We start from the raw sequence: 144,179 nt of genomic DNA, 5'->3' as shown, positions 1-144,179 counted from the left end.
TTGGGTCTCTGATGTGGCTATTAACAAACAAAAGGTGAATTAAGACAACCCAGTTAGTTTATTGTTGGCTGCCTAAATCAGTAAGCGTGATTCGACAAGCCAGATTTTCAGATTTGCCTCCCCATCTTACCAATGTTGGGTTATTTTAAGTGACATGGAACGGATGATAATCATGTGTAGATGCAACTAGTACTTGCATTTAAAGTTACAGACAAAGAACGGTGTCCAGAAAAAGGACTGAAACTGAGTGGTATAGAGACTTGAGTGCATAATCTAAGTGGTAACATGTTTTTGGGACCTCAGAGACCTATATTAATTTGTTTAAAAGGATAATACGGTATGTGACTTTAAAAAAAAACTGTTTTGCAACTTTTGGTATTCAACACCAGAAGGTTCCATGGCAGAATGAGCCTTGTTGTGTTCTGCTGTGCATTTGGAACTTCCAGGCTTATGTCAGTATTCTGTTTTACTTTTCTCTCAAAGAACCGAGAAAGAACTGCCTGATGAATACTTGGCAGGGAATTTATCGTTGCTGTCGGGCAGACACCTTGTATGTCCAAAACTGTTACTTTTCAGCAAATGGAAAAAATAACCTGTGTTCCAATGGTGCAAATATAGTTATTTAGTCGAAAGCTTTTGTTAATACTTTTCATTTTTTATATTTATAAAACCTACAGATAAGACTTACAGTAACCACTTTAAATCTGGCATTCAGATTTGGGGCATGTCATAAGTGACAATTTTGGCAAACTGTTTAAACATTCTTCAGAAATAGCAAAAATAGCAGACCTAGAAGCTCTCAGCATGTGATCTTGTGGATTGGTTATTTCGCAACCTTTGTGCGACACTGTCATACGACAACAAAGTATAAAATAGGGCATTTGTTTATGAAATACAAGGTTTCTGCCCGACTGCATGCTGTGGTCATAGCACTGAGGTCATGTATGGAGGCAGGAATTAAAAAACTACAATTAAACAACCTGCCTGCCATTATTCTGAAACATGAACCAAATGGCCCATAGATGGTGACATGAAGCTGGTATCATGAATGAGAGGTCAGTGTGAATATAAAGTTGCTATTCATGGTTCATAATTATTCTTGTCTGTAATGTTTGGCTTCTTTGCTGTAATAAAGAGAACTTCTTTAATTAAAGCAGTTAATGTGTTTTCTATGGGAAGCCGTTTAGGCCTTAATAGTCGACTTGCACATACTGTACACACATACATATCGGTACATTCACGTTCATTCACACACATATAAATATTCACTAGTACAGACAACAATTTGAACTGCCTAAATCCAGGATTGAACCAGGGACCGACCTTTAAATCTTCAGCCTAACGCTCTACAAACTGAGCTATTTCAGCTTGTAAGTGCCACATCCAGAATGTATTTTTCAATTGATTGTTATTTCCTGAACAAATAAAGTCATACAGTATTTCCCCCAGTGAGATGAGCCTGAGAGTCATAGGGTTGTCTGTACCTCATTTCAACTGCCGAAACCCGGGAGCGCGCTTGGTCGAGTTCCATCTTCGTCCTTTTTTTGTTCCAAGTGTTTCAACAATGTTGCAACTTCCGGGCCACCGATTGGCCGGTGCCCGGATCGTAGGGCCCGGCCCATTCCTCTCTGTTATGTCATATGACGAGCATTTAACTTTTAATATCACAATTATTGTAGCTAATCTTTAACTGAATCTGGAAGTATTCCTTTATTAAATGATTCTTCATAGTCTGGAATTGTAACTGATCAATTTTCTTTTGTGACTTTCGCCTTTATTTTATATGGAGGGACAGTCAGTGGTGTAAACTTTATTTACATAAAATGCAACTCTGTCATATTCTGTCTCTCCCTCAGTCTCCACACTGGCCTCCCATATCCCATTCCAGCACACCCAGTTCCATTTACACACCTGTCAACTACCTAATCAGCCCAGCAGTGAACACTTCTCCAATCAACCTGCTCACTATAAAACTGGACTCAGTACAAACACTCATTGTCAGTTCATAACCTGTGTCACAGATGTCCTGCCTGTTCATGTGTTGACTTTGATGTCATTCTGATTCATGCCTGATTCCTACCTGCATTCCCCTGTGTAAGATATCTCGTAATTCTTTATTAAATACTTTATTATTATACTCTAGTTTGTTGTGACTTTGCTCCTGGGTTCAACTCTGTCTGCATCCTTGACAACTAAAGTACTTCACATATTAAACTTTATTTATATAGCACATGTCATACATAAAATGCAACTCAAAGTACTTCACATGAAAATAAAATAAAAAATAACAAGCAGCGGAATGCCAGAAACAAAAAGTAGGTCAATCTACAATTAGCAAATAAAAATAGCAATACAAAACTAAAACGTTAAAAATGGTAAGGAAATTTGTATTGGATAATACATTTTAAATTGATATTATTAGATATTCAACTTTATTGACATTTATAATTAAATTGGTGTCTTTACACTGTAGAATCCATTGTTGTTTGTTTCTGTTGCTTAACTCTGTTGCTTTAACTACATATAAGTGTCTATTTGTTTGTCTCTAAATGTTTTGATGAATTGAACAATGCCCTTTGTTCAATTCATGCCATACTATAGCACGCCGTTTTTCATCATTTTTGAGGATTTGAAGAAAATTCAAAATTTCAAAAAACATGGGTTATAGCCCATCGTTTTTTGAATTTTTGAAAAAAATGTTATCCTCATTTTTCATCATTTTTGAACATGGGCTATAGCCCCTACCGTACGGCATACTATAGCACGCCGTTTTTCATCAATTTTGAGGATTTGAAGAAAATTCAAAATTTCAAAAAACATGGGATATAGCCCATCGTTTTTTGAATTTTTGAAAAAATGTTATCCTCATTTTTCATCATTTTTGAACATGGGCTATAGCCCCTACCGTACGGCATACTATAGCACGCCGTTTTTCATCATTTTTGAGGATTTGAAGAAAATTCAAAATTTCAAAAAACATGGGTTATAGCCCATTGTTTTTTGAATTTTTGAAAAAAATGTTATCCTCATTTTTCATCATTTTTGAACATGGGCTATAGCCCCTACCGTACGGCATACTATAGCACGCCGTTTTTCATCATTTTTGAGGATTTGAAAAAAATTCAAAATTTCAAAAAACATGGGTTATAGCCCATCGTTTTTTGAATTTTTGAAAAAAATGTTATCCTCATTTTTCATCATTTTTGAACATGGGCTATAGCCCCTACCGTACGGCATACTATAGCACGCCGTTTTTCATAATTTTTGAGGATTTGAAGAAAATTCAAAATTTCAAAAAACATGGGTTATAGCCCATCGTTTTTTGAATTTTTGAAAAAATGTTATCCTCATTTTTCCTCATTTTTGAACATGGGCTATAGCCCCTACCGTACGGCATACTATAGCACGCTGTTTTTCATCATTTTTGAGGATTTGAAGAAAATTCAAAATTTCAAAAAACATGGGTTATAGCCCATCGTTTTTTGAATTTTTGAAAAAAATGTTATCCTCATTTTTCATCATTTTTGAACATGGGCTATAGCCCCTACCGTACGGCATACTATAGCACGCCGTTTTTCATCATTTTTGAGGATTTGAAGAAAATTCAAAATTTCAAAAAACATGGGTTATAGCCCATCGTTTTTTGAATTTTTGAAAAAAATGTTATCCTCATTTTTCATCATTTTTGAACATGGGCTATAGCCCCTACCGTACGGCATACTATAGCACGCCGTTTTTCATCATTTTTGAGGATTTGAAGAAAATTCTAAATTTCAAAAAACATGGGTTATAGCCCATCGTTTTTTGAATTTTTGAAAAAAATGTTATCCTCATTTTTCATCATTTTTGAACATGGGCTATAGCCCCTACCGTACGGCATACTATAGCACGCCGTTTTTCATAATTTTTGAGGATTTGAAGAAAATTCAAAATTTCAAAAAACATGGGTTATAGCCCATCGTTTTTTGAATTTTTGAAAAAATGTTATCCTCATTTTTCCTCATTTTTGAACATGGGCTATAGCCCCTACCGTACGGCATACTATAGCACGCTGTTTTTCATCATTTTTGAGGATTTGAAGAAAATTCAAAATTTCAAAAAACATGGGTTATAGCACATCGTTTTTTGAATTTTTGAAAAAAATGTTATCCTCATTTTTCATCATTTTTGAACATGGGCTATAGCTCCTACCGTACGGCATACTATAGCACGCCGTTTTTCATCATTTTTGAGGATTTGAAGAAAATTCAAAATTTCAAAAAACATGGGTTATAGCCCATCGTTTTTTGAATTTTTGAAAAAAATGTTATCCTCATTTTTCATCATTTTTGAACATGGGCTATAGCCCCTACCGTACGGCATACTATAGCACGCCGTTTTTCATCATTTTTGAGGATTTGAAGAAAATTCTAAATTTCAAAAAACATGGGTTATAGCCCATCGTTTTTTGAATTTTTGAAAAGAATGTTATCCTCATTTTTCATCATTTTTGAACATGGGCTATAGCCCCTACCGTACGGCATACTATAGCACGCCGTTTTTCATCATTTTTGAGGATTTGAAGAAAATTCTAAATTTCAAAAAACATGGGTTATAGCCCATCGTTTTTTGAATTTTTGAAAAAAATGTTATCCTCATTTTTCATCATTTTTGAACATGGGCTATAGCCCCTACCGTACGGCATACTATAGCACGCCGTTTTTCATCATTTTTGAGGATTTGAAGAAAATTAAAAATTAAAAAAAACATGGGTTATAGCCCATCGTTTTTTGAATTTTTGAAAAAATGTTATCCTCATTTTTCATCATTTTTGAACATGGGCTATAGCCCCTACCGTACGGCATACTATAGCACGCTGTTTTTCATCATTTTTGAGGATTTGAAGAAAATTCAAAATAAAAAAAAACATGGGTTATAGCCCATCGTTTTTTGAATTTTTGAAAAAATGTTATCCTCATTTTTCATCATTTTTGAACATGGGCTATAGCCCCTACCGTACGGCATACTATAGCACGCTGTTTTTCATCATTTTTGAGGATTTGAAGAAAATTCAAAATTTCAAAAAACATGGGTTATAGCCCATCGTTTTTTGAATTTTTGAAAAAAATGTTATCCTCATTTTTCATCATTTTTGAACATGGGCTATAGCCCCTACCGTACGGCATACTATAGCACGCCGTTTTTCATCATTTTTGAGGATTTGAAGAAAATTCAAAATTTCAAAAAACATGGGTTATAGCCCATCGTTTTTTGAATTTTTGAAAAAAATGTTATCCTCATTTTTCATCATTTTTGAACATGGGCTATAGCCCCTACCGTACGGCATACTATAGCACGCCGTTTTTCATCATTTTTGAGGATTTGAAGAAAATTCTAAATTTCAAAAAACATGGGTTATAGCCCATCGTTTTTTGAATTTTTGAAAAAAATGTTATCCTCATTTTTCATCATTTTTGAACATGGGCTATAGCCCCTACCGTACGGCATACTATAGCACGCCGTTTTTCATAATTTTTGAGGATTTGAAGAAAATTCAAAATTTCAAAAAACATGGGTTATAGCCCATCGTTTTTTGAATTTTTGAAAAAATGTTATCCTCATTTTTCCTCATTTTTGAACATGGGCTATAGCCCCTACCGTACGGCATACTATAGCACGCTGTTTTTCATCATTTTTGAGGATTTGAAGAAAATTCAAAATTTCAAAAAACATGGGTTATAGCACATCGTTTTTTGAATTTTTGAAAAAAATGTTATCCTCATTTTTCATCATTTTTGAACATGGGCTATAGCTCCTACCGTACGGCATACTATAGCACGCCGTTTTTCATCATTTTTGAGGATTTGAAGAAAATTCAAAATTTCAAAAAACATGGGTTATAGCCCATCGTTTTTTGAATTTTTGAAAAAAATGTTATCCTCATTTTTCATCATTTTTGAACATGGGCTATAGCCCCTACCGTACGGCATACTATAGCACGCCGTTTTTCATCATTTTTGAGGATTTGAAGAAAATTCTAAATTTCAAAAAACATGGGTTATAGCCCATCGTTTTTTGAATTTTTGAAAAGAATGTTATCCTCATTTTTCATCATTTTTGAACATGGGCTATAGCCCCTACCGTACGGCATACTATAGCACGCCGTTTTTCATCATTTTTGAGGATTTGAAGAAAATTCTAAATTTCAAAAAACATGGGTTATAGCCCATCGTTTTTTGAATTTTTGAAAAAAATGTTATCCTCATTTTTCATCATTTTTGAACATGGGCTATAGCCCCTACCGTACGGCATACTATAGCACGCCGTTTTTCATCATTTTTGAGGATTTGAAGAAAATTAAAAATTAAAAAAAACATGGGTTATAGCCCATCGTTTTTTGAATTTTTGAAAAAATGTTATCCTCATTTTTCATCATTTTTGAACATGGGCTATAGCCCCTACCGTACGGCATACTATAGCACGCTGTTTTTCATCATTTTTGAGGATTTGAAGAAAATTCAAAATTAAAAAAAACATGGGTTATAGCCCATCGTTTTTTGAATTTTTGAAAAAATGTTATCCTCATTTTTCATCATTTTTGAACATGGGCTATAGCCCCTACCGTACGGCATACTATAGCACGCTGTTTTTCATCATTTTTGAGGATTTGAAGAAAATTCAAAATTTCAAAAAACATGGGTTATAGCACATCGTTTTTTGAATTTTTGAAAAAAATGTTATCCTCATTTTTCATCATTTTTGAACATGGGCTATAGCTCCTACCGTACGGCATACTATAGCACGCCGTTTTTCATCATTTTTGAGGATTTGAAGAAAATTCAAAATTTCAAAAAACATGGGTTATAGCCCATCGTTTTTTGAATTTTTGAAAAAAATGTTATCCTCATTTTTCATCATTTTTGAACATGGGCTATAGCCCCTACCGTACGGCATACTATAGCACGCTGTTTTTCATCATTTTTGAGGATTTGAAGAAAATTCAAAATTTCAAAAAACATGGGTTATAGCACATCGTTTTTTGAATTTTTGAAAAAAATGTTATCCTCATTTTTCATCATTTTTGAACATGGGCTATAGCTCCTACCGTACGGCATACTATAGCACGCCGTTTTTCATCATTTTTGAGGATTTGAAGAAAATTCAAAATTTCTAAAAACATGGGTTATAGCCCATCGTTTTTTGAATTTTTGAAAAAAATGTTATCCTCATTTTTCATCATTTTTGAACATGGGCTATAGCCCCTACCGTACGGCATACTATAGCACGCCGTTTTTCATCATTTTTGAGGATTTGAAGAAAATTCAAAATTTCAAAAAACATGGGTTATAGCTCATTGTTTTTTGAATTTTTGAAAAAAATGTTATCCTCATTTTTCATCATTTTTGAACATGGGCTATAGCCCCTACCGTACGGCATACTATAGCACGCCGTTTTTCATCATTTTTGAGGATTTGAAGAAAATTCAAAATTTCAAAAAACATCGGTTATAGCCCAGCGTTTTTTGAATTTTTGAAAAAAATGTTATCCTCATTTTTCATCATTTTTGAACATGGGCTATAGCTCCTACCGTACGTATGGGTTACCGTATGGGTTATAGCCCATCGTTTTTTGAATTTTTGAAAAAATGTTATCCTCATTTTTCCTCATTTTTGAACATGGGCTATAGCCCCTACCGTACGGCATACTATAGCACGCTGTTTTTCATCATTTTTGAGGATTTGAAGAAAATTCAAAATTTCAAAAAACATGGGTTATAGCACATCGTTTTTTGAATTTTTGAAAAAAATGTTATCCTCATTTTTCATCATTTTTGAACATGGGCTATAGCTCCTACCGTACGGCATACTATAGCACGCCGTTTTTCATCATTTTTGAGGATTTGAAGAAAATTCAAAATTTCAAAAAACATGGGTTATAGCCCATCGTTTTTTGAATTTTTAAAAAAAATGTTATCCTCATTTTTCATCATTTTTGAACATGGGCTATAGCCCCTACCGTACGGCATACTATAGCACGCCGTTTTTCATCATTTTTGAGGATTTGAAGAAAATTCTAAATTTCAAAAAACATGGGTTATAGCCCATGGTTTTTTGAATTTTTGAAAAAAATGTTATCCTCATTTTTCATCATTTTTGAACATGGGCTATAGCCCCTACCGTACGGCATACTATAGCACGCCGTTTTTCATCATTTTTGAGGATTTGAAGAAAATTCAAAATTTCAAAAAACATGGGTTATAGCCCATCGTTTTTTGAATTTTTGAAAAAAATGTTATCCTCATTTTTCATCATTTTTGAACATGGGCTATAGCCCCTACCGTACGGCATACTATAGCACGCCGTTTTTCATCATTTTTGAGGATTTGAAGAAAATTCAAAATTAAAAAAAACATGGGTTATAGCCCATCGTTTTTTGAATTTTTGAAAAAATGTTATCCTCATTTTTCATCATTTTTGAACATGGGCTATAGCCCCTACCGTACGGCATACTATAGCACGCTGTTTTTCATCATTTTTGAGGATTTGAAGAAAATTCAAAATTTCAAAAAACATGGGTTATAGCACATCGTTTTTTGAATTTTTGAAAAAAATGTTATCCTCATTTTTCATCATTTTTGAACATGGGCTATAGCTCCTACCGTATGGCATACTATAGCACGCCGTTTTTCATCATTTTTGAGGATTTGAAGAAAATTCAAAATTTCAAAAAACATGGGTTATAGCCCATCGTTTTTTGAATTTTTGAAAAAAATGTTATCCTCATTTTTCATCATTTTTGAACATGGGCTATAGCCCCTACCGTACGGCATACTATAGCACGCTGTTTTTCATCATTTTTGAGGATTTGAAGAAAATTCAAAATTTCAAAAAACATGGGTTATAGCACATCGTTTTTTGAATTTTTGAAAAAAATGTTATCCTCATTTTTCATCATTTTTGAACATGGGCTATAGCTCCTACCGTACGGCATACTATAGCACGCAGTTTTTCATCATTTTTGAGGATTTGAAGAAAATTCAAAATTTCTAAAAACATGGGTTATAGCCCATCGTTTTTTGAATTTTTGAAAAAAATGTTATCCTCATTTTTCATCATTTTTGAACATGGGCTATAGCCCCTACCGTACGGCATACTATAGCACGCCGTTTTTCATCATTTTTGAGGATTTGAAGAAAATTCTAAATTAAAAAAAACATGGGTTATAGCCCATCGTTTTTTGAATTTTTGAAAAAAATGTTATCCTCATTTTTCATCATTTTTGAACATGGGCTATAGCCCCTACCGTACGGCATACTATAGCACGCCGTTTTTCATCATTTTTGAGGATTTGAAGAAAATTCAAAATTTCAAAAAACATGGGTTATAGCCCATCGTTTTTTGAATTTTTGAAAAAAATGTTATCCTCATTTTTCATCATTTTTGAACATGGGCTATAGCCCCTACCGTACGGCATACTATAGCACGCCGTTTTTCATCATTTTTGAGGATTTGAAGAAAATTCAAAATTTCAAAAAACATGGGCTATAACCCATCGTTTTTGTCATTTCGTCATTTTTTTTAAATCCTCAAAAATGATGAAAAACTGCGCGCTATAGTATGCCGTACGATATGGGCTATAGCCCATGGTCCAAAATGATGAGAAACGAGGCTAACTTTTTTTTTCAAAATTTCAAAAAACATGGGCTATAACCCATCGTTTTTGTCAAATTGCGGAATTGCGGAAATTGCGGATTCTTTTTTTTCATTTTTTCATTTTTTTCAAATCCTCAAAAATGATGAAAAACGGCGCGCTATAGTATGCCGTACGATATGGGCTATAGCCCATGGTCCAAAATGATGAGAAACGAGGCTAACTTTTTTTTTCAAAATTTCAAAAAACATGGGCTATAACCCATCGTTTTTGTCATTTCGTCATTTTTTTCAAATCCTCAAAAATGATGAAAAACGGCGCGCTATAGTATGCCGTACGATATGGGCTATAGCCCATGGTCCAAAATGATGAGAAACGAGGCTAACTTTTTTTTTCAAAATTTCAAAAAACATGGGCTATAACCCATCGTTTTTGTCATTTCGTCATTTTTTTAAAATCCTCAAAAATAATGAAAAACGGCGCGCTATAGTATGCCGTACGATATGGGCTATAGCCCATGGTCCAAAATGATTAGAAACGAGGCTAACTTTTTTTTTCAAAATTAAAAAAAACATGGGCTATAACCCATCGTTTTTTTCATTTTGTCATTTTTTTCAAATCCTCAAAAATGATGAAAAACGGCGCGCTATAGTATGCCGTACGATATGGGCTATAGCCCATGGTCCAAAATGATGAGAAACGAGGCTAACTTTTTTTTTCAAAATTACAAAAAACATGGGCTATAACCCATCGTTTTTGTCATTTTGTCATTTTGTTCAAATCCTCAAAAATGATGAAAAACGGCGCGCTATAGTATGCCGTACGATATGGGCTATAGCCCATGGTCCAAAATGATGAGAAACGAGGCTAACTTTTTTTTTCAAAATTTCAAAAAACATGGGCCATAACCCATCGTTTTTGTCATTTCGTCATTTTTTTCAAATCCTCAAAAATGATGAAAAACGGCGCGCTATAGTATGCCGTACGATATGGGCTATAGCCCATGGTCCAAAATGATGAGAAACGAGGCTAACTTTTTTTTTCAAAATTTCAAAAAACATGGGCCATAACCCATCGTTTTTGTCATTTCGTCATTTTTTTCAAATCCTCAAAAATGATGAAAAACGGCGCGCTATAGTATGCCGTACGATATGGGCTATAGCCCATGGTCCAAAATGATGAGAAACGAGGCTAACTTTTTTTTTCAAAATTAAAAAAAACATGGGCTATAACCCATCGTTTTTGTCATTTCGTCATTTTTTTCAAATCCTCAAAAATGATGAAAAACGGCGCGCTATAGTATGCCGTACGATATGGGCTATAGCCCATGGTCCAAAATGATGAGAAACGAGGCTAACTTTTTTTTTCAAATTTTCAAAAACATGGGCTATAACCCATCGTTTAAAAAAAAAATTGATGAAAAACGGCGTGCTATAGTATGCCGTACGATATGGGATATTTAAGTATGTAGGACCAGTAGCATGCCAAAGTTTGTGCTATTGCCATAGAGAATGCATTGGGCGTTTAAGTTAAATAACTCAGAAACTACAAAACATTTCAAAGTAAAAACTTCCAGCATGTGTCTCCACAGTAAGCTGAATAATAAAAAGTGTGAATGGAGTTTCTAGGTGAATGTGATTTTTGAGTGCCTATAAAGCTGCCATTGAGCCCCATGTTAAATGTCTCAAATTTGAAAGCACTATATTTCTAAAACTATGACACATTTCAAAGATTCCTTTTCAGGCAAACATGTCCACCATAAGATGAATTGCGGAGAGTTCGCCCAATCCTAGGGCTCCTTACATTGTCTCCTCCAATGAAATGGTCGCAGTCCCGGACCACTTCCTTGTTTACAACTGGATGAAATACTCTGGCCTGTTTTAGATTTGTAGTGATTCTTCAACTTCATTTTCTTCATTTTCACAGTTTTATTAATATAATTGATAATTCTAGATCACTGCTAGATCCGTAACAATCTTCTCTTATGGGGTTCGGATTAGGGTTAGGGTTAGGTTCAGGTTCCACGGGCTAATAAAGTGTAAATTTGGGGGTCCTTGACAAGAAAAGGTTTGGGAACCACTGTTGTAGAGGGACTATAGAATAGATAGATGTTGATAGTATTAAGTTAGTTACTTTGACAGTGTACAAATGGAACCGGTTTTCAGCAGTTCAAATGAGGTACAGAAAACCGTATCACTCACAGGCTGATCTGGGGGAAAACTGTATGAGTTTTTTTGTTTAAGAACTAACAATCAATTGAAAAATATATTCTGGATGTGACACTTACAAGCTGAAATAGTGCAGTTGGTAGAGCATTAGACTAAAGATCTGAAGGTCCCTTGTTCAATCCCGGCTTTCGGCAGTTGAAATTAGGTACAGAAAATCCTATGACTCTTAGGCTGATCTCACTGGGTGAAAAACTTTATGCGTTTTTTTGTTTAAGAAGTAACAAGTAACAGTCAATGTAAAAATAAATGCTGGATTTGACACTTGCAAGCCGAAATAGCTCAGTTGGGAGAGCGTTAGACTGAAGATCTAAAGGTCCCTGGTTCAATCCCGGTTTTCGGCAGTTGAAATGAAATGAGGTACAGACAACCCTATGACTCTCAGGCTCATCTCACTGGGGGAAATACTGTATGACTTTATTTGTTCAGGAAATAACAATCAATTGAAAAAGACATTCTGGATGTGGCACTTACAAGCTGAAATAGCTCAGTTTGTAGAGCGTTAGGCTGAAGATTTAAAGGTCGGTCCCTGGTTCAATCCTGGATTTAGGCAGTTCAAATGAGGTGCAGAAAACCCTTCGACTCTTTGGCTGATCTCAAGGAGTGAAAAACTTTATGAGTTTACAGAAGAACAAAAGAAACAAAAAAGAAGTGTGAATTGTCTGGAGCCAGTGGCTCAGTGTGTTAGAATGCTGCCACATGATCGGGAGATGGTGGGTTCAAACCCCACTCAGGTTCAAACAAAAAAATAAAGGGGCCAATCCCACCCCATTCTTTACTGACACTTTGCATTCCACACTAACATCAACTAGCACAGAAAAGCTGTGTTGTAGTAACCAGCAGTTAGCTCAGTGTGATGAGTGTCTGTGTTTGTGATCCACAGGTCCAGGGTTCGAATCCCACATTAGTCATGTGGCTCTGTGACACTTTGCTTTGCACACTGACTTTCTTGAATAAAAAATAAAAACTCAAAAGCACCAGGAGACATCTGCTGAATGCCCCAAGGTGCCTTGGCTCAATGGTGTGGAGCGCTTGACCCAGTTGCCAGCTTCAGACAGTTGGCCGGTTCAAGTCCCATGTCATGACATCAAGGTGCTGGGAAGGACCATCGGGAGACGGTGCTCTCTCCCCCTGTTTCCTGAAAAGTAACGGTTGGGGGTTATGCCGTACGATATAGGCTATAGCCCACGGTCCAAAATGATGAGAAACGAGGATAACTTTTTTTTTCAAAATTTCAGAAAACATGGGCTATAACCCATCGTTTTTTTTCATTTATTCCGCAATTTCTGCAATTTCCATTTCCACAATTTCCATTTCCGCAATTTCCACAATTTCAATTTCCGCAATTTCCGCAATTTCCATTTCCGCAATTTCGCAATTTCGCAATTTCGCAATTCCCGCAATTTCCGCAATTCCGCAATTTCCGCAATTAGAATTTCCGCAATTTCCGCAATTTCCATTTCCGCAATTTCCGCAATTTCCATTTCCGCAATTTCCGCAATTTCCATTTCCGCAATTTCGCAATTTCCGCAATTACCATTTCCGCAATTTCCGCAATTTTGCAATTTCCGCAATTTCCATTTCCGCAATTTCCGCAATTTGCGGAAATTGCGGAATAAATGAAAAAAAAAAAACGATGGGTTATAGCCCATGTTTTTTGAAATTTTGAAAAAAAAAATTATCCTCGTTTCTCATCATTTTGGACCGTGGGCTATAGCCTATATCGTACGGCATAACCCCCAACCGTTACTTTTCAGGAAACAGGGGGAGAGAGCACCGTCTCCCGATGGTCCTTCCCAGCACCTTGATGTCATGACATGGGACTTGAACCGGCCAACTGTCTGAAGCTGGCAACTGGGTCAAGCGCTCCACACCATTGAGCCAAGGCACCTTGGGGCATTCAGCAGATGTCTCCTGGTGCTTTTGAGTTTTTATTTTTTATTCAAGAAAGTCAGTGTGCAAAGCAAAGTGTCACAGAGCCACATGACTAATGTGGGATTCGAACCCTGGACCTGTGGATCACAAACACAGACACTCATCACACTGAGCTAACTGCTGGTTACTACAACACAGCTTTTCTGTGCTAGTTGATGTTAGTGTGGAATGCAAAGTGTCAGTAAAGAATGGGGTGGGATTGGCCCCTTTATTTTTTTGTTTGAACCTGAGTGGGGTTTGAACCCACCATCTCCCGATCATGTGGCAGCATTCTAACACACTGAGCCACTGGCTCCAGACAATTCACACTTCTTTTTTGTTTCTTTTGTTCTTCTGTAAACTCATAAAGTTTTTCACTCCTTGAGATCAGCCAAAGAGTCAAAGGGTTTTCTGCACCTCATTTGAACTGCCTAAATCCAGGATTGAACCAGGGACCGACCTTTAAATCTTCAGCCTAACGCTCTACAAACTGAGCTATTTCAGCTTGTAAGTGCCACATCCAGAATGTATTTTTCAATTGATTGTTATTTCCTGAACAAATAAAGTCATACAGTATTTCCCCCAGTGAGATGAGCCTGAGAGTCATAGGGTTGTCTGTACCTCATTTCAACTGCCGAAACCCGGGATTGAACCAGGGACCTTTAGATCTTCAGTCTAACGCTCTCCCAACTGAGCTATTTCGGCTTGCAAGTGTCAAATCCAGCATTTATTTTTACATTGACTGTTACTTGTTACTTCTTAAACAAAAAAACGCATAAAGTTTTTCACCCAGTGAGATCAGCCTAAGAGTCATAGGATTTTCTGTACCTAATTTCAACTGCCGAAAGCCGGGATTGAACAAGGGACCTTCAGATCTTTAGTCTAATGCTCTACCAACTGCACTATTTCAGCTTGTAAGTGTCACATCCAGAATATATTTTTCAATTGATTGTTAGTTCTTAAACAAAAAAACTCATACAGTTTTCCCCCAGATCAGCCTGTGAGTGATACGGTTTTCTGTACCTCATTTGAACTGCTGAAAAACGGTTCCATTTGTACACTGTCAAAGTAACTAACTTAATACTATCAACATCTATCTATTCTATAGTCCCTCTACAACAGTGGTTCCCAAACCTTTTCTTGTCAAGGACCCCCAAATTTACACTTTATTAGCCCGTGGAACCTGAACCTAACCCTAACCCTAATCCGAACCCCATAAGAGAAGATTGTTACGGATCTAGCAGTGATCTAGAATTATCAATTATATTAATAAAACTGTGAAAATGAAGAAAATGAAGTTGAAGAATCACTACAAATCTAAAACAGGCCAGAGTATTTCATCCAGTTGTAAACAAGGAAGTGGTCCGGGACTGCGACCATTTCATTGGAGGAGACAATGTAAGGAGCCCTAGGATTGGGCGAACACTCCGCAATTCATCTTATGGTGGACATGTTTGCCTGAAAAGGAATCTTTGAAATGTGTCATAGTTTTAGAAATATAGTGCTTTCAAATTTGAGACATTTAACATGGGGCTCAATGGCAGCTTTATAGGCACTCAAAAATCACATTCACCTAGAAACTCCATTCACACTTTTTATTATTCAGCTTACTGTGGAGACACATGCTGGAAGTTTTTACTTTGAAATGTTTTGTAGTTTCTGAGTTATTTAACTTAAACGCCCAATGCATTCTCTATGGCAATAGCACAAACTTTGGCATGCTACTGGTCCTACATACTTAAATATCCCATATCGTACGGCATACTATAGCACGCCGTTTTTCATCAATTTTTTTTTTTAAACGATGGGTTATAGCCCATGTTTTTTGAAAATTTGAAAAAAAAAGTTAGCCTCGTTTCTCATCATTTTGGACCATGGGCTATAGCCCATATCGTACGGCATACTATAGCGCGCCGTTTTTCATCATTTTTGAGGATTTGAAAAAAATGACGAAATGACAAAAACGATGGGTTATAGCCCATGTTTTTTTTAATTTTGAAAAAAAAAGTTAGCCTCGTTTCTCATCATTTTGGACCATGGGCTATAGCCCATATCGTACGGCATACTATAGCGCGCCGTTTTTCATCATTTTTGAGGATTTGAAAAAAATGACGAAATGACAAAAACGATGGGTTATGGCCCATGTTTTTTGAAATTTTGAAAAAAAAAGTTAGCCTCGTTTCTCATCATTTTGGACCATGGGCTATAGCCCATATCGTACGGCATACTATAGCGCGCCGTTTTTCATCATTTTTGAGGATTTGAAAAAAATGACGAAATGACAAAAACGATGGGTTATGGCCCATGTTTTTTGAAATTTTGAAAAAAAAAGTTAGCCTCGTTTCTCATCATTTTGGACCATGGGCTATAGCCCATATCGTACGGCATACTATAGCGCGCCGTTTTTCATCATTTTTGAGGATTTGAACAAAATGACGAAATGACAAAAACGATGGGTTATAGCCCATGTTTTTTGAAATTTTGAAAAAAAAAGTTAGCCTCGTTTCTCATCATTTTGGACCATGGGCTATAGCCCATATCGTACGGCATACTATAGCGCGCCGTTTTTCATCATTTTTGAGGATTTGAAAAAAATGACGAAATGACAAAAACGATGGGTTATAGCCCATGTTTTTTTTAATTTTGAAAAAAAAAGTTAGCCTCGTTTCTAATCATTTTGGACCATGGGCTATAGCCCATATCGTACGGCATACTATAGCGCGCCGTTTTTCATTATTTTTGAGGATTTGAAAAAAATGACGAAATGACAAAAACGATGGGTTATAGCCCATGTTTTTTGAAATTTTGAAAAAAAAAGTTAGCCTCGTTTCTCATCATTTTGGACCATGGGCTATAGCCCATATCGTACGGCATACTATAGCGCGCCGTTTTTCATCATTTTTGAGGATTTGAAAAAAATGAAAAAATGAAAAAAAAGAATCCGCAATTTCCGCAATTCCGCAATTTGACAAAAACGATGGGTTATAGCCCATGTTTTTTGAAATTTTGAAAAAAAAAGTTAGCCTCGTTTCTCATCATTTTGGACCATGGGCTATAGCCCATATCGTACGGCATACTATAGCGCGCCGTTTTTCATCATTTTTGAGGATTTAAAAAAAATGACGAAATGACAAAAACGATGGGTTATAGCCCATGTTTTTTGAAATTTTGAAAAAAAAAGTTAGCCTCGTTTCTCATCATTTTGGACCATGGGCTATAGCCCATGTTTTTTGAAATTTTGAATAAAAAAGTTAGCCTCGTTTCTCATCATTTTGGACCATGGGCTATAGCCCATATCGTACGGCATACTATAGCGCGCTGTTTTTCATCATTTTTGAGGATTTGAAAAAAATGACGAAATGACAAAAAAGAATCCGCAATTTCCGCAATTCCGCAATTTGACAAAAACGATGGGTTATAGCCCATGTTTTTTGAAATTTTGAAAAAAAAAGTTAGCCTCGTTTCTCATCATTTTGGACCATGGGCTATAGCCCATATCGTACGGCATACTATAGCGCGCCGTTTTTCATCATTTTTGAGGATTTGAAAAAAATGACGAAATGACAAAAACGATGGGTTATAGCCCATGTTTTTTGAAATTTTGAAAAAAAAAGTTAGCCTCGTTTCTCATCATTTTGGACCATGGGCTATAGCCCATATCGTACGGCATACTATAGCGCGCCGTTTTTCATCATTTTTGAGGATTTGAAAAAAATGACGAAATGACAAAAACGATGGGTTATAGCCCATGTTTTTTTTAATTTTGAAAAAAAAAGTTAGCCTCGTTTCTAATCATTTTGGACCATGGGCTATAGCCCATATCGTACGGCATACTATAGCGCGCCGTTTTTCATTATTTTTGAGGATTTGAAAAAAATGACGAAATGACAAAAACGATGGGTTATAGCCCATGTTTTTTGAAATTTTGAAAAAAAAAGTTAGCCTCGTTTCTCATCATTTTGGACCATGGGCTATAGCCCATATCGTACGGCATACTATAGCGCGCCGTTTTTCATCATTTTTGAGGATTTGAAAAAAATGACGAAATGACAAAAACGATGGGTTATAGCCCATGTTTTTTGAAATTTTGAAAAAAAAAGTTAGCCTCGTTTCTCATCATTTTGGACCATGGGCTATAGCCCATATCGTACGGCATACTATAGCGCGCCGTTTTTCATCATTTTTGAGGATTTGAAAAAAATGAAAAAATGAAAAAAAAGAATCCGCAATTTCCGCAATTCCGCAATTTGACAAAAACGATGGGTTATAGCCCATGTTTTTTGAAATTTTGAAAAAAAAAGTTAGCCTCGTTTCTCATCATTTTGGACCATGGGCTATAGCCCATATCGTACGGCATACTATAGCGCGCCGTTTTTCATCATTTTTGAGGATTTAAAAAAAATTACGAAATGACAAAAACGATGGGTTATAGCCCATGTTTTTTGAAATTTTGAAAAAAAAAGTTAGCCTCGTTTCTCATCATTTTGGACCATGGGCTATAGCCCATGTTTTTTGAAATTTTGAATAAAAAAGTTAGCCTCGTTTCTCATCATTTTGGACCATGGGCTATAGCCCATATCGTACGGCATACTATAGCGCGCTGTTTTTCATCATTTTTGAGGATTTGAAAAAAATGACGAAATGACAAAAACGATGGGTTATAGCCCATGTTTTTTGAAATTTTGAAAAAAAAAGTTAGCCTCGTTTCTCATCATTTTGGACCATGGGCTATAGCCCATATCGTACGGCATACTATAGCGCGCCGTTTTTCATCATTTTTGAGGATTTGAAAAAAATGACGAAATGACAAAAACGATGGGTTATAGCCCATGTTTTTTGAAATTTTTTGGACCATGGGCTATAGCCCATATCGTACGGCATACTATAGCGCGCCGTTTTTCATCATTTTTGAGGATTTGAAAAAAATGACGAAATGACAAAAACGATGGGTTATAGCCCATGTTTTTTGAAATTTTGAAAAAAAAAGTTAGCCTCGTTTCTCATCATTTTGGACCATGGGCTATAGCCCATATCGTACGGCATACTATAGCGCGCCGTTTTTCATCATTTTTGAGGATTTGAAAAAAATGACGAAATGACAAAAACGATGGGTTATAGCCCATGTTTTTTGAAATTTTGAAAAAAAAAGTTAGCCTCGTTTCTCATCATTTTGGACCATGGGCTATAGCCCATATCGTACGGCATACTATAGCGCGCCGTTTTTCATCATTTTTGAGGATTTGAAAAAAATGACGAAATGACAAAAACGATGGGTTATAACCCATGTTTTTTGAAATTTTGAATTTTCTTCAAATCCTCAAAAATGATGAAAAACGGCGTGCTATAGTATGCCGTACGGTAGGGGCTATAGCCCATGTTCAAAAATGATGAAAAATGAGGATAACATTTTTTTCAAAAATTCAAAAAACGATGGGCTATAACCCATGTTTTTTGAAATTTTGAATTTTCTTCAAATCCTCAAAAATGATGAAAAACGGCGTGCTATAGTATGCCGTACGGTAGGGGCTATAGCCCATGTTCAAAAATGATGAAAAATGAGGATAACATTTTTTTCAAAAATTCAAAAAACGATGGGCTATAACCCATGTTTTTTGAAATTTTGAATTTTCTTCAAATCCTCAAAAATGATGAAAAACGGCGTGCTATAGTATGCCGTACGGTAGGGGCTATAGCCCATGTTCAAAAATGATGAAAAATGAGGATAACATTTTTTTCAAAAATTCAAAAAACGATGGGCTATAACCCATGTTTTTTGAAATTTTGAATTTTCTTCAAATCCTCAAAAATGATGAAAAACGGCGTGCTATAGTATGCCGTACGGTAGGAGCTATAGCCCATGTTCAAAAATGATGAAAAATGAGGATAACATTTTTTTCAAAAATTCAAAAAACGATGTGCTATAACCCATGTTTTTTGAAAATTTGAATTTTCTTCAAATCCTCAAAAATGATGAAAAACAGCGTGCTATAGTATGCCGTACGGTAGGGGCTATAGCCCATGTTCAAAAATGATGAAAAATGAGGATAACATTTTTTCAAAAATTCAAAAAACGATAGGCTATAACCCATGTTTTTTTTAATTTTGAATTTTCTTCAAATCCTCAAAAATGATGAAAAACGGCGTGCTATAGTATGCCGTACGGTAGGGGCTATAGCCCATGTTCAAAAATGATGAAAAATGAGGATAACATTTTTTTCAAAAATTCAAAAAACGATGGGCTATAACCCATGTTTTTTGAAATTTTGAATTTTCTTCAAATCCTCAAAAATGATGAAAAACGGCGTGCTATAGTATGCCGTACGGTAGGGGCTATAGCCCATGTTCAAAAATGGTAAAAAATGAGGATAACATTTTTTTCAAAAATTCAAAAAACGATGGGCTATAACCCATGTTTTTTGAAATTTTGAATTTTCTTCAAATCCTCAAAAATGATGAAAAACGGCGTGCTATACTATGCCGTACGGTAGGAGCTATAGCCCATGTTCAAAAATGATGAAAAATGAGGATAAATGTTTTTTCAAAAATTCAAAAAACGATGGGCTATAACCCATGTTTTTTGAAATTTTGAATTTTCTTCAAATCCTCAAAAATGATGAAAAACGGCGTGCTATAGTATGCCGTACGGTAGGGGCTATAGCCCATGTTCAAAAATGATGAAAAATGAGGATAACATTTTTTTTTAAATTCAAAAAACGATGGGCTATAACCCATGTTTTTTGAAATTTTGAATTTTCTTCAAATCCTCAAAAATGATGAAAAACGGCGTGCTATAGTATGCCGTACGGTAGGGGCTATAGCCCATGTTCAAAAATGATGAAAAATGAGGATAACATTTTTTTCAAAAATTCAAAAAACGATGGGCTATAACCCATGTTTTTTGAAATGTTGAATTTTCTTCAAATCCTCAAAAATGATGAAAAACGGCGTGCTATAGTATGCCGTACGGTAGGGGCTATAGCCCATGTTCAAAAATGATGAAAAATGAGGATAACATTTTTTTCAAAAATTCAAAAAACGATGGGCTATAACCCATGTTTTTTGAAATTTTGAATTTTCTTCAAATCCTCAAAAATGATGAAAAACGGCGTGCTATAGTATGCCGTACGGTAGGAGCTATAGCCCATGTTCAAAAATGATGAAAAATGAGGATAACATTTTTTTCAAAAATTCAAAAAACGATGGGCTATAACCCATGTTTTTTGAAATTTTGAATTTTCTTCAAATCCTCAAAAATGATGAAAAACGGCGTGCTATAGTATGCCGTACGGTAGGGGCTATAGCCCATGTTCAAAAATGATGAAAAATGAGGATAACATTTTTTTCAAAAATTCTAAAAACGATGGGCTATAACCCATGTTTTTTGAAATTTTGAATTTTCTTCAAATCCTCAAAAATGATGAAAAACGGCGTGCTATAGTATGCCGTACGGTAGGGGCTATAGCCCATGTTCAAAAATGATGAAAAATGAGGATAACATTTTTTTCAAAAATTCAAAAAACAATGGGCTATAACCCATGTTTTTTGAAATTTTGAATTTTCTTCAAATCCTCAAAAATGATGAAAAACGGCGTGCTATAGTATGCCGTACGGTAGGGGCTATAGCCCATGTTCAAAAATGATGAAAAATGAGGATAACATTTTTTTCAAAAATTCAAAAAACGATGGGCTATAACCCATGTTTTTTGAAATTTTGAATTTTCTTCAAATCCTCAAAAATGATGAAAAACGGCGTGCTATAGTATGCCGTACGGTAGGAGCTATAGCCCATGTTCAAAAATGATGAAAAATGAGGATAACATTTTTTTCAAAAATTCAAAAAACGATGGGCTATAACCCATGTTTTTTGAAATTTTGAATTTTCTTCAAATCCTCAAAAATGATGAAAAGCTATAGTATGCCGTACGGTAGGAGCTATAGCCCATGTTCAAAAATGATGAAAAATGAGGATAACATTTTTTTCAAAAATTCAAAAAACGATGGGCTATAACCCATGTTTTTTGAAATTTTGAATTTTCTTCAAATCCTCAAAAATGATGAAAAACGGCGTGCTATAGTATGCCGTACGGTAGGGGCTATAGCCCATGTTCAAAAATGATGAAAAATGAGGATAACATTTTTTTCAAAAATTCTAAAAACGATGGGCTATAACCCATGTTTTTTGAAATTTTGAATTTTCTTCAAATCCTCAAAAATGATGAAAAACGGCGTGCTATAGTATGCCGTACGGTAGGGGCTATAGCCCATGTTCAAAAATGATGAAAAATGAGGATAACATTTTTTTCAAAAATTCAAAAAACAATGGGCTATAACCCATGTTTTTTGAAATTTTGAATTTTCTTCAAATCCTCAAAAATGATGAAAAACGGCGTGCTATAGTATGCCGTACGGTAGGGGCTATAGCCCATGTTCAAAAATGATGAAAAATGAGGATAACATTTTTTTCAAAAATTCAAAAAACGATGGGCTATAACCCATGTTTTTTGAAATTTTGAATTTTCTTCAAATCCTCAAAAATGATGAAAAACGGCGTGCTATAGTATGCCGTACGGTAGGAGCTATAGCCCATGTTCAAAAATGATGAAAAATGAGGATAACATTTTTTTCAAAAATTCAAAAAACGATGGGCTATAACCCATGTTTTTTGAAATTTTGAATTTTCTTCAAATCCTCAAAAATGATGAAAAACGGCGTGCTATAGTATGCCGTACGGTAGGGGCTATAGCCCATGTTCAAAAATGATGAAAAATGAGGATAACATTTTTTTCAAAAATTCAAAAAACGATGGGCTATAACCCATGTTTTTTGAAATTTTGAATTTTCTTCAAATCCTCAAAAATGATGAAAAACGGCGTGCTATAGTATGCCGTACGGTAGGGGCTATAGCCCATGTTCAAAAATGATGAAAAATGAGGATAACATTTTTTTCAAAAATTCAAAAAACAATGGGCTATAACCCATGTTTTTTGAAATTTTGAATTTTCTTCAAATCCTCAAAAATGATGAAAAACGGCGTGCTATAGTATGCCGTACGGTAGGGGCTATAGCCCATGTTCAAAAATGATGAAAAATGAGGATAACATTTTTTTCAAAAATTCAAAAAACAATGGGCTATAACCCATGTTTTTTGAAATTTTGAATTTTCTCCAAATCCTCAAAAATGATGAAAAACGGCGTGCTATAGTATGCCGTACGGTAGGGGCTATAGCCCATGTTCAAAAATGATGAAAAATGAGGATAACATTTTTTTCAAAAATTCAAAAAACGATGGGCTATAACCCATGTTTTTTGAAATTTTGAATTTTCTTCAAATCCTCAAAAATGATGAAAAACGGCGTGCTATAGTATGCCGTACGGTAGGGGCTATAGCCCATGTTCAAAAATGAAAAATGAGGATAACATTTTTTTCAAAAATTCAAAAAACGATGGGCTATAACCCATGTTTTTTTGAAATTTTGAATTTTCTTCAAATCCTCAAAAATGATGAAAAACGGCGTGCTATAGTATGCCGTACGGTAGGGGCTATAGCCCATGTTCAAAAATGATGAAAAATGAGGATAACATTTTTTTCAAAAATTCAAAAAACAATGGGCTATAACCCATGTTTTTTGAAATTTTGAATTTTCTTCAAATCCTCAAAAATGATGAAAAACGGCGTGCTATAGTATGCCGTACGGTAGGGGCTATAGCCCATGTTCAAAAATGATGAAAAATGAGGATAACATTTTTTCAAAAATTCAAAAAACGATGGGCTATAACCCATGTTTTTTGAAATTTTGAATTTTCTTCAAATCCTCAAAATTGATGAAAAACGGCGTGCTATAGTATGCCGTACGGTAGGGGCTATAGCCCATGTTCAAAAATGATGAAAAATGAGGATAACATTTTTTTCAAAAATTCAAAAAACGATGGGCTATAACCCATGTTTTTTGAAATTTTGAATTTTCTTCAAATCCTCAAAAATGATGAAAAACGGCGTGCTATAGTATGGCATGAATTGAACAAAGGGCATTGTTCAATTCATCAAAACATTTAGAGACAAACAAATAGACACTTATATGTAGTTAAAGCAACAGAGTTAAGCAACAGAAACAAACAACAATGGATTCTACAGTGTAAAGACACCAATTTAATTATAAATGTCAATAAAGTTGAATATCTAATAATATCAATTTAAAATGTATTATCCAATACAAATTTCCTTACCATTTTTAATGTTTTAGTTTTGTATTGCTATTTTTATTTGCTAATTGTAGATTGACCTACTTTTTGTTTCTGGCATTCCGCTGCTTGTTATTTTTTTTTCATTGAAGTACTTTGAGTTGCATTTTATGTATGACATGTGCTATATAAATAAAGTTTAATATGTGAAGTACTTTAGTTGTCAAGGATGCAGACAGAGTTGAACCCAGGAGCAAAGTCACAACAAACTAGAGTATAATAATAAAGTATTTAATAAAGAATTACGAGATATCTTACACAGGGGAATGCAGGTAGGAATCAGGCATGAATCAGAATGACATCAAAGTCAACACATGAACAGGCAGGACATCTGTGACACAGGTTATGAACTGACAATGAGTGTTTGTACTGAGTCCAGTTTTATAGTGAGCAGGTTGATTGGAGAAGTGTTCACTGCTGGGCTGATTAGGTAGTTGACAGGTGTGTAAATGGAACTGGGTGTGCTGGAATGGGATATGGGAGGCCAGTGTGGCGACTGAGGGAGAGACAGAATGTGACAGAGTTGCATTTTATGTATGAAATGTGCTATATAAATAAAGTTTACACCACTGACTGTCCCTCCATATAAAATAAAGGCGAAAGTCACAAAAGAAAATTGATCAGTTACAATTCCAGACTATGAAGAATCATTTAATAAAGGAATACTTCCAGATTCAGTTCAGCCTAACGCTCTACAAACTGAGCTATTTCAGCTTGTAAGTGCCACATCCAGAATGTATTTTTCAATTGATTGTTATTTCCTTAACAAATAAAGTCATACAGTATTTCCCCCAGTGAGATGAGCCTGAGAGTCGTAGGGTTGTCTGTACCTCATTTCAACTGCCGAAACCCGGGATTGAACCAGGGACCTTTAGATCTTCAGTCTAACGCTCTCCCAACTGAGCCATTTCGGCTTGCAAGTGTCAAATCCAGCATTTATTTTTACATTGACTGTTACTTGTTACTTCTTAAACAAAAAAACGCATAAAGTTTTTCACCCAGTGAGATCAGCCTAAGAGTCATAGGATTTTCTGTACCTAATTTCAACTGCCGAAAGCCGGGATTGAACAAGGGACCTTCAGATCTTTAGTCTAATGCTCTACCAACTGCACTATTTCAGCTTGTAAGTGTCACATCCAGAATATATTTTTCAATTGATTGTTAGTTCTTAAACAAAAAAACTCATACAGTTTTCCCCCAGATCAGCCTGTGAGTGATACGGTTTTCTGTACCTCATTTGAACTGCTGAAAACCGGTTCCATTTGTACACTGTCAAAGTAACTAACTTAATACTATCAACATCTATCTATTCTATAGTCCCTCTACAACAGTGGTTCCCAAACCTTTTCTTGTCAAGGACCCCCAAATTTACACTTTATTAGCCCGTGGAACCTGAACCTAACCCTAACCCTAATCCGAACCCCATAAGAGAAGATTGTTACGGATCTAGCAGTGATCTAGAATTATCAATTATATTAATAAAACTGTGAAAATGAAGAAAATGAAGTTGAAGAATCACTACAAATCTAAAACAGGCCAGAGTATTTCATCCAGTTGTAAACAAGGAAGTGGTCCGGGACTGCGACCATTTCATTGGAGGAGACAATGTAAGGAGCCCTAGGATTGGGCGAACTCTCCGCAATTCATCTTATGGTGGACATGTTTGCCTGAAAAGGAATCTTTGAAATGTGTCATAGTTTTAGAAATATAGTGCTTTCAAATTTGAGACATTTAACATGGGGCTCAATGGCAGCTTTATAGGCACTCAAAAATCACATTCACCTAGAAACTCCATTCACACTTTTTATTATTCAGCTTACTGTGGAGACACATGCTGGAAGTTTTTACTTTGAAATGTTTTGTAGTTTCGGAGTTATTTAACTTAAACGCCCAATGCATTCTCTATGGCAATAGCACAAACTTTGGCATGCTACTAGTCCTACATACTTAAATATCCCATATCGTACGGCATACTATAGCACGCCGTTTTTCATCATTTTTGAGGATTTGAAAAAAATAAAAAAATAAAAAACGATGGGTTATAGCCCATGTTTTTTGAAATTTTGAAAAAAAAGTTATCCTCGTTTCTCATCATTTTGGACCATGGGCTATAGCCCATATCGTATGGCATACTATAGCGCGCCGTTTTTCATCATTTTGGATGATTTGACAAAAATTAAAAAATTAAAAAAACGATGGGTTATAGCCCATGTTTTTTGAAATTTTGGAAAAAAAAGTTATCCTCGTTTCTCATCATTTTGGACCATGGGCTATAGCCCATATCGTACGGCATACTGTTTTTTTAAATTTTGGAAAAAAAAATCCAGGCCCATGAATTAGAGGATAAAGTTCACATGTTACCAAAATAGTTGAATACACAAAAGCTAAGGCACTGGTGTCGTACTTCTGGTTTACCGGGACGGGGTTCAACTCCCTGCAGTGCCCTGCTTAATGTGTTGTATTTACCGGAAAAATTGAGTGTTGCGGAGGATGAGAAACATTAGCAAATTGCGCAATGTTGCGCAATTGTTGCGGAATTGCGGAAATTGCGGAAATTGCGTTCAACATTCAACTGATATCAGTAGCATATTGTTCAACTAATTTATGTTTCAGTTCTGAACAAGTGAACATTTGTCACAACAGTGTTGTTTTCTTCCAAAAGTTTAATCTGCAGAATTATTTACAACAGATGGTCAATAGCAACTTCAAAGAGGCAAAAAGAACGTAGCACGTTGATAAAGCAGGAAAATAATGAAATCATAGAAATAGTTCAAAACCTTAAAACCTTGCATTTAGAAAAGGAAACAAAACTCAGTCAAGTCATTATTAGATGAACGTATAGAAATTAAACATTAGGCCTTAATATGCAAATTAATCATAAAAACACAAATTGATCTGAAGAATGCTGCAATACCGAACTGCAATGAAACACCAAATAATACATTCATTTTCACTATCCTGCATGCTATCTCAAGATCTTATAAAATAATGCTGACAAAGAAAGGTTAAACAACCAAAAACATGGTCAAGAGCGGAAAATAGTTCCATTTAAAGTAGGCATATATTATATATTTATATATGTATATTTCTGTACAAATAATGAATATTTGGCATTATATTCATCCTCATTATTGATATATCTAACATTTCAAAATAGTTTTAAGCTAAACATCTACCTTTATGCTATGAAATAGGTTTCTTTATTTATTTTTTTATTTTTTTCATATCACATTCCAACACCCATAAGAGTCCTTTTATCATTTTACCCACAGCCACAACACAATAGACATTTCTCCACCATAGGCATTGACAAAATCATGACTGCTCTCTCTCCTCATGAAACATAAAAACCAGACTAAAAACAGGTAGTGTAGGTATCCTCAAATGGAGGCTCGCCGTAGCCTTGCATAGCCAGTTTAAATCCCACCAGCTCATTTTTCGTTCAGAGCAAAGTGAAATTCATTGGTTTGATTTTTTTAGGCTATAGCTTACATTGGCTTCTAGAAACAAATACAAGTGAACGCTATGTGGGCATACACACAAGTCCTGAATTTCCAGTGAAATTACTGTATATCTGCATCATTTGGATGTCCAAAACTTTGCACTGTAAAGTATAGGATTGGCATAGAACCAGCATTACTGCCAATTAGGGCTGAAACTATCAAATATCTGTGATCAATTCAACTTTTCGATTAATCAAATAGAGGAGCACCCATTCTTTAATATATATATATGATTACTATTATTATTATAACTCCATCCATCCAGCTTCAACCGATTATCCGGAATCGGGTGGTGGGCGTAACAGACTTCCCTTTCCAGAGCAACATTAGAAACTTCCCTCTGTGGGATCCTGAGGCGTTCCAAGGCCAGTGTGGAGATATAATCTCCCCATCTGGTCCTTGGTCTGCCAAGAGGTTTCCTCCCAGTGGAACATGCAGCGAGGACCTACCTAGGGAGACGCTCAGGAGGCATTCGTACTAGATGCCCGAACCACCTAAGCCGTCTCCTTTCCAAGTGAAGGAGCAGTGGATCCAAAACTACACTGAACTTACTCCAAGTTTCCTGTGTATGATTGAACTTCTCACTATATCACTAAGGGAGAGGCCGGCCACCCATCTGAGAGAATCTTATTCTTTCGCTCTAGACCCACACTTCATGACCATAGGTGAGAGAAGGAATGAAGATTGCTCGGTATATCGAGAGACTTCTGACTCAGCTTTGTCAGTGTGGTAGAGCAACTGCAATACCGCTTCTGCTCCGATTCCCGTGCTGATCTCCTGGTCCGTCCTCCCCCTTCACCCGTGGAAAAGACCCAGAGATACTTAAACTAGTTCCCTACCCAGAGTATACAGTACCCTCTCCTCTATGACAGCGTCTTGAGATGCTGTCCATGAATCACACAGATCTTGCTCTCGGCGTACAGAGATTGGATGGCCCTCAACAAGAACCACATACTCCCGCAGCACATAGATTCTCTGAACTCCTCCCACACCCACTTTGCCTCTGTGAGTCTATAGTCCCCCGGGATAACATACCCCTATAGGACTCCTTCTTCTGTCTGGCTTCCCTGACCACCACTGACCACCAGGGTGTTTGAGGGTTGCCGCCCCTTGAGGCATCTACCTTCTGACCAAAGCTCACAGCCGCAGCTTCAGCAACATTTCCCATTCCTGTTCAATGTCCCCAACCTCCACAGGGATGCCAGAGAAGACTAAATCCATTACTCCACTTAGCCCTATTTTATACTTCATTGTACAACTCTACCGCACAAATATAGCAAGAAGCTCACAACACACCATGATATCTGAAGGATTAGTTTGATGAACTGTTGGACCCTACTGCTAATGACTTTGATGTAACTGTATGTAATGGATTGTAAACACAAATGGGGAATAAATAATTGATGTGAGAGGATACACGGGTGAAACGCTCCGCACATCATAAAAAACCCAAATGTACTGCGTTTCCAATGGTCTTGTGGAAACCTGCATGAGTCATGACACTGCCCAGCGTTATTGTGCTGAGTTTGGATTTGTGTGACACCCACAAAGAATAGCTAATGAAGGATCCACCCTCTGAACAAAGCTAAGCCTCATATCATTGCAGTCGTGTGGAAACCTGTGTCTGCAATATGTCCAAAAATTCAGAATTCAAATTCAATAGTAGCAAAAATAGCCAATCTAGATAGCTGTTTTTGCGTGACACTGTACTATGACGAAGAAGGGCAGGGCTCAACAAAACAAGGGCATATTTTCAACTCCAAAAAGTGTTGACGTTACGCCCAATGCATAACCGAGGCTAAAGGCTTATTGCTAGTGTAGCACGTGTTCTGGTAACAGCCCAGAATTCATGTAACCACCACATCCATCCTAGATCATCGCTGTCGGGCAGAAATCTTAAATTTCCATATTTCAACTTTTTCTGTTTTCTTTTGTATAGAAATGCCTTACTTTGTTGTACCAGTGTCACACGAAAGAAGCAAGAATGAGCTTGCAGACCTGCTATTTTCACTATTGTGTGTGTGTGTGTGTGTGTGTGTGTGTGTGTGTGTGTGTGTGTGTGTGTGTGTGTGTGTGTGTGTGTGTGTATGTGTCAGTGGGTTTTATAAATATGTAACTAATAAAAAGTATTATAGCCTGTGACTAAATAATTACTACTTTGGATTGGAAAACAGGTTCTGATTGATAATACGACAGATATTGGGTTGCTTGTTTGTTTAAGTCGAAGTCTGTTCATGAGAGGAGAGAGCAAGCATTTTGAAAGACATCTTTGCAGTGCAACTGCATCAGAAATAAGGAGAATAAGGACTTCTATACTGAAAACTTTGGGGAATCCCATGAGATCTCATTTGAAACCGCTTTTACCATAAAGAGTGCTGCAATTACTTCAGAACAATTTAAATTCAGGGCTTCACCTTGAGGACATAATGTCACTGGTTCTTGTGAGAAACATGTGCATACTGTATAGTGTGTGTGTGTGTGTGTGTGTGTGTGTGTGTGTGTGTGTGTGTGTGTGTGTGTGTGTGTGTGTGTGTGTGTGTGTGTGTGTGTGTGTGTGTGTGCGTGCGTGCGTGAGTGCGTGCGTGCGTGCGTATGAGCGTGCCTGAGTGTGTGTGAGCGTGCCTGAGTGCGTGCGTATGAGCGTGCCTGAGTGCGTGTCGTGCATGCGCTGCTTTCATTGAGCATTGATTGTCAGAAGAACTGAAATGTAGCAAATTTAGAAAAAGCAGAGGTCAATTGATTTCAGCACCCACACTAACATCTCTGAGGTTTCTCTTTCTAGAACAACCACATTAGTTGAAATTGTGGTGGCAAAAGTAGGTTGTAAAGCATGTATTCGTATTAACTTGTTTCAATAATGACTTCATGATCAAAGTATCATACCCCTATTAAAAAAAACCCTGTTAAGGATGTATTTTCAACATACAACACCCAGGTGAATATTCTTTTAATAAATTACGTAAACCTTTCTTTAAATCATGCCATTCGTGATCATTGTAGAAATCCTAAGGTTTCAAACTGCATCCCAATGATTTAGAGCCATTCTTCCCTATCAGTGTGGTGTGAAAGTAAGGTATCATTTTACAACCAGGCTAACTCATACTTCATAACCTTGTCCTACGACAAAACCAACACTTTTCGCACTGTGACGAGGTGTAAACTTGAAGATCTATTTTTGTGAGCAATACCCTCTTGCGACATCATATAATGCCTGATTTCTACTTGGTTGCGCGTCATGTCGTGCACCGGAAACAGGAGATTTACACTTGACATATTTTGAGTTTGCAGATCGGCAATTTTCGGTGCGCAATACCAGCATGAAACTAAGCATAAATGAAGCATAGGACATTAACTGACACGCTGTGAGGTCAATCGCTGTATGTGGGCCTGCATTGATAAACACTATTGCACTTTTTAGCAGGTCAAGTTTTGTCAGTGTCTTGTTCCTCTACATTAGATGTTGACAAAGCATCAGGAGAAAATGTCATGACATTACATTAATAATAAATAATGAATTGTTATAATATATTGTATAGGCTACTGAAGCAGTTGTAGACTCACATGCACAGACACACTTCATATACTATTTGCATTCACGTACACTCACAACTGTCACAACAACACTTACATCATCATCCCTTGTATTTCTTGTGCCACTGATGCCCTCACAGCTCATTTATTGAGTAAAAAAGAAGTCATACTGATGATAAATATTTTAAATCCTATATCTGTACAATTCAAACTCAAAATTCAGTAGCTAACAAAACGGATGACAAATGTTTTATTTTGTTACCAAATCAAGAGGTACTGTCCCTTTTAGCTGTATTGTGCTGGAGTCTATAATTATATGGTATGCCATTTGAATCAGTCAATTACAAATAAAAGTTAACTGTACAAGAATGTAACTGAAGCTATATCCTCCTGTTTCCAGCCCTTATAAATGGTATTATAAATCGACCCTGTGATTACAAAGCTCTCACATCTTCACACAGCTCAGGCTCACACATTCATTCACAGAGTCCATGGAGAGTAACATCTTAAGGCACCTGAGGATTTGTCATTTTCATAGTTGCCAAACACCAAAGCCCCTCTTAAATTGTACGGCAAAACATCATGAGACATGAGAGAAGAGAGAGAGAGACAGAGACAGAGAGAGAGAGAGAGAGAGAGAGAGAGAGAGGGGGGGGGGACGGGGGGGGGGGACGGGGGGGGGACGTGGTGGTTGGTGGTTTAATCAGAATTGGCATACTATGTTGAATAAGGTATAAACAAATTGCACTTCCCTATACCGTAGATAATAAATAGATAATAGACCATCTAGATATCAACAACTCAAACTGTATTTTATGTCATGCATTATGGAGTACTGGCTAAGTGTCATCATCTCACCAGCAACATGTGGCATCCCAGTACATCTGTCTCTAAGACGGGGAGAGAAAACAACAACACCAAGTGTTATTTCTGTGCAAAACAGCTGAAGTAACATTTCGTGGTCAAAGTTAAAGCTACACAGAGAAATCTGTGTAGTGTTGCTTTAACTCTTAAATTGTAAAAATGTAATCCTCCCATGGCCCATTAGTTTACACTCTCAAAGCTAAATTAGGATTTCATTGGGTAGTGAATTGATCTGTCATCCTCTTGTATTCTACGGTTTGCTCAGGGTCAAAAGTTGATAGCAAACCTACGCCTGCTGCTTTGAATCATATATCAACATCCCAATATGAAGTGTAGTGATCGGCGCGCGCGCGCACACACACACACACACACACACACACACACACACACACACACACACACACACACACTAGGTAAGAACACGAGAAAGTTCTACTGGAAAGGAAAATCTGTCAATCACTAACTTTGTATGTACCCGTAAAAAAAGGAAAACCATATATTGCAAATGGGAAGCATTTGTTTGGAGAAGAAGATTGAGTATGGTTTTATGTACAAATAATGCACTCACAGTATGCAGTCTGCGGACAGTAAACTTGAATAGCGAGTATCTCATACCTCACTGTTAATTTCACTTAGAGAGTGTACAGACTGAACCAAATGGAGCCTCATGGGTTGAGTTGTTTCCGTTTGTACATTCTCCGATTTTACAGCGGAGTCAGGTGGAAGAACTGACAAAATACTGTAGAAGGGATTCGGGAAAACCCATCAGTAACCCTGTGATCTGTTCTACATTTTGGAATGATATATCATCTATTAACCAATTGACAAATAAAAGTTGTATTACATAAAGTTGGTGTTAGATAAAGGAGGTATTGGGTGCAGGTGGTGTAGTGTTTAGTTTAGTGTAAAGGTGATATTGGAGATATTTCTGTGGGAACAGACTCGGAGGGAATGGTGTGGTGTCTGGCCAAAGCTTGTTAAGGAGGGGATGGTGTGGTGTCTGGGTCTGGCCAAAGCTTGTTAACCCATTCTGACCTGAGATCAGATTCTAAAAATGTCTTCTACATCCTGACAGTTTTCATTCTGACCTGAGATCAGATTCTAAAAATGTCTTTTCAAAAATAGCAGACCTACAAGCTCGTAGCGCGCCACAGAGTGGCTTGTAGATCTGCTATTTTTAAATAGCTAAAGCATAACGTAATGCTAACACCAAAAGGGGTTCCCGCCTAAAATGGAGTAAGACCAATCACTCCTGTATTGTCTGTCAATAAACGTCTATGTCAATAAAAGTGATAGTCCTCATGTATTAATTAACATAAAAAGAAAATCATTTAGAGTGTTTGAGGGTCTCAAATAGTGAATCATCTCCTTGTCCTCCATATAAACCGACAAAGGCATTTTGGAAAGAACCTCTACTATTTCAAGGTGCAGTAGGAGAGGTCCAAATGTTCTCAAGTTTGGAAAAGAGAATGGTTGATCATGAAATGAGGTTTTGCAATTGAAAACATACATGTTAACAAAAAAGTAACAATTAATAATAAAAAAAATCTATCTACCATTTGAAACTGGATTCAAGATTGTAAACTGAAATCACTTGCTCGTCAATATTGCAACAGCTCTAGCCCTTGTATTAAATGCTTAGCTGATCAGCAGTGTACAGTATGCAGTCTTTTCCAATCAGCTATTTTCAAGTAGGTTGAATTTTTGTTGATGTTTTCTATGTCCCCTCAACGCTATGTTTCCCCAACCTTAAACCCAATCCCAACCGTAACCATAACCTTGAGGGAACAATGTTGAGGGAATATAAATATGAGGGAATATAAGGCGCAGGGAACATACCGGTACATTTGAGGGAACAGAAGAATCTGAAGAATCTTTCTAAACTAGAGCTCAAATAATGGGTACAGTATTTCCTTAAGTAAAACAACAACATAAAAAGCTCTCCAGAATCAAATGTAGGCCTATGTACTGAAAACAGTGTGTTCCCAAGCCCTTGTTAATGGGACCTGGTCATCTCAACAACAGCTGCCATCTCATCATGTTAGATCCAAAGATTGGCTTAAATAAAGGGCAAAAGTTGTGCACAATAGTGATTTAATTCGTCTTCATCAACAGGCTTTATCCCATGTCACACCATAGCCGTCCAAAGTTGTGAGCTTATTCAAAGATATTCCTCCTGCTTAGGTTAGCCTGGCTCCAGCCATGAATCGCTAGCCAATGAAGTGAAACAAATATACGTATATACTACGTGAGAAAGAAAGCACCAGCTTCAGGAAGTAATGATAGCTGAACCGGCAAACTGTACCAGCAATTGTACTGCTTACTATATGGCTCCATAACCACAAAAACTCTATATAACAATAAAAGCATAGTTTCACCACTCAGTTCACACAGGTGTGATTCCCCCCCCCCCCCCCTCTACAGCAAAACGCTTCACCAAAAATAGCTGATCCACAAGCATTGAAGCATGTTTTGTGATTGCAGATCCCACCTATTATGACATGGGGGACGGTGGGTCTCATTTGGCTAAGGTGATGGAGTCAACTGTATTTAATTCCAGATACCTACAGTAACAATTCAATAAGTCATTACACTGAAGCATTTCCATATCAAGTTGCAATCCAACTCACACCTCAAAACATTGCCCACATGAATAGGAACAGTCATCCTAAATAGCACATCGAAAGGGTTGTGAACGAGTAAATACTGTAGGCTATGCACCCATAGACTCCAACACCACTTTAAGATTGGCAGAACAAAGACCAACCGGGATATTTCTATATAGATTTGAGATTTTCATTTCATTTGACAGTTTTTCTCATTGTAGGCTATGTTGAATATTGTTTTGTTTTGCCAATAACAAATAATACATAACAAAACTAAAATATAGTTTGACTAAAATGAAATATGACTATGATGATTTTTGGAGCCACTACTCCACTTCCTTCCAAGTCTGCATGCTCAGCTCTTAATCAAATTTAACTGGATCTTTTGACAGCACTTGTAAACATCCTTGAACCTTTTTTGCGTTGCAAGGGGCTCTACAATCAGTAGTATTTTGGTTAAGGCCATCTGGTAAACTAAGGGTTTCAAAGTTGGCACTGATGCACATTTCCCACAAAACATGGGTGTCAGATATTGTAGATGTGGGTCGACCTCCAAAAATGATTCTTGCAACCGTCAACTCAAGATAGATGCCGACTCCAACACCCATTTAACAACCAAACAACTAAACCTTTTTTGTGTAGCTAACCATCAACTCTCCAAGCTTGCACATGGAACTCAACCCCCCAATGAAGGTTGATTCTAATTATGATAACACACACACCATTTGCCAAAATGAATACAGCAGCATTAATCTTACTGGCCATAAATAAATTGTAATCCGTAAACCCTATACGTAGGTGACCGTAGTCCCACAGGCTGAAACAAGCTGAGTAGCTTTTATCTGTGAATGTTCCCCCCCAGAATAGCGATGACAAGGTTCAAATGTTTAATCATATGTGGTTGGATAGATATATGGAGTTATAGGCATGCAGTGTAAATATCAGTTAATCATGGTTGGTGCCGTATAAAATATGGACAGGTACAGTACAGTATTGAACTAATATACCAATATGCCCCTGGCTCAGGGTGGGCATAACTACTCACTTTAGGGTTGGCGGAATGTCAGAACGTTGAATGTCAAAGCCTGCAATCTCTCCCATTAGACGTATAAATAGAATGAAACCACGTTCTCCTCATTTTGCATCACTGAGGCCAAAAGCATTGCAAAGATGATCTTTTCTAAAATCAGAGTCCATCACATTTCATTAGAGAGACAATGGGCACCATATTAATAAATCTCTGTTTAAAAAGTCCTTGAGTGTGTGTGTGCGTGCACATAGGACTGGGTAAAGGACAACAGTTTTAGAGTAAAAAGCAGCACCATTTACTATAGTAACTGAATATTGTTAAAGTGTCATTTGCACCTGTCTGTCCTAGACTACGTGAGCATTTCACAAGAACAGAAATCACTTCATTATGCGCCACTTGGAATAAAAGATCACACGTAGCCCCATTGGTTTATGAGTCCGTGACCTCTGTTATCTCAGAAACACGACCATTCCACTGTGGAAATAATCTATACTTTGTAAATCTTTACTACTAAATGTATACTGTAGCTTGTGATGCCGGTCAAATATTATATGTGTAATTAAATATGTTCGCATCACAACTATAGTTAAAAGAGTGTTGAATGCCACCAGAAAGAAATGAGGGGGAAAACACAGGAGTACAGTTGATGAACTAGAGACTGATGATGTGTTCTGTGGCAAATATTCCAAATCTGTCCTTGCAATTCAACTGCAACAATATGACATGATCTTCATAAACTACATTTCCTTTGGAAATACAAACACAAATGATATACGGTGCAATTTGCAAAATGCATTTCTATGACTTGGTCACCTCTTTTCCCTTCTTAACAGTAAAATCCGGAGAGTTAATTTCACCGCTAAATGTTGTTTGAGCGGGGTATATTATACATAGGATCCCTCCCTTTTCCCTCCCTTTACACCAAACCTCTTTGGCGAAAATATCCACAATGTCTACAAGCTCACAAGGCGCTGCGTGTTGTGCGTAGCTTGAAGATATGCTATCTTTCAGCCAAATGTTCGCCACAAAATAGGGTTGCTAGGGTGTTTAATCTCAGATTAAAATTAACTCTCCGGACTTGGCCGTGTTAGGTTAACGTTTCATATTTGTTCTGAAATGGTAACGTGTCCAGCAGAACACAGTAAATAACACGGGTACAATAAAGGTGCTTCTCTTCAGAGAGACGATACTGCACCATGACGTTGTGAATGGAGATGAATAAATGTCGGCCAAAGACTCTGGATGATTTTTGTCCGATGTCATTCTCAGCAACACTGGTCCACAGCTGCAGCACACCTGGTCATACATGATGATAATATTAATAACTGTGCAACCACTTCACACGTGACAACTTGCTCTTGAACTTTGGTATTATGTTAGTCCCAACATACAACACAGAACACACTCCCTTCAGTTTGGACAGTTTGACAACAAATGTGGCCAGGAAAGTGTTAGACTTCAGACTTGCTTGACAATGACCAATCACTGTATGATGGCATTTTACTATTACTAACGTAACGAGTATGGCACCCCCCAACCTGCTACAAAGAGTTGGTAAACCCACTGATTTCAATTGATCAATTCAGTGGTGAGTTTTATCACCTATTGTTTCAGGGGCCTTTCGGTTCTGTCAAAGAATATTATTTCAGACGACCGCTGTCTTATCTTGCCACACTGAGTGCATCAGCCCAAGACCACTGTTGCTAGTGAGAGACTCTTTAACCACTTAAACCCATACTTTGTTGACCGGAATCTGACTCCTTTTTTCCCCTCGACACTAAATATCTTCACTGAAAATATTCAAATGTTGGCCTATTATGACATGCCCAGAAAAGGGAGGCTACTGTAGGGTTCATGTGGTTAAACAAGCTGCACATTGTAAGTCTTTTCAACAATGGTGGGAAAAGTACAGATTCACCCTTTACTCACCCAGAGGCTGGCAGATGAGTCAATGAAATGAGTGTGTTTTAAATAAATAAATAAACAAATAAATTAATTCATAAATGAATGAATGAATGAATGAATGAATGAATGAATGATTGATTGATTGAATGAATGAATGAATGAATGAATGAATGAATGAATGAATGAATGAATGAATGAATGAGGCATTTGAACGGAAGAACCACTAATGTTGTTTGCTCGAATGCATTCCAGGTGAGATGTTTTGTTTCTGGTGTGTATATATATATATATATATATATATATATATATATATATATATATATATATATATACTGTATATATAGCAGCTCATTCTCGTTGGGGGGTGGAACCTGTGGCAAGCGGTCCCTCGTGGCCTCAGGAGGAGGGGCATGGGGGATGGTGGATATGGATGAAAAGCCCTAAAGAGGCTTAGAGGGACACTGTGACAACAGGTAGACCAGTAGAGGGACACTGTGACAACAGGTAGACCAGTGCGGGAAGGAGGCTGGGTTTGATGCCACTAGCTGCTGCTGGTGTGGCGGTGCTGTGGACGGAGGGGCTTGAGTCCTTGGACCTCAAAGTCGCGTCTGGGCCTCTGGGATGTAGATCTCGATGCTGTCTGCCCTCTCCGAGACCGAGCTCTGTCTGAAAGAAGCCGCCCGCTTGGCCGCCATCAGGCGTCGGCGGGCCTCCTGCCTCTGGCGGTCCTCCAGGTCCAGAGAACGCTCCCGCGTCATGCCACGCTTCACAGGCCTCTTGGGAAGAGGCGGCGGCCACTTCCGCTCCTTAACAAAGACAACATGACATGGTCCACGGTTCAGTTGGAAGTTAATGCAACCAAAGGTCCTCACACATCGTGAGCGTGACAAATACTTTGCATCGCAAACACTGACCATAACAGTCACTGTCATATTTTTACACGTCATATACTTCAAATGCTATTCATTTCTCCATACACTTTTCAGAAATCCTTATATTAACTTGAATGCCAGTTACCATATAGGGCCAGTGCCAGTGAAATATACGACATGAGCAGATCAAGAGCTCTTGTTGTAATGTTTGAACCGGAAGTCAAAATCAGCCATTCTGATGCTCGGATCATTTATATCGTTAGCGGGAGCTTGAATTAATGTTATATTAAGCCCTGAACATCGTACTTTATCCCATTATGAGCCCTAAAGTCACTAAAGACTGCGTGCACACCGGAGGCTAAAATAAGGTAAAAACTACAACATGACGTCACTGAAACCACTGTGATAGGCGACTCACCGCTCACCCGAACACATCTCTACTTTTTTACTAGCTTTTACTTAAGCGTTAACGTTAACGCCTTAAGCGTTATTCATAGTCCAGTTTTCGGTGAAGAGGAGCCCGAAACAGTGGTTGGTAAAAACAGAGAGATGTGTTGTGTGAGCGGTGACCATGGCGGCGTGACGTCATGTTGAAGAAAAAGGAAAAACAGTGCCCTCTGCTGTTTGTTTCCTCAGAATCTGTTCTTGAGAGATTACCCCCACTCTAGCCTCGATACCCAGACCTACCTGACAAACTAGCTATGACAACGTCAACGTTAGTTCATGGGAATAGAAAACATGCCTTCTATAAATTGGAGAACCAAGTAATGGCAGCTGTCATATCTGGTGTCATTAACCTATTAGATAAACTGAATGCTGAATTTTACTCTCTCAGGTAAGAACACAATAAAGAACAACTTGAACCTTGAACGTGGCACTGGCAATAAATAGGCAATAGCCTTACAATGTTGAATGTTGCAAGACTATAGTCTCTACAATATTCTACTTGCCATGCCATGAAAAATAATCCATTTGGAACGCCTGGATCTTCTGCTATAATATAAAAAAACCACTGCCTCACCGGCTTCTTGGGGCTCTCCTCCACTGGCTGCCACTGGTTGCTCTTTATCTGCTGTAGCTCGTCAAACTTGGCAGTGACGTCATCAATGGATAACTGCAAGAGGTCCCAGAATCCAGCCAGGTCCTGGGAGGTGGGTCTGGGCATGGCACTGGGGTCCTTTTGGGATGACAAACACATACAAACAAACGCACTCTGCATTGTCCCACTGTAATCAATGAATATCGCTGTTGTCGGGCAGAAACCTCTTATCTTATCACCTCCCAATGTATGAATGAATGAACCATTGTAAAGCTTTGAGCACTTGTAAAAGCGCTATAAAAAACTAACTTCTAACTTTTTTGTGATTTTTCATAAATGCCCCCATGTGACCCCTACAGCGTCACAAAAGTATCAAAAGTAGCAGATCCACAAGCTCTAAAAGTGGCGTGAAGCGGCACGTTTTGAGCTTGTAGATCTACTACAATTTTTTTATTTGAATCCTAAAAAGTAACAGTTTTGGACATACGAGGTCTCCACCTGACAGAGACGATAATATACAGTATACTAGTATTACAACTAGAACTGCACTCTGCCGAGTGCATACTTGCTTGTTGCACACTAGTAGGCCTACTAGTGCGCAAGCAGAGCGCGCAAGTACTTTTGACCGCTGGAAAGTATCACATCTCAGTATCTCTGTGAAGGAACGTTTGAAATGTATAATCATTACGTGTAACTATTTGCTACCTAACTACTTTTTTACAGAAAAATGAATCATTGATATGTGATGAAAAAAAAAGGTATATAAACTGGTATATAAACTAAAATATATTATACAGTATAATTATTTTATACTGTAGACTTTCAACGGTAAGTCTGTGCCTGGTTTGCTGGGACCAGTTACCACATTACGTCATCGTTGAGAGCTGGGACCAGAGTACATGGTGTGTATATGTATGACTAGCTCTCAGTGATGACGTAAGAGAAATGGTCATCTGTATAATCTGGTTTGATTAGCAGTATACTGTGGTTACTTGGTTCCAAAAAGTGAAGCCAAGTTTTTTTCAACCGTAAGTCTGTGCCTGGTTTGCTGGGACCAGTTACAACATTACGTCATCGTTGAGAACTGGGACCAGAGTACATGGTGTGTATATGACGTAATGTTGTAACTTGTAACTAGTCCCAGCAAACCAGGCATACACTTACGGTGTATGACTAGCTCTCAGTGATGACGTAAGAGAAATGGTCATCTGTATAATCTGGTCCCACCAGATACCACATTACGTCACCTTTGAGAGCTGGGACCAGAGTACACAGTGTGTATATGTATGACTAGCTCTCAGTGATGACGTAAGAGATATGGTCATCTGTGTAGTCTGGTCCCAGCAGACCAGGCACAGATTTACAAATTACAAATCACATTACAACTACATACAGAGTATGTAGTTGTAATTTGATTAGCAGTATACTGTGGTTACTTGGTTCCAAAAAGTGAAGCCAAGTTTTTTTCAACCGTAGGTTTGTGCCTGGTTTGCTGGGACCAGTTACAACATTACGTCATCGTTGAGAACTGGGACCAGAGTACATGGTGTGTATATGACGTAATGTTGTAACTTGTAACTTGTAACTAGTCCCAGCAAACCAGGCACAGACTTACGGTTGAAGAAAACTTGGCTTCACTTCGAAGAGACCAAGCGAAATGATTACTTGCGCGCTCTGCTTGCGCAAGTAATTACAAATCACATTACAACTACATACAGAGTATGTAGTTGTAATTTGATTAGCAGTATACTGTGGTTACTTGGTTCCAAAAAGTGAAGCCAAGTTTTTTTCAACCGTAGGTTTGTGCCTGGTTTGCTGGGACCAGTTACAACATTACGTCATCGTTGTGAACTGGGACCAGAGTACATGGTGTGTATATGACGTAATGTTGTAACTTGTAACTTGTAACTAGTCCCAGCAAACCAGGCACAGACTGTATGTAGTTGTTCTAGTTACAACTACATACAGAGTATGTAGTTGTAATTTGATTAGCAGTATACTGTGGTTACTTGGTTCCAAAAAGTGAAGCCAAGTTTTCTTCAACGGTAAATCTGTGCCTGGTTTGCTGGGACTAGTTACAACATTACGTCATCCTTGAGAGAGTACATGGTGTGTATATGACGTAATGTTGTAACTTGTAACTTGTAACTTGTAACATTACGTCATATACACACCATGTACTCTCTCAAGGATGACGTAATGTTGTAACTAGTCCCAGCAAACCAGGCACAGATTTACCGTTGAAGAAAACTTGGCTTCACTTCGAAGAGACCAAGCGAAACGATTACTTGCGCGCTCTGCTTGCGCAAGTAATTACTTGCCGTATGTAAAACATTATTCAGTGGGATTTACACCAGACAGTGGCCTTGTGGTTAGAGTGTCCGCCCTGGGAGGTCGGGGGTTCGATCCCCGGCCGGATCATACCAAAGACAAAAAATGGGACCAAATGCCTCTCTGCTTGGCACTCAGCATCAAAGGGTTGGATTGGGGGGTCAAATCTACTAATCAAATGATTCCCGAGTGCGGCATGGCTGCAGCTCACCGCTCCTTGGCTGCGGCTCACTGCTCCAAGAGATGGGTCAAATATTGGAGAACAAATTTCACTGTGTGTGACAAATCGTATGACTTTGACTTTGATTGTTAGATGATGATATGGTAATCTATGCACATCACCCACGTCTTGGGAATCTGAGAAGTGATTAAAGCGGACCTGTTTCAGTCAGCCAAATGAGGCCATCTTCTATGCTTCAGTAATTCTGCGGCATTATCACCATCCATAGTACCTATCTATAGGCATGTACTGTATGAGTAGTCTTAACTCCACTGAGAGGCAGCAGAGGGCTGATATCAGACCAATGCAGTTGTTACTGGGTGATTGTGTGGAGCTTTCTAACATGAGCTGAAAAAAGGAACCATGCCACAACACTGCAAAGCTCATGTGGAGGCAACCGTGTATCTCTCCCACGTACGCACACACTCACACACAATGCTTCTGTTCAGGACCGGAAGTTCAAAGATGGTGGATTTTAATTCACCGGCTTCAAAACGGGGTCTTGTAGAAACCATGGGTTAACTCTAACTAAACCATGGGTTAACTCTAACTAACCATGGGTTAACTCTAACTAACCATGGGTTAACTCTAACTAAACCATGGGTTAACTCTAACTAACAGCTGCTGAGCTGTTAAACCATGGGTTAACTCTAACTAACTAACAGCTGCTGAGCTGAACAGTGCTCCATCGTCATCAATGACGCTGAGCATCAGCTGGGTGAAGCTGAAACTGAACATCCCCCGGGGGATTAATGTTTTATGTTCAACAAGCTGTTCACTGTGTCATTTACAGACACACACAGGTCTGGAAATGACACAGCTGCTTTCCAAATTGAGCTTCTGTACCTGCAATGTCAACTTTCATTTGAATCCAAATGACATCACATTGTGCAATTGACAGCACTTTATGGTCCCAACAGCATTGTAGGTTCACAATACTCTGTACGTGAACACTCTCAGTTAACGTAGTGTAACGTCCCTCTGTCAAATTCAACGCACATCCACAACTATGTCAAGACTTTTGCAGTTCTCGCTCTTTCCAACAGAGGCAGTGGATATGCTCCCTCACACTCAAACATGTTCAAGCACTTGGAGCAATCTAAGCCCTGTCAGTGTCAATGTAGAATTTAATCCATCATCATATTACATCTGGGGACAGAGGAGAGAGAGAGAGAGAGAGAGAGAGAGAGACAGACAGAGACATGCAGAGACATGCAGAGACAGAGATACAGGGAGAGAGACCATTTGAAATAGAGCTAAGCACCACCTTTAAGGTATATACCACACAGAGAGAAGGCTAATTTAATTTTCTTTGAAGAAAAAAAGTTGTGTGTGGCCGTGTGAAGGGTATGAATGACCACCCGTCTCTCACACACACACACACACACACACACACACACACACACACACACACACACACACACACACACACACACACACACACAGTATGTGTTCTCTCTCTCTCTCTCTCTCTCTCTCTCTCTCCCTCTATCTCAACAGGAGATATTATATTCCCCATTCATAATTCTCCTCTTTGCTAACACACACTGACAGGGCTGTGTGAGTAATTAGTGGCCAGCTCTTATGAAAATGCGAGACTTTCTCCAGCTCACCACCAACATGAGATGTGAACAATGAACCACGATGGCAGCTTCATTATTCAAACTCCCAGGACTCCGTTTGAACCAACCCGCCTCCTCGAACGGCGTGAACGCAGGTGCTCCGTTTTCCTATTGTAATTCCCCTTTCACTTACTGCGGGGTCAATATGAGCAGAGGGTCTGTTTAGCCCCCATCGATCTGGGAGCTCTATTTCTGGAAGGACCACAATGTGCACCCTCAGCGCCTCAGGGGCATCTGCAACACCTCTGTCTTCCTTAGCGGTTTATTTATCATGAAAATGGGTTCTACGCCAGTGGTGTAAAAAGTGCTCAAATGTTTTACTTAGGTAAAAGTATCAATACCAGAATACAGAACTACTCATTTAGTAGTAAAAAGTTAAAGTCCAGAATTCAAAATGTACTTGAGTAAAAGTACAAAGGTATTGGCATCAAAATGTACTTACGGTAACAAAAGAAAAAGTATGCATTATGCAGAATGTACAATTTCAATATAAATAAATATTTAATGTATAAAACATAATTTGAAAATAGCAGTAAGTAAAGTGCAGTACAGTACTTAAGTAAATGTACTTACAGTACAGTAGTTGCTTACTTTCCACCACTGGATCTGTGCATAGATCTACGCAGAGTTGGTATTGGTGAACGTATCTAGGTATTGGTTACTTTACTGTATGGTCTGTTAACTGTGGACTTACCAGATTCTGCTGACATAGCCAGTAAAACTGCTGGAACTTCTGGGACATGAGGAGTTGCGCGCTGCCCACCGCACTTCGGATCTTTCCAAGGACTACAGGATGAGGATAGACACAGAAACAAACCCTCCGGTGACTGGTAAAGGTGTTGGTTATCTGACATAACAAACACTAACAAATCAGTGTATTTAGCATTGCTTTTCTACACAGTGTGGTTATATCCCATTCACCAGATATGCAGACTAACAGTCCGACAATCATTAGACCGACAACCTACCCCAAACCCTATCATAACCCTAACCTGCAGAGTAACAGTCTGACAATCATTGGACCGACAACCTACCCCAAACCCTATCATAACCCTAACCTGCAGACTAACAGTCCGACAATCATTGGACCGACAACCTACCCCAAACCCTATCATAACCCTAACCTGCAGACTAACAGTCTGACAATCATTAGACAGACAACCTACCCCAAACCCTATCATAACCCTAACCCAAAGCAAGATACAAGTAACGCATGTCGGGAGTGATGGGTGATGTCCGCATGTCGGACCTTTGGTGTGTCGGATAAGCGTGCGCAGACTGCGCACCCCGGAATATCACTAAGTGTATTTTCAGAAACTATGACATTAAAGCAACCTACATCTTTAAATGTCAAATTGGTGAGGATATCATTATTGAAGTCGGGACTGTCTGTCTATGTTAGGACTATAGACCAATTATTTGTTTACAAACATTGAGACTGGTTTCATGTAATCAATTCCCAACAGATCTCCAAACCTGATGTTTTGGGGAGCGCTGGTTTCAGTTCATTCAACCTCCTCTTGTGTGTTGGCTAGTGAGGTGCAGACATTTATACTTCATTGCGCAACAGTATTGCGCGCAGAAAAAAGCAAGAACAGAACAGCGACATCACAATAAACTTTCATCATGTGTGTTGCCTGCTCACTATGCTCACTATACTCAATACTCACTATATACTCACTAAAACCTGCTAGGGCTTTAATCTAGCTGATCTTGAGGCCTACAAAAAAAAAAAAAAAAAACATTTAGTTGACAACTAATTTAATAATCGATTCGATTACGATTAATTGATTAATCGTTGCAGCCAACACAAACAGCACTTACAATTACAGTATAACTGTTTGGCTTGTGTTGACAACTTGATAGGCTTGGAAACATGAATTTGTGTATTTCTTATGTATATTGCTGAAATTGTAAGTAATGTATATGAATGCAATTGACTGTTTTATGTGTTGTTTACTGCGCTTTGTATAGTATGCAGGCTGTGGATCCCAGAAAGACAGAATCAGAAAAAGGGGACCTTTTTCAAACAAACAAATAAGCCCCTGCTTGGAAGCAGAGTGAAGAGCTTAGCGCGTTGTCTTTACCCTCTGGACACTCACTCTCCTCCGACAGGTCGTGCTCCTCCGCCTCTCTCTCCATGTCTTTGCACCATCCTTCCAGCCGCTTGGTCTCGCTGTGAAGGAGCTGCATGAACCAGCTGCCGTCCCTGCGCAGGGGAGACGCGCGGCCCGCCTCAGAGCCCTCCAGGCTGGGTTCCACCAGCCAGGGTTCGGCGGGCTGGGGGCTGGGCGGCCCGCTTGATGTGCGGTAGTCTTCCCTGTAGCTGAACAGGCCCTGGGTGCGCACGGTGCGTGTGGCGCCGTACTGCGTTGGCGTGCTGGGCTCAGAGTGGCGGCCAAACGCCCCGCCGAACTGTAGGCCCTTGTCCTCCATGGAGGGAAAGCCCTCACGCTCCATGTCAGCTTGTACCGCCGTGGTCACACTGTTGGAGCGCTTGAACCGCCCTTGACTAAACACATTTACACAGGCACGCACACAACACACACACACACAACACACACACACACACACACACACACACACACACACACACACACACACACACACACACAACACACACACACACACACACACACACACACACACACACACACAATGACAGGAGGGGAGTACAGAGGAATATATATATATATACACAGGTATATATGGGATTATGTAACTAACCAGTAAGACGCCTGAGGGCGAGAAGCGACCTTAGGTCGCATGCACGCATCCGCGATCATTGACGGCAGACTGCTGGGCAAGCGCTGGCGCTTTGGCATGGAGGGTCAGATCAACATGGAATGATTTCTGTACTGGCCATATAAGGAGCATGTCTTAAGTGTACAGGGTTTGATGAGGTCAGAGCAACATATAGAATGTCAATACAGGTCAGCTCCATACAGCATATGGAGATCTAAGGGTGGTAGCGGGGACATTCTCTTGAGTGTACAGGGTTTGATGAGGGCCCTGGTATGGTCGGGTCTTCATTTTCGGGCCTGTTGAGAATTCTAGTTTTAGCCGGCTGCCGGGTGCGGCTGTACTTGGGGCAGGCCCGTCTAGAGTTTGAATCGATGGATGGGGAAGGATTAACATAATGGAATGAACAGGTTCTGACATATATGGAGATCTAAGGGTTTGAGGGTTGAGGTCAGATGTAGAGTTTCTGGCCAATATTGATGACATCAGCGATCTTCATATATGGGCTTAACATTTACTATGACATCAGGGTCTCCACATCTCTATCCCTGATGATGTCACATGATGTCACGAGACCTGGGCACCATGGTGCCCGACCAACACACTGACGTGAAATGCACGATTCCATAGTTAACTGCTACCTTCGGTCGCAAAAACAACACTATTATGGGATCAGAATCAGAGATAGTTTGTGCATTCAGATGTACATGGCATCAGAGACACTGGGCTCACTGCTAAAATCTAAAATATCTAAAACCACATATTACACACATAAAGACCCCTAGGAAAGTGTTCTAAATCTTCTAAACGTCATTAACATTAATTTTTTTGCAAAAAAAGTGTCCCATTAACGTATAGATTATTATATATTTTTCCCATTATTGTCAGTTAAATATTGACTTTTTACTGTACTTATTGTCCAAGCATGGCTGAATATTTCCAAGTGTTCAAAACAATCGGGAACAGAAATGTGGCAGAGATACAACACTAAAACCAAACACGTACCGTTTTTCATCCTCCACCTGGATGCCAATGGAATGGAACTGAGGAAGGGCTTTACTTTCAGTCTCAGAGTCTGTCACAGTTTCCACCTGTTGAGCACAAACAAAACAGCTGTTCCATGAAACTTGTTGAGCACAAACAAAACAGCATGCTGTTCCATGAAACTTGTAACACTAAATTGAATCAAGATTTGATGAAGCAGCAGTGTGTGCGACATCTTGTGAAAGTTGAGCTCTACCCGTGGAATCTTCTTGTCTGCTACAGGCCCTGTATATTTTCCAAACACATTGCGTTGAAAGGTTTCTACAGCATGAAGTATCTATAATAATGGCAGGGCCGGTTCTAGGCATAGGCGAACTAGGCGGTCGCCTAGGGCCTCAACCACTGAGGGGGCCTCGTCACAGGGAGAAGATTTTTTTTTTTTTCATGTATCCCTTACATGGGCTACTGGCCACATGTGGCCCCCACCTAGCTTCTTAATTTTGATCTCAAAGTGCACCAGATTGAAGCATTTTCATGGCAAATTTACAATTTTTATCCGGCGTGGCAAAGCAGGAGGGGGGGGGGCCTCTGTATAATATGTTGCCTAGGGCCTCAAAAGGCCTAGAACCGGCACTACCGTAGGACCACTACCAGTTGACCTGTAGTAAGTCTCATGGTCGGGGGGGTAGGACCAAGGGATTTGGGATTTGTTTATAAACATTTTGGGATTTGTTTATAAACATTTTGGTATTTGTTTATAAACATTTGTGATTTGTTTATAAACATTTGTGATTTGTTTATAAACATTTGTGATTTGTTTATAAACATTTTGGTATTTGTTTATAAACATTCGGGATTTGTTTACAAACATTTGGGATTTGTTTATAAACATTTGGGATTTGTAAGTCTCATGGGGGGGGGTAGGACCACTACCAGTTGGCCTGTAGTAAGTCTCATGGTCGGGGGGGTAGGACCAAGTCTCATGGGTTTTGGGATTTGTTTATAAACATTTTGGTATTTGTTTATAAACATTTGTGATTTGTTTATAAACATTTGTGATTTGTTTATAAACATTTTGGGATTTGTTTATAAACATTTGGGATGTGTTTACAAACATTTGGGATTTGTTTATAAACATTTGGGATTTGTAAGTCTCATGGGGGGGGTAGGACCACTACCAGTTGGCCTGTAGTAAGTCTCATGGGGGGGTAGGACCACTACCAGTTGGCCTGTAGTAAGTCTCATGGTCGGGGGGGTAGGACCAAGGGATTTGGGATTTGTTTATAAACATTTTGGTATTTGTTTATAAACATTTGTGATTTGTTTATAAACATTTGTGATTTGTTTATAAACATTTTGGGATTTGTTTATAAACATTTGGGATTTGTTTACAAACATTTGGGATTTGTATATAAACATTTGGGATTTGTAAGTCTCATGGGGGGGGTAGGACCACTACTACTGGCCACATGAGGCCCCCACCTAGCTTCTTAATTTTGATCTCAAAGTGCACCAGATTGAAGCATTTTCATGGCAAATTTACAATTTTTATCCGGCGTGGCAAAGCAGGAGGGGGGGGGCTCTGTATAATATGTTGCCTAGGGCCTCAAAAGGCCTAGAACCGGCACTGAATAATGGTAGTGGAGTTTTCCTTTTTTGTGCATGTGTATTGTGAGCATAGACAAAAATTGATTGTGAGGCTGTAAAGTGTAAAAGGAAAAGCAAAGTTTAAATATAGGCTAGCTAACCTGACTTGTATCACAGTTTGAAGTGTGTTGCTGACAGGGACACTTAGATTGTTATTGTTAGTACTACTACTTTAGTTTCACTAGCTTCTGATAAATTAGCTGGGAAATTTCCCCCAATGGAATGCTATGGAGAATGGCGGTGTGCAACGAGCGGCTGTTTCTTTCTTCCTTGTTGTCACTGGTCATCATGGAATATTTTCCGACATGCGATCGTGCTATGTTCGTGCAAAGGAGCGATCTTCACTATCAGGTATGCTCTCTAACTTGAATTCAATATCTGTCAATACCATTGTATCATTGCATTGCTGCAAAATATTAAGTCATGACAGTGCAGGTTCTTGCATTCTCCTTTGAACCACTGACCCTAACCAAACGACTCTGGCTCCCTACAAGCAAGGGCATGTGGTTAATTCCTCTATAATATCCCCATGCATGGTTCACTTTATGAGGCACTGGGGCCTGATGTACAGACCGCCCGCGCGCGCGACACACACACACACACGCACGCACGCACACACACACACACACACACACACACACACACACACACACACACACACACACACACACACACACACACACACACACACACACACACACACACACACACACACACACACACACACACACACACACACACACACACACACACACACACACACACACACACACACACACACACACACACACACACACACACACACACACACACACTTTTCAGTACTGGAGACAGATATGGGATGAAATGGTAAAGGTTACTTACCTGACGATGGTCTGACAAGAGACGCACTGATGTCATGGGAGATGACAGTGATGATGATGATGATGACGTTGGTGTACTGTACACGATGAAGATGCTTATAAAATATGGTACTATTCATTCTTTGTTGGACAGTCTGTACCAGGAGAGACAGGACAAGGGGAAGTCCAATTACAGATGTAAGTATATTGCTCACGAAGTGAATCCAGGGTGCACAAATACGTTCTTTGATTAAATGAGGGATGAAATAATGGAATGAAGTTAGGCATGTCCTACAGTGAGCCAAAACAGAGCCAAATTGAATTTGTAAATGTGTGCACCTGTAAAATAATTTGTGCACTCGTAAAACACATTTTGTATTTGTAAAAAAAAATATGAAAGTACACTCCCAAGTGCACTTGTAATTCATACTTTGTATTCCAAACGTTTTTTTTTTTTGCTTGGCCTTCTTCAGCGATCCTTGACATGTTTTGCATAATGCGCACTGCTGGTCACTTCTTGTTTACTGCCGACAAAAGGTGCTCATAACTCTAAATATACGGCGCTCTCCATGGTTTTGACCGAAGCGCCGATGTTTGGAGGTCTTTTCTGATTGTCCGGTGATCGTGATTGGAACATAGGCTTTTTTAGAGCAAGGATTGGCCTCATTTGAGCTTGCTAGCATAATAATAACGCAAATAATTTAGCATCTAAAATGGAATCCAAAACCGGACGCGTGTCATACTAAAACAGATGCAGATCCTCTGGCACCCATGCACCACCACTTTCATCCACCATGTGTCAATGTGTTAAGACCGTATTTCACTGAAAACAGCGGTGCAACATCTATTCATGCACACTCCTCTCAACCCATTAAGACCTGAGGCTGATTCTAGAAATGCCTTCTAATTTCTAAATCAGTAGTCACACTTTCAAGATTTACAAAGATCACACCCAGTGTGAAGTGAGCGGTGCCTTGATGTTGACGTGTGTGCACACAAGCACACTAAGTCACATGTTGGAGTGACAAAAAAAGTTCAAAAATAGCAGCTGTAAAAAGGCTATTTTTGAAAAGCCAACACAAAAAGAAAATCTGAAATGACACAACGATGCTTTCCCGGTTTTAAGGTCTCAATCAATGCCAGACTGTTGTGTTCTTTTATTTTATAGTGACGTGTTTATCGCTCAAAACCTAACCTTGATGGTAATCCATTACGTAACTGGAGCATGATCCAGTGTGCCGACTATTTTTCTATTCTAACGCGTAGAATTTTATGTATTTTTAACATATCATCTCTGTCTCCATATTCTAACAATTTGCGTTTTTTCGTAAATTAACGCCCTATTTGATCATACAACAGCGTGACACAAAAGTATCAAAAGTAGCAGATCTGCAAGACGCTCAGAAAGCAATGCTTTAAATTAACATTAAAAAGAAAATCGTAAGTTACTGTAGTTACCTGTATTCCAATGGAGGAGCGTGGCGTTTTGAGGTACTCCTCGGCCTTGGACACCAACACAGCCTTGTCACAGGTCTGCACGGAGGTGTGGCTGCCCATGGACGTCAGCCGATTGGCCGCTGCAGACTCCATGGCCAGTGTGACAGCCTTGGTGCTGTCCAGGCTGTCTGTGGAGTTGTAGATGGCCCGGCCGAGGCTATCCGTGGTCCACAGGCCACTCCGTGGGTGCCTGCCCTCCTGGTAGGCATCCTGGGTGGACTCGGTACTGCTTTGGGCCGTCACGGAGATGAGAGGCTTGGTGGCTGTCCGTGGCGGCACGGGAGGAGGGGTGGACTTCTTATAACCGGGCGTGTACGACATTGCTGTAGTAGGACGAAAGCGGGTTGAGAGAAGGGAGCTATTTTTAGCATCTGCTATGTTTTGAAAAATAGCAGATGCTATGATCACATGACTATAGAGATATTGTGTACTGATCTTTTGGGAAAAAATCTCTATGGAGTAATATCGAAAAATGTGTTTTGCAACAAAAAAAAGAAAGAAAACGAAAAACAGGCTGATGTGAATTTGGAGAAGAGGGAGTGTGTGCGTGCACAGTTTCACGTTTATCGGGCCAACGGTGCCGGAGATTAGCTGCTCGCTGATGGACAGACGGACATACTGTACTGTACGTACAGTGTACACACACACGGACGGATACACGGACAGACTGACAGGGTGCAAAACAGCCTCGGCCTGCACGCCTTCAGCCGGGCGGAGACAATAATGGGCAGCAAATCAAACAGCCTGTTGAAGTATAACCTACACATTTTAAGAAACTGTCGTACCACAAACAACATTATCGTTCTTTGACTTTTTTGTCTGGTAGAACTACAGAGCCCCAAAATATATGAAAACTAAGAAAAAGTTAAGTTTTATGTTATGGGACCTTTAACTTACACGGCACTATGGCAGGTTGCAAAATAACAAATACGTGGAGTGATACTAGTCTGACAACAGTTCGAGTCAAAATAAAAACCAACGAAGAAGAAGGGGGGAAGTCCCGCCTCGTTGTCTGGTCCAGCCAATGGCCAGCTGGGCCCAAACGGATCTACAAAGATGGCGACTTACAGTTCAAGGACTGACAGGCTTCATTTTACGTCCATATAAGACCCGGATAACCATATTTTTTACAGTCTATGGTATATATATGTAATTTGTAAGTTGATTAGCAGTATACTGTGGTTACTTGGATCGTTTGATGCATATATGTCCCGTAGCAGCATATGACGTGATGAAGATATGTTTCAGTGTCGGGTGGATTAAAGGTAATGCCCCTATGTATAATGTATGTAATCTGAAACCAATGCCAAAGCACAAAGCACAAATTAATCATTACGTCATACTTAATACCCAAATGTGAGGGACACGCTAAGCTACAACCCCCCCCCCCCCAGCATCCTCACGTCTCACACAGCCCTGTTTTAAAACGTAAAAATGGAATGTTCAGACCGGATTACATCACTTGCTATGGCAATCATTTGTTGCAGTCTAAATTTGCTGCATGAGTCACTGAGGAAAAGAAAGAAAGACCGTGCATGAATCATTGCTATGACCAAAACAGACATTCTCTCAAATGTGTAAGATGAGACCACAATAGCAACTCATCCATTTGCCCATTCAGATGATCCAGTAACGTTAAGCTATATTCAGCTGAATATTGAATGCAACCTTGTTTTTTACATCAAGGTGATCCCTCCCTCAAGCAAACAACAACAACAATGCATAACAGTGTGCACAGACATTAGGGAAAACCCTCTACACAAAATGCTGGTGAGGTGATTGACAGTAATAAGAAATACTGTTATACTGGGTTCGAATCTACCGTGGGGCAACCGGCTTTGTCCAGCGTCTACACAAACACAATTGGCCTGTCTACAGGGGAGGGTGATAGTTGTTACTGCACATAATTCTATGGGCTAGGGCAACGCCTGTCAGTAGGGAGTGTTGGGTGGGAGGAGTAGGACAAAGGACTTATGTCCTCGCAGTGGGCGCTCCTCACTGGCAGGTGAGTCAGTGGGATACAACAGCAGTGATAACACAGAAATGTGTGTGGGGAGGAATACATAACTAAATTGGGGAGAAATAGGGGTAAAAAGCAATATTATTTATTTATTTGTTTCTTTGACAGGGACAATGCTCATTAATCAACATTTCAGTTTTCACTTCCGTGTAAATATGCCAGGCACAGCCGCCTGCTGGTCCTGACCCCTGAAAATGCTCTCCCGAGTCGCATAAGCACTCAGCCTAGGTCTGATGATCTAGATATGGATGACTGTTAAAGCACTTATAATATTATATATATATTTAAATGGGTGAATTAGCACCTAACTTAGCCTATACCATTGCAAATAGTCATTGACACTTAGAAATAAAGTAGGCGTGGATGTCCATGTATGCTATATTGTTTTTAATTGCGCGATTTGAATTGCTTGTACAGTTGGAAATATCCTACCAATTTCATATGACACCTCGTCGATGTATGCCTTTACAAAATATATATATTTTGTATGTATTATTTATTAGTTTCATTACTATACATTTTAGGAGTGAGTACAATTATGTTTAGATGCCTGTCAGCTGGTTAGACAATGCTGCCTGCTCCGCTTGTCTACTGCAGAAGAAAAGGGTGCAGACAAAGCTTACGACAGCTCCCGACCAGACGTGAGTTTTGGCGTGGCATACGTCACAGTCCAAAGTCACGCTGGAATGATAAATGACGAACATTGCAGTGATTTCGCCATACAGCAATTTTTTGGTGTAAATCACGTTGAAAAATGAGGCCCTATCTTTGTATCTGGCCGTGTGAATGCAGCATTAGCATCCAGATACCCATATCATGGTAAAGTTGCAGTTTCAGCACCATGGACAGTGACTGCAGCTGGTAAAGTGGCTTGAGATTTCAGGACATTGGAGAGCATACAGCTGCTGAGTTGATATTTCAGCGCCGTGGACACCAACTGCAACTTGGTAGTGTGACTTAGCCTGGAAACCAGACGAATCTGCCACAGTAGGGGAAAGAAATCCCTGGGAGATTGGTCTGGCACTCCTCACATTTTACTCACTAATCAGAGCCCACTAATCAAAGTGAGACTTTTTTGCTGTGAGGTTGGAATCTGTTTGTAACCGCCCCATGGAAATAAATCTTCCACACCGAAGTTCCAGACTATTAATTACGCAGTGATATTAGTCTGGCCATGCCAGGCTAAGAGTGACAAAGTACACAGACCCCACCACCTTTATACAATTGTAGGAGTTTATATCATCAAGTCTAATGTTGCATGGAGGGCCTGGTGGGTGCATTCCAGGCCACCAGGGGAAGTGGAACAGATCCATGCAGAGAGGAGGAACTACTTACTGAAATTGGATGTATCGGAACATGGGTTTTACATGATAAGAGGGTGAGTTGTTTATGTTATTGTACAGTAAGTGCAGAGATGGAATTACTTATGCCGGGGGAACAAACTTGGACCAACGCTGTAGGCTTGTAACCTGATGGGTCTGGGGATATGCAAATTCAACTTTGACTCAGAATTCTCTACAGGGGGCAAGGACGGGAAAGTGGCTAAGGGGCTGGGTGGGGTCGGGATTATATTAGAGGATTCTAATTTAAAAAAAGGTTCACTTTGGGTTGAATAAGATTATGTTTAATAGGTTGTAATATTTACTCGCATACTGTGCTCGTGAATTAGTTTTCCATTTCGCATATATCAATTTGTAGGGGCAAATGAGAGTGAGATGACGTGAAGGGAAGGAGGAATAACAGAGGATATTTATAAATCTATTGGGATGAAATAGACATTTCTTTAAGCAATCTTGCATCCCTGCAGGAAGGAAGAGTCCTGCTAGCAGTCAACCACAAGAACACTCAGCATGTCTGCAACCCACACAGACAGGCAAAACTAGGTCAGATCATTTGAGGCATGTATGTAACCCACATTCACGCCCAGAAACCAATGGGCAGATGGACCTGCAGCACAGCTGCTGCCAGCAAATAGCTCAGTACAAGTAAGCTGTGAGGGGTGAGCCAAAGTCTGGTTGGTTGGGAGACCATGGAGAATTAGCAGGTAAGTCATGCTGTGCGTCCCATATACTGGGTAACAGCCTGAACACCTACTAAATAGCACTAAGGCAAGGTCCTTAAAGTTGGACCAACAACATGCCTGCCTGAAAGCCCAACCACTCTTCCTCTGTTTTAATAGGCAGTTGGGAACCCTTCTCCCCCATTAGTGGAAATGCTCCAGGCCAGTCCAGGAAGAACCTGTTAGCTTCAGCCCAATACATTGTCTGCCCTGAGCTTAATAAAACCAAGTTTAACATTACCTGTGTTCTGAAACTCTCCCCTTATTACCGCCACCTGGATTGCGTTTTTCTGATTTTAATCATAATGGTTACTTTCTGGAACATTAGAAATCACTTTTTGTTCAAGTTACATTTCTATTCTGCATGAAAAAGTGCCCTCTTTTTTAGGAAGTACCATTATTTTAGACTCTACAGTATACGTAAGGTGAAGACCAATGCAATGTTAAATCCTCGCAGGGCATTATATTGCATAATTGCATCTGAGCCAGTCTTGCATCACTTGTTCTTCTGTTTTCCCTTACATAATCACAATCACGCCTTTCGCATAGATCGAAATGCAGATCACGTTAGTCAATGTTCCTATTGAAACACTATAGCTATGCTTTATGACTGAAGCAATGCCTTAAATAAAAAACACCCTTGCATAGTGAGTAGTGACTGAGATATATTTGCTATCTTTTTTTAAATGTTGGGTTTTTTTACGGCTTTCGCCTTTATTTTATTGGGGGAGAGAGATGGGGGAGTTATATTTGCTATCTTGATCCACAATTGAGGTCAAGGCATCTGCATCCGATGTGTTTTTCCACAGTTATTCAGGTTTTTCCTTTTATCGCGACTGTAGGTTGCAGATTACTATGAAAACCTGCAAAACCTGTCTGTCAGTCAGGTGTGGATAAACTGTCTTAACGAAAATTAAGTGTGTCTCTCCCAAATACCACTGAAAGTAGTTCAAATGGGGGAAAAAAATCATAGACGCTGTGCAAAATAGGGAATAATGTTTCCAGTTTCAATCAAAAAATAGTCCAATGTGTGGCCCTTCACTCTCTTTATCAAAGTCAGTATAGCCCTCTTAAAAGAAATACTGCCCACCCCTGGTCTACATGCATCATGCAACCACAAGAAAATAACTTAATTCACATTCCCATATGTCATAGCCACTATCCCATCACTCATGATAACCTTATGGCTGTCCTTTGACTTTAGCATAATAATTAATCTGTATTATTCAATCAGTATGAACACAGTATTTGATTGCCTTCCCTATTCTCTTGAAATATTCAAAAATTCAACATTCTTTACTTAACACGGTAATGTTTAGACAAAAGGAATCACCATTTGCCATTGAAGCTCATGATGAGTGGGGTAAAAACAAATGCAATGCAATGTTGTTCATTGAACAACAGATGTCCTCCTTGAGTCTGTTAACTGCAGAGTGCATACAGTACTGTAGCTCTGTCTCAGCACTTCTGTCCAACCCTTTGAAAGCCTTGATTTGCCATGATCGCCAAAGTGTCTTATCTTTAAGGGAAAGGGACTGGTGTTAAAAACAACTACCACTTTAGGTTAATTTAAAGGACCTGTAACATAAAATTCAACTTTTTCCATTTCTTTTGTGTTTTTTGGGGCTCCCATATGTGTTTTCTCCACAAATAACCAATTTTGAACAATCAGGCTTTCATATCATATGGGTGCTCTAATGGAAATTGCTCTCAGGAACAGCTCAACTGATTTTGTCCTCATCATGATGTCATCAATGTCACCCTACTTTGTATAATTCCTCCTCTTCTTCAGTCTTCAGTTCCAAATTTGCATTTCCACTTTGTTTACAATGTCCACCATTGTTGATTTTCCAAGCTGGCATGGAATGGAAACAAGCCTGGTTTTATCTAGCATCAGTATTTTAATGTCTCAAATATTAAATAATCTGCATATCAGCACCCCCACCACCTCAGGACATTGTGGTACTGCAGCTAAAATGGCTCGTTCATCAGCTACCTCACCTTTTTCCCCCACACTGTTTTTTTACCTTTTTTTCCCCAAGAATTCGCAGCACAGACAAATTACTTTGATTTACCAGTCTTTAAATACCCTAACCAATCTGTCAAATCTTCAGCACCTGTTCCCAGCCAGGCAACAGAGCTGTGATGAGTCACACCGTGACATAACGGTCAGTACAGTGACATAACCCACGACTCCATGACAACTATATGTATTCCATGACAACCATGAACCATGCACTACATTACAACATATGCCTGGGTGGGGTGTACTGCGTGTAGGGAGGGACTCCTTAGAAAATGGGGGCCGTGAGGGGTCATGGAGAGGGGGTGGCTTTTAAACGTCAACCCGTGTCTAGATGCAAAGTGTGGTTGCCTCGATGGGACAGATGGAAATATAGGCCCCTACCACTGATTTTGCTAGCCCATTACAATGTCAATTAAGTCACCCCTGTGATCATATAAGTAATTTGGAGCGGATTTATCCCCAAAAAGCATGTTTTTGCAACAAATGTTTAATTGTTTTGCATTTGCGGTTCCCCCTATGGATGAAAATGGAATTGCTTTTGGCTCTCTATTGATTAAACCACACTCAACATGTTATTTAAATCTGTGGTGGATTGGACATTCTGTTTTGATTAGTGGCATTTTTTGTAAAATAGGATCTCCCACTAACTTCGGAAGCCGATTTCCGGCCGAACAATATGAACTATCAAAATTCTGCCTGTGGTTTTAATCTGATGGGTCCAGAGATCATGCTGATTTTTGTGAGATTTGGTCAAAATCTGTAGGTGGAAGAGCAATTTTTTTTTTGAAGAACATTAAGAGCAAATTGGCATGGCCTATAAGATGTGTCATGACCCAAGGAATCTAGAGGAAATTACATTTTGATTTTACGACGAGTTATAGGGCACATGTTAACGTGGCCTGTTTAAACTTTTCAACTTCAGAATCAGATAAAGTGGTCAAGGAGGAACAAAGCAGTTTAAAGCAGTGTACGTATTATGACACAAAGCAGTTTAAAGCATCTAGTGTATGACACACACACACACACACACACACACACACACACACACACACACACACACACACACACACACACACACACACACACACACACACACACACACACACACACACACACACACACACACACACACACACAAACAAACATTTTAAGAAACCTTTGATAAATACATGTCTTTTGTGAATATTTTGCCAGTGAATTAGCTTCTTGCTACACAAGACTATGTTATTCTCTCTAGAGTACATTTAAGTTCTTGGTGGAAACAGCGGGACAGTGCACTTGGGACAGCGCACTATAGAGCCCGAGTGATGTCCTAAAATGTTGTTGTCCTTACAAGTTTAGTAGAGGGAGAAAGACAGAGTAGAGAATCATTTCTAGAAGAGTAAAGACAATCTGATGCTAATGTAGTCTAATCTACATTGAGTAGCTACATGCATTCAAATGTAAATCACGTCTCGTGGCGCATTTATAGTGCATGCACGCAGTGCAGTGCATGCTTGCGTGTGTACGGTTGTAATGCACGTAACTCGAGAACCGTTTGCTCCACCGACTTCAAATTCGACACATGCTTTCCAAACCTTCACTGGGAGTGCAGTGCCAGGTATGGGCCCTGACTATGGTCAGGCTCTGCCATGTGGGCCTAATTAGCCCAAGTGCCCTCACCTGTGCAATTTCCAGCCTCTGCCTCAGCCAATTGATTGCCATGGCAACCCCACACCTGCCAATTGATTACTTAACCAGTCCACTTTTCACAGTGAGTTTGCACTCTTTAGACACAGGCAGACAGATACAGAGATCTCCAACAACAGTTTGTTTCATTGCCTTGATGGCGTTGTAAATAATGGCTGATTTTACACTTGGTTGCATGCTGAAAATAGTCGATCTACACCTGAGCGCAACCAGCCAATCATCGTGTTTGTTTTCACACAAACAGACAAAGCTGTCGTCGACAAAATCAACACTGCTATAGGTGCTAATATAAAGGCATGGAGAAAAGATGAGAAAAGATGGCACTGTACCTGGAGGTGGCTGAGAACGGTCTACACTGCACGACGTCGGGAGTCGAAACTGGATCCCTACAAGTGACAACAGGACAGCAGTTAGTGAGACGTACAGCATGGTTAACAATTAAACCATGTGTGTGCAGCATGCATTCTGTGGATTATCGTTCCATATACAGTACATATTCATGTACCTACCCTGACTCACTCCAAGAGTTGCAGAACTCACACCCGAAGTGATATTTCTTTTTAATATTTAAGAGTCAGAAATCTACAGGTAAAAAGCTGGATTTTAAGCGTTAAAATGGATCACAGTAAGGGGGGTCCCAAAAATAGCCAATCTACAAGCTCACAATCCGTCGCAACCACGATGCATTTTGAGCTTGTCAATCTGCTATTTTCACCAGTAAATTGTTAACACAAAATGGTATTTAAAATGTTTGACTAAGGATTGGACAGGCCATCTAGCCTAGAGTAATGGTGCTATATATTCCTAAAACAATTCAATTTAAATTGGGCGAGAAGCGAGAAGTTTATACTGAAGTCTAAAAATGCTTCATCAGGGTTTATTCGCCAAGACAAAACTCTATGGAAAAACACTGGTTGACAATCATTGTATGATCCATCCAGCATCAGCTATGTACTGCTTTTAACATTATATTATGCACACATTCTACTGGCACTGATACACAGGGCAACTCCTAGGGAAACTCTGTGATTACAACACCGGTCACTCAATAAGTGAAGTAATCTTTGCAAATGAGATGCTTGTCATTAAGAATGGCTTTAAAGCACAAATTTAAATTATTTCACTTTTGTTTCCTGTACTAGGTAATATTGCCCAAGAATTGCCTAGTGTAATATGGCAGGAATAGTATCAACCTGACTGGTATATCTGTGGAAAAGCAAAAGGCCATGATGTTGGGACCAACATGTGAGTCGGTGTCAATGGGTAAAGGGATCAAAGGACATGAAACCCTCGGCTGGTTTTGTATTTAGTTTTCAGTTTAAAAACTACAGTGGACCATAAACATGGCAGGTTGGTAAGCAACGCAGCTGAAGCGAATTCAATTAATAAACGTTTAGGCATGCACAGAGCCATGGGTGTGCAAATTTGCAAGCATAGAGTAATCAACAGTGTTGTCAATTCACATTGACACGACTAAACCTAACACGGCCAATATTATTTCCATTAGCTCAAACCACCGCAGACTACAGGGAGCCTTACTTGGGGGAGAAAAGATTGGTGGGTAGGGTGATCTTTGTCATTGAATGTGACAATGGGCTAGGATGGCACCTTTCAGCTGGGGGAGGGGGTTTTGAATGGCAGGAGTGGGACGGAGGCGATATCCTCCCGGTACGGGCTCCTCACTATAGCAGGTGAGCCAGTATGATACAAAAGCAGTGGCAACACAGAAATGTGTGGGGAGTAATTACGACTAAACGTAAATTGGGAGAAAAAAGGGGTCCAATATAATTGGCTACTTCTCTTTTAAGAAAAAGGGCCAAAAATTAACTTTTTTTACCCTGCTGTAGTTGTAAATACCCGAGATGAAAAACAAACTACAAAATCAGCCTAGGCTATAGTTTCATCCCTGTATAGCTTTAGGCACTCATGGGGGCTGTGAATGGGACAAAGTCAGTACACTGTAACATCTTTAGTGTTAATTAACTCTGGTTACATTAATACACTCTCAGAGCTGCAAGTTGATACATTAACACTGAGGATTTTACAGTGAATATAATATATTATTATGATCCACACTACATTCCTGGGAAAGGAATGACAATCGTTGCACTATACCTGAACATGTCACCCTGCATGTTATCATGACCTTAAGTTGAGCCCACACATATCAGACAGTAAAATCACACAGTAATCACACATGCACAACCTGGGTATCAGGATAAAGAGATGGAGCTGCACCCTATGCAACTGTACATACCGGTACAATAAGTCATATAGAGACATAAGAGGGAGAAAATGTAAATAAAATCATAATTATGAATGTCAAATCAAACGTTTCTTCAGGGGCATCTGGTATCTTTAACAATTCCAAATTAAAATATTTTCTAGTTCAAGTATCTCGCTCAATGGCTCATCGTAGCTGTCTGAGTAGCCATTAGCTGGGTGAGCTATTTCCCCTCCACCCCATATAATCAATCAGATAATATATAATTATATGAATATAGTAGTTGTCGTTTATTTAGCTTGAGCTGTAATACTTGTTGTGCGAGACCCCAAATGATAAAGTATAGTAAGCATGATTTATTTGGAACATATATAACTCATTATTTGAAACAAACAGAAGAGAGAAGAATATGTAACTTACAGTAGCCTACAAAAAAACCAAATGTAGTTTGAGTGAAAAACCAATAAAAGATCGATGATGAACAGACAAAGACGGGGAAGAGAGATACAGACAGACAAATCAAACATTGAATTAGCCACACAATAAACTGCTCAGCTACTGTGGGAGAAGGCCAGATAAACATGAGATTGACTTAGAACACACACACAGTACAATATGTGTACTGTGTTCATTTATCCATTTGTAACTGAGAGGGTGCAAAATGTAAGCAATTACATTTCTACACACTCAGGGTTAAATTAACGCTGAAGATTTGACTGTACAGAAACTCAGAGTGAGCCTCATTTACTGAACAGGGGGAAAACAGCAACACAGGGGCAGGAAATTCAGGAAATATTCTCTGTGACCAAGGGCATTACTTTTGTGTAAATAATGTGGTCAGTGTTTGCTTGGGCAGAGTCCTTTGAAATCCCTTTTGAACTAGGCATCAAAATTACAATAATAATTAATTGTGATAGTCACACTTTACATGAAGTTTTGTTATATGATCATTTTACTGTGAAATGGCTGTGCTTGGTACATAGAGTAGGCCAATTATGTCGTTAACAAATTACAATAGCATAATTATAATTACTTTCACAGAGTTGAGAAAAAACTCAGAACTGGTTACCAAGGTAACCATAAAATAATCATGGCACATGCAATGAATTTCATGTAAAATGTGACCTATATCTTAATGCCTTCAGTATGGCATACAGAATGTGCCTAACTTATGCTTAGGTGAGAACGTGTGACATGTAAGCACTTTCCATTTAAACATATAATTTACCTCTTCTTTTTATTTAGTTAATTAAGCTCGACTCTTTTCAACGAAACCTGTCAAACCTTTGCTGCCTTGTGGTCAAAGACTGTATTTCAGCAAAAGCCGCTGCAAAGGTTTTGATGGACAGCGCCTCTTCTCCATTGGCCCCCCTCCATTGTGCCACAGGCCGTCGTTGGCATTGATGTGGACGTGGATTGGCACAGAGGCTGGAGAAACACTGTTCTTCCTCAAGTCAGGGTGATTTGACTTAATGAGGAGGAATGACTGAAATTCTATGTGTATGAGAATGGGGGTTGTGGATGCAATGCCGCCTGCATGAATATGCTTATGAATGTAACTGTGATAATAAGTTATACATTTGAGAATCACTAAACTTGTGCTTATTGACTTGGTCTTGATGAAGACAGTCTAAAATGGACTAAATCTATCTAGAATTCTAGGTATTGTCATTGATGTAGTTTTACTTCTGAATCATAGAGGGTACAGACTAATTTATTCTTTGTTGTACGACTGTGTCACTCACTGAAAATGTGTTGCATTTCTCTCTTGAAATTCGGTTATTTTTAGTAGTCGCATGAGGAAGTATAAATTAGACGAGGCCTAGAGCAGCTAAATATAATCACAACTCATCCTCTTAACAATCGGGCAAAACTTCAATTTACGCTGTACTCGTCAAACTGACACTGTGGCTAAACATGGAACCTCTGACTTATTGAGTTTCCATGCTATTAATAATGTAGCACAGTAGAAATGAAAAAGAGGAGTGGAACGACACCAACAGTTATTGTAGACCAGCCCACAAGAAGCACTTTGGAAACATCTAAGACTGAAAAGTTGCAACATTTTGAAGGTCACCAGTAATAACCAGTAAGACGCGCAAACGCGGGAAGCGAACGCAGCTGAGACCCTGCAGATCATGTCTGTCTGTCAGTGTGTCTGTCCCGCTGTTACTGTATATGTGGACCTGGCCCCTTTTGTGCCCATATATGGAGCTGAGTGGACCTGGCCCCTTTTGTGCCCATATATGGAGCTGAGTGATTGCTGATGCAACACACTCCATATTTGGATAGCGGGACAGACAGACAGACAGACAGACAGACAGACAGACAGACAGACAGACAGACAGACAGACAGACAGACACACAGACAGACATGATCTGCTAGGTCTCATAGTAAGTGCTCAGTGCATTCGCAATGAATTAGATTTTTCTGTTATTTGTTTTCTGTGTGTTGCTGAAACCTAGAAGAGCTCTGTTGGAATGGAAACTAAATATTCACAGTGCTGCATCAACTTATTGTCACTTCAATGATGGATCCCTTGATCAGTAAGCCTCGTCCTAGCTGAAATGGCCCACACATCCTGGGGTCACTCCTAAAAATGTTTAGCTTACAAATCTACAAAATCTAATCCCAACTCTGGTGTCATGTTTTCCCAAATGATTGATATCCTTACATAAAGCGATGTTCCAATCAGATCAGCTCTTTGATATTTCATGAAAGAGAAAGATTGCAATGGTCAAATAAAACGCTTGGCTGAAAAACAACATGAACCAATAGATTCTCTCACCTTCTAACACTATTGCCTTATTCCCCAAAGGTGGGAACTGGTGTAGGTGACTCCACTGGCTCGCAAAGGTAAATGCGTGGGAAATGAATGGATGACTTGACAGAGGACAAGTAACAGGACTTGTAGTGGGTGTGGAGCGAGTTCTAATTGTGCGGATCATGTTTAAGAGTAGGCAACCGCATGAGGCCATTTTGCAAGAGGTGTTGGAAATACAGTAAACAAGCATGTTGTCCATATAGCCACATACATATATACATACAGTGGTGATGACCCCATGGATGCAAGGTGGATAAATCTTTCATGTATGAAATATCATAACAAACCATTACAAATCAACGGGCTCAAAGAAACACCTGACAAATACAAATTCAAGGAACGTCCTTTCATAACATTGCTTATCCATGTAGATAATTATCATAACATTGCTTCTCCATGTAGATCATTGAAAATGCGCGGCTGAATTTACACTGAAAAAGTTCAAGGTCCCAAATACATGCGCAAATAAATATAATTTCTTCCCCAGTTTCAACAGACAATAAAAAAGTAAAAAAGTAGCAGAATGGAACGTTTTTAACCCACAATGAATAGAAACGTATTCGTTTTTGGCCATTAGCACCCTGTGATAGACTGATCTGACTATGTCAGGTAAGTTAATCAAACTTGATTTTGATGAACCAGACCAAGTCACCAGAAGTCACTGTGTAGCAGTGGGGTGTTTTTATTGTTCTTCTCTCACTGACTTTAGTTTTCCTCCTTCCTTCAATGATATGGACCCTTAGGTAAGGGTTACATTCATGCAGAATTATCACAGATGATTTCACTGCATGTGCACTTTGATCCAGAGATGGAAAAGCCACAGGCATCTGGTACTTGGAAACTTTACTCCATTAAATGGAAAGCAGTAGAACAGCCTGCATAGTTGTCCGGTGTAAGATCTGAGTTTGCACTGGATTTTGCTCTAAATGATTAACCCATAGTTATTTAGAGGCATTTACAGACTGGAATATTGCAAAACGAGTCAAGTTCAAGCAGCATTGATTTGTGCTGGTTTGTAGAACAAAAGCTGTTATGTACGTCATAACCTGACTTGTTGCATGCCAAAACATCTGGAATAGTGAAACAATAATATTGTGTGGTGCTGTTTTATTCCCTTCTATTCATTTAAATAAAAATATATATATACAATGGTTAAAATAAGAGGGTGATTTAGAAAAACACCAACCGATCTGAACTGAATTATAACATTAAAATAAAAAATAAGAAAACAAAAATCAAACCATAACCACCGAGTACCAATTAAATGTGGATTTAGTTCAGGGTAACAAACACATCTCTGGTACCAAGATATGTTCTACTGACTCGTAAAAAAGCCATGCAGAAGAGGTTTTAAATGGAACAGTAATTCATGTTGCATTTGACTCTACAACATACAGTATAGTGCGAGATAAAATGCCATTGTGTTAACACAAGGCAGTAAAATATGGTAAGTATTGTTGCTTAAATTTGGTTATGTAGAATGGATATCATTAAAACCACTACCTGTGCAGCGAGCTGACAAGTACAGAATGTTTTAATTTCACTGTATTTAGTGGCAAAACAGATGAAGACATTCAAATGTAACGTTACAAACTATGACAGTGTCTTCAACTTGGAATGGGATTAACTTTACTGAGTGGAAAAATGTTAATGGAGAGGGACAAAATGTATGGAAAAAAATGTATTAACGACATAGAAATTAAGACAATATTAAATAAAGTGGTGGCCTACCAGACCTACCGTACAGCCTACGCCCCCCAGCTAAGCTACGGGCGCCTACAATGAAAAAAGCAAAACAAACAAACAAACAAAAAAGCAGTGAAGGCTTAGTACAAGCAGGGCATATCGATCAAATGAAAAGGTATTGTGCCTGACCCATGCCGTGTATTGACAGTGATGTTTGAAAAGGTATTTATAAGCCAATATAATACTAAATGATTAGGCCATTTCATCTCTGGCTGCCATTGTAAAGCTATGACCCCCATTCCACCACTTTAGAGATAAGCATCATCAACATCGTAAACATCTCCATTGTTTTATATCAATTTATGAAAAATACATAAGGCTGATAAAAGTTATAACTGAAATTACACAAGAAACACCACAATAAGCAAAGAACGAGAAAGAAATTGAAAAAAAGAATACAGTGTCAAAATTCTGAAAAAGATTTGCAGAACAAAATCAAGTAAGAGCTAACAGATACAAGCTCAACTTTTTGCTCTTTTCGAAAGGATCTTTTCTTTTCACTGAACATTGCAGTCTGAGATCCCTAAAACTGCAACATGATTGGTGCAAAAATCTTTCCACCGTGAATCAGTGAATAAATACAGGAGGGAAACACTGTTCAGGGGTAGAAAATTATTTATATCCAAGCAATGTTACAGGTGAAAATGGAGTTTAAATGAGATCAGATTTCCGGCAAAATGCAGAACATAAACAAAAACTATCATGGTCCCATGGGCTAATTGGTTAAATAACGACATATTAGATATACACAGTCTGAATTCCATACACATAAATATATATTTAATTACACAAAATATGGTGCATGGTATAGAAAAAGTATGTTTTGATATCCTACTCTTATTTTTCCTCAATAGTTTGTGTGTGCGTGTGCGTGTGCGTGTGTGTGTGTGTGTGTGCGCGCGTGCGTGCGTATGTATAACTACGTTTCGTTTTTTGTCTTTTCTTCAAAAGATTTGATCAATAAGCAATATGACTTTTGCTACAACTTTTCTTTTCAGGGAATGTTAAATTCTTTGGACTACATGACGTGATGACAGAGAAACGCCTGGTTAAAAGTTATAGTAGCTTCAATTTCAATTATTACAATTAACAAGTGAGTATGGCATAATCATCCTTTTAAAGAGACATAATCAGAGACAATATTTCCAGTCATATTAATCAAATGCTTTTGTTTACTTGCCAGTTTGTAATCAACAGAATAATAGTGTGCTGATTTTGAATATGAAATCTCTTGGGAGCCACTTGTCCGTAAATTTCTTGCATTAAGTTGAATCAAAAATGTTATTAAAATCCAAACAATTGCTTCTACGCTACTACTATGCTGGTTATTCATGTACAAAGATGTATGCAAACATCTCTTCATTTCTTGCCAGTTCATAAAGTCTGAAAATGTGATTGCCTGAGAGTATGCTCCAGATAAACCAGGCCAGACGGTCCGTTTCTCTGGTTCTATCCAGTTAACAGCATATACTGTATAGGCTACTAGCAGCAAAATGTTGTCATCGCTAATGTTAGATAAATGGAAATCAGACTATTTCCACAAGATTCAGCTGTGCAGACTTTGATTTGTTCACATTTGCTAGTGTGATCTGATCTCTGACAACTATTTAGGATAGTGGGGCATCTGGAGGGGTGCAGGGGTATAATGTTAGGATAGTGGGGCATCTGGAGGGGTGCAGGGGTATAATGTTAGGATAGTGGGGCATCTGGAGGGGTGCAGGGGTATAATGTTAGGATAGTGGGGCATCTGGAGGGGTGCAGGGGTATAATGTTCCGGCCCACCACCATGGAGACTGAGGTTCGACTCCTCCCCGGGGCCTCCGGCTTGACCGGGCAATCAAACACCATTGCGGTGAAACGGCTGCATCCCAGGTGAAAAGAACCGGTTGGTGACTCCATGTGCATCAGAGGAGACAGGTGGTTGTCTACAACAGCAGTGGTTCGAAAACCTGACAAGTCTGAAAGTGTACAAATAGAACCAAATGGATATGGGTCCATTTGGTTACATTTGCGGGGACTGGCATGACAACTAAATTTAAATAGCTTCTCCTGCCGCCCAACACTATTGACTAATTATAATTTAAAGTGCTTAGGATAGATTCTTTGTATAGGTTGAATATAATAAAACTACATGTTCATTCAAGTTGATTTGTATATACTGTACATTTTTAGAAATTTCAGCAAATAGTTGGACCTTTCTTAACGTTGAGGGAAATTCCGTAAATTGCCTTTATGAATCTAATTTTAGAGGCTTTAGCAGTGCCTAAAATATATATAAATTTTATAAAACCATATATACCTGTTTCTCCTGACTCCTTTTTAAACTTTTTAAACACTTAAAGCCAATATAATTCATTGCCGGAGTTCCCAGGTGTCTATACTTAACCCCTACTTTTTCCCCCCTACACCAAATATCTTTGGTGAAAATAGCCGTTCTACAAGCTCACAACGCATTGTGTTGTGAGGTTGTAGATCTGTTCTTTTCGATGAACGTTCACCCCAGAATAGGGACACGTGGTTCACGTGGTTAATGCTAAAAATGAAAAATGAAAAACCCTATAGGGCTATGTAATGTAGGGGGTTTGTAACAACTATGGTTCAAATGTATTTTTAATCATGTTTGTATTTCATTCATTCTGTTGAATTTTAATCAGGTGTGTATTTTTGGGGGCTCTTTGCCACCCCACAGTTAGTGTCCCGCGTGGGGTCCAATCCCAACTTTGGGAACCCCTGTGTTACATATTAGTATATGCTCACAGAAAAAAAATCATGAACAGAAAAAAATTGTTAGCGTTGCCATGCAAAAAATAAACATAGTTTCTGAATAGTCAATCCATTGTAATGGGTGCCGACTAGCATGAGAGATCAACATAAATAGCCAACGCCTATGGCTGCAAATCTTATAACATGGTGCTGTTCTAACAGAGAACAAAGGACTTGCATAGAATGAATGAATGTAGTTTTGAGACATCATGATGGCTAGTCTCCATTATGGATTCAGCACCTTTAAATTACGTAGCTCCCACTCCCCCGTCATGGGGAAGAATGCAAGTAAGGAATGCCGTTGCAATCTTCTCTTAATCATTCATAAAAGAAAGAGGGAAAAAAGTTAACTGGGAGTATGAGCGTTCCCAAAGATTTTCTTTTAAATATGCTATTTATTAAAATTATTATAGTCTGATTTCATAAATGTTCTCACAGTCATATGCCTTAAAGTCAAATGATTTAAGGGTTTGTCACCCTAGCCTGTGACTGCATGGTTTACCAATAGGAAACTCAGAATAATTTAGTTTTGGGTTGTTAACAACCAAAAATAGATGTAGACCTATAGCTATATATTGTTATTTTTGTATTGCAAATGGTGGAGAATGGCAACAATACAATACAGCTCATTCTTTAATAATTCTTTGTACCAAAAATGAAAAGTTTAAAGTCAGGGAGCAGTTGTCAAAGTTCAGAATTTTCAGCCATGTCCAAACTTTAGACCACCTGGAAATGAACCTCAGATCCAGTGCTGTACCAGGGGCATGGAGTCAAACAGCTACATTGTCTCGTATATTTTTAATTTTAGTGTGTGGCTATCATTTTACTTTGACCATACTGTATATCTAAGAGGACCTTTGTATAAATATATTTTCAAAGTGCCACTTGTTTCTCAAGTATTGTCTTTTGGGTCGTGCAAAACAAAAGGGACGAAGATCCACTTTCCTGATCAAATGAGAGATGTTGCACCATCTTTACAGGAAGTCATTTGTTTTAGAGGGTTCACATTTCAGTCAGGGCTCTGATACAAACAGGCATCCCATGGTGCTGTTCTGCACTGACCATCCACAACGCGGAGGCGGAGACAACCCAATATAGGCATCAGTTCCACAGGCCTCAGCAGATAACTATGGTACGCCATGTTGTACAGTATGACAATGGTGCGGATGAATGGCTAGAGGGATGCAACTAGCTATGGCCAATTAAGCACTTATTTTTGTCATCGTCAAAAAGAGCAATTGGCTACAGTAGCAGATGATTGAGGACTCCCATCTAATCAGGTTGGCCAGAAGTCCAAGTAACCACCTAAAGTCATACTGTGTAACGTTCATTTTAGTGCTCTTTCTGGTACCACCTCTGGTCTGTTAGAAATTAAATTCAGTTTGAAAACAAAACAACGCAAGTACTGCTTCAAAATGAATATTGCAGGGTCCTAGCACCGAGGATATATTTAGAAATCTGTGGTTTCACTTAAAAAATATGAATAAACAAATGTCCGGTACATTTCAGTGCCTGCATAATTTGTGTCATAGCACTCTAAAACTTGCAACTAAAAAAAGTGTTAAGTTGTCAAGAACACAAGTGGAATGGTTACAGTGAAAGAAAATAACAGTGAGATAAAAAAACTACCTTTTGTTTAATTTAATAAGTTACACAGTATGACTTTAAAACCCTATATACTTTGCTGACCAGGGTCCCCCATGGATCTATCCTTGGCACCCTACCTTTTTTCCCTCTACTAAATATTTTTACCGCTCAATCTACAAGACCGTAACGCATCGAATTGCGTTGTGTCATGTTTGCAGATTGGCCATTTCCGATAAATGTTCACCTATTTTCATTGAATGTTCACATATGACATACCTAGAAAAGGGGGCGCTAGGGTTCATGTGGTTATGCCGTCACTAGTGAGGCGGTGTATTGTACATTCTGGGGACGTGGTTGGAGAGGTAGAGGGGGACAAGGCCCTCTGTAGCTCTGATTGTCTACATGTATGGGCTAGTGTTTCCCTTTGTGCATTCACGTGTGATGAGCTTTCAGAAAAATTCCACTATGTGGGACACCAAAAACAAAAACAAATGGAATCCTGGTGCAACTACTGCAATATAAGGGACCTCAAGGGAAACACGGGTATGTACTATTTACCTATGAGGTGTTTGGACGTGAAGCACAAACGGTGCATGGTGATTAGACGTCAAGATGAATGGAAACAAGCCTCCAACGGGAACACAATGGCAAAAGTGCTGGGTTTGGTTTAGAACCACTATTACTGTCTTCACCTCTCTTGGAGCTATGTCGGAACACAGTATGGTTCTAAATGCAACAGTACAAGTAAATATAAGTTTTCTATATATACAAAATTGGTACATTTATATACACGATTAGCCGAGTTTTGTGCATGAATGAATTGAAGCCAAATACTCACACTTGATCATTCTTAATCCTGACAAATCTTGTGATTTGCTTCTGGACAGTGTTGTTGTTCGTCTTTTAACCCACTTCACTTCAACTTTTACAGTGAACAAATTATCCACTAAAACATTTTTACAGGTCTTTCAGAGGACTGCACTTTTTACAAGCTTTAATGTAGGCTTGATGGCGAATTGTATTGATTGTGTAATAAATATAATTGTGTTTACCTTTCGCTTTCCACCACGTGTTATATGACTATGGTTACTGCTCGCTCGGGTAGGTTCTGTCGTTAGCTAGTTCACTATCAACTCTCTTTAAGAAGTGTTAAAAGTAGAGATTTGGAGAAATGCCCACTTCCATTGGAGCCAGCTACAAAGTGGATGGAAAAGGCAATGTCAAGGGAAGGCTTTGATAACCATTATGGTAGTGTATATTAATGTATTCATAAATAATATCAATATTTTTTGGCGCGTTCTTAATAATAATAAAAAACTAGTGTTTATAAAGTTATTCACAGTATTTCTCAGTATACTCAGGTGCTTAAGAGAACGTTTCCTCACAAAGAGGAACTGGAATGAACATGATCATACATCCCTCATAGGCAAAGAACGACAGGCCACCGTTAGGCTGATTGTGACTGATTCATTCTGTGACTAAATTACCGTTTTGCGTTCCTCATGTTTACAAGGAGTGACTTTTTCATCTCGGTCTCAGCCAATGAAATCATCAGAATCTGATGAGACTAATTAGGAGCGCCAAGACAATGTTGTGCTATTTCGGCACTTGAGGACCACGGTAGTAAGTCACATTCGTTCACATTCTTATGACCCCTCATGTTTTTTTTATCATAATAATATTTTTTCTTATTCTATGCTTATAGAAGACATTTGTAAAAAAAAAAAGAGAGGAAAACTAAGGGAAGAATATATATATTAACATTGTTAACCGGTTGCGAGTGTGACAGACTTTGTCTGCATAGAGTAAAGGGACATTTAACAGCCCTGCCTTCCTTAGAGCACTCAAAGCTTTTATCCTGACTTCCTGATCTGGTTCTGGGGGGTGGGATCCCTCTCTATGAATGGGAATGATTAGAATGACATAGATAGGTATGACATGGGCCCACTGGTATATTTCCTGCTCCATAGTTCCAGACTTGCACTTCTGTGACCACCTGAGTCCGTCTGCTTGCGGGGGGGCTTTTGCTTTTTGCTGACCTCCCACTTGAAGTCCTCTATGGGCTGCGGGCTGGCAGGGCTGCCCGACCCTTCTGGTGTCCCCTCTGGGGTGCCCTCAATTATCTCGATGCGGGGTGGGGCCATCAGGTCTATGATGCTGAACGGGGCCGGCTCTGGCTGGCACATTATAGACTTGTCCACCGTATTCTGCCGGACGGGCCAACTGGAGCCGGCTTGGATCCCCACCGACACGCGGTCGTCCGTCTGCGTGGTGCTGTCGCTGCCATTCTCGCGGCACAGCGTCCACATGTTGTAGCACTGGGTGAAGTTGAAGAAGTTACTGTTGAAGGTCTTCAGCTCGCCGCACACGTCCCGACGGAGCTCCGCGAGCTCGTACCGCATGGCCGAGATCTCGTCCTTCCACTGCATGTTGAACGCGGCCACCATGTTGGCGGACTCCTTGAAGGCCTGGATGGCCTGGGGGACGGACGGCTCAGAGGCGGCTATTGGCGAGGGACAGGCCGGGACCCTGTATGAAGGCGGGGACGGCGGCGGTACAGAGACCGCCGTGACTGTGGAGCTGGTACTGTGTTGGCTGCGAGCGGCAATGGTCTCTCGCTCCAGCCTCTCTAGTTCCATGTAGGCGGAGGAGCTGGCCCCGTCGTCGTCTTCTATCATGTCTTCATTTAGTAAAGACGTGCCATCCAGCACATCATATCCCTCTGGAAGACAGATGTGAATATGCAAATACAGGGACATTCAAAGAAAAAGAACAGCCGGAGTGACCACATATCTACGGAAATGCATACAGTATATGTGAGTAGCGAGTTGCTTGGAAGACAGGACCCCGGATAATGCTAAAGTTTGGAACATGAAATGTTTTGTCAAAATGTTACAGCAAATGCTTGCTGGCTGAGGTGAAAGCTTGTAGTATATTGTTGTGTCTGTCTCTTTCTCTAAATGCCCAATTAACCCCAATTAATGATGGTGAATGAGAGCTGTATACCAACAGAGTTAGTACAAGGCAGAATATGCACACTCGCATTATTATTGAGTGTCTTTAGACTCACATACTGTAGGCTTTTCGTGGTGTTTTGTACACTGCCTTCTCAGTCATGTCAAGGAACACCAACCTTTGCATGCCTTTCCATCTTTTCACTGCACAACACAGCATGAAATGGAGTGAAACATAAGTCACGTCACACTTATTTCGCAAATCCATTTTCAGAGTGTCTCTTGCAAAACTTAGCTCTCGAGACAATGTTCTCGAGACACTTAAGCCCACACTTAAGCCCTATTCTCAAACATTTGAAACAATGTGTCAATATTTCATTAACAGCTGATCTACAAGCTCACAACATTTTTCATTGTGAGCTTGTAGAGTTTTAATTTTATTATATTTTCTAAGATTTTCACCTATAAGGACAGGCCCAAAACCATGGGGACACCAGGGTTAAAGTGTTTGAATTTGTGTCATTTTGTTGTGCAAAGGAAAAGATGTAAAGGGAATATATAGAATAATCACAACTCAGTGGGGCGAGAAGATATGAACCCTATTGAACATATCAGGCCCATCGCCACAAGGCTGACTGGACCGCGTGGAGAAACCCAGTGGGGGGTGGGGGGAAATGGCTCCACCCCCTACGAGGCTGCACCAGGGAGAGGCTGCAATCCCACAGTCAAAGACAGCTGAATGCCAAGAGTTACACTTTGCCACACAGGGCCGCCATTTATGTCAGGCCAACTTTTATGGAAATAAAATAAAATAAAACGTTCACACAGCTACAGTGGACGTGCTGCTCTCACAGATGACTGGAGACAGTTGGCAATATGATAAAACATTCAGTGCTATTTTATGGTTGCGATATGAACACATCACATATAGTTTGAGATAGATTGAGGTACAGCTGTATCATACATTTACACTGAAAATATAGACAACTTGGTAAACAACTCGCAGAAGCCAGTGGGGAGGCGATGTGTGAACAATATTTATGATGAGGGGTTAACTATTATGCATATCAACGGTGTATGTTGGGTTAAAAGTAAAACATAGCTAAAGTATAGAACCCACACACACTGAACTGTGGTTTAGACTTAGCAAAAGATCCGACAATGTTTCAATGAATAATAGTGGATCTTCGTCAAAATCCACTCCAAACCCATTCCGTTTTCTGGGTTTGTACATAATATTTGCATTGTGATGTGATCAGTTTGAGTTAATTAAACTGAACCAGCTGGAGTATATATATGAGAGCAATCTCTGATGTAATCATTTAGTTAGCATAACCTTTTCTTCTACAGTATGTGTGTTTTCTTAACACCTAGTCAATAACAGCACATATAACAGGAATTGTCCACTATAGGAGTGACACACTAGATACACACTAGATAGCAGCTGATGGGTCTACAGAATACAGTACAGTATATGGAAGTGCTGAACAGTTCATACTAAGAACTGTTCTGTATCTGTTCTGGCGTGAACATTCTGTGATAATAGAAGATCTACAAGCTCTTGTAGATCGGCTATTTTCAACGAGGATACTTAGTGTACCAGTGACCAAAGGAGGTCTACTATCGACTCATGGTGGACTCTGGTCAACAAATTATTTTAGTGATTAACTGGTTAATTGGCCTGACGAAGATCACTGCGGATCAGACTGTTGTCAGATGTTTTGCTAAATAATGAAGTTTAAACCATAGCTCACATAGTTTGTGGGTTCTATCCTTAAACTATGACCAACAAGATTTAGTATGTTGTCAAGAATCAGTCAAATGTGTCAAATCATACAGGACGAGGCGCTCAACAAAGCCTGTGGGTTCTGCGAGTTGTTTGGACCACTGTTTGCTTGCTTAAATATAACATAACGGGACGTTTCTACTTTGCTAAAAAAGTGGTGTGTTTTTATTTTTACTGAGAAGGCAGTGCAAAAAACACACATATACATAGATATATGTATGCGTGTCAACGTTAAAAAATACCTGCGACAATCATCACTGAGGCCTCCAGCTGTTCTTTCCCCCTGGTTATCCTTCAAGAGATGGGTGGACAAAAGGTGAGGGGCTTTGCTGTTCATCTGCCCTACGGCGCACCACCCAAGGGCTTCTCCCTGCTAGCCTCACCTGGGGTTTGTTTCGGTAAGCCACTTTCAATTCAGTTCTTAACCACATGAACCCTATCGTCCCTATTCTGAGCATATCATAACAGGAAAACATTAAGGGAAAATAGGCTCAGTGAAAATAGGGCGAACATTTGTCGGCTACTTTCACTATTTGACGCCCAACAATGTATATAGGGTTTAACCTCGTGAATCCTATATACTTCAGGGTGCTCCAGGGGTCAGCCGTTGGACCCCTCCCTTTTCCCCCCTCTACACCAAATCTCTTTGCTGAAAATAACCTATCTACAAGCTCACAACGTGTCCTGTCACAACACGTTGTGAGCTTGTAGATTGGTTATTTTTGTGGAAGTTTGCCTATTATGACATGCCCAGGACAGGGATGCTTCATGTGCTGAAGTTGTTAACAATCTTGGTTCGAGGACAAAATAGGCTAGATATTAGGTCCTTTATTTGATTTTTACTTAAGTATTTACTTTTTCCCCAGGCCATTATAACACTACACAGCAAAGGTTGACACCAGGAATATTATCTGCAGTATGGATTGATCAGGTGGTGATCACCCTCAATGGGAACTATCCATTTGAGCCGCCATAGCGTTGTCTGAAATATTGTCCTTGATGTTGCACAAGGCCTTTCATAACAAGTCAACTGCTATTGTGAGCCCACTGGGAGCTGACAGAATTGGAGCAGAGACAGAGTTCAGCAGGTAAAGACGGTGGGATTGGAGGACACTCCTTTAATCCTCTGCAGTTCAGTCACAGCGTAGGCAATCGTAGATGCAAACCCAATTGAGCATGTAAGGATTACAAAAACAAAATTCCAGATTGAACAAGAAAACAAAGTGTCCCACCAAAAGGGGGGAGGAGTACAAACTAAATTGACAGAATCAAAAGTTGTAGTGGATAAAAACGAAGCAAAAAACGAAGTCATAACATTTTTTAAATGCATCTAGTTAAAATTAAAAGGTGTTTCAATAGGGTTCATAGCTTTACTCTTGCAGGCATACGTACATCAAATGCACTTACAATGAGGGAGTTATATAGCCATGATGGCTCTGTTTCTGTTTGCACAAAGAACATAATGTTGACTTAAAGGGTGATTTATACTTAGTTGTGTCACACACCGAAAATAGGCAATCTACAAGCTCACAATACGTTGCAGTGTTTCGCTGAGTGACATGGCACGCAATTAAAGTATAAATAAGGCATTAGGGTTACATTGTGTTGCACAAAGCCTAATTAATACGCTTGCATGTTGAAATAAAAACAGTATGCAGTAGTAGCCTATAAATAAAACCTTAAAATACAGTTTTATATAAAACTATATACTGCACTGTAAGTAGCATGTCTATCTTTTTACATGCCATTAACAAATCATTTAATTGAACTGTTTATAACACTTTTGTGCAACACAACAATACTGAGAGCGACCAAATAAGTTGCACACTCCTGTACGCAACTTGAACACAATTGTTCACAGAACCCATGCATTTGCTACAACATGACAGTTCCTTTGTGCAACCAGCGTGAGTGTGTATTCTGGACTTCTAGAGTTGGTTGACTTACCGTATATTTGCAACACAATTGTTTGTTTGTTAATTTTATTCTCTCATGCTTTGTGAGCTAATAGTGGTAGTGTAGGCTAATGGTTTGCTATAACAGAGCAATGGGAGGACGGGAGATGGAGGCTTGTTCAATGGGTTCACAACACAAGCACATTGACAGCCTCCCTACCCCCCATACCCCCTCATGCTTCTATCATCTTAACCCCTCCCTGCAATGGTTCACATTTGCCTCACAACACACACTGAATGCCACAGTTTCACATGCTTAGAGCAGGAGCCTGTTCCCTTTACGCATGCCATGTCACGTGACTGTGCTGTGTTGCGGTGTTCTGTGCCATGTGAGTAGGTTTTTCAATGAGACCTCTCCTTCCCACACTTATCCCACCCTCTGCCCCTTATCCTATAGTGTCCCTCTCCGAACCACCATGAAGCAACTGGCCGGGAAGCTAATCGTGTGCAGGATCATGCAAAGTCACACAAAAGCAAACCCATTTGAGCGCTAGGGCCAGGAGCACACAGAGGCAGCAGCTAAACAAGACGCATCACAGTTGTCCAAAAAATTAATAAATGACTGGATCTCATTCATCCTGGCATCACTCAAGCTCAACAAGGGTACCCCACTGTACATATGTAGGTATGTCAAGTATACTGTATGTGCGCATGTATGAGGATATGTGGTCTAAACCCTTGCTCGTCTTTTTTGGGGGGGATGGGGGTGGATTTTTTTTACCTGTCGTGGATCTGAAAGTTGAAGTGACAGTGGAGGATGTCATTGAAGGCAAGCAGTCGTCGTCTTGGGAATACCCAGCCTGAATTGCACGGAGGTAACTGTGGCTTCGAGTGCGGAACGAACCAGGCAGGTCCAGGGCCTCCATGGCCTGGGATTCTACTTCGCTAAAAACGGACTCGCAAACTGACTCAAACTGCCCATTGATCTCAGTCTCACTCACCTGAGAGACAAAAACAGGAATAGCAGTCCTTAATTTTTCCTCTTCCTTTCTCTTTCTCACTTTGATTCTTCCCCTTTGCACAGTAAATAATGAAGGAGTGTTAGCATAGGGAAAATACCACCATCAAATTGCTGACCTTACACTCAATCAAAATCTTGGCCAAATAAAAAGGATAATAAAACAAAAAGTAAAAAAGCAAAAATCAAAATCAAAAAGAGCATTCAGGTTGATTTGGCAAAGCATTCCATTTTGCACAAACTCATGGTAAGTTAGCAAAGATATCTATGATACTACATGGGAAATAGGACAGCAGGGGTCCTTTCAACCTGGTATAAGGGCAGAAAAAAACACTATATCCTTTTAGCTGATTCAAGACCATACGCTTTGTTCAGGTATAGCTCATGCATTCAAATCCTCATAAAACAGAAGGTAGCGTATATTACACTATTCTTGCACATGTATTTAGGATACAGCGTTACATTTATATACTATACAGAGAAAATCATTATTCAAAGCATGCAACAAATTATTATATAATATTTGAGATATGATGCTAGCACATTAGCATTTTACATGGACAGATTCTCATAAATTAAACATTTTCCATAATGGGCTATTTACCAATGTGTGACAGGGCCTCCCGTTTATTTCTGCCTGTTGAGATAAACAAGAGTTATCTTATTCCCTACGTTTGACTGTCAGTGTGCTTAAAACAAGTGACAATGCCCCCAGGAGAGCACAGATCATTCAGTCCTGTGGACAGAAATGCTTCCTCTGCAAAAGGCTTCAACAAACCACTGCTACTACTACTGTATTAACCACCTAAGCCCTAAGGTACCTTTCACAATTGCTGTTCTCTGATGATGTTTTACACATCATCATACGATGCTGTCGCATGGCAAAAATTAAATACAGTAGATCGACTATTTGTTACTTTTGAAAATGTTTGCCTATAATGACGTGCCCAAAATTGGAACACCAGGGTTAAAGTGGTTAATAATGTTACTATTAAAACAACTAAATCTTCAGTAAGATAATCGAGTAATAGTATTTCCTTTGCGTCCTCTTCCCTCGAAGCCTCCAGTGTCTTTCCAGTGTTGCCTCTGTGAAGTGTATATGGTGGAGACTCACCTGGCTGACACAGCTAGCCTGACTGAGGGTGCTGACAGCACGCATGTAGCTCTGATTGCGAGAGCGGAACGGTGGGGGGTTGTAGGTGGTGGCCGGGTCCAGCGATATACCAGGGTGGGGCCGTATGTCTCTCATGGTTTGCAAGTGGTAGCTCTGGCTGAACAAAGGAGAGAGGGCGGGACATACACGCATAATCAAACGTCATGTGTCACAAACAAGTTCTCACAACTGTGTTTAACTACTGTAATTAAGCACTGAACCCCAATATGGCAACCCATCAGCAGAAAAACGAAAAACAGCGCCCTCTGTGGTTTGTTTCCTTTGAATTTGCCTCTGGGGGCAGACTACAAATAGGCTCAATCCCAATTGCCTCCCTCAAGCCCTGAGCCCTGGACCCTCATTTACTTTAATGACGTCAGCTGTAAATGCTTGAGAGGCTGCAAGGGCTCCAAATTGTTGTGAAAGAAATGGGACAGCACTTTGAAGATGAGTCCGCCATTCATGACATTTTGCATCACTTTAAAAAAACTGCCCTTATTCACAGCCATAATTGTTGAAAATGGGGAAAGTATATACAGTTGGAGGGGATACAGCATTGTGTAAACAGAGCTATGTCACATTGTGTCTGTACTGTACAGGCTGCAATATTGTACAGTACTGCAGCCTACTCTCTTGACTTCAACACTGGAGGAATGTGACAGCTTTGCTACAGACTTGTCAACAAGACTGTGTGATAACATAAGGTACATTGCCTGGGTAAGATGATCCACAAATATTGAACTAGCAGATGAATAAAGGCACCAAACATAAACCCATTTGGTTCATGTGACACTCGGCACACCCACTGTTGTACCTGAAGACAGTCAGTGCTCCAGTGCTATTAAGCCAATAACAAGACAAACACAGCAATGTGCTAACAGAGGGGGTATAAAATACATTGCAGACCAGTTCCTTCCTGAAGTTCGCACACACACACACACACACACACACACACACACACACACACACACACACACACACACACACACACACACACACACACACACACACACACACACACACACACACACACACACACACACACACACACACACACACACACACACACACACACACACACACACACACACACACACACACACACACACACACACGTCGCTCAAAAATCTGAAAAACTAACTAAAAATCTAAAATGACACAGATGCTTTCCTGGGTGGGTAAAAGGAAGGAAAAGTTAAAAGGTTCAGTGTTTTTAGGAGCATATCAAATTCACCACTAAAAGTGAGCTCTTAAAAGAACAAAATCCCACCTGTGTGAACTGTGAAGTGAGATCTTATCATAAATCATCTCCTTCCGGCCAATCAGAATTTGCGTCCTCATCCTTCGTCTTCAATGTTTGTTTTAAGCAATTTTTGTGTTTACACGAACGCTCAAAAAGTTTGTGCACATACACCAAAAGCTGGTGTAAAGACACAGGAGGGGCTATTGCCCCTCAAAACCATATTGAGGTTTTATTAAGAGTTTTGTTTCTCAAAAAACAGCCTCCAGTTAGTTTTACTATGGAAAGTCAGTTACTGTTGCTATTGTATATTCAGACTGTCTGCTTGTTCAGAGATAAGGCAGCATACTGTATCACATTGACCTGCTCACAAATGCTTACAAAAGACTAATTTTGTGACACAAAGCCTCTGGTGTGAAAACTATTTAAATGTTAAAAGTGTTAATAAAGGGTAAGAGGATTAAAAAAAAAATTAAGTTATTTGAGATGATTCCATTAGACAAAAAGGAATCAAAATATTCTCATGCATAAAGACTCTCTTATTATATTATACATGCTCCACTTTAGTCACCAACATACAGTATGTCTGCTAGTTAAACAAGCAAAGGATTAGATCTCGGACCTGAACTAGCTTCCAGGTTACCTCTAGCTATTTTAATAGCTATGCCTCATGGTCTTGTAAAGCACAACTGAAACAGCTATTTATAACGACTCTTTATAACAGCCATTCTGGGTTACACACCGGCATTCCGAAGCTTGCCTATTCCGAAGCATCACCATTTCGATATGCCACATTACTAACCCTGTCCTATAGCCCTAACCCTCATAGACCAGTCCCCAGATGGGGGGAAAAAAGTACTTAATGTGTTGTTTCTATATGATTGTTATGTGCTGAATCCATTTCTGCCGTATGCCGAGTGATATGAGTCACTGTTTTGTCAGAAATTAAGTAATTAGCACAATTAATCACTAATACTTGAAATTGGCTGATAAACTTAATTTATTGTTTCTACATGATTTTTATGTGCTGAATCAATTTCTGCTGTATGCTGAGTGCTACGAGTCACCGTTTTGTCAGAAATTGAGTAATTTGCATTTAGTATTTTTTGAAAGTTCAATGTAACCCACTGTAACTGTCAAAGGAGTGAGAGCAGCACTTCTTTGATGTATGGCTATTGGCTACCCTTAGATGTTCTGACGATTTGAATTGACGTGTCTTCGAGGTCTAATTCTCACTCTGCGAATGGCAGGAGTCACCAGAACGTCATGGCTCCTGAGAAGCACAACATCCGGATGTGTGGCTGGAGTCTCCACCAGAGCACTGGGCTGAGGGTTCCAGTTTTTTGGAATAACACTTTCTCGATGGACAGCAAGAATCTCCAGCAGAGCCCCAGGGCTGGTTCCCAGCCTGATTCACTGTGTTCCGTGATTTGTTTTGTCAAGCAAAGTGACAAAACAAATCATAGAACACAGAAAATTACACTGGATTACTCTGGAGCCCTGAGGCTCACAGGGCTTTTATAAGATTTATTTATCAAAATTTCTATTTCCAGTTTTTTTGTGATTCATTATGCTAATTACTCAATTTCTAACAAAACGGTGACTGGTATGGTATCACTCGGCATTTGGCAGAAATGGACTCAGCACATCAAAATCATATAGAAACAACACATTAAGTACTATTCCTCAAGAATGCCTACAGGCTTAATTAAGGCTTTTGGCATTACAGGACCGGTCTATAACCCCACGTAGTTGGAATGGCAGTGCATCAGCCACTCTGTCCCCGCCATTCTGGGTCACAGCAAATGCAACTTAATGATGATTTGTGAAAGATGGCAGGTTTTCACAATGGCATACAACAAGCTGGTGAGGAAGGCTAGCTCTGTAGTGGACACTATAGTGGAGAACCCCACCCAACCCCTCTATGATGAGCTAGTAAAGGTGAAGTGCATATTCAGACCTCTACGATTCAGCCACAGACTCATCCTTTCTTGACACAACATAAAATGCCTTGACCGGACCTTTGTGTCAGTAGTGAGTAGACATTAGTTAGGCTCCACAAACAAGATTATCTGACTTTTGACTACTGACTCCTGCATGGACTCTGGCAATGTACTGTACATCCTACAGTATAGTAGTCCATGTGCAAGTGCAAACCTTTACAGATGGCTGTTCTTGTGTTAACACAGTCTTTGCAGAACATGTTACATCAACATTTCACTGGTGGTAATTGTCTGAGAGTGAGTGACAAAACAAGACAGATTCTTTATGCGCGAGTCAACATGAGCGGCCTACCTTTGGGGGTCTATATGTGGTCTCTGGATGGCTGATTTGAGGACAAGGGCATCGGGCCGGACGGCCTGCTGTGGGGAAGTCTTTGGGCTGTTGTCTGAGTCGCCGCTCTCGTCGTCAACCTCTCCCATAGCTTTAACGTAGCTACTGCTACGCATCCGCCGACATGGGATCTCATCGTCCTTCTCCCCTGGATACCCACTCCACTCATCCTGAGGCACCTGTCGGTTGGAGAAACTCTGTCAGACACTACGATCTGTGTACAACTTTGTATGCGCACTCCCTAGAGGCCATGGAAAAACCTTTGCCCTGCATTTTATCCTCAGAGATGCTATGAGTGATCTGGCTCTGCATTTCAACAAAATGAAGATAATTGTTGATAAAAATAAAAATAAAAAAACAGGTTTATACAGTATTACTCCTAAACATTTTGTTCAAACATCACAAACACTCCTATCTGTGGAAAAAGTGCCCCGAGGGGCACTTTTTCTAGTTTTTAGTATTTGTTCGTTGTATGACATATATAGACTATAGGGCTTAAATGGCTAACATTTCAAGATACTCTGTGTGTGTGTGTGTGTGTGTGTGTGTGTGTGTGTGTGTGTGTGTGTGTGTGTGTGTGTGTGTGTGCGTGCGTGCGTGCGTGCGTAGATGAACTATGGATATGCCTTTATATTAAGAAACAAAGTATCACCCTTTCACAGCACAATAGCAATAATAACAGCTGTGATTTGCAAGTACAATATCCAAGACAGATGTATTTGTGTAGCATATTTCATATACAAAAGGCATAAAAGGGCTTTTTAACGAGAAATATAGAATTGGGGGAATTGTATCCTCAAATACAATGGTCAGCAAGAAGTGCTTTGTCCCAAACAAAGCTGGTTCAATCCCAGGTTTTCGTTTAGCCTATATGGTTCACATGCATTACACTGGACCCTTCCATACTCAAAAACTGCAAACATATATAAAAGAAATGCATTAAATCTGTAAATAGCCCCTATAGTATTTATTCAGCACTTGTTAATCTACATAATTATACAAATTAAATACCCCCCCCCCCCCAACATAATCTGTACATTTCTCATTGCTAATGAAGTTGTTTTTTGCCTGTACTATTAACAACTTTATCTTGTTTTTGAGTGGTGCAACCACTCCTACAACCAGCAATGTCCGTGTGTTGTTCATGTGTCCGTGTGACATTAATGAGCACGAGTATCACTAGTACCAGTAGGGGCGCTGTTGTGCCAGAAACGGAGAGAGAGAGAGAGAGAGAGAGAGAGTGCTGGAGGGGGGGGGGGGGGGGAGTTGCAACACTCAGTTCACACGGGTGTGATTTTTTATTACAAAAATAAGATATTGTATTCTTGGCTTACGGAACATGTACCACCAATGTTTCACTGCTTGTACCTGTATGAGGGAGTGATAAATAAAACCCTCTTGAATCTTGAATCTACTACTGTACAGTATATTGTCTCTGTCGGGTGTACAGTGTACACCTCAAACTGTTACCTTTAAAGGAATCAAATAAAGAAAGTTTTGAGCTTGTTTGCCACATTTGATGCTTTTGCGTGACGCTGTATTATGATCAAGTAGGGCATTCATTTACTATAAAACGGATCATTTTCAGCTCAGCTTTCTCTTTCATTTCATGTCACACCGTCGCTTCCATCTCTGGCCCCGTTATGTTGCCTATTTTATGTGACTGTTCAGCACTGACCAATATAATGATATCAGATTCTCACCAGAATGTCACAAAAATTGTGATGACTCAAATGAGGGCAGTAATTATTTGCAGTATGTGCAGTAAACAAAGCCAGAGTTGGGGTGACATCATCATCAATAACCAATTAGAGCTGAATGTCAGCTGTGTACTTTTTCTTTTAAGCTATTACATCTCTGTGGGGTGTACATTTGAGGGGGGGATTACATTACATCCCATTACATTAGATACATTAGATAATTGACACTGGGTGAAAAAATGGGTTACAAAATCGTGGGACAAAAAATTAGAGAATGAAAGGCGCATAGTTAATGAAACTGGCATGAACTCCCACACTGAATTATGAATGAGGGACTGACTGACAAAGGAGCCCTGAAATATTTGTAAAAATGTGATTAACTATGCAGTATTGAATACAATGTTGGAGGCAAATGGCAGGAAGTGCGTAGGTTCGGGTTGTAGCCATAGCAACTGGAGACGAACATCAGATATGATGACATGCATCAGCAAAGCTGTTAGAATATTGTATGAAGATATACAGTATATACAGTAGCAGAGCTGTGCTATCTATACCCAACTAGAAATGCAATCTGACGAGCTGCCAACTTGTGCTTCGCACACAAGTTGTCCATGAATGGCCTACTTGTGCGTGAGCATCAACCAAGTTATTGAAACATCTGAGTTCTACAGATACAGATACAGTTGCAGTCTATATAAATCCCATTCCAGATATCAACTACAACGGGTTCTAAATGTTTTAAGTGTCCTAAGTTTGAAACTCAAATTGGTTACGTCATCCACATTATGTCATCCACATATGACATAACTATGTGTGTTTATGTAAAAAGGGTCGTTCCTGATTGGCCGAGGGACAACACCGACATATGCCCCTCTGCCAATCAGGGATTGGCTGATGACGTAACTATGTATGTAAAAACGGTGGTTCCTAAAACGGTGGTTCCTGATTGGCTGAGGATGTCACCAAAATGTCACAATCCCTGGTTGGCTTGGCCAAGGGTGTCACCGACATATGCAGCCGAATACAGTACTTGCGCCGCTCTGCTCGCACAAGTAATAACAACAACAGTGCTTAATTAAGGGATTGTGTACTAATTACATGGTTCTGTGTAAACGGTTCCAAATATATAAAAAAAAGCTTCTTGTGTAGCAAAAGACTGTACAAGTGAGCTTAATTAGGTTCTGCAGTGATAAAAAGTACATTGAGTTGAATCCCGGTAAGGGAATTACTTTTAATATCCTTGATGATGATTAAACTCAAACCAGCTTAATTACATTAATCTTGACATAAATGAGGATAACAGTGGATACGTTGACATGTCAAATTAGCCACTGGGCCTGAATCAATGCCACTGGCAGACACAGGGTGGCTTACACTTCCAGGAGACGGTGATTTACGAGTGCATGCAACGTTACATATAGTACTACTGTACTACATTACATGTTTGAGCCCTACGGTGCAGTATTGATCAGGCATGCAGCAGTGTAAAGTAGAACATTGTGTAGCTGTACCAGCAGTCCCAGTGGACAGTCACAGCTACAGCACTCAGAACAATAACAGCCCCAGGGCTTACAGGCTCTCCCTCGTGCTGCCATGTTACTCACTTCAACCAATCGCAGGGCTCTCCCTGGTTATGTATCCTCAACAGTCCCATGGTTCCTATCACACAGAGCACCTGGGTCGCTAGCAATGTTTGCGAGCCTGGAGGGTAACACTTACTCTACCTCTCCTGCTCGCACTATCTACGGACCACATCCGGCTCTGTGAGGAGAGCGCAGCATTGTATTCCCCAACATCAAGTCCTGGATCAATAGGGGACGGCAAAGCCCTGTTGAACAGGAGCATGAGGGCTTTCATGGCAGGGCGCCAAAGCTCTTCAGAAGGACATGAAGAAAGAGGTGGAGGCGGCCGAGGACAGCTACAGTATGAGGACAGAGGGAGACCTACAGCAGTGGTTCTTTCATGTCAAGGACTCCCAAATTGACATTTATTAGCCTGTGGACCCCCATTTGAAAAGCTATGCCAAGGACCACCATGAGAGCAGTGATTCTCAACCATTTTAAATTTAATTTCAAGGACCCCGTTTGACATGCATTAGGCTACCCCCATTTAATGGAATTTCTATCTCTAGAACCCCAATATTTTATATATATGAATCCTGTAGCCTGCATGGGTTTGCGTCCCGCTGCTGCAACTATTTTTTCCCAACAACTAGTATTTTTTGGTCGATAAAGTATAGTATTAGACCACGACGGAGGTGTACCGTCTCTAGTGAACTTGAGCCATGAGACACCACCGAGCATGCAAGTTGCCGTGTCGAACGTTGTGAAGTTCGCTAGAGCCGACCCGATATGGATATAATAGTAAATTATTACACCGAAAAAACTACTTTCTGGCCTTGACAGCTCATACATCCAAACAGAAAAGTCCCATTTGATTGCATTAAATCACTTTGCTACTCGATCTGCCATTCACTTTATGCATGCGCATACCCTCTATAGTGTACCTCTCTCCCTCTCTACATTGGTTCACAGTAGCATTTGGGGAACCTTGCTAGCGTCTTTATGTTCAAATGCAGTAGGGCTATTAATTGGCCACGATTATAATTAGCACTGTAATTGGCACTGAATGATTTGCCTGTGACTGTGGCTGTGGGTGCCATGTTTTATCTGATTGGTAACAGAAGGCAGTCAAGGTCTCAGCAATGGCAAGCCTGGTAAGGCAACATGGTAATTAGCTGGCCTGCTTGTGTCATCTTCGTTCAAAGCCCCGTTAGCAAAGATGTCATGAACATAAGTCTGCCGATTGTGCACTTTTCCTCTCTCACCACCTGGGACGTTACAGTGAGAACAGAGCACCAATGCCCAGGGGAATTATAGCCATGTTCCTAAATTACAGACAGAAAGAAAGTCATGCGAGCCCAATTACTATACAGTTATGAGCTGGACCAGAGGCAATCCTGGGTTACTATATGAGACAGCATTCACTAGGAAAAACAAACATGTGTCAGTCAGTGCAGGAGACACGGCATACAGTATAGGCATGGCACAGACAAAACTAACTGTTGCACATTCATGAGACTATGTTGAAAACCCTTTTTATTCATGTGCAGGAATGGCTATAACCCCCCCCAGACAAATACTGTGGAACTGTTGGTTCAATAATGTTTTTTGTCACACACCTTGGGCCCTATTTAGAAAATGCATGGCACAAGGTGGCACAAGAACTAAAGCACAAGGCCCAAGTGCCTTGGGGGGTCTGTCCAACTCCAATTTAGCTAGTTAGATAGCAGATAATCCTGCCACAAACCACAAAGTAAGGTGCAAGGTGCAAAAGCGTCACTGAAAATTAGTCATGGGTGTGTTCTGGGAGTGCCAATTCCATTTAAGAGTCAGGTGCACCTAGCCTGACACAACTTTCATTTCGTTTCACTTCATTATTCCGCATAGAGTAATAAAAGGAACTGAACCGGAGCGACAGCCCCGCCTTTCTGCATTTTTTCGTTTTGGGCACCAGAATTTGGTGCCCAAAATGCGGAAGTGCAAACGAGCGCTCAATGTTAAACCCCAGCTGCAAGTGGTTTACTGGTTTCAGACTGAAAGCCCTTCCCATATAGTTTCTGGGATGGGCGTTGCCAAAGCGATTGGACCAACCAATCAAAATAGTAGCAAAGCAGATGACGTCATTGACAATGTGGCCCGTTGCTAACCAAACAAACATGGCCAACGAGCGCTACTAGCATGTAAACAAACACGGTAAAATATGTCGGATGATGTTTCTAAAAACCTGTCTGTAAAGAAACTATTTATCATGGGGCGATTTAATAGCCAGATCGATACGGTCGCAATTACCACAGTGGGGGCAGCCATGTTTGTTATTTGACATCATCGACAACGGCACTGAGCCACAGTATCAGATTCACCAGACCTGATTCGCCAGAAGAACATATTTTTAATGGCCGTGGCTAGCGATTCAGGGGCTGGAGCCAGGCTACGGTGCACTGGCATAGCAGATTCAGCAATTTGGAGAAGTGTCTGAGGAAATGGATCTGCTCATGCATGATGTGGAAGCACGACAATATATACAAGAGCAGTATACTGTATATAATGAGATACAATGATGTCAGCACACACAGGACAAACATCAAGTACAGTAGAAACAAGAGGTGGACCACCCTCTGTGGCCATGCTGCTGCTGACATGGGCAGAAAAAGAATCACACATGATATATTTTTACACATGGATGGAGCCCACATACCAAATAGTACAAAAAATGTTTACTTTATTTATGCGACTGACGTTTCGATCCCGTGGATCTAGCTCCACACCATCGAACGCTGTCAGAAGAATAAATCAATACGTATTTTTTTGTACCTTTGGAGTGCGCGCTCCATCCAATCTCATCCAAGTCTCTTTAGCCTAGCACCCACCTGTCGATGTGCGTATTCTACGCCCCCTCTCTCAAGAGTGATAGGTTGGCATCAACTATAAACATATTAGCATTCTCAGTTACTGTATGGTCTTTATCGCCTATTAAAGGTGGCTCTGTACGTCGGAACCCCGAAATGGATATGAAATAGTTGGGCAGAGACAGATAGAAGAGAATACCAGAAGGCTTATGGATTCTTGAAATTGTAACAAGATTAGACGTCTTTGAACATATTAGCAACTAGAACTGCACTCTGTCGAGTGCCTACTTGCGCGTGTTGCACACTGCGCAAGCCGCAAGTACTGTCGACCGCTACAAACTTTCAAATCTCAGCCTCTCTGTGAAGTAACGGTTTCAATATTGAGTTATTAGGTTTAGCGTTGTGTTACGTACCTAGTTTTGGAGGTACAAAAATAGTATTTCAATAGTATCCAGTATCCAACTATTTCCTGGGAGCATGACACCAATTTCTCGCCACGAAAGTCTGCTATATTGAGTCTACATTTTAACTCAGGAAATTCTCTTCTACATTTCTCACAGCGGTAATTTCCATTCTTAAGGTCAACAATCTTGTCCTTGCAGTTCTCATGGGGACATTCCTGAATGAATAACAACCAATTAAGGTTGTTTTATGGCTGTGTATGACGTTGTAGTAGACCAGGTGGTATAAAGCACAATTAAACAATCAGATGCAGCTATAGCACATATAGCATTGGATAATCTAATGAACATAATGAAGTGATCTCTCTGTCCCATTCTGACGTGCACACAGCACGCAAGAGTGAGAGAGAGAGACGGACAGATATAGCCTGCAGAGTGCAAAGGGGTCTGCTGACCTATTGACCCTCAAGAATGGTCAGTATGGTACATTCTGACTGAGACAGCATCAAGTGATACACACACACTGCCCATGCTGGCAGAATTTACATGTATGACTGGGAACTGTCCAATTCCAAGCCCTGGCCTTCATGTACTTCTATACAAGAAAGTACCCATTCAAATGTCTTGTTTCCCTACAGACTCAGAGACTCAGTCCCACAGGATACATACAGTATGTATCATAATAAAGCCTGTTGTGCCATAATATGGATTTCCATTCAGTTGGATTAAGTGTCATCTCCACAGATCACACCCTGACTTTGGTTATGTCATATTGTTTGAATGTTCCACTCAGTCATAAAATCATTCATTCACAATTCCTTGATCAATGTATTGGAAATATGACATTCACTTTACAATGCATGTAATTATTGCAGATTTTGTGTTATGTGAAATCTAAAGCCATAATAAGTGCATGCGTACACCCTTTCCCAAAATGAACTTCAAAGAGACTTTGCCTCACAACAACTTCTGGGAATGCATATTGAAAGGACCTTGCGTCACAAGACATCTCAATGTCTGCAACTTGCAATGAGAGTGAGCGCCATATGGTAACTGAGCCATGCATTGCACAACGAACAGAGCTATATAATGAGGAGGCAGATGAAGCCAGCCAGGAATCTGGGAACGAGGGGATCCGGAGGGATTCAGAGGAAAAGACGGATGACGGAGGGAGAGTAGAGGGACAAGGAACCAGAGAGAAGGATGAGGGTCTTGGACTCTTGGCCACATCGCTGCACAGACCAACCCCCGCTGCTCTGACCCGAGCGTCCCAGGCAATCCCAGGCAATCCAAGGCACTACGACCAGAGGCTCTGGGGTTACCCAGATTATCCAACCCCCTGCCGCCTGCCTGCCACGTTATTCCTCTCTCCATCAGAAGACCGACGAACACCCAAGTCTGTCTCTCTCTCTCTCAAAGCTCTCAACAAACAAACACTCAGGAAAGTGAACCATTACATCAAGTTTCTAAGTTCATGGCAAAGAGCATTATCTATCATATAATTTCAATATCATTTGATTTGTTTCTTAAATTCTATTTGAATCCTGCATTAACTCTTTAATTATTGTGATCCATTTTATTGAGTTTGTCTAGCTTAGGTGTGGAAATAAATTGATTCATTTAAAAAAAAAAAGTCTGATCTTTGCTCAAGATTTGAAGTTACTGGTTTTTGACACATGCAAAGTAAGAAAGGCTATGTAATGGAAAAGATCTCTTACCTTCAGATTCCATAGATTTATTGAGATAAAATAATAATTGATTATTTTATATTCTTTTTAATTATATTATTATTATAACCACTAATAAGTGGTTTAAACTTAAGGGCTAAATACAAATTAATCATGTGCTTATTCCTAAACTCATTTAACTGGTGCCCCTTCTAAAATTCAGGTAGATTTTGACTCTTAATTTTGAAAACTTATAATTCAGATTTTTGAATAATTATTTCATAATTATTAATTCCACTGATATAAAATCTACAGGATTAAATATATAATTACTACAACGTAATGAAGATATGTACCAATGCCAGGGTATAACTGTATCTCAATGGTGACATAATAAAGATATGTTTCAGTGTCGGGTGGAATAAAGGAAATGTATATGTAATTTGTAAGTTGATTAGCAGTATACTGTGGTTACTTGGGTCGTTTGATGCGTATGCCGTGGCTGCGTATGATGTGATGAAGATATGTACCAATGCCAGGGTATAACTGGCTCTCGATGGTGACGTAATAATCATATGTTTCAGTGTCGGGTGGATTAAAGGTAATGCCCCTATGTATACATGTATGTAATCTGACACCAATGCCATATGAAGCACAAATTAATCATTACGTCATATGTTGCTAAGGGACATACGCATCGGCGCACCGGACAAAAAACATTACTTGCACGCTCTGCTTGCATAATGTAGGCTATGTATTGAAATAAACGACATCTCTCTCTCTCTCTCTGTAAAGAAACAGCAGTGACTACTTTTCAAAATTCCAATACAAAGAATCCCTTCCCACACATTTCTGTGATTTGCCACTGCCGTGGTACCCTTCTGGCTCACCTACAGTACCAATGAGGAGCCACCCACCAGGATGATGTACTGTAGTGCCTCTGCCCTATACTCAACAACAGGACCCGCTGACAGGCGTAATCCCAGCCCGTAGGAGTCGCTTGGCCTCCCTCCTGCCTGACTCCATCCCTTCAACAAGGCAACATGTTTCATTCCCTAAACATTTAGCTTTTAACTGTTGGCCTGCCCTGTGACTGCTTCCACTCTTTCAAATGTCTATCAATAAAAAACATATGGTCTGGATATGAACAGCATGTATTGGACGTACAAGCCCCAGATCTTGTGATGCCTAGCTTGTAGATCACTGTATTACTGAGTTATTTGTGTACTTGTAGCCTTCCTTCTATCTTTCAAGAGACTGACGTTCTCCTCTCACCTCTCACATTACTAATTGCGACCGCAGGTCACAGTTAACTATGAAATCGTGCATTTCCCGTCAGTTGTTTCGTTGGTTGGTCACCCCAGGCCTGACCATATATGGGAATGCCCTCATATATGGTGACATCATCAGGGATGAAGTTCCCTGATGTCATCAATATTAAGCCCGTCACGCCCCATATATGGTCATGCCTCGTGACATCACGTGATGTCATCAATATTAAGCCCATATATGGAGATCCCTGATGTCATCAATATTGGCCAGCAAACCATTAGATCTCCATACAGTATATGGAGCTGATCTGTTCTGACATTCCATATGTTGATCCTTCCCCATCCATCCTTCCTCTGTCTCCATTTTGACTGATACCTGTCCATTTAAACTCTAGATGGGCCTGCCCCAAAGTTATTAGTGCAGCCGGCGAAAACTAGAGTTCTCAACAGGCCCAAAAATTAAGGCCCGGCCCTACCAGGGCCCTCATCAAACCCTGTACACTCAAGACACCCTTAGATCTCCATATATGGAGCTGACCTGTTCTGACATTCCATATGTTGATCTGACCTCATCAAACCCTCTACACTCAAGACACGCTCCATATGGCCAGTACAGAATTAATTCCATAATGTTGATCTGACACCCCATGCCAAAGTGCCAGCGCTCGCCCAGCAGTCTGCTGTCACCCAGGCAGATGCATGCACACGACCTCGCCCTTTAGGGTGAGTGAGATCGCTTCTCGCCCTAAGGCGTCTTACTGGTAGTGGTTAGTATTACTAATATTAATCTACTGTAGAGTGGGAATCTAATTCCATCTATTATTATAAATTTGAGAAAATTCCACGCCCACAATGCAAATGTATTTGTCTCCATGGAGTGTACAAATGTAAACTTTCAAATCTCAGCCTCTCTGTAAAACATTGAAATTAAATAGTCGGGTTATAACTGGCTGTCAATGGTGACGTAATTACGATATGTTTCAGTATTGGTTGGGTATCAGGTAAGTCATAAGTTTAAAGTACTATACTGTGGTAGGCTGGCTTTTTTACGTGCATATGCTTGGTAGGTATATATACTGATGTTGACTTAATTAAGATATGTTTCAATGTCGGGTTATAACTGGCTGTCGATGGTGACGTAATTAGGATATGTTTCAGTGTCGGGTGAATTAAAGGTAATGTCTGTATGTATACATGTATGTAATCTGAAACCTATCTTTATTATACGTCACCATCAAAAGCCAGTTATATCCCGGCATTGATACATATCTTAATGACGTCACCATTTATACCTAACAAACATATACACGTGCATTCGTACCAGCACGACCACACTACTTGCACGCTCTGCTTGCGCAAGTAATAACAAGGCAGGCAGACAGAATTAAGTGGGCTTGAGCCCCACAAGGAGTGAGCCGACAGGTTGAGCAAGTACCCACGCAGAGGTGGCTCTTTATTCCGATAGTAATCATTTTGTCAGCTCATTGTTTGTTTCATTACTTCCAATTCCACTTGTGTATGCTAACCCTACCTCCTTGTGATTGGATAAAACCTGAAAAAAGTATTTTCTGGAGAGACAGGGAGACCCCTACAACTAAACAAACACTCCACAGCAATGATTCCTATCAGAATATATAGAGATATTTAATACCTAAAAATCACTTACACTTTAATGCATTGATAGTGGAATTGTTACAGATTCTGAAATTTCAGCTTAAATCTGCTTCAGGTGCTTGAAACTACTACTGCCAACGTGTGTTGGTCACATATACAATGCAACCTACAGGTATGGACTCATAACTAATGCAAGGCCTGCAGGGTCCAAGTTTTGACAGCTTATTCATTACAATTACAAGGTGCACGCAAGTCAGCCAGCCAGATGTTGAAACGTGCCCCTTGGACAGAGACGCAGACCATTAGCCTAATCTGTCTCCATAACTTTGCACGCACGCACGCACGCACGCACACGCACACGCACACGCACACACACACACACACACACACACACACACACACACACACACACACACACACACACACACACACACACACACACACACACACACACACACACACACACACACACACACACACACGTAACTGAGAATTTACAAATGGAACCATTTGGCTACATTTATTTACATTCCCATGAACATTATACCGTGGGCGTGTGTGCGTGCGTGCGTCATGCTCTCTAAGCACAGAGTGGCTGGGGTGTTTGAGCCCAAGAGACATCATTTGTTTCAATGGCTGCTGTATATCACTGGGGGTGGACATACTGTACATGAGCTTGACCTTCAGATGTGTTGCAGTGGATATACTGAAATGGAGACGTCAGGTTGAGAGACAGGGTCTAGAGCAGTGGTTCTCATGTACAAGGACCCCCAGATTGATATTTATTTGGCTGCGGAGAGCCTTTGGAAAAAAATGGTGCCACTATAAGAGAAGATATTTGTTGTTTAAAATGTTCATAATTATTCAAATAGGGCTTATAATAAAGCAAAAGCACCACACGCACATAACACTGTGTCTGGATCAGATAATTTAGAACTACCCGTGGTGCCCTCCAGAGAACTATAAGTTGGAGAAACTGAAAGACCAGTTTGAAAGTGCACCAATTGCCAGAGTTGGCAACAACTGAGGAGGCTGATGTGTGCAAGCCTTCAGACGGGTGAGCATCTGTCCCTGATCAGGCTAGCCTGGTAAACCACCCCGCTCGCGGAATTCACTTTCCATTGTGATTTACCAGGCTAATCGCAGGCCACATCCTCAAGGGAGGGGGGGGGGGACCTGTCAGTGGGGAGTGTTGGCTGGAGGAGTAGGACTAAGGCCCTATACGTAGTAGGACTAAGGCCCTATACGTCCTCTCCGGGGGTGGGGGGTACTACCTGTCAGTGGGGAGTGTTGGCTGGGAGGAGGAGTAGGACTAAGGCCCTATACGTCCTCTCTGGGAGGGGGGGGGGGGGGTCTACTACCTGTGAGTGGGGAGTGTTGGCTGATGAATGAATATCAACATCCTAATACATCCTGATACTGGGGGGTCAAATTATGACAGGCAATTCCTGCTGAAAAATATGACCCCCCCAGTCAAAAAACATAATTGGTTGATCACGGCACTACATCTTTAAAGTTTTCAACCTCTCCCTCAAGTTGTCCTCTATCGTGCTGGCCAAAAACTCCAAGGTAACATGTCTGAATGACTGGAGACCTGGTACCCTCACAGTCAGTAAGGAGACCTGGTACCCTCACAGTCAGTAAGGAGACCTGGTACCCTCACAGTCAGTAAGGAGACCTGGTACCCTCACAGTCAGTAAGGAGACCTGGTACCCTCACAGTCAGTAAGGAGACCCGGTACCCTCACAGTCAGTAAGGAGACCCGGTACCCTCACAGTCAGTAAGGCGACCCGGTACCCTCACAGTCAGTAAGGAGACCTGGTACCCTCACAGTCAGTAAGGAGACCTGGTAACCTCACAGTCAGTAAGGGACTGCACGTTTGTTCTATCCTGCCTGCCACACGCGACACATGATGGCAAAACATTAATATACATCACAGAGGAGCTAAAATGGACCACACACACACACACACACACACACACACACACACACACACACGGCAATGCCTGTTCTGCCTCTGACAGCTGAAGAGATGCAGCCCCCTCCCGTGGTTCTACATCAGTATCATCAAAATAAATAATAATAATTAATATCTCAAACTTATATAGTGCTTTTCTGAGTACCCAAAGACACTTTACATGGGGGGAAAGAGGAAGCAAAAAAAACTAAAGGCTATAAGTAATAAAATCATTGAAAACAGTAGAAAGAGTTATAGGGAAAGCAATATTGAAGAGGTGGGTTTTTGAGGGCGTTTTTGAAGGTTTGGAGGGTGGGGGCATCTCTGAGCATTTTGGGGAGTGCATTCCACAGGGTTGGGGCAGCAACGGCAAAAGTTCTGTCGCTGCATGTGTGGTATTTGGTCTTGGGGACCTCAAGAAGGTTTGCGTCACCAGACCTGAGGGAGTGGGAGGGGACATGATCATCAAGAGCATCCTGATGAGCCCATCGTTTGTTTATATCCCATAACACACTGCATATAGTTGGGTGTCTAACAACAGCTGCGCAACAGCTGATTGAGTAGAATAATTGTATCCTACATGTATGTTATTGTTATTTCAAAGGGGGTAATCCTGCTGTGCCTGTGTTAAAGCTGAAATCCATAACTTTATTGTCCTACCCAGGATCTACCTACCCTGGTCTCTTGAATGAGGGACCAGATTTTACCACTCTGGCGTCCCCGCCTGGTGAAAGGAGACATTGCACTATGAGATTATTGCAGTGTTACTTGTCAAGCAGCAGGTGTTCTACCTGACATCAGGGTCTAAAGTAGGCTATGTAACGGAAGAATATGGAGAGTAGCTACCTCCAACCACTGCACATGTAATAATAGTAATATTGTATTAAAAGAAGTTTGAGATTGCAGCTTCAATGTATACATACTGAAATGAAACAGCTGCACACATAGTTACTTACTGTACCTACTACCTAACTATCGATAGCTAAAGTGTGGACTGGGAGGCCATATCATTAGTAGAAAGTAGCAGGGGTACCAGTGTAAAGTGGAGTGGGGAAAAGGAGTACCACGGTGAGGTGGCGAGCTGGGTTTCATCGACTAGGCTGAATATATTATCAGCGAATGGGTTGCTGGTAGCCTCTGTCCCAGCCTTACTCATCTGCGAAGAGAAAAGCCTGGTCACAACCTAAGGCAGAGACGGTATCGGTGGAAGTGTCGGTAACGATATTTTTCAACCAATCACAACACTTGTTTCATTCATGGAGAATGTAAACAGATTCGTAAAGTGTCAACGTCATTTCCTTGAGCTGTACTTCCGCCAAAATCCTGCAACTTCCGCCCTCTACAATGTATAGGTTGCCCAGCGTGGGTTGCAGGTGGATTCAATCATGCCATCAGCTTACGTATGTCTGATCAGACATACTGTACGTATATTTTATAGTTTGGTTCTCAATTAAAAAAAGAAAATCCCCATAACAGCATTAATTTTGATTTCGAATTCAGCGAGACTGAGTGCCTGCCCCTCCCTCTTGAACATAGACACAGCAAGTCAGCAAGCCACCACAGTTAACACCAACACGCACCCTTTAAACATTGCAGCATCAGCATCTTCCTGACCTGGCTTGAGCCTTGAGTGTTTGCCCTAAAGCCTCAACATTATTTATCACCGTTGTGAAATTAAATCACCATTAACCACTTATGCCCTACACTTACATGACTGGGGTCCCCCAGCATTTCAGAATATTGGTCTGCTCATTTTTTCCTTCTACAACAAAAATATACAGTGAAAATAGCCAATCTACATGCTCACAAAAGGTTGCTGTACAGGGGAAAACAAAAACAAATATATACAGCTATAGCTACCACACAGAACAACTACAGCAAGAATACAAAGTACAAACAGTGAAAACAACTGAGACACATCACAGAAAAGCAACAGCGTCACAGTGAAACAAAACATATACAAGGACCGAAGAAACTCAAGCGGGGTTAAAAGCCAAGGTATAAAGGTGGGTCTTTAGGCGAGATTTTAAAGTCTCGATGGAAGGGGCCAATTTGACGTGGGAGGGGAGTGCGTTACATAATTTGGGGGCTACAACAGAAAAGGCTCGGTCGCCTCTGGACTTTAAGCGGGTCTTCTTTGTGACCCTACGATTAAGCTGGCCCTCAGACCGCATTGACCTTGGAGTATAGACCTCAATAAGGTCAGACAGATATAGAGGAGCCTGACCATTAATAGATTTAAAGACAAACAATAGAATTTTTAAATCAACTCTAAAGCGGACAGGGAGACAGTGAAGGGAGGCCAAAACAGGTGTGATATGCTCACGCCTGCGAGTACCTGTGAGTAGACGTGCGGCAGAGTTCGCGACTAGCTGGAGTCGAGCAAGGGAGACTTGATTTAAACCAACATAAAGTGCATTACAGTAGTCCAACCGTGTAGAAATAAAGGCATGGATAACCCGCTCAAAATCGCTAAAGGATAGCTATACATTATGAGCTTGTAGATCTGCTATTATTGCAGAATAGAGACCATGTGCTTCTTAAACCTCTCAATACGGTGCTCGGGTGTAAAGTGAGTAAAGTCAACCACGGCAGTGTCTAGGCCGGGGTTCAAACACACCACGGTGCATCCAGCTCTACTGCATATGATTACGAACACAACTGGCAATGTTTGGGGGAGGGAAGCCAAGCAGGGAGGGCTTGTTACTGTGCCAGTGAACCCTACAGGCTGGGGTGATGCCTGTTAGTGGGGGGTGTTGAAAATGGGAGCAGTAGGATCTAGGATGGGGCACTGTGCGTCCTCCCGACGGGGCCTCCTCACTGGCAGGTGTGCTAGTAGGATACAATAGTAGTGGCACTGGGGATATGGGGAGGTAATTGGCATAATGACTAAATTGGGAGAAATGGGTACAAATAATTGGCAACTCAAAATGAGGAAGAAAAACCCATCTCAATACAAACAGCCTAATTCCCGTAAGCTAGTTGGTTCCTTTGTCAGGCAACTTATGGAAATAAATATAAAAATGCATTACTACAGAGGTTTAACTCATTTAGTCTCAGATTGAAAGAAGAAAAAAAAAAAATATATATATATATATAATAGGAATAAGAATTACAATTAAAAAGATAGGCTGTTTATGCTGCCAGAGCTAGAGAGCAAAACAACAAACAAAACAAATAAATAGTAAAAATGAATGGCTAGCTACTTTTTGGCAAGGTCTAGTTGTTTTAATATTATGCATGTTCCAGCGTTGGCATAAATGTCCTCTCTTTTTGTGCCTCTGTCCAGAGTTTGCCTCTGGTCTAGACAACAACTACAGGGCCCGGCCAACAATCTGGACTGTTAGTTCACTCTGGACCCTGAAGATAATATGAGAGGGCCCAGAGGGGTGCCCTTTTTATGCTAACCTGCCCCCCAAAAATGTCTGTGCACAGTCTGTCCATGAGAAATGTTATGCTCTGTACTACAAAAGACAATAAATAGTCCGCTGGACTGTTTTTCTTTGTGTATGTCTGCCCTTGTTTAAAACATTACAAAATGGTTCAATGGTGTCTGGTAATGAGCCAAACAGAAACTGGCATCATGAGTAATCTATCTAAATTATTTCACCAATAAATGAAAAGCCTGGTCACAACCTAAGGCAGAGACGGTATCGGTGGAAGTGTCGGTAACGATATTTTTTCAACCAATCACAACACTTGTTTCATTCATGGAGAATGTAAACAGATTCGTAAACTGTCAACGTCATTTCCTTGAGCTGTACTCCCGCCAAAATCCTGCAACTTCCGCCCAAAAAAAAGATACCCTCTACATTGTCTACAATGTATAGGTTGCCCAGCGTGGGTTGCAGGTGGATTCAATCATGGCCATTCAGCTTACGTATGTCTGAGCAGACATACTGTACGTATATTTTATAGTTTGGTTCTCAATTAAAAAAAGAAAATCCCCATAACAGCATTTGATTTTGAATTCAGCGAGACTGAGTGCCTGCCCCTCCCTCTTGAACATAGACACAGCAAGTCAGCAAGCCACCACAGTTAACATCAACACGCACCCTTTAAACATTGCGGCATCAGCATCTTCCTGACCTGGCTGCCTTGAGTGTTTGCCCTAAAGCCTCAACATTATTTATCACCGTTGTGAAATTAAATCACCATTAACCACTTATGCCCTACACTTACATGACTGGGGTCCCCCAGCGTTTCAGAATATTGGTCTGCTCATTTTTTCCTTCTACAACAAAAATATACAGTGAAAATAGCCAATCTACATGCTCACAAAAGGTTGCTGTACAGGGGTTCAATGGTGTCTGGTAATGAGCCAAACAGAATCTGGCATCATGAGTAATCTATCTAAATTATTTCACCAATAAATGAGAAACCAATATGGATTATGTCTTCAATATTCTACAGTTTTTTTGGATACAGCATATTATGCCTTTGGCGATTAGAAAGAAAAATGCATACAATAATAATGTGTAACTTGAAAAGTGTACTCCTCTGAGCCCGCAAATTATGAAGGTCAATCATTTATGTACACACACACACACACACACACACACACACACACACACACACATACTGTACACAGAGCACACGTTACAGTGCAACCATGGCACAGCACAGACAGACAGACAGACAGACAGACAGACAGACAGACAGACAGACAGACAGACAGACAGACAGACAGACAGACAGACAGACAGACAGACAGGGTATGAGTTATGCCTGTTCAAAGTGCTCGTTATCGCTGGTTGCAGTTATATTTATTTTACAAATGTTCACATACGGTACAAACTTCTCTTCAACTGGGATTTCAGATAATGGTATACACTATAGATTGTGTGTAGAACGTTTCACGCAAATTGCTCAAAAATACAGGCAGAAAATCAGGTTTAAGTGTTTTTCGAACTGCTCAAATTGGCAGAAAATCTTAGGGTGGAGATTACTGGTCAAAGTGACAGATGTGTTCCCCATGAGTCAAGGCAGAAAACAGACTGCACGGTTAAGCCAGAACTGCAATTTCTGGCGGAAGAAGAGAAAAAAACTGACAGATAAAATAAGGGACCAAAAATCCCTTTGGGGCTTTGTCACTTAACTATAATTATATAAGGCAACATAATGATCAGATAGTTGTAAATCATTCCACTATGTCAACCCATTGGAAACAAACTCTGAAGTCCCAGTGCTTATAAGGATCTGAGGACAGAGGCCACACAAAGCTGACGGTGTAATTTGTTGTTATTCTAGCCTTCAGCCTCTTTTAGTACCTCCTCTAAGCCGAAACTGATTCAAAACAGAACGTAACTTTCTTCCAGACACCAAGCCAGTGAGCATTCCTCCTTGCATTGGAGTTACAGGCTATTATTCTCAGTGTCTTCCCCCGTGACATTGATTCACTCAATTGATCTCAACATCTTAATAGACAATAGCTCCCTGCGGTGACCACACAAAAGGGATCCCAGATAAAATATATTGGCTTCTCACACGCATGGACACTGTAATTATCCTCCAAAGAGCAAAAACGATGGCTGAATACAATAGCTTTCACTGGGATTTCTAATCAATACATCAATGATTGCATTTAACCCAGGAGAGCCTCTGGTGATCAATGGAATTGATCTCATATTGTTTATTATTATATTTCAAGAAGCATACTGCTCAGATTTGCAAATGAAACCTATTCACTCCTTTGTCCCTTTTGCATTCGCCGTCCTTGTTGGCGTCTTGGCGATATAGTACGAACATCTCGCAAAGCCCAGCACAAACGTCTCGCAAAGTCCTGCCTCAACTAGTGTGATCGACCTACCAGAGAAGAATAGAACCGATGCCTTCAGAGCTCAGTGCCTTCTCCTCAGGCCGTTTTTTTATTTTTAGATTATCGGGATCCGTAAGCCCCTCCAAATTGCCATTTGTCAGGTTCCATCAAGGAGTCATCTGAAACTCTCAGCCCAAATCTGGGACCATTTGGTCAATCGCTCCCTGAGTTATTCCCTGGCCACTTTTCCTGCGGACAGGCACTTTTTTTGACTATTTTTACATTATTTATTATTCTATGCTCCGATTCACACATACTGGGTATGATCTATGATGATTACATATGGGCAGAAGTATATTATATACAGTATACCTATTGTACCATAAAAAGGCCACACAAGCCAAATCATTCTAGGGGAAAAATATAAATGAAATCAATGCAATCCACACTCACCTGCAGGTAGTGACAGGTCCGTAGTGAGGGCTTCAGGTCCATGTGCATCAGCGGCTTCTCCAGGTTGAGCGAGGACTTCCTGTAGGCCTCCTTGGCCTGGCTGACCGTGAGAGTGGACCAGGAGCTCCTCTTCATGAACTTCCCCTCGGGCGCCATGGCCACGCTCTCGCAGGCCGAGCACTTGACATCGTTGTTGCTCTTGGATGTCTTGAGCGACAGGTCTCCGAAGTGGTGGTGGTGGTGGTGAGGGTAGTGGTGGCCGTGCATGGTAGCGTCCGGGTAGCAGTGCTCCGCGGCGGGGTGCCGCGACATGAGGCTGGGCGTGCGGTACGTGCTGTCGCTGTCCAGGTTGTCGTCAGAGCTCCAGAAGCCCGCCGAGCGGTGCCTGCTGCGCTCCTTGCTCTTGCTCCGCTTGCTGCTGCCGTGCTTGGAGGATTGGTGGCTGTGGTGGCCGTGGTAGCTCCCTCCTCCTCCTCCTCCACCCTCGCCTTTGGTGCCGTTCATCTTGGACGAGCCCTCCAGGGAATGGGACTTGGTGAAGAGCTTCTGGACGGAATGGACGAGGTGACGTATGCGCCCGGGGCTCTCGCTGCGCTGCTCGGTGGTGGTGGAGGTGCGCTGGTACTGCAGCGTGTGGAAGCCGTCACGGTGCAGCGGCAGCTGCTTCTCGAACTGGTCCATCAGCGTGGCGGGGAGGCGGTTGCTCTTGGTGCTGGCGTGGTGGGAGGAAGCGGCGGCAGCAGCGATGGCGGGGGAGGTGGCGGAGGCTGTGATGGCGGCACAGTCGTCCCGCATGGCGGGGTCGTAGTACTGCGAGCTGTAGTGCATTCGGGGGAAGGTGCTGGAGATGTGGTCGGGGGGCGCGGCCGGCTGCATCATGCCCGGTGGCATCATCATGCAGTCCGAGTTGATGGAGCTGCGCGGCGAGTAGCGGTGGTGGAAGTCCACGGGGCAGCTCTCCGTGGGACTGAGCAGGTAGGAGTGGCGGGGGTCATGGTGGGCGTCGTAGTGGGCATGGTGGGGGTCGTAGTCCAAACCGTGGGGCGAAGGGATCTGGTGGTGGGAACGGCTGCCCGATAAGCCCTTCATGTTCCTGGCTGGAGAGAGCCGGCTGCCTTCATTGAAGTCTTGAGATGGGGACCAAGAAGTTGAAGGCTTCGGGTCTGGAGAAAAAGAGATAGAAGAGGAGAAATTAGTGGAGATATTAGTGGCATTTTTGCAAGTCACTATGTTCCACGCCCAGTTTCAGAACAGTAGTTTCCGGTAGGAGACTCTCGGAGACATTAGCATATTTCAGCCATTCATCCAATTATTGGCTCAGGAATGCAACAAAAACAAAAACATCTCCATGACATCTCCATGAATTCAAGGACTTCTTGGAGTGTGTAAATTATAGAAAATAAGTAATGTTTTGGGTGAACTTAAACTATTCTGCGGTTATGACCCCCCATGTCTATCAAATATCAAGGTTATGGGTCAAACTAAGTAGCACTGTCCTTTTGAAAACTGTAGATTACATACTGTACAATTTCACCAGCATGCTGGAAATGAGGTGTACAGTACTGTATACCCCTGTATACAGCCCCTGTATGTACTGTATGTATTGTGGGATCTCAGTAGGAATACCCCGTTATAGTGAGCGCGTTGCCATGGTGACCAGCCACGCTGTCTGTCGCAACACACGTCAGAGCGTGAGAAGGCTAATCGGGCAGGTGATAGGCCAGTTGTATTTGCCGAATCTCATACTAGGCCAGACGGAAATCATGCCGCGAGCAATCACTGCCAGCCGTGCAACATTTGGCTGTGTATAAAAGCCGCTCTGACTCTGAGCGCAGCAGCAGCTGGTTCACAACGAACTGAAAGAGACACGCCTCACCAGAGACTTCGGGTGGTAACAGAACAGACAGAGACATGCCTCACCAGAGACTTCGGGTGGTAACAGAACAGACAGAGGCACGCCTCACCAGAGACTTCGGGTGGTAAGCGACACGCATGTCCTCATCGCCACTCTATCTGACAGGCTTCTAGGATCGGAGCCGGACACGGAGAAGCGAGGTGGAAGAGAGGCGGAAGAGGACACCACCCACTCCTCGTCCCCCTGCCGCTAGTGAGAGAGAGAGACAGCGGGGACCCCTTGGCACCTCGCGGACCGACACCGCCTAAAACAAGGTTGTAATAGAAACCTTACCACTGTTCACATCATTTACCTGACGAGTCAAGAGGAGCCGTTAAAGGCGAAGGCTCCGCTCAGGCTATATATTGCCACGGATGGGAAGCTAGCGAGACCCTTTGGGTTGAAGCGGGGAGCACACCTGTATTATCATCGTACCTGATGATATCGGACCCGGCAGGGAGAAGAGGACGTAGCTAACGAACTGTGGCCAACGGACTGTGATTAACGGCCCCATTCCCTGGACGGTGATTCACGTCCCCATTCCCAATGGACGCCGGACGGTGATTCACGTCCCCATTCCCAATGGACTGTGATTCACGTCCCCATTCCCAATGGACTGTGATTCACGCCCCCATTCCCAATGGACTGATTCACGTCCCCATTCCCTGGACTGTTATGATTTCCCCTCACAAATAAAAGAGGCTGCGCACCTCAATCGTGAAACTTCTCCACTGTCTCTTTCCAACATATCCGTTCTAAATTCTAACGTTTCTGAATATTTTTGAACTAAAAGGTTTTTTTTAAAGACTTCCCACATTAACAGACACCATGTTGATTTGTTTACATAAACGATGCTCTTCTCCTTGTCCTCCAAACCCAAATGACATGCCTGTGTTTGCATGCTGTCACTGCCAGAGGTCTATTAAGCCTCACCTCAAATAAAACAGAATGACAGATGGATGCTCTCCTGAGATGACTCCCATATTAGTAAATTAGAAAGATCATCACGCAATCATTATGAATTCTTAATCAAAGAGGGGCCTCCTTATCACTGAGACACGGTGATGTTTGTGATGTACAGTATCGTCTCTGTTGAGTGGAAACCTCATATGTCCAACCAAAACTGTTAATTAAAAAAAACAGATGTAGCAGCTCAAAAAGCATTGCAATGCAACACTTTTCAGCTTGTAGATGTAAGCTTTACTACTATACTTTTGTGTGACATTGTAGTATGACGAAGTAGGGCATTAATTTATGAAGGGAAAAATAAACATACAAATCACACCGTGTGAAGCTCTTATCGTACATCATCATCATTTGCTCAGACACATATGATGTAAATTCTCCATTCATTGTCAATGGCATTTAATGTTTGTGTTTGGACAAAAATCTACAATACACTGTAGCTGAATATAGGAGGGGCTAAGAATACGGTGATAAGAGGTTTCTGCCTGCCTGACGGCAACGATATGCATGATATCAAGTGATAGGCGCCCACTGTGGCTGCCACATGACGTCACTGCTTAAAGCAAACATTAAAAGTCCATGGACTTGGCTGCAACATGACGTGTGTAATGTGCCATTTTTCTGGGGCATAAAAGTCCATAGACTTGGCTGCCACATCATGTGCTGTTTTTTGGGGGGCATAATGTCTGAAAGCCACATGTTGGAGGGGCTAGCACCCCTCAAAAACAAATACTCAATTATAGTACAGATGCTCAAAGATTACATACAATTCAAAACTGAAGTAAATGTACTTAAGTGAATACATGCAAAGGCTGGCTCTGTTAACCACATGAACCTCAGCATCCATATTGTGGGGGGAACATTCGCCAACAATAGCAGATCTACGAGCTACCACAGATCGGCTCATTTTGGAGAAGTGATTTGGTGATAGACGTAAACAAGTGGTCAAAGTTCATTCTCTAAAGACTATATAGAGGGTGTAAGTGGTTAAGCTATACTGTGTGTTCAATGAAGACATTTCAGTCCAAATGAAAGCATAAGGATTCCTTGCTCAAGGTGACAAGTCCTAATTAAAGCACTACGGAGACTTCAGGGGTTTCCCTGGCTATTATGGATATTCGAGTAATAAAATTGCCAATCATGTGGGGGAAAAATGGGAGTGGGGGCCGGTGGTTGGGTGGTTGTGGGGAATTAAGTCTTTGTAAAATTACCTAATAATTATTATGTGGGTAAAATGAAGGAATTCGTTCTGGAGGAGAAAAAAGTCACAATTGATCACTGGTTCTCAGAGTGGGGTATGACTCCAAGGGCTTCCCCAGCTAAATGTGGAACGGTTTAAACATTTGAGCCATATTCTGTTTAATAGCTAATCTAAAATAACCAATGTATAAGATCACAATGCATCACAAACACGCCACGTTGTGAGCTTGTAGTTTCTTTCTTCATCTTACAACAGTTGATAAATCTTCAAGGTATGAGGCAAAATAATTTGTGACACGTTGTGAGCTTGTAGATCTGCTATCTATCTATAAATGCACCAAGTGTCTGTCTGTCTGTGTGTTATAATCCACGTAACTCGAGCCCCACCGACTTCAAATACGACACACGCGTTCCACACCACAGCAGGGGGTGCAGTGCCCGGTGTCGAGTCGGTCGGACCCACGGTTGTCCAGAACCGGCCCAAAAAGGCTGTCCGGGCTCTGGACAGGGCCCCTGCCCATCGTCCATATATGGAGCTGGCCTGTTCTGACCTCACAACACTCCATATTTGGGCATGCCTGACACAGAACTCCACAAGCTGGCTGCATATATACTCCATATTTGGGCATGCCTTACAAAAAACTCCATATATGTGCAATTGGGCATAAAAGGTAGACAGACATAATATCTGGGTGGGGCATGCATTTCCAACTTGCATCGTTCCAAGTAGGCCAGTGCCCAATAGGCACCGATTAAGAGGCTCCAACGCATAATAACTGGCTGGTATTTCCAACTTGCATCGTTCCAAGTAGGCCAGTGCCCAATAGGCACCGATTAAGAGGCTCCAACGCATAATATCTGGCTGGCATTTCCAACTTGCGTCGTTCCAAGTAGGCCAGTGCCCAACGGGCACCGCTGTAGAGGTCCCATGGGCACCATGTCAAATACACCGCACCGCGGTGTCTGAGACCAGAGCTGGCTGAGAGAAAGCAGTGAAAGGTCCTGAAAGATACATAACGGCAAGGGCGCTTTCACACCCAAAGTTCGCTTAGGATCAAGGACCAAATGTTTAAATAGTTTGATTTTGGTCCGGTTAGCCTTCACACATGACTTTGTTATAAATATGTAAACAAAATGACACATGGCCAGGCCATATGTACTGACAGTGACAGAATAGCCTAGGCTATTTATGGAAATTACAGAAGCGTGTTGTGATTATAATTTTTTTGTATTTCAATTAATAACAACAGTGAAAACTGTATACTATATGCGCACATTTCACAGACACGTGAAATGCTTGCGCATTTCAGGCAGCACTAAGGCTATACAAAGATGGACGGAGGAACCACACACGCATGCATGCACACACGCACACACACCATGTCTGTCTGTATGTAATCCATGTAACTCGAGAACCGTTCGCCCAACCGACATTAAATTCGACACATGCGTTCCGCACCCAGTGCCCATGGTGTCGGGTCGGTCGGAACCCACGGTTGTCCAGAAACGCCCCAAAAAGGCCTCTGCCCGAGCTCATAGATTCCATATTAGGGCATGCCTGACAAAGAAATCCATGTATGGGTATAAAAGAGACACAGACATTATAACTGGGTGGGGCATGCATTTACAACTTTCAGCGTTCCAAGTAGGCCAGTGCCTAACGGCACCGCTCTAGTATCAATAATTTGGGGGTCCTTGCCATGACATTTGTTTTAGAAAGACTGCAATAGAGCATAGATTAGGGCGGCCTGGGAAACAGCACATAGCAGCCCGAACCTCTAGTTTTCATACATTTTGTTCAGATATTTTGTATTTATGTCTTATTTAGATTTTATAATGAAGTCAATGGGGCTAAACTGGACTCAAACGTCTCACCGTCTTTTCATATCTGAGCAAAGACTAACATCATCATCAATACTTGTCAGAGATCCACATTATTGGACACGCACCATTATTACCTCAGACACAATAAGGACTGCTGAAAACCTGTGCAGGCCTATACTCTTTTCCCACACTGAAAATTGATCAGGTATCAATAAGGAAATCTGTTAATAGTTGGCTATTAGTATTAACAGCAGCCGTTTCCTTTCCTCCCACCTAACAATTAGGCTCCATTCTCCTTCTCATAAGGCATGGGATGAAGCCGGATTTATAATTTGTGTTGAGCACCACGTCGAGCACCACAAGCTCAGCGAAAGACGCCTTGTGAGCGCGTGGTTCTGCACGACACCGACGTGTAAATCAGTCCTAAAGGCCAGATAACAGCACAACGCCTTGTGCATCATTCCACTGTAATGAATGAGTTGAGGTGCTCTGCAGCAGGAAACCCCCATGCAGTCAGGAGCACAGTGGCACACCCCCTCTTACATAATGTTTGGTATGTCTGATCTCATACTCACGGTTAAAAAAGAAGCCTGGAATAAAAATGCACCGTTGTCATGACAACCACTGCTGAAGACCACTGGGAAAATATAATAGGATTTCAAGGCTGTTTGGGGTGGATCCTGTGTTAACCCACCCCCTCGACACACACACACACACACACACACACACACACACACACACACACACACACACACACACACACACACACACACACACACACACACACACACACACACACACACACACACACACACACACACACACACACACACACACACACACACACACACACACACACACACACACACACCTGTATAGCACTTTTAAAATCAGACAGCAAGGACATTTAATTTCATTGCGTAAGTGGTGCCATCCCACCCATTTCAGTTCAGGCTTACAGTATTATCCTACAAAGAAGGACATTTAACAGTGAATTGACATGAGACGAATATACTTTACCTATGCAGAACAAAAATAATCACACCCATTGTGAAGTGAGCGGTGCCTAGGAGTCGAGCACAGTTGACTTAAGCATGGGGGGTTGTAAATATGGTAACAGGTCAGGTGGGCACCGAAACCATCTGGGCGTTAAAAAAACACTTGTGGTGGACACGAATCTTAATTGCAGTGCCCACTCGTCCAGGTGCCCACATGGTCCCTAGTGGCTAGTTGTCTAGGTGCCCACTAGAGACTGACACGGGAGTGGATTTCCACTCCTGTCCTGTCCCACTCCCACAGAAAAAATCCTGTCCTGTCCCAATCCTGGACCAGGGTAAAAATAAAAATCCTGTCCTGTCCCACTCCTGTAGAATGACTCCTGATCCCATCCCGCTCCCACTCGAGATGACTCCCACTCCCATCCCGCTCCTGTTTTTTTTTTTTTTTAATACTGCATTGTGCCGATTATAGACTACTCCAATAATAAGATGAACCCCATTTTTCAAGACTAATTAGAGAAAAAAGTACATTGAAATTCAATTAGTCTAGTCCCCGTCCCCGATAACAAAATAAATAGTCTTATATTCAGCACAATATGGTAAATTACTCATTAAGGCAATGGATGGCGTTCTTATTTTTTTTAAAGAGTATCGTTTCATGCCATTAAACAATGTGGCACCAGGAACAGTTAACGTGGTAAATGTAATGGTATATTATATATATACCATACGGCATATAATGCCTTAATCCAGTTTAAACAACAATCTTCAAAGGCCCCAACACATAATACCTTATACATACCTTGCTATGGTGGAATGTATGTCAGTTAAAAAACAAAACATTGGTCAGTCACACCACGCCTATGGTAACAGTACCTTAGTTGAATAAACCCAAACATGGTATTTAATGTTTTATTTTATTATTTAAGACATTGTTTCCTTCTCTCAGTCCCTGTCGCAGGGTAAACAAAACGTCATATAGCACATGGCTAATTGTACCGTGCCAGGGAGGAGGAGGAGCGGCTGTAACTTTCTCCAGGCCAATAATGGATTTAATCATTCCAAATAGGTCTCCATTCATTGCTACGGTCGACATGCTCGTCTCACTGTCACTCGCTTTTAGTTTTGACTAACGCAAGCGCAAAGCAAAGCTATTGCTGCGCTGTGCAGAAGAGCCATGAAGTTGAAGTGAATGCGCAAGATTTGCGACATTGAGGGGGGCAGAAAACTGAGCGCTCGAGCACTGTTCATGCAGCCTGGAGTTCAGAGGAGTGGGACTAGCTGGAGTTTGATAGTTGAGATTGTAGAGCTTGTAGATCTGTCTGTTTTTGCAGCTCCGGTGTCAGGGTAACAATAAGAAATTATAGGCAGAGATGAAGTGAAGTTGAACAGCCAAGCAGCAGCAAGCTACGCTACGCTAAGCTAACATCACCACCACCATGGCTGGTGTTGTGTTAGTTTAGCAGCTAAGCCTTAGCTTCTTGCAATGCTATAGCGTTCTCACTGCGGTCTCACGGTGCAGGCACTGTGGGCTGCTGCTTGGAGAGGAGAGGCTACAGGCGGCTCAGCGGCTGCTATGACCAAATTGATAGTGTGCAACATGACAACTGTTTTAAAGTATTGTACAGTGACAACTATTGAAACTTTATTGTAAACAAACACTGCGGTCCACCCAGCTCCACCCCCCTGGCTACAGCAGGCAGCCAGCAGTGAGCCTGAGCACCGCGAGCGTTGTTTCCTTCCTGAAAATGATCATTATGATTCTAGATAGATGGCATTCCCGCTCCTGCACGCTCCCGTTGATTTTCATTCCCGTCCCGTCCCGATCACGGGATTAATAAAAAAATTAATCCCATCCCACAGGATTCCCGCGGGAATCACGTGACCCACGGGAATCCCGACAAAATGTCACTCTCTAGTGCCCACTCATTCAGGTGCCCAGTTATCTAAACCTCTAAGTGCCCACTCATCCAGGTGCCCAGTTATCTAAACCTCTAAGTGCCCACTCATCCAGGTGCCCAGTTATCTAAACCTCTAAGTGCCCACTCATCCAGGTGACCAGTTATCTAAACCTCTAAGTGCCCACTCATCCAGGTGCCCAGTTATCTAAACCTCTAAGTGCCCACTTATCCAGGTGCCCACTTGTCCAGATGACCCATCATCCGAAAAATATGAAGCCCCTAGTGTCCACCTCAGAAAATGCCCCTATTTCCTGGCCAGTGTGTGTGTGTGTGTGTGTGTGTGTGTGTGTGTGTGTGTGTGTGCGTGCGTGCGTATAGTTGGTCAATGATGGGCCAGTGTGTAACACTACAATAGCCTATAATGTCTCCCCCTAAGGGCTGAGTGGTGTGTGTGCAAACTCTCGTGCTGAAGACAAATAGGAATAGTCGAATAGACACACACTCGTGCTGCTATAGACAAATACACGCTTGGTCAAATGTTGGAGCGTGCATGATTAAAAAAACACAGCTCACCCACAGCTATTTATTTCCTTTTCTTGCTTGACTGGGGCTGTGTTTAACTCTCCATCGCTGTCGGGGCGGAAACCTTGTCCAAAACTGCTCTCTATTACATTATAATTATATAAAATAAATAAAATAAAATAGTGAAAATAGCCGGTCTACAAGACACAGCGCATTGTGTGCTTGTAGAAATGTTGTGCGACAGTCTTTTATGATGAAATACGGCATCAATTTACAAAAAAGAAGAAGAAGAAGAAAAAAACGTTTAAATGAGGCATCTGCCTGACAGCTTCATACAACTGGCCTCTGTAACCTTCTAGCACTCAGCCCATCGTTACGGACATGCCATTAGTGTTTCCCTCTGCAGAATGAATGCACCGTAATTACCAACATAAAACATTATAGAGCAGGGCGGCTCACAGCTCCAGCGCGCGCACGCACGCACGCGCGCACGCGCACACGCACACGCACACGCACACGCACACGCACACGCACACACACACACACACACACACACACACACACACACACACACACACACACACACACACACACACACACACACACACACACACACACACACACACACACACACACACACACACACACACACACACACACACACACACAGGCCCATTACTGACTATATACATGGAAACAAAGGTCACGCGCTGTGTTCATTCCACAGTAAGTCAGTGGTTGTATTATAATCTGATGTGGCATTTCTGTTTTGTTTTTGTTTTGGGGATTGTCAAAGAAACATAACCCTGATCTCCAATTTGAATTATTGTCTCCACCAGGCCGAAGGTATGGGGAGAGAGTATGTTAACCTTCGGCTTTGGAAGCCAATCTTAGCCAATCAGGATGGAAAATGGGAATGGTGCCGCTCCGTGTTACACATTATTTATGTTAGTCGCACAGATTTCATCCAAATCTCACACAAATCGGTACACATGATCTCTGTAGTCATGTGATCAAGACGAGCCTGTTGGATTTATCAGATTCTACATAAGCTTACAACACGTTGCAATGCCATGCGTTGTAAGTGTGTTTATCCGCTATTTGTCGATTTCTGACATTTTTGTGTGAGTGACGGTTAAGTGTGTCTGAGGGTTTTATAAATATTGAACGTATGGAAAGTATTGTGATCAAATAATAACTGCATTGGATTCACCGGTACAGTTTTGTACATTTTCTGCTGGCCAATTAAAATGTCCCTGTTACGAGTCTTGCCGAGCCATGAGGCCCATAGGGCAGGAGCCTGTTCTGCTGTTTCTGTAGCGTGAGGCAGCTTGACGTACAAGTACACCCCCTGGATATGATGTAAAAGTACACCCCCTGGATATGATGTAAAAGTACACCCCCTGGATATGATGTAAAAGTACACCCCCTGGATATGGTGCTAGTATGTCACAGTGACTGTTAGACAAGACACAAAGACACAAACAAAAAATGTGGCCATCTCCTTGACATCCTTTTGTTTTTGTTTAAAAGTGACTTGCTAGATTTGGACAGCATAAAGAGCAACACGTGTCTGACACATTAACAATGTAATACAGTGGTTCTCAAAGTGGGGTCTAGGGACCCTCAGGTTCCTTGAGGGGGTTACAAATGGACCCTTTAAAAGGTCTCTGACTCTTAGAATGTAACAAATGGAACTAAATGGACAGGTCAGGGACCAGGGTCAAATTGGTTCCATTTGTTGTACACTCTCAGAGTTATGGGGTCTGTTAACATTGTAATGGAAACACAGTATACACATGAAGTAGTACCTGTTTTATGTAGAAACAAGACATCTGTTTGCTCCCACAGAGTAGTGACTATAAAGACTAATTTATGTATCATTGTCAGCCTGATCTGCATTTTCTCCCTGCAGTCGCCCCGGGATACTGATTACATGAACTCTCTGGGGATGCTTTGATTACTCCATAATCAGCTGTTTAGAGTCTAATCGCACTAGCCAGACCAATCTTTCCAGCTATTCACCCATTCATTTCAAGTAGAGTCAATCTGATGCAAATCGTTTGCCAGAAGGCAACAGTGTGGACAAAACAAACTAATGTAGCAGATATGTACTCAAGTGGTTTTGCTTATTTTCACCATTCACCTATTTACGGCTATGGCTGAATTTGGAACCATTGTGCTATTGTTGCAGTTCACTAAAGTAATCCAGCTATTTGGGAGGTACAGTGAACTTATCTGTCTCTCTTCACAATGCCTTTTATTATCACAAGTTGCATCTCTACTGGCCAGCATAATGTTACATTCAAAAGGTCCATGCTTTAGATCAGAGGTTCTGCAGTGGAGGGCAGTTGTACGCCTCGCCGCGTCCACACTGCCAGAAATCAAAAAGAAGAAGATCAGTGGTTCCAAACCTCAGATGGTCAGATGTGTATCTGTATATGTGCATTTTCACTCAGAGCATGTTTATTTTAATGATCAGTCAATCGATTGTGTTCCAATTGTCAGTATCACTGACAATTTTTTTCTGCTTTTTTTTTGTAAAAAGGTTATATTTTCAATCAAATCCAAAAGGGTGTTTTGCCAAGTATTTGAGGCCCACTTGAAATATCCTCACAGCCCATAAGCACTATGCGTGTGTAGAATATGTCCAGAATTCACGTCTGTCTGTGTCAATGTAGGCTAGAAAAAGAGCGGGTAGATTGAACCGATTGGTCATGATTAGGGCAGCAACTATCGATTATTTTAGTGATTATTTGATTCACTTTTTTGTTGTTGCTGTTGATTGATCAAATAATCATTATCATCTTTTTTATATTAATAATAATAATACATTTTATAGATATTAACGAAGTGACACGATGTCAGCCGTTGCTGTCTGCATGACACTGTGCTGTCAAATGGTGTCATAATGTACACATTTGGTCAGACATGTGACCAAAATAACTCAAGAACAGATGGTTGGATAATATTCATTGATGGAACTCAGAGGGAATGAGTAGAAGTCTGCCCTGAAGAGATGATTACTTGTTGGGCCAAATTGGTCAAGGTCACAATCAAGGTCAAGGTCAAAATGACACAATCAGTCATGCATTAGGTGCAGGCAGGGTTTGCACTCCCGGGTCCATTCAGTTAATTAACCCATTTTGGGCGGGAACCCCTTTTGGTGTTAGCATTATGTTATGCTTTAGCTATTGAAAAATAGCAGATCTACAAGCTCATACGAGCTTGTAGGTCTGCTATTTTTTTTTGCTATATAAACTGTCAGGATGTAGAAGACATTTTTAGAATCTGATCTCAGGTCAAATGGGTGAAGGGATATATTATACAGCGTAGGGTTGGGAAGGTAAGGTGACAGGGTGCAGTACTTAGTTCAGATTAGTCATGGACGACCTTCAGTGCCAGTGGACAAATGTACTGTAACAGAACGTGCGCAATGATAGTCAACGGACCAGCGCTGGCTCGAGCTGCAATAGAGCGTCGCAGTCCCTCCCCCTTTCAGAACGACGAGTGGCTTTCTTTTCTTCTTATAAATAATTTGATCGGCCCAAAACATTGTGTTCGTTGTCATGATTTGTCACGATCCGAGTTGGCTTTGTCCGCGGCGTAACAGTCTTTAAAGAAATACTTTTTGAAAAGCCTATGGAGAAAAATAATGGGGAATCATTTCCTGGGCCACTCGTCGTTCTGAAAGGGGGAGGGACTGTGACGCTCTATACCAAATGCGGCCACTATTTCCATTTCGCCTCAGGGTTTCCTCCGGGTGCCGTCTCTATTAATATATACTCTAAGGTGGAGATGGACAAAGTGCAATCTCAGCTCCTAACCACCCCAGATCATCACTCGGTCCCTATCCATAACCGTAACCATACCAAAACCATGTATAAGCTTGATCATCTCTATGCTAATGCAGTCTCTGGCTGTTCACCCAATGCATAATGGATATTGTCCAGTAGGCCAAACCTTTCAATATACCACCAATGAATCTTGCTTCATTTGCCTCATGCAGAGTTCACTCTGGCTGAATTTTCACACGTGAAATTATGTAATTTACAGAGGCTCAACCAATTGACCTCTCCTTTGATCAAGAGAGCCATTTGCCATAAGTTATTTGCCATATTCTTTGCCACCGTGTGCTTGTCCATTTCGGCCAATAGCTGTCCATTCTGGTGTGCACAACAGCAGAAGTAAAGTAAAGCCTTAATGGATAGAGTTGTCAGTGTGTGGCATGAATTAGCTTCACATACAGTAGATGACTGCTAAACTCATTACTAACTCATCAGTTGCAGTTGTCACCATCAACAGATGCTGGGTTCTCACAATGAGCTTGAGGCGTGAGGCATGATGTACCACAGTGACAGTAATAACAGATACGTTTGGGACACACGTCAACATGCATCTTTGCCGGAATCTAAAACTTAAATTAAAACTTAATGGAAGTAAAACTTCCATGGAAGTAAAAAATGGAAAATGGAGTAATCCGGGGACACAGACAGACACACCCATAAACATACAACTTTATATAAATGAGTACATATCTTTCATGCTAAAAGGTCCCATTTTCACTCCAGAGTCCAGACCCACATTGGATCACAATTGTACTTCATGAAACATTGATGAGAGCCATTCGTTACTGCGCCTTATGCAACAGCTATATTGTACTGCGAGATCAACAGGCAAGTTCCTCTCTTCCTTCTGCAGATGTGCTACCGTCAGCACCTCCTCGATGCAACCTGTAAATCGGTTAGTCCTTTGAAGGAAAACACCCAGTCAGGCGGGTGGGATTAGAGGCCGTGACGGAGAGGGAGAAGAGAAAGGGGAAAGCCTCTCTATTCCCTGGGAAAGCAGAGAGCGCTGCTGCTGCTGCTAAGTTAAATATGTTGCCGCTGCTAAGTTGCAGTCAGCGCCTGGCCAGCTCCTCAGATGGTTGCATAACTTGGCATTAATGAGCACTCCCTCCTCCACATCACTGCACTAGACTTGCTAATGTCACAGGGAGGGAATGAAGGTGCGCATATCGCAACAGGCAGCGCTCCTGTAGCATCACAATCACTCTGTTAAGAAACAAACAAACATCCGCTTACGATACTTCAATCACTGTGGGAGCAGCAACATGATGATCCTTTTGAAATCAATGATTATTACTTTGCATGGCTTGATAAAAAACACTTGAGTGTTCGGTTATTTTTAGCAAAGAGATTTGTTGTAGACGGGAGAAAGCAGTCCAAGTACAGAGCCAACTGAGGTCCAGTTTACTATGAGTATTGACTTGAGTAGACTGTTTAAGCAGTTAAGTCCTGCGTGGCCCCTGCTGTAGTTTACGTTAAGTCCCGAAAGGCTCATACATAGTCTGGATTTTCGGTGGTTAGGTGACCACCGAACTACAACATGACGTCACAAGCCGCGGTGAAGAGCAAACCACCGCCACCGCTCCAGCCCTTCTCTCTGTTTTTACTCACCACCGCTCAACGTTATTTCAGCTCCGGTGGTCAGCTCACCACCGGAGCAGTGGTCACCTTACCACCGAAAATCCAGACTATGAATAGGCCTCAAAGGAGTTTCACAGCCCTCCAAAATGACAAAAATACTAATAGTACAGAAAAACAAGCCCCTACCAATGAAGTAATGTGCATATACAAATACTGTATAAGCATAAAGGGCACATTAATATTTTGTATGGTTTAATTAAGCCCAGGAATGTTTACTTGCCTATAGGTTGTTCTGTTTGTTACAATTTTGTCCATACACATGGGTGATCTGCATAATCACTATATACTGTAGGAATGAGGAACCACAATTTAGCTAATGAAACATAATCACCACAAATAAACAACATGCCTTGCAACAATCTATACTGTACTGTATGAGACAAAAGTCTCATCATGTAAACCCAATTATGTATGTTGTTGCTATTGCTGCTACAATGTTGAGGAACCACAACCAAAGTGTGTGCATATCACATACTCTATCATGGAAACAAAGAGTAATCCATCTAATGAGCAGGACAAAAAGATTTAAGAAATTGGTCAGAAACCTCTTACGGCATCGGCATGTCCATATTTTTACTTTTTGTTTGTTCGTAGATTAATGCTGTACTACTTAGTCATACTACAAGGTCACACAAAAGTGACAAAAATAGCAAATAATACAAGCTTGTGACGTGTTGTGAGCTTTTATGTTGTTTCTTATTTGGACCGAAAAAAGATAGCCTGATGAAGGACGTATAGGCCGAAACGTTGCCGTTTCCCTATTCAAGTTTTGTCACTGCATTTGAAGACAGTGTGCGGGTGTTTGTTCTTTTTCATTGTCGGTCACCTTACCGTCTCCTACGCACCTGTCGCCTGTAGGTGTGCAAAAGCCTTGCCTTTTATTTGAACCGAGAAAACGTACAAAGCCCCATCACTCCCTGCCACCAACGAGTCTTTTATAGTAAAAGGATTGCACTCAATTTAACAGAGAGAGCGCAGCAAACGTTACAGTAAATGGGGGGGGGGGGGGGGGAAGAAAATTAGACCCTGAGACAACAAAACCCATGTCGAATTGGACATACACAGCTTTGCGGCAGTGTGTAGCTGCTATTCACCTTCTGATTCACGCCCACCCCTTCCTGCTGCTGCTGCTGCTGCCGTCACCCATTGGCAGACCAGGCAGACACCACACAGCGCGCTAGTGGTAATGCATGCTACACACTCTGGGAGGAGAGGCTTCACTCACTCCTCTGCTCTGCTCCCCTCGGCGTTACACAAACCATACAGGGAGGCCGTTCAACAAGCACTACTACTGGTAGTCTATAAAGCCACCCACGCAAACATCGAACATTTAACACAAAGGATTGGTGTGTGTGTGTGTGTGTGTGTGTGTGTGTGTGTGTGTGTGTGTGCCCTCGCACACGTGTGTTTACACACGCACAAATATGCATATTAATGCCTACAGCTGGAAGCGGGAAATATTGGCGTAACTACAATACTAACAGTCTTATACTGTATAACGATGTGTGGACTACTGAGTTGGACAGAAGAGGGCTTTAGAACAAACAGCTGTAAAATGAGCACAGGTGAGAGTTGTGGTGGCCCTCTCTGTAGCTATCTGTCTTCGAGTGCCACTTGGCCCACTTTAAGTCTAACCAGCTATGACACAGCAAGCCACCCGTTTCAGATTAAGAGAAATGTTATAAACGCCTCTCTCTCAAACACTGTTCATTAAAGAAAAGAGCTTATCCCACCCCTGCTGAGTCTGCCTAGCCACTGGAAGAGATTACATTGTGGCTGGCATGATGTACCTTTTTGCCCACTTTCAACCCTGTGACCCTATTACAAAATATCTGATCTACAAACTACACAAACAACACGTCATGTTGTGAGTTTGTGGATCGAGGGGGATCAAGTATAGCTCGCTGGGGGACTGTTAAAGTCCACAAGGCCCTTTTGTGTCAATTTCAGTTTGGCTGTCAGTGCCATCAACCCCCTGAGAGCGGTTATGAACATTGTTCCACTGTACTGTAGCACACATACTGTATCATTGACCCCTGTCCACTGGTACAGCTATGTTGCTTTATCACATAATATGCTATATACCAGGTGCACACATGAGGCCTCTGTGCTGACTAATCATCATACATCATCTCATGAACAACTGAATTTATGTGATCGCTCGTCTACATATTATGTAAATTTTCCCTTCATTATCAATAGCATTTAATGTTTGTATTGCCACACATTTACGTCATATTTGCGGGCATTTTACCTAATTTCTCATTTCATTGTCAATGGCAAATATGAGACGTGTGGGGACAAAAGCTGTATATAGGAGGGGCTAGCGCCCCTCAAAAATCACATCATACATCACATTCTGTGTTCAGCCAATTAAATCATCACAAATGTCATTCTGGCCAATCACTTTTACTTTTCTGCCCTCACTTTTATCCCCAATATGTACTTTGCTCAGCCAATCAAATCATCGCTATGGGGTGATCTGCCAGCCAATCAGCAGCCAATGTTTGTGTTCACACAAACAGACAAAGCTGGGCATAGGAGGGGCTAGCGCCCCTCAAAAAGGGGTAAAGGTGATTTTGACAAAATGTCAATTCAACTCAACCATACAGTGAATCCAAAGTATTTAATCCTAACCTTACTCTGACCTTAAAACGTATACCTACTGTAATAAAGTGCATGACTAACCTTTACCACTAGAAGAGAAAGACACGTCGCTTTTCACATCACAGTACTATTGTACCAACAGCCTACAGCTCAACACATCAAAAACCCTGGAGATTATAGTGGATTTCAGGCACATCAGATTCCTTAATCCCCACCCATATCGACAGCCAACAAAATCCACTGCAGAGGATTTTAGATTCCTTGAAAGCTACACCTGCAACTTCCATGCAATGGCACATGACCTAATGAATAAATCATGTGAATAAATCTTCAGTTTTTTTTAGACATCTGAAGAAGCTCAGAATTACTGTAAACCACAATGTGTTGGCTAGATTCTACACATCTATTATCGACAGCTTTTTGACTTCTGTCATACAAACTCAGACAAAATAAAATAAACCCCTGCATGTATCATGGATGATAACATGCATCTGCTTTTGATATCCTCCCGCCGAACATTCTATTTTCACTAGGTATATTTGTTTTAGGAATAAGTATATACAGTAGGTCTTAAGTTGTAAAGACAATGTATTTGAGTATGAGACAATAATGTTACAACAGATAAAGAAGCTGCACTGTAGCAAAAGTTGATGTATCTCCATGGAAACTGCTTGAAGTGACAGTTAGGTGTTATACACAGTATAGTGTTGTGGAAAAAAGTAACATTTCGAATGCATTTATTTGCTCACAAACAATAAATTGGTTTTAAAGGTTATCGACATCGTGCTAATTGCACTATAACGTCTTCATACTCCATATTGGCCCATATCACTTGCTGTATCAATCGCCCTAGCCCAACGACGACCTTACAGGCGAATGCAAAGGCACAATTTATGTAACTTAGATAGCATTTTATGTAGACATAGCACTATGCATAGTTTCATTATATAGATACATTCCACTGTTATGTTCGTAGTTTACGTATGATTCATGATAACTAGTCTTTATGTATATGATGTATTGACATGCTTAATGTAAATCGCTCTGGATTAAGAGCGTCTGATAAATGCTTAAATTGTAAATTGTATTTACTGTAAGAATTGAGGAATCAAATGGGAATATCCGTCACGGGAGCATATTTATTCATTCAACCCAACTTGTCCTATACAAGCTGAATACCCTACAAGTAGCCTATTATTTGTTTACATAAATTAAATTAATATAGTGGAATATTCAATAGTCTACCGTTCTAATCAAGTCTTTTGTCAAATAGGGACATCTTTCGTCTTATACCGGCCAGATCCAGACGATTTCCATCTGCAACGGGACAGTACATGTGTGGATTCATCGATTTTGGACAGCAGCTGCCATAAATTTGTTTGTATTGTAAGTAAAACTGATTATTCACATTTTGTTGCAATATTCATTTGAAGCTATGCATATAATAACCATTCATGATGAGCAATGTACATTTCACTACTTGGAACTACAGTATAGAAATATAAATGCCTATATGAATACAATTAGTCTATATAGGCTACTGTATACATATAAAGCTTCTGGTTGTAGCTGAAACATTTCCACCCATTTGCTTTGACTGTGTTGATGTAGTTTCAGTTTGCAGTGGAGTTATGATGAGGAAACCCCGTGCAGCTGGGCTTTAACGTTGAGCACGTTTGCACTTTGTAGACGGTTCTTCCGGGTGCTTCAAAATGCCACTGAGCAACTCTATCCTTTTAATACTCTATGGGAATGACTTCCGGAGGAGGCCACTCTCTGGCGCCTCCTAGCTAACCTGAGTTTTCAAAATCACTGAAGATACCTTTAATCTACTCTGACGTGAGTGTTTCCTATCTGAAATAATGAGGTTATGTTTCCATGGGAAGGGTCTCGCAGAAAAATGAAGCTCTCTCTTGCGTTATCATAAGCAAAAAATACAGAAAATTTCAAAAATACCGAAAATAGCTTATATCTCTACTGTGATATCGTGAAAAAGCAAAGGACTACAGTGTTGAATATAATATAAGTGTGTCCAACGTTCAATGATCCAGCTATTGATCGTAAGCCTACAATGTAGGCCTTATACTGTAACAGAGGAACTGTAAGATCAACCTCAATGTATAGGAGTAATATTAGCTTTTAACAGAAATAACAAAATGTTCAGGCCACGAGCAAATATAACCATCTCCAGTCAGAATTCCCTTTGTGATCCATTCTGCTATGCAACTATTATGATTTATTTTTGAGGGGCACTAGCTCCTGAAACGTCTGGCTTTCGGAAATTACGTCATACGTCTAAGGACTTTTTGAGGGGTGCCAGCCCCTCCTATGTACAGCGTTGTGTGTATGTGTCTGTAAAAGCACGGAATGTGGTTGCTGAGCACGGAATGTGGTGGCTGAGCACGGAATGTGATGTATGATGATAAGAGCGCCTCTCACTTCACACAAGTGAGATTGTTTTCTATTGTTTAGACTTTAGAGCACTTTAAACAACAGAGTTGTTTAGAGTACGATGTTTGTTTAAAGGGGTGAGGTGTCCTTCACTTCACAAGAGTGTGATTTTTCATATTGTTTTCTGTTTCGGTACATCCGTACCAACAACAGAGCCAAATATTTATTTTTAATGGCCTATTTGTTGCACCCCTTTGTAACACAGCTTCCATGGCAGTCACAGAAGCAGTGTACTTTGAGTACAATGGCAACTAATGCAAATTGAAAGCTGTTCTTCCCCCAACTCTCTCTCTCTGTTGAAAAGGGGTTCCACGTCGTATGGAAATTCAGCGGTGCTCCACTCCGTCTGTGATACCCACTGCAGCACAGAGTCAGAGACCAAAAGAGGGAGAACAAGAAGGATAAAGAGATAGAGAAAATGGGGCCAGGGGCACCCCTCTCAAATGCCTGTGCAGCTTGCACCGGTGTATCAAAGAGCCCGTTGGAAAAGCTGAGCTTTAATGACGGCTAACCAAACAGCTAAACAGATGACATATAGAGGAGGGGCACTCCCCCTGATGCCAGTGCACTGATCCAGTAGTTGCGGGGGGGGACTCTAAACTGCCAGCGGAGGAGTCTTACAAAATGCTACAAAAAGAAGAATGGTTGGCAAGGAGCTGGGCTGACCTGCCCAACACTGTTCCTTCCACAAAACGAAAGTGAAATTTTAAATCAATGGGTGGAGGGAGATTAGCATCGTCGAAAAACAAGGATAAGGCTTAAGTATAGCTTACCTCGTTGCATGACCATATCGCTCAACGAAACAACCATGTCTTAGTCAAAGTACGGAATGTTATTTGTGATTAGCTGCATCTATAGGCTTATATGGACATATATGGCACATGCTGTAAGTTAAAATATGGGCATACAATCTTACATTTAAGGCATACACATAATAGGTAAGAGACTGAGTTACAAAGTCAGAGGTATAAGCATACTGCCCTAACTCAAAGAGGTTGAACCACAGCACAGCTCACTGACATGACAAACATCAGGTTAACTCTGACTGCGGTGCTGGAGGCATGTCCCACTGAGTGGCCAGCAACAAACCCCCTCGCCCCCTATATACCACCTTCCAACGTCAGGCAGACCTCAGTGCAAAACTACCAGTAGCTCCGAAGTTAAGAGTGGCCACTTGGGAATCAAAAGGTTCCTGTTCAATCCTCGCCTCAGTGTGAGAATTTGTTTGTGAAAGTAATGCTCATTATAAAGCACTTTGGATAAAAGGCACTATAGTACCATGCTGTAATGTTGCTAGAACATTTAATTAGAGCAGTGAAATGCTTGGTTACGTTGTTTAATGCTTGCGTTGCAATTGGTTATCGTTTATTGATTTGCATTGATTACACCGGCTTCTGCCTTACCCTTTATAAGCCCTGCCATGTTCTGTAACACTCTCTCTCTGCACAAGTAAAGCGTACACTAAAGAGCAGTCCAGCTTGTCTGTCCGTCATTTCATAACACTATACCGTATACGCTCAGGCTCTCCTTCAGTCTCTTGAGCAGGCCTCCAACTGAGTTGGTCTTTATCTCAATGAGATGAAAACTGAATATGTAAACATATGCAAATCCAACAATAACCACATTATAAAAACACTTAACACTCCTCTGAAACGGGTTGATGACTACAAGTATTTGGGTTCATATATAACTTCTTCCCAAAAGGATTTTCAAAATAAGAAGTGTATGGCCTGGTAAGCCTGCAATGACATGCATAAGATCTGGTCATCCCAGCTTAGTAAGATGTTAGTAATAATATTTAGGACGACAGTTGAGCCGATTCTACTCTATGGCTCCGAGACAAGGACACTTTAAAAAAAACAAGAGAATCGGTTGGATGGCACTTACACCCGCCTTCTAATGAGAGCGCATAATCTGTCTTGGAAGAGCCACCCATCGACTAATCTAATATACGGAAACCTTCCCCGTGTTTCTTCACTGGTCCGATCCAGAATAGCGCAGTTTTCCGGCCACTGCTACAGAGCTTCTTCTCTGGAGTCCTGCCTCAGGGCGGACCAGAGGTAGAAAGCTGTCGTTCCCTGATGTCATCGCTAGGGACACATAACACTTGGGTGGCAATGAAGGACCGGTGCTTCAGTAGGCAGGAACTGGGGTGGCAATGAAGGACCGGGAAGTCTGGCGTAGCATTGTGGAATCCATGATCTCGACCGCGGTCTAAAAATTATGATGATGATGATACCGTATAATATGCCATACCAGTGGTGGTAAAAGTACTCACATTTTGTACTTTGGTAAAAGTACCAATACCACAATGTAGAAATACTCCGTTAAGTCTGGTATTCAAACTTTACTTGAGTAAAAGAACAAATGAATTTGCATTAAAATATACTTAAGTACTGAAAGTAAAAGTACTCATTATGCAGAATGTCCATGTTTTGTATTTCCAAAAGTATAAAAATGCTTTGAAAATAGTAGAACTACAAGCTTGTATGGGCAATTCAGCCAAAAGGCACCTAAACGACTTTCAGACCATGATTAACAAGATTATCTGGTCTGATGAAATCAAAATAGAGCTTTTTGGCCTGAATGCCAAGCGTCACGTCTGGAGGAAACCAGGCACCGCTCATCCCCTGGCAAATACCATCCCTACGGTGAAGCTTGGTGGTGGCAGCATCAAGCTGTGGGGATGTTTTTCAGCAGCAGGAACTGGGAGACTTGTCAGGATAGAGGGAAAGATGAATGGAGCAGTGTACAGAGACATTCTGGATAAAAACCTGCTCCAGATCGCTCAGTACCTCCGACTTGGTTGACGATTCACCTTCCAACAGGACAACGACCCCAAGCACACAGCTCAGATAACGAAGGATTGGTTTTAGAACAACTCTGTGAAAGTTATTGAGTGGCCCAGCCAGAGGCCAGACTTGAACCCCATTGACCATCTCTGGAAGGGCCTGAAAATAGCTGTGCAGCGACGCTCCCCGTCTAACCTGACAGAGCTTGAAAGGATCTGCAGAGAAGAACGGGGAAAATACCCCAAATTCAAGTGTGCCAAGCTTGTAGTATCATTCCCAAAAAGGCTTAAGGCTGTAATTGCTGCCAAATGTGCCTCAACAAAGTACTAAGTCAAGAGTGCGAAAACTGCAAATACAACATGTGTTTTTCCAGTTTCTTATTTTTAATAAATTAACGAAATATTCCAAAAAACCTTTTTCCACATCATTATTTGGTATAGATTGATGAGGGAAAAAACACATTTTAAAGTGTTTCTATTGTCCTAATCATCATTAAAATAAGGTCAGGTTGTGAAAGGGGTGAAGTGGCCTACAGTACTTGCACCATGCCCTGCCGATGTGAAAAGGTTACAAGACACTTTCAATACATAGATAGAACCATTGGAACATCATGGAACACAAACCAGAGGTAGGCTACTGATACCACATAAAAAAGACAGTATCAGATTTAATTAATTTAAAATGCCTTCAGTTTGTCAGAAAACATCCACCGTAGTCAAAAGCCGCCCTAAATGGCCAGAAAATGGCAGTAGTCCAATGCTCAAAACATGGTGGCTTAGAGGCTTGTTGCTGTGGCAACCTTGTCTCGGCACAAAAAAAGACAAACAGAATGAGATGGAATCATATGGATAAAATGGATGCATTGTGAAGCCCACGGGTAGAATATTTATTGCATAGTGCATTATAGACAGCTGCTTCGTATAAAGTGTTACCACAGTATTTTGTATGGGTACTGGCTATAATATTAAGTATGAAAGGAAACAATGAAGCTTAACAAAAGTTAAATTGGTATTTCAATTTAAAACACTTCTGGGGTCATTTTAATATAAACTGTGGGGTGGTTTGAGGTGTTCTGTTCCTCACATTGTGTGGGAAAAGTTCTTGGTCAGTAATTCATCTCCAAAATGGATATTGCACAACATTTGAGTTGTCCCTGCTACTACTGAATTTCACTGCTACACGGTGCAGTACTGTACCTTTGACACACACACACACACAACAAGCTCATCCCCATTAATCAGCTCTCTGTAGGAGTCAAACTAGTGCTGTGACAACGTCCTCACCTCCCATGTCACTCTGTCTGTCACAGTCAGCTGTCACTAGTGAGAACACAGGGCAGGCTGTCACACTGCTAGCCGAGTGGAACTCCTCTCAACGGCCGAGGTCACGACTTCCCAGCATTCATTACAGATGCGCTGTGACTTCCCCTGAACACGTACCCGAGTAGATGGAGACACATGCACGCATGCATGCACGCATGCATGCAGGACACACGGACACACGGACACACACACACACACCTTTTGAAAGTAGTTAGGTGGGAAGGCACTGGGTAGTTGATGTTCACTTGAGTAGAACATACCTGAATGTGTTTTAGGAACCCACTGTTAGCTACAGGATCAGTCAGTTTCCAAGATGAAAATTACAGGAGTAAAAATGGAATCTGTGATGTGATGTTATACTGGTTTGTTTGGTCTACTTAGACTACTTGCATGTGCTACCTTTGATGTGGATAGAATAAGTATGGCGCTGCAGTTAATGGTATTTGTAAGTAAACATAGTATTTCTGAACACCTCAAAGTCTATCAGGCCTCTAGATAAACCTATCCATTGCTATGCAAGTCAACCCTCGTGTGCATCACTTGCCAATATCCCATTTATAGATCGGCATTGTCTGGTCAGAAATGACATGGAGATAGATATGCATTTTCTGCATCTGCTGAGCACAAAGTCAACAGGGCATTCATTACGTCTGTAAAGAGAGTAGCGTAGTAGATGATCCTGATGACCTTGGGATACATCACTGACGATATGTCCCAGGTGCATCCATGCAATGTATTTTATTTATAGTTCCTAATAGGAATAGACTATGTGACAACTAGGTACGGTATAGTCTGGTGACCACCGGAATGTAGACGGTACCCCGGGAGCAGTATGGGTTGGCGCCCCAGCCTACATCCTCTGTGAGGAGGAAGCCCCAAAAACCTTCGGTGAGGCCTTTAGGAGGGCCATTCGAGCCGCAGGCGGAGCCTGCAGTACCACCATTGCCCAGGTGGAGCCTGCAGAACCATTGCGGCTCAAGAATCCACCACTCCTGAATGAAGTGTCTGGTGCTGGGAGTCTTGTGCAACGCACAGGTCCTTTGCACCTGGTGAGAGCAGGAGTGGACCTGGTGAGACGTAGGAGGGGCCCGGACAGGAGTCAACCCACAGAGCCTAGCCCCTCCACATGCCAGAATTGTGCCTCACAGTCCCGCCAAACGGGCAGAGTAGTTCCGGAGTGGTTCTAACGGATTGTGTGGCCCTGGTCTAGTGGGTCTGCTCGAGGGTAGCTACTGGGACGTAAGTCCGGATTGATCATCCCAGCTGGGTCACCTGAGTGAGGGGTATATGTTCGCGAGACCTGAAACCCCGATGACCTTGGCATACATCACTGAGGACATGTCCCAGGTGCATCCATGCGATGTATTTTCGTTCTGATGACACACAACTTCCGTGCACTACTGAATTCAACACTACAACAATTTTTCAAAAGCAAGAAAGTTAGGCTAGATTCATCCTTTTTTCTCAGAGTGAGTGTCCTGTCCTGCCCTCCAGAAACACTGAACCGCTGCAACAGCCCCTGAACAACTCGCTCCCAGTTGCCACGGCAACAAACTTGCATACTGTACTGTAAGTGACAGTGTGGTTATAGCTTTAAATCGTTAGTGCTGCATGTCCACTCCACTTGAAGGAGCACTATGCTGCTGGTGAGGGGCTCCATGTTTACATCATCTGCTGAAACCTTAATCTATGCAAAATCTCATGACTCCAATTTTGGCACATTTTCATCCAAAACTGCAGTTGGTCTCTTTCTCTTTCCTTCTTTCTTGTTTTATTATCTTAATTGTTCTTTCTTTCTTTTTTTCAGGGTTGCTTGTGCTAGCTAGCTGTGTGGTCGGTTGAACATATTCCCTAAATAAATGTATATGTATCGCAGAAAAGCTGGATTAGTTACTAATTTAGTGCCGTCAGAAAATGTGAAAAGAAACTGATTAGTCTTTGGTGAAGATTTGGACACATGCTTTTGTTCATAATCGTTTCAACCGCTGCATTTTACTGTAGCTCACATCAAAATACTGCACAATCTTTTTTTAATAATACCAAAATTCTGTTATATATATGATAACACCACATTACGATGACTAACAAATGTGTTGTAGCATACAATACCAACATGTTATTGTATATGAGGTACCACATGCAACAAATTAAGGTGTGGTTTACAGTATGTAAAACAAGTCATCTCTTTTCCTTTGTAAGCTCTCTCTAGTGAGTATGAGAACCATTCACAGAGTATTCACTAGCATGATATGAGTGCTATGAAAACATATCCCCAGCAGTGCTCAGAATGGAAGTGACAGCAGGGGAAAAATGTGGATGTGACAAACGGAAAGGCACAGCACCAAGGAGGGGATTTCTCAAAACATCCTTTGATCATTATTGCTTCCCTTTCTGTCCCCAACTCCTTTTTTGTGCTGTGATGCCTACAATTGCCTCTCTTCTGTCTGTAAAAAATGAGGGTTTAACCACTTTGCCTGCTGTCCCAATTTTGTCATTAGGCAAAAATAGGAGAAGAAATAATATGCAAGCTCACAACACATTGCTTTGTATTCACACGTCACATCACATGGCATTATGGGTGTTGAAAGCAGAAGACTGCAGCTAAAGTCCCTCAGTGGGATGCCTACACCCTGTAGAATACTATATATCATGAGGACCCAGGTCGCTTTGTGTCAATAGCTGGATTTCCTTTCAAAGCAGTGCACACAGGTCTACTGGATCCGCTGACTGAGGTGCAAATGCTTTTTTAACATTGTCAGTTTAAATCCAGTGCTGCACAGGCGTTTGTCCCACATCACATCAAACATATTCCCTGAGAATGTCCACTGCGCTGTATAGCAAAAAGAGCATAAATGGCTTAAATTAAACCATAGGATGGTCTTCTAGAGCCCCTCAAAAATCACAGTGTGAAGTGAGGGGGGATCTTATCATCATACATCATCACATTCCAGGCAATCACTTTTGGCGTCCTCAATTTTTATCCTCACATTCCATGTTCAGTCAATCAAATCATCGCTATGGGTGATGTGGGTAACAATTTTATTAAATGTTTATCTTTATAACCGAAGCTAAGGAAGAGATTAACAAAGTACTAAGTAGTAATCTCATTTGCAACGAACCCGGACACGATATTTCAGCAAATCCTACAACTTGTAGCATTCATGAAGGAGCCGTGTGTTGCGTTCACACATTAATATCCTCCTTTGATACAGTATGAGTCATTATTCCGCTAAACGCCTACCCTGACACTACACTCTATTATGCTAACTTAAGACGGCTAGGTTGTCATGTCTCATGTCTGTTTAATGAGCTTATTATCACCGTGAGAGGTTAAAACCCAGCTTGATCAAGGAAATAAGAACAAATGGTATAAACCTGCATACATAATATTAATGATGTGTGGTGGATGGATGTGAATCTACGTGTGTGTGTGTGTGTGTGTGTGTGTGTGTGTGTGTGTGTGTGTGTGTGTGTGTGTGTGTCAAAACACGGCTACCGTATTGAATTCGGGGACCATGTCTGGGTTTGTTGTTTTGAGCTAAGGCGTTGCGTGTGCCACACATATTGATTTTACTGCAGGGAGAGCAATTTATCAGAATTACACACAGGGGTGCTGGACACCGCGAGCATAAATAATAAGGTGGCGAGGACCTCGTTTAATTGGATGGACCTCTCCTCCACGCTTAGGAGGCTAGCAGCTACTGGCTCATTCACAAACAAGTAGAGCCATGTGATTTCTCTTCTACATCCTCTGATGCAATCTGTCTCACACACACACACACACACACACACACACACACACACACACACACGGTCTAGAAAGGAAACTCATTTGTGAGTTCTCGCACACACAGACAAAGTCTAGGGAGAAGTGCATGGTGATTTGCTAAACCGGTTTGTGGAAAAATAATGTGGGATGTGTTGAAAATGAGCAGGAGGGCTAATGGAGGAGAAAGACAGATGAGATAGAGGGAAGAGGAAGAAAAAGAAGAGAGTGAAGTAAAAGTCAAAGAGATAAAAGTGAGTCTACAACGACTAAATATGTTTGCCGTGTTCTTTTAAAACCCATTACCCATTATCCATCCATAAATTCATCAGAAATACAGGATAATTGGACCATTAAACTGATGAACATGCATGTGGAGTCATTTAAACCTTTGTTGGCAGGCCCCGACATTATCTTAGAAAAATATATTCCATTCTTCTCGTCTTTCAGTGGGACCTACTGTAAGTAGAGCAATGCGAGGGATTCTAGCCACAAGCTCTGATAAAAGGCATTTCATGTTGTGTCTATGGAGACAATTCTACAGGGAAAAGTCCAAGGACCCAATTACATTTCCATTTAAATTGTAGTGCTTTTCCACAGTGAATTGGACAGTCTCTTCAAAGTGCATTGGGCCAGTTCCAGAACCGTATTCATTTGTTCTCATTTGACTGTGTCTCACAGTTAGCTATGGAGACAGGCTGCTTATGAAAGTAAAAACAGGATGTGGAGATAATGACCAGTAACAGGCAGATCAGCTGCTGTCCTGCAACCATTAGCATGTCATTTGCTGTGTAAGGGTGACTTCTCAAACGCTGTGACAAAGAAATGGAGTTATCAGCATGACACAGTAATGTGTTGTTGTCAATAGTGAGAACATGACTAATATGTGTAGTGGTGGGGAAAAAAATGCTATTTTACTGTAGCCATGCCGGCAAATGTGTTGGCCTCTTGATGGAGTTCATGAAGTAACATTATGAATTCATTTTCTATTAAATAGTTTATTTTTCCACCTTGCGATTGTGATAGTAATTTGTGAATTATGCAGTTTGCTATTCCTCATAGATTATCGTTCCAACTAATAGAAAACTTTTCTGAACCCAGAAACCCAGCTGCGGCCGTACAGTGGCTGGCTGGCTGGCTGCGGTGTGGAAATCAGCCCTTTCGCCGTGCGTGGCTTAAGCAGCATGACGATGATGATGACTGAATCAGACTGATGAAGACTGGGTCAGACTCCCATTGGCTTAGGTGGCATTTCAGGGTATGGGGTCAGACTCCCATTGGCTTAAGCAGCATGAGGATGATGATGACTGATGAACCCTAGGTCGCTTACATTTCATGAGCTTTTTTTCAACAAAAATAGCACATTCTACACGTTCTAATCTGATTGTTTTCGACATAGAAATGTAATGAAAAGGGGAAAACAGGAGGGGGCCTAGTATAGAACCCTGGGGGACTCTGGTCAACTAAGTATAGCATCTAAGTGGTTAAACGGTACAAAGCAGAGACTACAGAGTGACTACACAGTAAAGTCCTCCTAAGTCAGGGGTCTCTCAACCTTTTGGGCTGGGGACCCCCAAAAATATTACATGATACCATGTATCGTGACCCCATATGCTCTGTATTTGCTTTTGACATGTCAGTGAATTTAAGCTATTCTCGCTTACATATAGATTAAAAACAAAAATAAGTTAATTCTGAAAAAAATATTCGTTGCTTCTACTGAATTAGGCCTATGAGTACAACAATCTGGCGACTCTCCAAAATAATTCGGCGTCACAACCCACAGGTTGAGAACCCCTTTCCTAAGTGTTCATTTACAAAAATGGAACCAAATTGACCCGCACGGGTGGTGAGGGCACAGTGTACTCTGTACTGTGTGTATCTCCTCAGCCCAGCTGAGGGCCTGGTCCATCACATTCACTGCTGCAGTCAGCCTCACTGGTCCATCACATTCACTGCTGCAGACATCCTCACTGGTCCATCACATTCACTGCTGCAGACAGCCTCACTGGTCCATCACATTCACTGCTGCAGTCAGCCTCACTGGTCCATCACATTCACTGCTGCAGTCAGCCTCACTGGTCCATCACATTCACTGCTGCAGTCAGCCTCACTGGTCCATCACATTCACTGCTGCAGACAGCCTCACTGGTCCATCACATTCACTGCTGCAGACAGCCTCATTGGTCCATCACATTCACTGCTGCAGTCAGCCTCACTGGTCCATCACATTCACTGCTGCAGACAGCCTCACTGGTCCATCACATTCACTGCTGCAGACAGCCTCACTGGTCCATCACATTCACTGCTGCAGACAGCCTCACTGGTCCATCACATTCACTGCTGCAGACAGCCTCACTGGTCCATCACATTCACTGCTGCAGACAGCCTCACTGGTCCATCACATTCACTGCTGCAGACAGCCTCACTGGTCCATCACATTCACTGCTGCAGACAGCCTCACTGGTCCATAACTCAAACTAGAAGTGAAGAGAGTGATGAAATCAAGCCCCACACAGTCCCACAGTGGCTGTTATTGTGTCATGGTCAGTACACTGACTACTGTATACAGAATACAGAGAGAGGGGAGTGTGCCTGTGTGGATTTACCATTGGTATCACAAAATGCAGAATAAATGCAATCTGTTGTTTCTTTCCAAAGTAATTCCGGCAGGCACTTTCAAGAAGAATGTAGCAAAGCCAAGGCAACTAAAGACTTCGCATTTGTGGAAACATCCATCTGATCCCATTCCGGTGTACACTGCATTTTCAAACCGACCCCGAGGCATATTATGGCCTATTGATCTCGCGCAAAAAGTTTGGCTGCATAATTGCGGGCGATCTAATTCTCTCTATGGCTGCGGAGGGAGGAGATCACGGCCTCCTCAGACTAGCTGGGGCAAGTTGAACAGGCTCTAGATTGGGCTTCAGCGCTCTGAGTGATGGGTGATGGACACGGAATGGATTCAGCATGCAAATACTAAATACCACTGGGGCCTGCTTGTGTGTAAGAAGCAACATAGCTCTTAGACTCTTAGTACGGGAGGTTTATACTTAGTAGCATGGTTGTGTTGTGCATGGAAAATAGGCAAGCTTGCTGAGCGCCACGAATTACGTGTGCGACACCTCACGTGACCAAATAGCGTTGGAAATGGCGAATGCGGTGTGACGATTGACATTTTGTACTTTCAGAAGAAGTACTAAAGATTGAAAAGCGGCAGAGTACCTGTGGCACAGTGACATGATGGATTGGATAGGGCTTAATTAATTGTCAGTGGAATTGGAGGTGGACTCAATCATGCTGATCATGACATAACATAACTCCCCACACCAGGAGGCGGCAGTAGTCTGCAGCTGCTGCAGCATAGATATTTAAATATCTAGATATATTAGCTTGGCAAGCTTCCGCTCATGCTTCTGCTCATGCTTCCGCTATGCTTCGCAAGGAATCTCGGGAAATCTTTCCCCCTCTCGAGAACGCACTTGTTTATGCGTCTATGGTCTGCAGCGCTGGTCTGCAATAGCCTGCTACGTAGGTCTGCTAATTATAAGTGACATTGGGCTAGTTTTCCTGTAAAGTCGCTTAAATATTCATAGTTGCGTGTTGCTTTAGTTTGGGCATATGCCAATGGTCAATGGCCATGTGCAATTTCAGATGGATTTGTCAAGCCACATGGATGAGAATGACAGAGGTTTGTTCATTAATAGTAGGATGGCATATTGGCAATTTTCACAGTGTCATGGAAGAAAAGCCTCAGAAAAGTAATTTCTCCCAAGAGCAAACTGACGTCCTTGTGTGGGAGGCGCAGAGTCGTCAAACAACAAATCTACAGCACCACAAACAGACCGCCAAGAACAGATGATGCAATATTAGCTTGGAAGGAAATAATAAATGAAATGAATAGACCTGGCACTGGTCCTATGAGAAGCATTTTTAAGTGCAAGTAATGGTTCAATGATGTGAAACAACAAGCCAAACAGAACCTGCCAGTACCGTATGTCTAACAAATCATCTATAGACCAATCAGAAATACTTTTATGAAAGATAAACCAAAATGGATTGGTTTTCAGTACTTTCTCTGCATCATACAACAGACTGACAACTCAGGAGGTAGAAAGGCCGTCTTGGAATTGGAAGGTGCCTGGTTCGATCCCCGACACCGCCTCGCTGTGGGTCAAAGTGTGACACTGAATCTCTAACTGGACGCGGTGAGCAGGATGATGCCTGGCATGGTTTCCTCTTCCACGTTGGGAAGCGCCTTGGAGAAAGGCACAATGTAGCATTTACAACAGGCTACAAGCTTTTAACTGTTGCCACATGTTAAATGCCACATGGGAGTTAGAATGCGTAAAATTTGCATCAAATACCATTTCCAGCCTTTGAAACAAAAAAATAGCAGACAAAGGGATGAAAATATCACGTTTAGATGTGTCTGTGCTTCGATTATGGAAACGACAACTGTCCTACTGCACCTCCTCCAACATTGGCAGACAAGTCCCCCGAATTACACCACTGTGAAACACACACCACTTAAATGATCAACTCGCCCGTCTGATGCTCACCAGTGTCCCTGTTCCAAAATAGAACCTCTAGTCAGTTTGTTTTATCTTCCTATGCAGGATGCTAATTGGTTGCCAAGCAACACCAGACATATCATTCAAGTAAGGTAGGGCTTGTGTACAACTTTGGACCTATACAGTATCTTGACAACAGAATGAGGAAGTTACATACAGTCAGGTAAAACTAACATCATTAACCACCATATATTGTGAACTTCTAGGTCTTCTATTTTTCAAAATGTATAATGGCATGCATGCCCAACACAGGGATGCCAGGTTGAAAGTAGCTTTCTAATTCAAAATAGCATTAAAGCCTACACAAGATCAATTATAACAAACAGGATGAGACTCTCCATCTTGTTGGCACACTACCCTTGAATATTCAAGCTGCAGTGGCTATACTGAGGTACGTATATTAATGAGCTTTAAGTACATACTCAAACGCATCATAAAATATGACACTGACCTTTATTTTTAACAGCACTTATTCCATATCTCACTCGATATGCTGCAGTTACTCTTTGGATTGTAATTGCTCTGCTCATCCATACTCGCTATGCTATTGTTGTTTCCAGGGATGAGGTGTTGTCACAAGCTAAACCAATAAGCTAACATGGTGTTTTTATGGCGATTTTGTGTTTGCGGTAAAAGGTCCCCGAGCACATTCCTTCCCCCCACGGTGCAGCCGGGGGATATTCAGGTCAGTCAGGCAGAGAGGCAGCCATTCAACCGGCACATCTTTAATAGAGCTGGTAAGTCCTTGCCAATCCCCCATTTGTACTGTGGTGGTCCCCGTTGCTGCGCCAACTGCCACCGTTAGCCTGTGAAGGTGTAAAATACCATGTGTCTCCTCAAGAGATTCAAGACAAGAAATAACAATACAATATAACGTACTGTAACTAAAATAATAATAATAATAACTAGAAAAGTCGCAATTAAAAGAAAATTGCAAAGTGTGGTTGCCACAGCCGCTTACATAGGCCCCTCCCTAATTTGAAAACTTCTATAACGGTTGAATAGTTTGGTCTTCTGCCCCTTCAATGGAACTCATGTCTTTATAAAAGATTGTAAAACATAGATTGGTTACGTAACCAACAACAGCCAATTAGTTGCTACAAACGTTATGCAAAGCCCGGCCAATCACAGCGGCAGTTAGATTACTCTGGAATAGCCAATTAGCTACTACAAACGTTATGCAAAGCTCGGCCAATCACAGGGGGAGTTAGATTACTCCGGAATAGTCTTGTAAAACATAGATTGGTTACATAACCAACAACAGCCAATTAGCTGCTACAAACGTTATGCAAAGCTCGGCCAATCACAACGGAAGTTCGATTTGATTATTTGATTACTCCGGAGGAAGAAAGTGTCACAATAACAATAGTCTGGTTGCCCCTTTGGCAACCACACTGATAATAAATATAGCTGCAAAAGCTATACGCAATGTTTTCTAATTAGTAGTGAAATACTACTTGATAATTTTCACTATCTGTCGTACAAAGTACAGTATACAGGGCTTAAGTGGTTATGAACACCTCATCAGACACAGCTAAAACCATCACCTAACCAACTCCTTTACTCCTCCTATCCCAAAAGACAGAGTCTGTCACGGCCAGTGCCTCTGATCAAAGTGGGATGACCTGGGCTGTCAGCTGAGCAGTTGGACCAGAGAGCAGACGCTCTCTGGGAGCTGTACATGGACAGACACTGCGATTGAACTCGCAGAACTATCACTGCACGGCACACCAATAGGCAAGTAAAGATCTCAAGGCACACCTGCATTCATAGCGAAAATAGTCGATCATAATAATAAATAGAATGTAGATAGACTGTTTTTGACGAATGCTCCCCCAAAATAGGGATGCTGGGGATTGAGTTGGAGACCAAATATGCTGAAATACACTCAAGAAAATGTTTCACTGAGAGAGAAGATACTGCCAATTGAAGACCATAGACACAAATTAATATTAATAACGGAATTCCAAGCAGAGCAGAAAGAAACACAACTGGCTGCAGCTCCTTGTGAATAGTGTCCACAGCACCTGCATTCACTCTCCGACACATCCAAGAAATATGACATCCCAACTGTTCAGTCAGTTATACCAACAGGGCCATTACTGTATGAGACACTGCAGCAGCAGCTGGAAATTCAAAGTTCTGTGAGAGGAAAATACTCCTAAATCCAGACCTGTAAGCTCAATTGATGAAGACGTGCAAGTCCTGAAAGATGCAAGTCGGGAAAACACACCCCACCCATTGTGCAGTACTCCTATAATATACGTTAAATACACACGCATCGCATTTTAAGCCCTCAGCCAATCAAATGATCGCTATGGGATGAATGGTAAATGATGCATTTATATAGCGCCTTTATCCAAGTCGCTTTACATAGATTGTGCATCACATTCATACACCAATGGCGGCGGAAACCATGCAAGGCACCAACCAGCACATCAGGAGCAATTAGGGGTGCAGAGTCTTGCTCAAGGACACTTCGACACTAACTCTGGGGGATCCGAGGTTCGAATTGGGAACCTTGCGTTTAATGGTATTAAAAAACCTACTTGATTTAAGCATCTCCTGAAAAGATAAGAAAAATCACTCCATTCATTGTCAATGGCATTTAATGTTTGTGTTTGCACAACACACACTAAAAGCTGGACATAGGAAGGTCTATCGCCCCTCAAAAACGGTTCTAATGTTTTATGAATCAGTTGGTTGCATTTTGTTTTGCTTAGTTTGGACTCTTGCATTGCGCAAGCATATAAGAAGCACTACATGGGATATTCTGTGGAGGATGTCTCTTTGATGCCTCTTCCGGTTTTGGGTTACGACCTAAAAGTATTTATGTCTGAAACACATTGTGCATAGATGCCTGTGGGTGTACAGCCGCTTGTATGCACTTCCCTGTGAGTTTGTATTTGTATGTGTGTAGGTGTATTGATCAATTTACCGCCTGGGGCAAAAGTCGCACATTATCCAGCGTTGGGTGACTCAGGGCAAATGTATTGCTGTAGAAACAGTCAAACCGTGCTCTCGTCTCATACCTGTAACCCCAGGCTCTGCTAGGAACATACTGAAGGAGTGAATCTCCAGGACCACAAAAACAACATAATACTGTATGTATGTATGATGTATGCCTAGGACGTCCACACACGTCCTGAGCACGGAATGTGATGTATGATGATAACAGCGCCCCTCACTTCACAAGAGTGTGATTTTAAATGTCAAAATTATTCATAATATTTCAAAATTTTAAAATAGCAGATATACAAGCTCACAATGCATCACATTGTGAGTACAGCAATGCATTGTGAGCTGTAGTGTAAAATAAGTGGCTAAACTGTTTTGCTGGGGACCCCCTGGAACCTCCTCATGGACACCTGGGTGGTCTCCAGACTCTACTTTGAGAACCTCTAGGGGCTAAGTGGTTAGTGAGAAATCACTGCATGATTGGGTGTGATTCCAGTTTATAGTGTCACAATTTAATCAGATAGGGAAAGAATGAACTATTGATTAAGGGAGATATGTATATTTATGTAATGATCAAACCATTAAAATTGCCCGTACAGTTGAATGATTTGGCAACTGAAGACAAGTAATGTGGCCAGCTTGTGTGTGACGTCACCAGATGGACTGTCAGGAGAACTAATAATGACTGATGAGTCTCACCCCGGGGAGATTCAGTGTGATTGACAGAGATTCATGAGTCGCTGGAGTGTGGCGAGGCATGGAGAAGCATGGGTGTGCTTAGCTCCATTGGGATATAAGCAGTGGTGGAAGAAGTACTTTTTACTTATGTAAAAGTAGCAATACCACAATGTAGAAATTCTCTATTACAAGTAATAGTCCTGTGTGTCCCGGACATAGTCCGACAGCGTGTCACACACACACACCACACTGTCAGTTTGGTGTGACACACACACCACACTGACTGTGTTCAATATGGCTCGGGGTTGTGCAGTGCCAAGTGGCAATTCGATCGGATCAACAGTTCTCGATAACGAAACCACAGACATCTGTTTGTCTGAGTCTGCGGAGGACGCACAGAATCTACGTGTGTTTGGCGGAAGTGTATGCATCGGCTTCCCTGTTTGGCCAACTTGATCCGTAGTTTATGCCTCCAAAAATGGATTCATTTCCACTGTCAGTTATAGACCTATAAGGGTCAATTTGGTTCCTAACTATCATTTAGCTTGGGACCCCCTGGAACCTCTTCAAAGACTGCTCGAGAGTCTAAATTACTCATTATTTAATTATTCCAGAAAATGAAAATTATTTTTTTTGTGGTCAGATCCAAGCTCCCTGTTGGTTAATGGCTGTTGCAAACTGTATGGCTGTCAGGACTCAGGACGAGGGGGTGAGACTTGGAGGTGGGTGGCACACTGCCAGTCATTAAAGGACACTGACACGAGAAAGGTGGAAGAATGAGTCGAGCGTGGGAAGTGCAGAGAGGTGAACACTCTCAAGACCATGTGTGAAAGAATTAATACAGGGACTCATTTCCCTGGATGAATGATAATAACTAGTGTGAATGAGTGCCGTACTCCCTCGAGTCCTTGCCGATGTGCGTGCTGAGTTGGAAGTCAGTCGTTCCCATATATGCACATGACCATATACAGTATGGGCATTGGGCACAGTGGTCAGATCTGTGTCTCTGGACAACTGGATTTCCATAAATGCCTATATATGGGTATCAGATTTGTTTATGGTTATGTCAGAGCCAGAGTGACATGGCCGTGGTCCGTAGGATTGCTGGCCGTGCGGTCCTCCCAGTAGACAATTTTGAGCGGCGCTAACCGCTCCAACATTTGACCGTGTGTTTGGGTGTCTATTCATTATTGATGAGATCATGTGTGTCTACATCATCATCATAAATCATCATCATCATGTTAAAAGGCACCGGCCCTATATATAGGATTGAGAAACCATGATGTTAAAATGTCAGCAATCAGGGATAGCACAGCTCTTTAGTTTCTGTGGGAGTTTCCCACAGATCTGGGGCATCCCTGTGTTTCAACAAGTAGAAGTGCATGCCATATAAATAAGGCTATATGCATGTCTTCCTCCTCCACCTGTCCTACATCTCCATTCACTGCATAAATTACCCAAAATAAATCTTGGAAAAATAATCTGACTCACAACATGGACATGTCAACCACCATTTCTCTCTCTCGACTGTCCCTTCCGGCTTTTCCGGCATATACTGTCAAACAAGGCAGAAATAAATAGGAAACTAAATATTTAAAGAAACCAGCAAAATGGGATATGGCCATGTGCCGAATCTAACACAGCAGGAGAGACCTTACTGGAAATGCATGATGCATCTGTCTTTTCCCAGAACCGTTTGGACAGTTGGTGCCAGAGTCCATGTCATGCAGATGGGCTCAGCCAACACGGTCTGTGCCCACACCCACCACCAAGGTCACCGCTTGTCTTTCAGAGAGTGGTGGGTCCAGGGCAGCAGATGGTGGGTAAACGATGGCCCCCCATTACTCATCCTGCAGGGATGATGGCTGCCTTGCAAACAGGCTTGTCCATCTTCTGTTCAAATTTGTGTGAGAAATCAGGACAGAAAGGGCTGAGAATGTGTGTGGCTTAGGGCGTGGGCTTTATTTGTAGACTTTCCTAAGTGTCTATGTGTGTAGACAGTCCACAGGTATCCACAATCGCTTCTCCTGTCACTACACATCTCAAGATTAAAACTTTACCTAGTAAGAGGCATATCATTCATAAATGGGGGTTTAAATCTTACCCAAGGCTCATATAACGTTTGAAAGTTTTAATAATGTGATGTGCTGCTTTCCTTCCATGTATGTATTGACAGCAAAGGCAGATGCTTTCACCTGTTTGAAATACAAAGGAAATATAATACAAAAGAAATGGGGTCCTTGGGAGTTCCTGGACACATTGACTCTTCTCACCAACTGGTCATGAGTCATGAGTCATTTGTGCTCTGAACGTTGTTTGCTTTGGGTAAAGCAACCTATTGATGCAAACTCTGAGGGACCTGGTGACAGAGATAAATGGACCCAGCTAGAGTGGCTTCTATATGAGGGCCCACTGTCCCCTCGTATCCAGGCAACTGCAAGCCGTCATGCTTATTATATCATCTGGCAAAGCAGGCTTCCATGTATTAATCTTAAGGCATCACTTAGCCGAGCTTAGTGAGGGAGAGGGTTCTCCGCAAATAGAGAGGGAAGGGTAGTAAGCTGGCCATGGGTGGCGGCTCAGGGAATGGAGAAGGCATTGTACGCTCGCGCGTGCGTGTGTGTGTGTGTGTGTGTGTGTGTGTGTGTGTGTGTGTGTGGTCTACAATCTTTGTTGCGGTCATATCAAATAGCAAACAAGAGCAAGAGAGGGAAAGAGAGAGAAAGAGAGTGGGTGTGTCTGTGTGGGTGTCCAATCTTGCAAACTACTCAACGAAAAGTGTCACAGTTCTTGTGCAAGTTCTCAGAAGGTTAAGGAACTATAGTCGACAACTATTTTATTTTTGTGAAATCAAAATCTCAGACACGCTGTCCCTCCAGGCGTTTGCCAGGCTGCTTAGTGGAACCAACCAATCGGGCATAAGCTGTCCGTCCAATGGGATCTACAGAACACCACAATTTGCTTCCATGTACTGAAAGGTACAGTGAACATATTGGTAACACACTACACTGTTGTAGTTAAACAGTGTTGGTGTTATGGTTTACATTTATAAAAATCTCTTCCATACAGAGCTGCACACCTATGACAGGCATGCACAATGATGCACACGCGCACATGCACCGCACATGCACCGCACATGCACCGCACACAGACATACTGTAGATGGAGACGCAGAGCGACCACGCACGTCTGATGTGCAGATTGTGCACAGACACCGTCCTTTTAAAGCCAACGTCTGATTATCACATACTAAACGTTAAAACTTAAAACATATATCCTGCACAACTACGATGCATGCTCAGAAAATGGGAGAGAGACACAGTTTGATGTTACTGAGTCAGAGTGTAAATATTATTTATTGGAATATAACTCCTGGAGGAGATTCGCACTTCACTGAGCAGTGAGCACCCTTTCGATTTTTCTAAAACTATTTCAATACTTTTTATTGTCTCCACCAGGCCGAAGGCATGGGGAGAGAGTATGAATTTCCCTCCGTCCATGTGTCTGTCCGTCCGTGTGTGTGTGTGTGTGTGTGTGTGTGTCCGTCCGTGTGTGTGTGTGTGTGTGTGTGTGTGTGTGTGTGTGTGTGTCCGACTGTCCGTCCGTCCGTGTGTGTCCCCATTGGCTTTCAAAGTTGCCAGGATTGGCCCGTTTTGGACAAAAAGCCTCAAATCATGAGCGCGGGGTGCAATTTACGTGAAATCTTTCACAGACTTTCCTACTAGGCTGAGGAATATATCGCACGCTTTTCACATTGGCCTGTTATAGCGCCACCAACAGGTGGATTTTTGCAAAGCACATTTTTGAAACAAAATGCCTCAAATCATGAACGTAGCGTGCAATTTACATGAAACCTTTCACAGACTTCCCTATAGGCTGAGGAATATATCCCACCCTTTTCACATTGGCCTATTATAGTGCCACCAGGAGGCCACAAACTGACCTGCCCTAGTGGTGACCTGTGCCCCGAGGGGCACTTTATCTAGTTCTATTTATTTTCAAATGCCTTTATGCATTTGAATGCCTGTGTATTGAAATGTGTTGCACAGTATGACCAGTGATGGATCAACCCCTCCCAGGGCCGGGGTGCTGCACCAAATCAAAGGGCGCCATGCATGCGTGCCAATGAAGAATGACACTTTTTGTGTTTGCGTGCCCAGTGAATGAACACGCGTGCGCTCAGCGCACCACTACGCACGTGGCCACCACCAGCACGATCACTGCTGCTCCCTGACTGGATCAGCTATGTTCGAGTCTCCTCCCACCGAGTGGTTGAAAGAAACTGTCAGCGAGGGTTCCTGTGTTGCATTACATTGAAATCGGTGACCTATGAATACGGATTCGATGGAAGCAAGCAAAATTTTAAAAAGTCTCGCACATGGCCTGCCGGTTGAACATGTCTCCGCTCTGATAGATCATAATGTGAACAAAGCAACACAACGTTGGCAACAGTGAGTCTGTGGGTGTAAGGTAAAAGCCTCAGTGTGAATTTAGCTCTGGGAGTGTACTGCACAGTTACCGTAAATTTCTACAGATGATAAAATTAACATTGAAGATTTTACTGTCTGCCATTCAGCATTAGACTGTGTCTTTAACAAAGGGAAGCTAAAACAGGCTACTAAAAATCCATACAAAATGGATGCCATGCTCTTTGCACTGACATCACACTGCATAGTGTACAGAATGAACAATCCAGATTAGGCATGTGAAGAGCCTGATAAGCATAACACACGCTGTTACGAGGCTCCCTGTTTGTTCACTTCTTAATGAATTTCCTGAAACAAGTTGAGGGAGTTTGTGAATAATGTAGATTAGCACGTGCGTGCGTGCTTGTGTGCGTGCTTGTGTGCGTGCTTGTGTGCGTGCTTGCGCGCGCGTTGTTTTCTTCAGTAGCCCTTCATGTAAGCAGTTCTCAACATAGCCAATTAGTGCTGAAAATTCAGGCTGGGTGCACGTACAGTACGTGCGGCATGTGTGTGGAGTGGACATGTGTACGCATGACGCATCCGTTGTACTCAAACAGAAAAATCTGACACGCAATGGAGCCCCATTTTTACACTGTGGGTTAAAAGGAGCAGTCAGGATTTCACTGTGCACCCAGATGGCTCTCCCTCTGGCTCGCTTTATGTGTCACCCGAGCAGGGAAACAGCCATCCTGACTGAGCCTAGCGTGAGCGGGCACAGGACAAGACAAAGGGCATTGTAGTGCTACTGGTGGGTCACTCACCTCAACCTGCGGCTTGTGTTAAAGTCAGACACGGAACACAATGACGGCTACAGTCATCCGTTTGGCCCAGATACAGCTTAATGCAGCATTATGATTATGATGCCCAGACGAACAACTACATTAACCGTTAGGCCACCATGATAAATTAAAGAATGATTACTATATGCCAGGATATCCCATATCAACCCTTATTTTGAAGATCCAAAACACCGTGACCGAATGTCGACTAAATGGTTGTCGACTAATAGGTGTTGATCTCTCACTAGCTGATGAGAAGTACAGGCCGGCACCATTACAGCGACCACTATGCTCCGTGTAAGAAGCGCTGTTTTGACCAGAAATGCCGCCTGGGACGGGGAATTTGCGACTGAAAGCGTGCGTGCGCGTGGGTGCACGTGCAAATCAAGATGGCGCAGTCCAGTGTTATGGCTAACAACAGATTGCCATCCGAAGCTAATGTAAGTAGCCTTTCGACTAGATCGGATCACACATGACAATGACAATGAGACGTCCTACAGGAGAACCTAACACAATGCATGGTGCCAGGAGAACAACCTGGCTCTAAACATTGATACGACCATGGAACTGATCATAGGCTACAGGAGGCCTACTGGGAGAGTCTACTGACAACCGTGACGTTTTGGAGAAATTCAGTAGGCTGCATAATACTACTGTTTCGACAGCGACAACACGCGTTGTCCGACATTACTAACCCTAACACTAAATCTAACCTTAACTCTAAACCTACTGTAACCTCAGTCTTTAAAAAAATTAAAATAATAAATATTTTTTATCCCATGATTTTGCAACCCATTTTTTCACCCAATGTCAATTATCTAATGTAATCCTGGGAGCTACACTTCCTCTGCCAACCTGGGGGGCAGCGGACTGACCTCATGCTTCCTTCTATGTACAGTATGAGTTTCCCCGGCCGGACATAGCGCGTGGAAGGAACACGTTATTCCGACCAGTTCCTTTCCCCTTCTCCCCTCTATCAGGCTGGCCAGGGGGAGGTAGTTTAGAGACCAGGATTACTGCATGTTTTTTGTTAGGGTACCTACCCTAGGGGACACGGGGAGAACATGCAAACTCCACAAAGAAAGGCCCTTTCGACAACTCCGCCTCGGGTATGGGCACTGATGACACGGAGGAGAGAACACACCTCCAGCGCCCATAGCGTCCCCAGCGTCACCCGAAAGCCGATCTACAAGCTCACAG

At 41.3% G+C, this 144,179-nt stretch overlaps 2 protein-coding genes across 8 annotated transcripts in view; one reads left to right on the top strand and one right to left on the bottom strand.

The window, feature by feature from the left end:
- The window catches only part of ptprk (protein tyrosine phosphatase receptor type K), a 126,703-nt gene extending 125,533 nt beyond the window's left edge, over nt 1-1,170 (top strand). For all 7 annotated transcript variants that reach the window (XM_080790763.1, XM_080790760.1, XM_080790758.1 and 4 more), the window contains one exon: nt 1-1,170. This exon is cut by the window's left edge and continues 3,053 nt beyond it. The gene's annotated coding sequence lies outside the window, so the exon portion shown is untranslated.
- Nucleotides 1,171-38,043: 36,873 nt separating this feature from the next.
- On the bottom strand, nt 38,044-102,896 carry LOC308334009 (disks large-associated protein 2-like; the record flags this gene model as incomplete). The annotated part of the gene is made up of 12 exons (XM_080790574.1): nt 101,793-102,896; nt 82,524-82,741; nt 78,950-79,106; nt 77,599-77,818; nt 65,818-65,862; nt 59,367-59,423; nt 51,205-51,566; nt 47,279-47,364; nt 45,634-46,043; nt 44,226-44,317; nt 39,341-39,496; nt 38,044-38,253 (listed from the first exon to the last, which is right to left on the bottom strand). The coding sequence occupies exons 1-12, from the start codon at nt 102,879-102,881 to the stop codon at nt 38,044-38,046; spliced, it is 3,102 nt and encodes a 1,033-aa protein (XP_080646700.1). The 5' UTR covers nt 102,882-102,896.
- Between the last annotated feature and the right edge of the window lie 41,283 nt (nt 102,897-144,179).

The sequence above is a fragment of the Protomyctophum bolini genome (genome assembly GCF_963924005.1).
Source record: "Protomyctophum bolini genome assembly, chromosome: 19".
Lineage (NCBI taxonomy): Eukaryota > Metazoa > Chordata > Actinopteri > Myctophiformes > Myctophidae > Protomyctophum > Protomyctophum bolini.
This window is presented reverse-complemented; position numbering and strand designations above follow the sequence as displayed.